Genomic DNA, 137,507 nt, shown 5'->3' with positions numbered 1-137,507 from the left:
AAAAGAAGAAGTTCCAACTCAATACTAAGGCTATGCACATTTTTTTTCATTAGGCCCAGATGAATATGGAATAGTCTCCTCTTGTTCAAATGCCAAGGAGATTTGGGACAAACTCCAAGTCACTCTTGAAGGAACCAATGAAGTATATCTAATTAGAAGCTTGTGAGGAATATGATATACTCTCTTCCAAAGTATTGGAAATCGAATAAGACAATTATTATCGAAGCTAAGAACTTAAAGTCACTCACTCTTGATTAGCTTATTGGTTCTCTTCTCACTCATGAGTTGATGGTAAAAGTAGATGAATATGAAGAGAATAAAAATAAGAAGGAGGTAGGTATTGACTTTAAATCCACCAATGAGAGTAATCAAGATTCAATTGAAAAGGTGGATGATGAAGAAATGGCCAAGCTCTTCAAAAAGATTCAAGAGATTCATGACTTATAAGGAAGTGAAACATGAATCAAGTAAAAAGAATAGTCCCCTGTGTGCTTCAAATGTCAAAGAAAGGAGCATGTCAAGTATGATTGTCCCCTCCTAAAGAAGAAGGGATAAAGTAAGAAGAAGACATTTGTGGCGGCTTGGAGTGATAAATATGACTCAAATGATGAAGATGAAGTAGCCAATCTATCCCTCATGACCATCGAAGAAGATTCAATGGTAACTTCTAACTCTTGTGATTCAAAATCTTATTCATTTAAAAAGTTACAAGATGTCTATGATAAGTTGTATTTGGAATTGGAGACCATGAATTCCAAATTTAAGAAATTAATTTCAAATTTAAAGTTGAAAATGATTTGATTTTGAAAGCAAAAGTTGATTTTGAAAAATAAAATGAAATTTTGAAAAATGATTTAGAGCTTTCAAAAATCAAAATCAATGATTTAGAAAAAGGAAAATTAAATTTGAAAGTTAAGCTTGAAAACTTAACAAAAGAAAAAAAATAATTTCTAGAAACAACTCATTATGTTTAAAAATGGCAAAATGCTCACATTGTTATTTTCATGGTCATTTGGAATATACTTGTCCTTTAAAGATAAGAAAACGTTTTAAAATTAAACAAGTATGGGTTCCAAAAGGAATAAGGGGGATTGAAACTAACATTCATGGATCCAAAGCAATTTGGATACCAAAATCTACTTAAATGTCTCTTGTAGGTGTATGGGAGCAATGATAATGAAAGTGAAAATATTCAAATGCTTAGCCACACTTGAAAAAGGAATGAGTAACCTCTAAGCTTAATGTTTTTGTTTTGATTAATTGATTGTCTATTTGTTTTATGCATGAATGAGTTTTGATCTTAAATAATTTTATGTTTTTCTTCTCATGTATATTGAAAAGTGTATTATGATGGACATTTTAAAGTTTTAATTATTTTTAATAATTTTTATTTCATTATAATGAATTTTGGTCAAAATTGGTTTTAAATGTAAATGATATCTCTCTAACAATTAATATCAAATTTTCCGATGTTTTGTTTTTACAAATTTTATTTTTTGCCCTTAATTTAAATGTTTATGCATGTGATTTATTGCAAATAATATCTCTCTAACAATTGATATCAATTTTTCAAGTGCATAACATTTTTTTGATAACTTTATGCCCATGAACTTAAATTCAACAATTGGTATTAAATAAAGTATATTAGACTTGAATATATTGAACATGTGCTACTAACTTGTTTGTTCATATTTGTTGAAATTCAATGTCTTTTAAGTGTCATGCTTTTATTGAGAGAAAGCTTTGATTTTTCAAATGATTTTATGCTAAAATTTTCCACTTACTCTCCATTATTATTTTTGAACTTTAAAGTTGAATTATTTTTTATATAACAAAAAAGGGAGAAATATAGGGTTTGAAAAATTCAATTTTAAGAATAAAAAAACGGAGCTTTAATATTTTCTAAATATTTCTCTTTTTCATTAAATGTTTTATTAAGGGGGAGTTTTGACAAAAACAATTTTTCAAATATTTTGTTATATTAAAAGGGGAGAGATTGTTGAACCATGTTTTATAATATTTTGATATAACAAATTAAGGCAAAATGTTTTTGGACTTGAATTGAATTAGTTCAAAGTTTTCAAAAATAATTCAAAGTCCATTAAAATAGAATTTGAGCACAAAATACTTTTCTAGGTACGTAGTACCGATACTGTTCTTACAATATCGATACTGCATGAACAATATCGATATTGTTCACGTTGTACCGATACCAAAGGTAAGAGAAATATCGATACTCTATAGGTGGTACCGATACCAAAGTTAAGAGAAGTATCGATATTCTCTAGGTAGTATCGATACTATCACTGTTTTCCAAATTGCTCAAATTTCATAATGCAAAATAGATACTATTAGGATTTCCGGAAGTAAGGAGAGTAAGGAGAATAAAAGATAGAGAAATTTGACACTATGATTTATAGTGGTTCGACTTATCAACCATGTCTAATTGCACTACCTAAGCTCATCACTTAGGATTTTCCAACAAATTCACTAATTTGTTCTTTCTTTTTCAAAGATCAAGAGATAAACTTTACACTCTCTATCTTTTCACTTGGCTAAGATAGAACCAATCCCCTTTTACAACAAGTAAAAAGAAGTAAACAATAAAACATCTCAAAGGTAGGTTGTTTACAAATTTAGCTCACTAAAACTCTTAATATTTACAAGAGAGATAAAATAAGATTGGAAAACTCATCTCTTGTGTTTAAATGCTTGGATAAGTATTCTAACCTTTTTTCAAGTGTCTTGAACTTGTATTTATATATTGGAATAAAGTTGTAGCCATTTCTAGTCGTTAGGGATGATTTCTAGCCGTTTGAGGATGAAATCTCTGCAAAATAAAAATGTCCAGTACAGAGGGTATCGGTATTCTTAAAGAGAGTATCGGTACAACCTTTGTTATTTTTAAATCAACTAGTTGTTACTGGCCATTGGGGCCTGATGGTATCAATATTATGCCTACAATATCGATACTACAATACAAAGTAGTATCAGTACCCCTTTGGGTATCGGTATCATTTTTGCATTCTGGAATTTGAACAATGTTGATAGTATCGATACTACCTAGTGAGTATCGTTATTTCTCTTACCTTGGTATCGGTACCATATGAACAATATTGATACTGTTCATGAGGTATCGATACTATAAGAATAATATCGATACTACTTGTCCATAAAAACATTTTGTGCTCAATTCCAAGTTAAATGAACTTTGAATTATTTTTAGAAACTTTGAATAAATTCAATTCAAGTCCAAAAACATTTTGTCTTGATTATTATATCAAAATATAGTTCAACAATTTCCCCTTTTTGATATAACAAAATATTTGAAAAATTATTTTTGGCAAAACTCCCCTTAATAAAAATATTTAATGAAAAAGATATCATTTGTTGGAAAATATATGAGCATGTTCAGCTCCTCTTTTTTCATTAAAAATTGAATTTTTCAAACCATACTTCTCTCCCTTTTTGTTATATAAAAAATAATTCAACTTTAAAGTTAAAAAATAACATTGGAGAATAAGTGGTAAATTTGACATTAAAATCATTTGAAAAAAATCAAATCTCTCACTCAAAAAGTGTGTTCCAAACAAAATTTGACTTTAAAAGCTTGACACTTAAACAAAATTGAATTTCAACAAAGAGTAACAAACATGTTAGTAACAAATAAAATTCAATATATCCAAGTCTAAAATACTTTATGCAATATCAATTATTGAAATTAAGTACATGTGCATAAAGCTTTCAAAAATGTTATGCATTTGAAGAATTTGATATCAATTGTTAGAGAGATATCTTTTGCATTTAGAACACATGCATAAATGTTGAAATTTAGGTCAAAAATTTAAAATTTGTATAATCAAAACATTTGAAAAGTTGATATCGATTGCATTGAAAATCAATTTTGACCAAAATTCATTATGATGAACTAAAAAATATGAAAAATCATTAAAACTTTTTTTTTTGAGAAATTATTAAAATTATGAAAAATCATTAAAACTTTAAAATATTCATCATAAGCACTTTTTAACACACATGAAATTAAAAAAAAATGCATAATCATTTAAAATCAAAACTCATGCATGCATAAACTAAATGAGCAACCAAAAAACCAAAATAAAAGCATTAAGCATAAAGGTTACACATTCCTTTTTCAAGTGTGGCTAGAGCATTTGAATATCATCACTTTCATCACCATTTCTCTCACACACCTACAAGAGACATTTATTTGGATTTTGGTATCCAAATTGCTTTAGATCCTTGGACATTAGTTTCAATGCCCTTGTTCCATTGGGAACCCATATTTGTCTAATTTTAAAATGTTTTCCTTTCTTCAAAGGACAAATATGTTCCAAATGACCATGAAAATGACAAAGTGAACATTTTTCCATTTTTAAAAATAATAAGTTGTTTTTATAAATTATTTCTTTTTCTTTTGTTAAGCTATCAAACTTCACTTTTAAATCAAAATTTTCTTTTTCTAAATCATTGATTTTGACTTCTGAAAGCTCTAAATCATTTTTCAAATTTTCATTTTGATTTCAAAATCAACTTTTTCTTTCAAAACCAAATCATTTTCAACTTTAAGTTTTGAAATTAATTTCTTATATTTGGAATTCATGGTCTCAAATCTCAAATACAACTCATTATAAGCATCTTGTAACTCATCAAAAGAATGTAAATTTAATTCATTTGAGTTAGAAGAAACTATTGAATCTTCTCCGATGGCCATGAGGCATAGGTTGGCTACTTCATCTTCATTATTGGAGTTATCTTCATCACTCCAAGCTGCCACAAATGCCTTTTTCTTTATTGATCCCTTCTTATTTAGGAGAGGACATTCATACTTGACATGGCCCGTTCTTTGACAATTAAAGCACACCGGGGGACTCTTCTTCTTGGCCGATTCATGCTTCACTTCATTGGAAGTCGTGAATTTCTTAAACTTTTTGAAGAGCTTGGCTATCTCTTCTTCATCTTCATCGTCTCATTATCTTCATCCACCTTTTCATTTGAATCTTGATAGCTCGCATTGGTGGAATTGAAGGTAATACCTACCTCTTTCTTCTTCTTGTTTTGTTTCTCTTCATCTTCTTCCTCTTCCTTTACCATCAACTCATGAGTGAAAAGAGAGCCAATCAGCTCATCGAGAGTAAAAGACTTTAGATTCTTAGCCTCAATGATCGTCGTCTTCTTCGATTGCCAAGACTTTAGAAGAGAGTATATCATCTTCCTCACAAGCTTCTCATTAGGGATTACCTCTCCAAATCCATTTAGATTGTTGAAAATCACATAAAATATATTTGTCATTACTTTGATGTCTTCATCGGGTTTCATCTTGAAATTTTCGTAGCTATTGTTGAGAAGACTTATATTTGTTTCTCTCACTTCATCGGTTCCTTCATGAGTGACTTGGAGCTTATTTCATACATCCTTAGCATTGGAACAAGAAGAGACTCTTCCATATTCATCCGAGCCTAATACACAAAAGAGGATGTGCATAGCCTTAACATTGAGTTAAAACTTCTTCTTCTTTAATCCAGTCATCCATCTCACCGGGTAGAGTGGAGTAACCCTTCATAATTGAGTTCCAAGCTCCTAGATCGTTGGCTTGAATGAAGAGCATCATCATATTCTTTCAATAGGCATAATTTGCTCCATTGAAGTAAGGTGACTTGTTAACCAGTTGAGAATCTTCCATGTAATAAGCACTAGAAGTTGAAGCCATCTCTTTGTCGGTTGCGTCAGAAATCAGTAGAACTTCTTCGAGGATTGTCTCAAGAATGTAAAGCCTTTTAACAAGTCAAGCTCTGATACCAATTGTTAGGATTTGCGGAAGCAAGGAGAGTAAAAGATAGAGAAATTTGGTACAAGGATTTATAGTAGTTCAACTTATCAACCAAGTCTACTTCCACTACCTAAGCTCCTCACTTAGGATTTTCCAACAAATTCACTAATTTATTCTTTCTTTTTCAAAGATCAAGAGATAACCTTTACACTCCCTATATTTTCACTTGGCTAAGATAGAACCAATCACCTTTTACAAAAGGTAAAAGAAATAAATAATAAAATCTCTCAAGATGTTTACAAATTTAGCTCACTAAAATACTTAATATTTACAAGAGAGATAAAATAAGATTGGAAAACTCTTCTCTTGTGTTTGAATGATTGGAAAGGTGGTCTAACCCTTCTTCAAGTGTCTTGAATTTGTATTTATATGTTGGAATGAAGTTTTAGCCGTTTCTAGCCGTTGGGGATGATTTCTAACCGTTTGAGAATGAAATCTCTGCAAAATAAAACTAACAAGTATAGAGGGCATCGATACTCCTAAAGGGAGTATCAATAATATCTTTGCTATTTTTAAATCAATTAGCTGTTACTGGTCGTTGAGGCCTGATGGTATCGATATTATGCCTATGATATCAATACTACTATACAAAGTAGTATCGATACTCTTTTGGGTAGTAGTACCATTTTTCTGGAATTTAAACAATGTTGGTAGTATCAATACTACCTAGTGTGTATCGCTACTTTCCTTACCTTGGTATTGGTATCATATGAACATTATCAATATTGTTCATAAGGTATCGATACTGTAAGAACAATATCGATACTACTTGTCTGGAAAAACATTTTTTTCTCAATTCCAAGTTAAATGGACTTTGAATTATTTTTGAAAACTTTGAAAAAACTTCGAATAAATTCAATTCAAGTCCAAATTTTTTTGCCTTAATTGTTATATCAAAATATAGTTCAACAGGTACAGATACTCAAAGGGGTACTGATACTAATTTACACAGTAGTATCGATACCATGATCATATTATTGATACTGGTCAAGCCCAACGGTCTTTAACAGCTAGTTGATTTAAAAATTATAAAGGTAGTACTGATACTACCGATACTCATTAAAGGAGTATCGATACTTACTGTCTTGGGCAATTTTATTTTGTAGAAAATTTATCCCCAACGGCTCCAAATCATCCCCAGTGTCTAGAAACGACCATAAACTCATTCGAACTTATAAAAACAAGTTGAGGACACTTGAAGAAATGTGAGAGCACCTATCCAAGCAATCAAACACAAGAGAATAGTTTTTCATTCTTATTTTCCTTCTTTTGTAAATATTTTTGTTCTTGTAAGCTTAATCTTGTAAACACCTACCTTTTAAAGGTTTTCTTGTTTACATCTTTTTACCTTTTGTAAAATGAGAGTGGTTCTATCTTAGTCATTGAAAATATAGGGATTCGTAAATGTTATCTCCTTATCATGTGAAAAAGAAAGAATAAAATAATGAATTTGTTAGAAAATACTTAATGAAGAGTTAAAGTAGTGGATGTAGACTTGCTTGAGAAGTCGAAATACTATAAATCCTTGTGCATCAATTTTCTCCTTCTTAAAGCTCCTTAATTCCTAATTTTTTTAATCCACTTTTATCCCTCTTGACAAATCATTCGGTTGATCATTGAGCTTTATCGAATATCCCAACAACTACCAACTATGGACATATCCATTTATTGTCATCAACACAAATATATATTTAAATCAAGACCAACATTTATTTTAGGAGACCAAAGTTGGAGTATTAAAGACTGCTTGTAAGAGAGGGTTATGTGTGAAGGGATGGGAGGGGGAGTAAAATCAGTAAAAAGTTAGATTTGCCTTGTAAGTCGAGCAAAAAACATGGGTGAGCATCAAATGCAAGGCCTCTCTACTAGATTCCGAAGAAGAAAAAGAAGGGTCCAAAATAGAAAATGGTGGTGCTGGGGAACTTGACATTTGACCGAATGATTGATGATATGAATGAAAGATTGATGACATTGATAAACACTGAGATGTATGTATATATCTATGCATGCATGCACGGGTGATGAGAAATTGCATACACATAGTGGAAGAACGTTGCGCGTTGGGGTTGCGTATTATTGAAGAAAGATAAATATGAAATAATTTTGGAGACGACATTGGGAGTTCCTAGGTAGATATGATTCCCCATATTTGGTAGGAATTTATGTAAATGGAAAATATTCAATTAAGTCGAATTAATTTTTTTTTGAGAATATTAATTTTAAAAAAGTTATGGAAAAGTGTTTTTTATAAGTGATTTTTGGTTAAGATTGAGTTGACAAGTCTTATTTTATAACTTAAATTTCATTTGATTTTTTTAAAGTCATAGTTTTATAAAATTTCAACTGAATTATTCGAGTTTACATTGAAATAATTGTAAATATTGGTGTTTATTGTACTATTTAATTCTAATTTAAATGATTTTCTATAACCTCATATGATATATACATATATTTCTTCATATTTTTTCATATGTAATATACATATATCATGTAAAGCTAATGAATTTGACTCAAACTTAAAAATCATTTTATTAATTACCAAAATTTCAATTTATATTTTATAACTCAACCGAATTAAAAAAAAATCAAATCAAATCGAGTTTATAACTGATTGAACAGATAATCAAAGTTTGAAACTAAAGTTTAAACGATTTCGAATTATTTATTCAAACCTATTTTGATCTCAAATCATTTTGAGTTCAAATAAATTTATATTTAGATAATTTTGAATTCCGATTGAACGTGTTTATATTGATCGAATTCTATGATTAAATTGAATTAGATTAGACTCGGATTAATCTTATCAGAATTTCAAAGTTAAAATTGAAATGTCTAGAAATATTAATTACTCGACAAAAATTTACTATTGAAGGAAATTTTGTAATTGAAAGAAAAAAATAGTAAAATGGAGTTGACTCAGGATGGATGATTTATGGATATGGAGTTATTTCTACAGTATGGACCAACTTCGTCCTACTATACAGATGACTATGACAGTCATTTTACCTTCTCGACGACTTTGCATGATTTTTTTTTTATTTTAAGGAAACTCGTTGCTCCTCGGAAATCATTGGGACTACACGACGAGTCCCCTTTAATTTTAAAAATTTATTCGGGGAAACTCGTCAGAAATGTACAAGTTCCCTTTAAATTGAAAAAAGGTAACGCACAATCGCCGAGAAGGTAGAACGACTCCTTAATCATCTGGATTGCATGACGACTTCAATGAACATTGTAGAAACAACCCCAGATCCTTAAATAGTCCCGAACCATCCCTATTTTACTGTTAAACAGGGGCATTGAAAAATCCCATGTTCACCAAGTAACAAAAAGTTCATAAACCTCATAGTTCAAAGCCTCAAACTGGATGTTCCCTCACGTATCAATCTTCTTCCTCTCCCTCATTTTCAGCAATGTTGAAGTACCTTAATTCGTAAACAGTTCGATCTTTGTTGGACGCAATCACTCGGAGCCAATCCCTTACATTATGTTTCTTCAAGTATTTTTTTGTTAAGTACTTCAGATACCTAGACAAAAAATTGGAGAAACTGGATCAGTGCATGAACACATCCCACCACAATGCCAGATAGTCCTACTTGTATCACAAACTACGAGCAACACAACGTAGAAAAATGCCGGTTGAAGAGTTCATAAGCAAATGAAAATAATGAAAAAAAAAACTAATACCTACCGTGAAACGAAGATCAACCACGCATGCCAACACTAGGGTCATTACTCGGAGCTCGAAGTAAAGAATGATACCATAAGAGAAGGTTATCAGAACCAACCTCCATTTGAAGGTTAACCAAGTATCTTCCTCAACATTTTATATTCATAATATGCTGATAAGGAATATGTCTGATCTAGTTCTACTCAAATTCATTATATAAAATACAAGTTATCCGAGTTATCGGTCGGATATGGAAGCAAATAATGCTACCATAACCGCAGACGATAAAAACTGACCTCAATTTGAAGCAAGCCGAAAAGGTTACTTGAGTATCTTCCTCAATGTTTTCTAAGTACCCATACTACAAGAAAGCTTATGATACAAAGACACACTCATGCAAGCAGAAAAGTACAATCTTATCCTAACACAAATGGAGCAATCTCTTATCATTTTACCTCTTGGAGAAATCGCCGTCAGAAGTGACAGTAACTTTGCTCTTATCACGGGTGATTGTTACGGTTTCACCGAGTGCACCGGCCTTGCATCCAACCTTAATTCTCTCTTGGAGAAACTTTTCCAGTGAGGTAATGACCATGATTTTATCCTCCACTGGCTTCGAACAATCGATAGTGAAGGCAACTCCCTTCTTCTTCCCCTTCGACCCTGCCATACTACCTCGACTCATGTTCAGTTTATCCTATGTCAATCATCCAACACAAAGATTAAAAACAATCAAATTTACTAAATTCCAATCACCACAACAAAGTTAAGGCTAAATTTTCCCTCATTTTCTCGACAAGCAAACACATATAAACATATATGTATCCTCTTCCAATCAGCTCAAACGAAAACATCAAATCAACCACTCAATGGCATATACATTATTGGGTCACTGTGACAAATGCATGAACTAAATTACACCATGAAAGCATAGGAATCGTTTCACTAATAAAAGAGCTAAAAACAAAAGGTAAAACTTTTTTATTAGCAAATGTAATTTTCTTTTTTTTTTCTCCAGATATTCTATTAAAAGTTCCTTAATTTCTCACAAAGCAACACGCATAATTAGCCAAACCTTATTTTTAATGGGAAAAGAGAGTTACCCGTGAAAAATGCTTTGAAGCTATGGAGAAAGGCGGCAACCAATAAGAAGAAGAAGAAAAAGAAGATTAGGGATTTTAAGGCATTTATCTGTGCATGCTCTGCTTATGAACTAGTGCGACAGCGGTGCTTCATTTGCTGTGTACAAAGTAATGGCGATCAACGGTGACGATTTACTGAATTATTAATGTCGACTCAAAATGTCAATTTTTTTTTAAGATTTAGCTGCCAAATTGGTATTTTTCCAAGTTGATATCTTATTTATTTTAAAAGTGGAATTATGGATTACAAAGATTTGGGTTGGATCAGGTTGGATTTTTAGTTAATTCGACCTAATCTGAAAATATATATCCTCCATCTAAAGCTGATCTAATTCGAAAATGTACATTCTCCACCCGACTTGACCTGACCCAAAAAATATATATCCTCAATCTGATCTTGATTTAATCTAAATTTTTATAGTATAAATCTAACCCGATGCAACCCGACCCGATATGAAATAAGGACTTGATTAAAAAAATAGAGAGAGGAGTATTATAGTAATTATTCATAAATTTATTTGAAAAAATTATACTATTACTATCGATTTTATATTAAATTATCATCCCTAAGTGGAATCTAAAGTTTATTTTTTATATGACAGTCATTAATAAACTATAATTAATGATATAATTTTTTTTGAATATATAATACTCGTTAGTTTTATTAAAAAATTATTTAAAATTATGAAGAGAAACTATAAAAATAATGTTGAAAATATTTTTGTGTTTCGATATAACAAATTAAGTTTAAATGAATTTTAAGATTTTACAAATGATTTTATAAGTATATTCGACACAATTATTCAAATATCAAATCAATTTCTCCAAGTCTTTTCAAGATCAAATTCAAACCTTACTAAATGTGTAAAATTGTGTTTTATACTTCATATATTTGTTAAACAATTTTCACAAAGTATTTTGAACCAAAATCAAGCCTAAAATCAATTTTTCAGAGTGGTGCACCGATGCACCAATCCATGCATCGATGCACCATGAATTAAATTGAACATCGAATGCATTTCATGCATCGATGCAATACCATGCATCGATGCACTGAGGATTTTATGAAAACATCGAATGCATTTGATGTATCAATGCACCAGTCATGCATTGATGCACTCTGGCTATTTTGAAACATCGAATGCACTTGATGCATCGATGCACTCTTAGTGCACCGATGCACTAAGGGTCTAACGGTCAAAATATTTGAATTTTACACTGATACACCGATGCACCATGGGTATGCATCGATGCACTGACGATCCCAACTTCTTTAGTTAATTGTTTTCACACTTAAACGGCTCTATTGACTCCACTGAGCATCCCCAACGTTCAGAATCATTTGAAGGTGTATTTAAACAAGCTTAGAAGCCATTGATCAACAACAAGAAATAACAATCAACAAGAATCAAGAGAGAATCAAAGAGAAATAATCAAACCTCATGTTTGAGCATTTCAAGCCTATTTTTCATTCAATATTCATTTTGCTTTCAAGAACACTACTTGTACTCAATTGTATTCATTTTTTAGTGTTCTTTTCTTTGTTCTAGAATTGTGCAAACAATGTACCTTGTGAGGATTTTCTTGTAAGTTTGCAAATTTGTAATCTTCTATTTGAGAAAGAGTGTTCTCAAGAATTGGGGTATATTCTTGAGGGAGTTGTAAGGTTATCTCTTTGGCCTCAAAAGAAAGAACAAATTAGTGAATTTGTTGGAAAATCCTTAGTGTGGATAGCTAAGGTAGTGGACGTAAACTTTGATTAAGAAAGTCGAACCACTCTAAATCGTTGTGCAATTACTTTTAATTTTCTGCAAAAGCTTCCCCCAAAATTTTAATTGCCAATTCACCCCCTCTTGGCTGATTCCGTCGATCGATTAACTTAACAATTGGTATCAGAGTCTCACTCATTTGAAGGTTTAATCGCCACTTGAGTCGATTCGGGAAGAGTTACATCGATTGTCAAGTCATCAATGGCCACTACTTCAAATGTCGACTCCGGTCTCGATTCGATGCCCGTCAACAAGCCTCATTTCTTCAATGGAGCTAACTATGCCTATTGGAAGAATAGGATGCTGTATTTCATTCAGGCAAGTGACATGGGAGCATGGAATGTTGTAGAAGACATATATATAAAGCCTCTCACTTATCCAAGATTGTGGAGCGAATGAGAGACAAAATTGTTCCAGCTCAATCCAAAGCCATCCATATCATATTTTGTGTTCTTGGACCAGATGAATATGGTAGAGTTTCATCTTGTACAATCGCCAAAGAAATATGGGATAAACTATAAGTCACTCATGAAGGCACCGACGAGGTAAAATAATCTAAAATTAGTCTTCTAACACATAGCTATGAAATTTCAGGATGAAACCAAATGAAGATATCAAAGCTATGATGGATAGATTCTCAACGATTGTTAATGGTCTCAAATCATATGGAGAGATCATTCTAAAAAAAAAGCTTGTGAGGAAGTTAGTTTACTTACTTCCAAAATCATGGCAATCCAAGAAGACTGTAATCATCGAGGCTAAGAACCTAAAGTCTTTAACTCTCGAAGAGCTAATCAGTTCCCTCCTCACTCATGAAATGATGCTTGAAGATGAGGTGGACCTCGATAAGATTGACGAGACACCAAGGGAGAAGGAGAAGAAGAAAAATATTGGACTTGCTCTCAAATCCACAAAAGATGAGAGTGATTTGGATAAGATGACAATGACGAGGAAATGGCATTGTTTGCCAAACGGTTCAGAAAAATGATGAGACCTTACCGAGAAAAAAAATTCAAACGAAATGAAGGCCTCAAAAATGAATCAAAAGAGAAGACCCTATCATTTGCTATGAATGCAAAAAACTGGGGCATGTCAAATATGATTGCCCATAATTGAAAAGAAAGGGTCAATCAAAGAATAAGCACAAGGCTCATATGGCTACATGGAGCGATGAAGAGGGTTCTGATGAAGAGGAACAAGAAATAGCAAACTTGTGCTTGATGGCATTCGGGGAAGATTCTAAGGTAACCTCTAACTCCTCAGAATTTGATGATTTATCTTATGATGAGCTATTAGAGGAATATAATGGGTTGGCTTCGGATTATGAGAAATTGTTTTAAAAATATAAAAATGATGTTTCAAAATTGAAAAATGAAAATAAACTCATATCCAAAACCAAAAACGATATTGAAAGTAAAATCAAAGATTTACATATCAAACTAGAAGAGTTTGAAAAGAAAAATATGGATTTGCAAAATTTACTTTCAAAGGTCAATGATGATCATCAAAAAAAATTGATGATCTTAAAGCTTCTTTTGATAAAGTTGGAACAAAACATTTTGAAAATGGAGAAAATTCAAAATCCAACTTTGTTAGAAAAAGTTTTAAAAACTACAATCATAGAGGTCCCCGAAGAACTTCTAAAGGAAAAATCGTTAGAAGTATATGGGTTCCTAAATGACTCATTACTGCTAAAGATAAAGATATCATACACAAATGGATACCTAAGGGGACTAGGATTTTGGAAACTAATGAATATGGACCCAAAAGAATTTGGGTACCAAAAATTAGAAATTAATATATGTTTGTAGGAAAAGGAGAATTGCTACAAGGCACGAGAAACAAATTCAAACTCATGGTACCTTGATAGTGGATGCTCAAGACACATGACCGGAGACAAAAGCCGGTTCATAGAGCTTAACGCCAAAAATGGAGGAGAAGTGACTTTTGGTGATAATTCAAAATGTCACATCGAAGGTATAGGTACCATAGGTAATACCTCTTCCATACAAATTAAAAATGTTTTATATGTGAATGGATTAAAGCATAATCTCTTAAGTATTAGTCAATTATGTGATAAAGGATTCAATGTCATGTTTGAAACTAATGGTTGTAATTTTATTGACATTGCATCTAATCGGATTATGCTTGTTGGTCATAGAATAGGAAACATATACATGGTGCATTTAGACTCTATTGATATGACTAATTTATGCCTAGTTGCTAAGGATGAGCATGATAGTTGGTTATGGCATAGGAGACTAGGACATGCTAGTATGAGTGTTTTGCAACGGCTAATTCAAGGAAATTTAGTTCGAGGGTTGCCTAAGCTTAAATTTGATAATGATAAAATCTGTGATGCTTGTGCTAAAGGAAAACAAAAGCGAATTTCTTTTAAATCCATTAATGATGTATTAACTAGTAGAGTATTACAATTGATCCATATAGATCTTTTTGGGCCAACTAGGACTACTAGCTTGGGTGGAAAACAATATGTATTTGTCTTGGTAGATGACTATTCTAGATATACTTGGGTTTTATTCTTAAGTACTAAAGATGAAGCATTAAAAAAATTCATCACGTTTTCAAAAGTAATCCAAAATGAAAAAGGTTACTCTATAACTAGTGTTAGGAGTGATCATAGAACTGAATTTGAAAATCTTGGATTTACTGATTTTTGTAATTCTAATGGTATTAGTCATAATTTTTCAGTACCTAGAACCCCTCAACAAAATAGAGTTGTTGAGAGGAAAAATCGAACTTTAGAAGAAATGGCTAGAACCATGTTTTGTGAAAACAATTTGCCAAAATATTTTTGGTCGGAAGCCACAAATACCGCTTATTATGTTGTAAATCGAGTAATGATTAGGCCAATCTTAAAGAAAACTCCATATAAGATTTTCAAAAATAAAAAGCCTAACATTAGCTATTTTCATCCTTTTGGATGTAAATGTTTTGTTTTAAACAACGGTAAACACAATTTTGGCAAATTTGATGCTAAAAGTGATGAATGAATTCTTTTGGGTTATTCTTTAAATTTTAAAGCTTATCGAGTATTTAATAAAAGAACTTTAGTTGTAGAAGAGTCTATACATGTTGTTTTCGATGATAATCCCCTTCCGAGGAAGGATTCTTGTTTGAATGATGATGTAGGTATTATAAAGATAAATGACGTTGAACATGACGTTGGAGAACCATCATCAAAGGAAGAAACGAAAGATGAGGAAACTCAAGATCCTCTCGAGAATCCAACCATTGAAGAAAGAGAAGTATCTTACCCAAGAGAGTACAACTATGTCAAGGATGGTGAGATTATAGGTGATCCATCCAAATGGGTAACAACTCGATCTTCTCTTAGAAATATTTGTAATTATTTTACATTTATCTAATGCATAGAGCCTAAGAATATTAAAGAAGCATTAAAAGATGAACATTGGATTATGGCTATGCAAGAAGAGTTAAATCAATTTGAGAGAAGTAAAGTATGGATATTAGTTGAAAGGCCTAGTAATAAATCTATTGTAGGTACTAGATGGGTGTTTAGGAATAAGCTTGACGAAAGTGGTAATATAATGAGAAACAAGGCTAGACTTATTGCTCAAGGCTATACTCAAGAAGAAGGCATAGATTATGATGAAACATACGCTCCCATAGCTAGGATGGAAGCAATTAGAATGTTATTAGCATTTGCATGTTTTCATGAATTTAAATTATACCAAATGGATGTTAAAAGTGCATTTTTAAATGGTTTTATAAAGGAAGAGGTGTATGTGGAACAACCTCTAGGTTTTGAAGATTTAAAATTTACAAATCATGTTCTTAAATTGACAAAAACACTTTATGGTTTAAAACAAGCTCCTAGAGCTTGGTATGAAAGATTGTCAAACTTTTTAATTGAAAAAGGTTTTTCAAAAGGGAAGGTTGACACTACATTGTTTTTAAAGCATAAAGGTAAAGATTTATTATTAGTTCAAATTTATATTGATGATATAATATTTGGTTCTACTAATGATGTTCTTTGCCAAGAATTTTCTAAGCTAATGCAAAGTGAATTCGAGATGAGCATGATGGGGGAGCTCTCATTTTTCTTGACTCAAAATCAAGAAAAGACAAGATGACATCTTCATTAATCAAGCTAAGTATGTCAAAGATATGCTCAAGAAGTTTGGACTGGAAAATGGGAAGCCACATAACACTCCAATGAGCTCATCGACAAATCTTGACATAGATGAAGGAGGTAAATGTGTGGATGTTAAATTATATAGGTCAATGATTGGTTCTTTGCTTTATCTAACTATAAGTAGACCGAACATTATGTTTAGTGTTTGCTTATGTGCTAGATTTCAATCATGCCCTAAGGAATCACATTTACTAGCTGTTAAGAGGATCTTTAGATACCTTAAGGATACTCCTAGTTTAGGACTTTGGTATCCTAGAGACTCTAGCTTTAGCTTGAATGCCTTCTCTGATACGGATTATGGAGGATGCAAATTAGATAGGAAAAGCACCTCTGGTACTTGCCAATTCCTTGGAAATATGCTGATTTCTTGATTTTCAAAGAAACAAAATTGTGTTGCATTATCTACCACTGAAGTGGAATATATTTCAGTCGGTAGTTGTTGTGCACAAGTTTTATGGATGAAACAACAACTTTTTGATTATGGAATTGAAGTAGGTATCATTCCTATCAAGTGTGACAATACTAGTTCTATTTGTCTCACTAAAAATCCCATCCAACACTCTAGAACTAAGCATATTAAAATTAGACATCACTTCATTAGAGACCATGTCGCTAAGGAAGATGTAGTTCTAGAATTTGTTGATACTTTGAACCAATTAGCGGGTATCTTTACAAAACCTTTAGACAAAGAAAGATTTTAGACATTTAGGAGAGAATTAGGTTTAACTGGCCTATCTTCACTTAGTGTTTAAAATAATCCTATCACTTTTAAGTATAAATTAAAAATGCTTATAATAATAATCTTTGATTGCATTCTCTGCTATTAGTTAGAGAGAGTTTATGTTGCTTGATGAAAATTAATTTTATGTTCAAAAGTAGTTTAAGGATTAATTTGATTGATTGAACATGATTAATTTTCAATATATGAGTTATCAATACACTAGAGCCAATTAATTTAGCATTTTGAGTGTTTAAAACAGATTTTTTTGACATTTTTGTGCTTCATGCATCGATACACATAACAGTGCATCGATGCATCCTTGAATGTGCATCGATACACCATGAAGGTGCACCGATGCACAGGTTGAATGTGCATCGATGCACAGGGTCATGCATCGATGTATCCGTCTGGTTTTAGGGTTTATAAGGCTTATTTTCTCATTTATTTTCAAACCCTAAAACTAAACTCTCTTAGTCGTACACCTCATTCCCTCTCCTACTCTCAAAATTGCTCCAAATCCTTCGGTTTTGATCAGAAATCTTTCATATTTCATCTACATATCCTGCTACTATCATTAAATCGTGCAACACAACATCTCATTCCTCTCAAATCCAAAATTTTCAAGGTATTTTTCTAAAAACCTCTATTTTATCATATTCTAATCTTAGGACTAATTTTAATTAGTTCTAGGATGAACATTATATCGAGGATTGAGTATTTGATGATTTCAAACTAGATTTTACAACCAATTTCATCAAAAACTTACATATTTTCAAAAAAAAATCGAAATTAAAAAAAATGTGTATTTCGAAATTCTGAATTTAATTTTTAAATTTGATGTTTTTGATTTAATTATGTTGTTTTCATATACATATTATGATTTTTCAAAAAAGATTATTTTCAAAACCTTGCCATTAGAATTTGATTTAGAGAACCTTGAATTATTGATGACTTAAATTGAGTTTTGGGATTTATTAAATTGCATACATGTGTTTCAATATGCAGGTTATATTCCTTTTTTCGATTCCTAAACTATGTCTAATCCCAAACGCCCTAGAACTTCATCGAGTCATTCTCGTTCAAACCAACCTCCTAATCCCGTTCCTCCTCCACCTTTATCTCTATTAGGATCTTGTTTTAACATGCATGAGCGTCGTAGAGACGAATTGTACTCTAGGTACAGAAATTATTTTCAATCTTATAGAATCCGGGAAGAGCATATTCTTTCTCTTCAAGCTATGATAGATATTGAATTTGAATATCTTCCTGTTCTTAAAGATTGAAAGTTTGATAAAATGTTTCAGCTCAAACCTATCATTTATCAACAGTTAGTTTGCATTTTCTATTCCAATGCGGTATGTATTCAAAACTAAACTCAATGTGGGACTATTGCCATTAGATCCTATCTTTTAGGCCAATATATTAATATTAACCCCGAGACTATAGCTTTCCATTTTGGGTTAGATGATGATGGGTCATATAATGAGAATAAAAATGTGGAATATCCCGATGTTCCAAATTCTAGTGTTAGTACTCTACGATCTCATTACGATCGTTTTCTTCATTTGATGATATCTTGGTGGTTTAGACCATCCGGAGGTAGGTACTCCACTCTTCGTGCTAGGGATTTATGGTGGATGCACTGTATTAAAAATAAGATCAAATAAATTTGTCCCACATTATTTTTAGTCAACTAGTGGACATCATAAACATTGTTCCTTCAAAACATGTCGAAACATTGATTTATGGATGTCTTTTGAGTAACCTCTTTATCAAACTCGATCTAGACGTCTCTCTCGACAATCCTATCCTACTCCAAAATCAAATCAATCTTACTTTCTTGAAGAAAGCGGATTGGAAGCAAGACGAGGAAACTGGTCTTTGGGTATTTTGACCCGGTAAGCAAACCCCGGGAGCTAGCTCTTCACGAGCTGCTCCTAGCTCTTCTCGTGCTCCTCCTCCTCTTCCGGAACCGGCTGCTGACGATGATCCTGAGTTTCAACAACTTATGCAAGATATCGACGATCATGTTCCAGACGATGAGCCTGCACCAGAACCGGCACGACAAGAAGATCAAATGCCACCATATTTTCGATCCTTCTTGGAGTCGTTTGATCTGAGGTTTGCCTCCATGGAGTCTCAGATTACTGAGTTTCAGCGGGAGATGCATGAACGTATGGACGCGCTCACTCTTGAAGTTCAAGCTCATTATCCTCTTCCTCCCGACTCTCCTATGGATTAGACCTTTTCCATGCTTTCTTGTTTTTAAAACTTGGATTGATATTTGTTTTTTTTTATTGATAAATGTTTGAATTTGTTAGGAGTTGGATGTTTTATGGATTTTTAACTTATTATATATATATATTTGGTTTGATTTTATCTTTATTATTTTGAGCTTAATGATTATTAATTTTTTCATCATATTAGTTCATTTTGACCAATTATGTCATTTCACATTTAATTATGAATATTGTTTATGGAACTAATGGCTATTCTCTCTTTTGATTGTGATCTTAGTAGCTTAAGCTATATATATATATTTAATCAATTGACTATGTTTTTTAAAACCTTGTTTAGATCGATTTTTAAGTTTTTTTGATTTAACAAAAAGGGGGAGAAATGTTAAGTGTTAAAATGTAACATTCGCAATACCGGGTTAGTGACCAAATTGTAAAGTTTCAGAATTTGGTGACTAAAGTAGAAGAATGAAATAGTTCAATGATTATTGGATATATATGATGAAGGTTATTTAGTAATTGTTAAAGGAAATAAAGGGCAAAAGGGTCATTTGACCAAGAAATAAATTAAAAATGGGATTGGTAAGGATAAATACACGTGGAAAGGGAGATAATTCTCAAGAGTTCTCTTCTCCTTTCTTCTTCTTCTTCACGTGGAAGCCAAGAGCGAAGTTAAGTTGGTTTAGCTGTTGATTTCTTGATAGTTTTAAGTTGGATTTGAGTCTTTGGGGGTTATATAAGCTTAAGGAAAGCTTATATAAGTTTAAAACACCAAAGAGAGAGAATTAAAAATGAATTTCTATTAAGGGTTTATAAATGAACTTATATTATAAAAAGGTTTTTGAAGTTCCAATGATGAATTTGACTTGTCAAGTGTTTAATTAAGAAGTTAGAAGCAATAGAATTGAATTTGTAACATGTTAAAATTTGGGTGTAATTCTTGAATTACATGTGGAGAATAGGATTTTGATGTTAAAGAGGTGATTAATGAATAGAAATGAGTTTGAATATGAGTATGTAAGTTAAGAATAAGAAAGAGGATGATATATGAAGTAATTAAGCTGAAAAGAGTGGATTTTTGGGTATAAATTGGAATTCTAGGCTATGTGCATCGATGCACATTCAATGTGCACCGATGCATCAAGGGTAAATTTCCAGAAATTTTTCAGTGTGTATCGATGCACAGGAAGTGCATCGATGCACCCCTTAAAAATGAAAACATCGAAGGTAATTTGTGTATCGATGCATGGGTAGTGCATCGATGCACTGTAGAATGCATCGATGCACTTCAAGGGGAAATTGAAATAGACATTTATTTTGGTCTACGAAATGATAGATTAGTGTATATTAATTGGATACTGATATGTATCAATGTATGATTATGTAGATATCGAACATGAACAAGTTCCAGAACGATTATCAAGTTAAGATTCGATCGAAAGAAAAAAAATCATAAAAGTGGATCGAACTTAGTGAGGCCAAGGTGAGTGCATCTTATTTTATAGAATGATATGGAAATTGGACTTGTGATAAGTCTATCTCCGATAATTAAAGTGCATGAAGTCTTGATTATAGGTAGATAAATGACATGAAATATATGTATGTTTGATTTTATGAATGTATATGTTTTGTATGTGCTATGTGAACTATGATTATGAGATAAAATAGGTAATCATAGGAGAATATGATAAAGTAAATACATGAGAAGACATAGCCATGTGACATGTGAATATACTTGAATAATATATGTTATGTGATATACTTGATGTATGAGAATCATATGAGAATAAGAGATGACAATGAGTTACATGCCATATGAACACAAGAGAAATGTTATAAGCTAAGTGACAGATGATTATGAAATCATATGAAAAGTGAAATGTACATGTGAATATGTGAAGTGATATGAATATAATGCCCATGTTATATGATACGAGAGCTATAAGTATAGTTGGCATGCCAAGAGTCGAGGGTCTACGAGGTCCTTCGGGACATACAGTAATCCTTCGGGATATTTCATAGTGGTCATTTGGGAAAAATCTCATAGCCCCTAGTGGGACCCCATACGAGCTGTGGTGACAGCATAGTGCATAACCTCAATAGACTCACATATCTACAGTTCTCACAGGTGCACATAGGCTAATAAGAGATAACATTGAATGTAATGTATGTGATGTATATATGTGTTTTGTGATATGAATTATATGATATGATATATGTGTGTTAGTGATTATTGTATATGCTATAAGATATATGATATGAGCTTAATTGATCATATAAACAAGAGAATAGAAATATGAAAGGTGATAATATGATAATGATAGGAAAAAGATAATTATATGTATGCGTGGATTATATATATATATATATGAATATATGAAAGGTGCATAGTAGGAATTATTATATGTATATATGGGTGTGATGCTTGTATGTGATATGTTAGTAGAAATTGTTCAAGCATGATTACGAGTTAGAGTTTTATTATATGTTTTATGTCTCACTAAGTCAACGACTTAGCGTGTGATTGTTTCACACGTATGTTACAGAAGTGAGAAGAGTAAAGAGCTAAGAGAAGCAAGACAGGTCATCCTTTTCCTTACAAAGTTTCATATCAGAAAATAGATAATTTAAATGTGTTTGGTTAATCTGAACATAGTTGGCATGTACTAATTGATTGAGTTGAATATGCTCTGATCGATTTTGGTTAATTTGGTCAATTTATGTAAATAAACAGTTTTTATTTTAATGAAAGTTTTAAATTTTCTTTGAATTTTGTCGAGAGTCAAAGTTTGAAAAGTCAATGTGACACCTCAGACTCGTATTCGAGTCGAGTACGGGTTGGGGGTGTTACATAAAATGTTTTAAAAGGGAGAAGTGTCATAGTAAGGGGATTAATTTTTCAAAATTGATTTCAAATTTTTAGAAAATCTTAAAATAACACAAATGTTTTGTTATATCAAAAAGGGGGAGATTGTTGAAAACATTTTTGTGTTTCGATATAACAAATTAAGTTTAAATGAATTTTAAGATTTTACAAATGATTTTATAAGTATATTCGACACAATTATTCGAATATCAAATCAATTACTCCAAGTCTTTTCAAGATCAAATTCAAACCTTACTAAATGTGTAAAATTGTGTTTTATACTTCATATATTTTTAAACAATTTTCACAAAGTATTTTGAACCAAAATCAAGCCTAAAATCAATTTTTCAGGGTGATGCACTGATGCACCAATCCATGCATCAATGCACCATGAATTAAATTGAACATCGAATGCATTTCATGCATCGATGCACATACCATGCATCGATGCACTGAGGATTTTATGAAAACATCGAATGTATTTGATGCATCGATGCACCAATCATGCATCGATGCACTCTGGCTATTTTGAAACATCGAATGCACTTGATGCATCGATGCACTCTTAGTGCACCGATGCACTAAGGGTCCAACGGTCAAAATATTTGAATTTTACACTGAAGCACCGATGCACCATGGGTATGCATCGATGCACTAACGCTCCCAACTGCTTTAAATAATTGTTTTCACACTTAAACGGCTCTATTGACTCCACTAAGCATCCCCAACATTCAAATCATTTGAAGGTGTATTTAAACAAGCTTAGAAGCCATTGATCAACAACAAGAAACAACAATCAACAAGAATCAAGAGAGAATCAAAGAGAAAACATCATACCTCAATTTGGAGCATTTCAAGCCTATTTTTCATTCAATATTCATTTTGCTTTCAAGAACACTACTTGTACTCAATTGTATTCCTTTTTTAGTGTTCTTTTCTTTGTTCTAGAATTGTGCAAACTTGTAAGTTTACAAATTTGTAATCTTCTCATTGAGAAAGAGTGTTCTCAAGAATTGGAGTATATTCTTGAGGGAGTTGCAAGGTTATCTCTTTGGCCTCAAAAGAAAGAACAAATTAGTGAATTTGTTGGAAAATTCTTAGTGTGGATAGTTAAGGTAGTGGACGTAGACTTTAATTAAGAAAGTCGAACCACTCTAAATCGTTGTGCAATTACTTTTAATTTTCTGCAAAAGCTTCCACCAAAATTTTAATTGCCAATTCACCCCCCTCTTGGCCTATTCCGTCGATCGATTAACTCAACAAATAACTATAAACTATTATAAAAGTTTATAATTGTTCTAAAATATTCAAAAGTACAAATTAATCACCTAAGAATAAAGAAAATACCATATAAAGAAATGGTTAAAAATCTAATTAAATAACTCAAATAAAAGATTAAATCAATTAAACAATATTTGACGGTGAATGATAGACACCATCACCACTAATATAGAAGTACACATGAGAATGATGACTCATTGATAAATTAACATTATCACAACTCGGTTATAGCTCATCTTCGGTGATTATAAACGTTTATCGATATTCAATCAAATGATTCAAAATATAAATAGATTGATATTATAATAAAAAACATTATTTGAACGTAAAGAGTCGACGTCAAATGGAGAGATTCGTGCAAATGAATATGGTATAAATTTTAATATCTCAATAAGGTGTCGGTATATAGACTAACTATAAGCTTAACCGAACGTAACACATACAAAATCTTGTTATAGAGAGAACCATTGACTGATGTGTATATATATTAACACATATACATTTATAATAGAAGATTTAAGTGTTTCCATTCCCATGAAGCGAGCCAATGAGGGTCTCTCGAACTCGAAGCAATTGATATGGCGATATCACAAACATCGTCATGCATATAAAAAATACTCTCCGCTAGAATCATAAAATAAGGTTGCTCACCAATGTCATTACTTTATCCCATACTTCGATTCTGTAAACACAATAAAATAAACAAAAACTAATACAATGTATCTCAACAAGTCCTCGTTGCCGACTTTATGGACTCTATTTTGATACTATTTCTACAATATTTTCAATTTGCATATATTATGTGTAAAATATATTATTCTTCATTGAACTATATTCTTTCTCCTATTTTATTCATCATATTTTTAATTTTTCTAATTTGTTTATTAAATTTTTGAATTATTCATATTTTAATCACTCTAAATTATTTTATTATTATTTTTATATGACATGGCCTTTTTTATTATCATTTAATATAAAATAATTGAAAACATAAAATAAAAACATAAAGTGTCTGGACGCTATCGTCGGCCACTGTCAATCACCGTAGATGGTGGTCGTTCAGTCCCAAATTTCATGAATCAAATAATCTAAACCCCTAAACTCGAATCTGATGATTGTTTCACCAGTAAATGTCCCAAAACTCATGAATCTTGACTAAAACGTTACAACTTCCTCACTTTTGATCTCTAATTCATAGACTTCAGAGCAAGTCCCAGCAAAATTGAGGACATATTCAGACTCAAGGTGTCGAGACGAAACGATCCCTGAAATTTGGAATCAAAACTACCATCTACAACGATCAACGATGGTGTCCAATTACATTCTATTTTTATTTTATATTTTTATTATTTTATATTAAATAAAAAAATCATGTCATATATAACTAATAATAAAATAATTCAAAGTGATCAAAACAAGAACAATTCAAAAATTAAATGGGTAAATTAGAAAAATTAAAAGTACAATGAATAAAATAGGAGAGATAATAATTCAATGAAGAATAATATAATTTACCCATATTCTTTTGACCCTCGTTTATTGTCTCTGTGCTTCAATTACTTTGTTAGCTATTGTTAGCTGAGTTGCTGCCAATATCTCTTCCGAAACTACGAAAGATATCTTCAACGAAATAAAACGTCAAATCACTCGATGAATTGTTTGTGGAACAAACCTGACGCAATTTTTCCTGCACCTCCCATTCCGAAAGCCTTGTAATCTTTAACTACAGGTCTAAGATCAACAATATGATGGTTATAAACTCTTATCAAATCTATCATTTTGCCTGAAGTGTTCATCGATGGTGTTGGCCTCGATCATTGCATTCTTGTTGTTGAGCTGATAACAAGAGCTAAAATCAGGAAATAACCAAATGAACCATTTCTTCTTTGCTTTATCTCCATCTTCCTGGAATTGTATGTCATCCATAGAAAAAGGCAACAATTTAGTAATTGAATAATTATGTTAACCACTATGTAAATATTAAAACAATATATTCTCTAAAAGGAATGAGATTAATAAGAGTTACGATCATGTTACGCAATGTAAAACTTTTTTAATTTTATACAAATTTAAGACCGATTAACAATAGAAAACAAAAAGATATTCACTAAAAAAAAATCAATCTCAATCATCTATTTACACTCGTTCAATAATCATAAATTTGTGTAAAAGTAGGTGGATCATAACCCTTAAAACAATGTTATTCTAATTCTCGAGTTTCAACAGCTAATCTGTAAAGTATAGATCAACACACTATTAAGAAAAAATTAATACATATGTGTGTGTATAATATGAAGCAAATCACACGGAACAGCAAAAGGTGAGCAGAGTACTGAAATTTGTCATGCACTCTGAGAAAGAAAATGAAAATTTATAAAAAAAATATAGTCGTAATTTCAGCACCATTTGGCAAAAATCTTCGGTTTCTGTAATGCATATTTGGTGCAAAAATCACCATTTTGAACTTTCCTTTACATTTTCCATACATTTTTACTCTGTTTTCAATGTAACACATATAAGTTATGATGAATTCAAAGTTATTTTCTCTATTCATTCTATACTTTACACACAAAGCAACCCAGATCGGATGATCGATCAAATGAATCGAATCTAAACAAAATTAAAAAAAATGAGCATTAGCTAGGCAAGATTCAAACAATCGACAAGTAAGCAGAGAAAGAAGGTAAAGAGTTGAGAATAACCGTGACTAGCATTGAGAGCTTCTTGAGAATTCTGAAGGTTATAAACCGTCGTCTTGTCTTCAGCGGAAACAGTGATTCGAACGCGGAAACAGTGATTCGAACACGGAAACAAGAAGATCGTGGAGAAAGGAAGCGCTGTTTTACGAAGCTTAGTACAAACAGTCGTTCGACGTAGGACGATGGGGAAAGGGATGGGTTTCAGGCCTGTGGCTGAAAAAGATTAGGGTTTTCAATTTTTTGTTTGTAAACGGAGCATTTGCTGCCTATCTAAGGATAATTTTTTTTTAGAGAAAATAATTTGAGTGACTAAAAATATCTTATAATATACGAATTTAATTAATTTTTTTTAGATTTGTCAAAATGACCAACAAATTCGTAACACGAACTCCAATTTCGCAACTCAGTTTCTAATTTCGCAATGCGAATATGTAAATCGCATTGCGATTTTCTAAATTCGCAACACGATAGTCAAATTCGCAACGCGAATTTGTAAATCGCAACACATAAGTCAAATTCGCAACGCGATAGTCAAATTCGCAACGCAAAAGTTAAATGTTTTTACCCGAAACACAATATTAATTTCGCAACACAAATGTAAACAGTATTATCGCAAATCATCTCTAACCTAAAACCCTAAATCACAACTCAATCTCATCTCCATCTCTCACTCTCTACGGCGACATCCGTCTCCATCTCCTACGAAATCCGTCTATCTCCATCTCTCAGAGCAACCCTCACAACCATTTACGGTCATAAATGGAAAATCAACCATCGAGGGTTAGTTTTTTTAATCTCTTATTTTTATTTTGAAATTTTTGTATTATTATTAGATTTTTCTTATTTGATGATAAATTTACTGGTAATTTCAATATATATATAGATTAACCATTTCACTGAGATTGCTTAGTAAATTCATTCGGTTGCTGCCAATATTGTTAAATTTAGTCTTTAACCCTGTGAAGTTAGTATTTGTCTTTGTTTTGTCTTTTTTTCGCGTTGCGATTTTCATTTTCGTGTTGCGAATTTGGTGTTGCGATTTAGGGTTTCTTCAACAAAAAGAAAAAACAAAAAGACAAAACAAAGACAAATACTAACTTCACAGTGTTGCTAATTTAAGTTTCAAGAATAAACTACTACTATTTATGTTGTCCTTGAACCTGCACTAAACCTATATGTTGTCCTTTTAAATGTTTATATAAGTGCTTACTTCTGGAATGTTATCTGATGCATTTTGTGAACTATGATGGAATAATGACTTGGGTGAATACTGTGCTAGTTTGAAACATATTTGGCTTTGTTCACTGTTTAATATCATGTCTGTTTATAGTGTATAATTTGTAGTTTTTGGTATATCTAACTGTATTTTATTGTTTTTGTAGAAATTTTTTTCCGGCTGCATTGACCTTAAGGAATAAATTAAGCCTAGCCACTAAAATTGCGTCGACGCACCTCTACAAAGAAAATTGTTTGAGGATACTTGCTTCGGATCATGGCTGAAAGTGCAACATACGGGTGGAGATGCTATGTTGACACATTTGTTTCTTCAGGCCATGACTAACGATCTACCCAAGAGGATACAACGTGGTGATGAGGAGATATTGTTTCATTTTCCTCCGGCACATACTCGTTTTGGGCGGGAGGAGTTTTTCTTAATCACTGGTCTACGCTTCGGACACGATGATGTAGGTCGGTACACTAGTCATATCGCCCGCCCATCATGGTTATCTCGGGTTTTTCCTGAGCTGGCAAAGTCGAAGCCGAGTTTACACGTCGACAACTTGAAGAGATTATTTGATAAAGATGGTTTTATTCGGATGGATGACCTTGATGTTGTCCGAGTATGCCATTTATTAATTTTGCATGCCGGCTTTTTAGGCAAAGAGGGCAGACAACCTATCTCCGAGGACCTAATATTATTGGTAGAGGACCTAAATGCATGGAACCTATTTTCGTGGGGTTCATATCTATGGAAAGATAACTGGAAGAAGTTGTCGTCTGCCTTTGAGGACCGAAAAAGTTTATGGGGCGATGGTTCTAAATACACTTTGACAGGCTTTACTTGGGCCTTTAAGGTAAGAATTTCTATATAATGTTCCAAAATTATAATTAATTATTTAACAATTATTAATGTTTGTGTATTATATTGTTTGTAGATTTGGATATTTGAGGCTTTCCCCAGCATGCAGACATATGCGATAAAAAGATCAAATAATATTCCTAGGGCTATTACCTGGAAGAGGATCCGCATGTTGGATTGGGAAGAGTTACTCCCATATACGACGATGAATGATGTAAGTTAACACACAAATAATACCACATATAAACAAATTATTACTAGTACAAGTTTAACTTTGTTTGAGCTTTTATATTGTTAGGAGGCCAACTATTCATTACAGAGGCTGACACCCACAGAGGCTGAGCTTGCCACTGATTGGTGGCAAGCTAGTAAGCGGTTTTTTGATGGGACGGATGATGAGCACCCCCTACCTCGAGATCCATCACCTGATCGGGTCGATTCTACAGCTCGACACCCGGAGCCATCACCTGATCGAGCCTCTTCTCCACCATTACCTCATGATAGGTGACCGGTAAAGAGGCCACGAAATTTATCTCCCTGTTATCCACCTCCACGGGATGAGTTAGGGGAATTACGTGATGAGGTCGGTGCTTTGCGTCATGAGGTTGGTACTTTACGTGAAGATAATGGTGCATGGCGTGATGAGGTTCGATCTTTACGTGGTGAGGTGATTTTTTACGCGATGACAATGGTGTGCTACGCGGTGAGGTATCTACTTTACGTGATGAGGTTGCCGCTCTACGCGAGATTGTTTCATTGTTGCAAAATGAGATTCATACTCTACGTAATGAGGTAAATTTGTTTAATATTATACTAAAAATGTAAATAACCTTTTTTCAGCATTATTTATTTATTTGTTTACCGATTTATGTATTAATTTATTTTCAGCGGCTCGATAAGGTAGATGCTTTATGTCGGGTTTTTTTTTGCACGACGGGATTCACACATCAGACGTCGTGCACGTGCCATTACGTCTCTGTTCACCCCACTTGTGCCAAGACTCCGTAAGAATAAGCCCGATGCACCTATCATCATTCAAGAGGCGCCTCCTATCATTCAAGAGGCCCCTCTCATCATCGAAGAAGCCCCTCCCACAGTTCAAGAGGCCCCTGTCATCGTTCAAGAGGTCCCACCCACCGTTCAAGAGTCCGATTCACATGGCGTCATATGTCGACATATTGATAAACCCCCTCCAGTGCCCGATATAAAGGATACGAGTTGGCTTTCGTATGTGTTACCGGCCAGTACCATTCCCCAGCAGGAGAGGGAAACACTACCGAACACAATTATGGATAATCACCTTTGGGCTAAGATCGCAGTTGATTTTTATCTACATGAGCGGAGCAAGAAGTGTTATTCTGACATATGCCAGATCGACGATGCTATTCATTTGTTTCTTGATCGGTCTTGGTGGGGTATTTTATTAGGGGTTAAAGATAATGGCTATCTCGAAGGGGTGGTAAGTCTTATATTCTTCTTATATTGCATTTTGATTAATTTTTTTTAATTATTAATAAATTCACTAATATATTTATTTTTTTTATAAAACAACATATTGATGCATGGGTGTCACGTCTTCTAATAATAAGGAAATTGAGGAAAAGAAATACTCGATGGACTATTTCCGACGTCTTTTCACGCAGCTCACTTGAAGGATCAGAGAGATGCTTCATATACGTTGGATAATGGAAAAGCTAAACTTTATCCTGCGTGGTGGGAGGTCGATAAGATTAGTATTTATTTTTTTGAATATTTTAAAGGTTTTCATAAATTTTATTTGATGTGCGCAATTATTTATGATTGCAGTGTTTATCCCTGTTTTGGAACATCGTCATTGGCTTCTCGTCGAGCTTCAGCTCCCATCCCTATAGACAATGATATATGAAAGCATGTTGAATTGCATACCATTGTCTGATTTGAGAGATATTATTACAAAGGGATGAAGCGATCATTTGGCTAAATACTTGGATGCGATTGATTATTGGACAAATTTTGGAAACAAGAAGCCAAAGAAGTTCAAAATTACAATGATCAGAGATGAGACTGGGCCACAACAAACGCAGGGAGCCATAGGGGATTGTGGTCCTCTCGTATGCTTGTGCTTGGAACGTTTGACGACATGAAGTAAATATTATCTACCTCCCACATATAGAGATAGAGGTGCAGTAGGCTTGTGGTTTCGGCATTATATGGCCAGGTTGATATATACGAGACGCTGCCTACCTGCATCCCGTGCTGAAAGTGTGCATAAACAATTGGTAAGTTTGAGCAAGTGTTGTTAACATATATACTCTTTAATTGGTTTGAAAATATTTGGTTAAGTACCTAGAATTCAGTAATTTATTGTTTGTTGGTTTTAGATGTGTAGAAAGTGTTGTTTGAACAAATATTTGGTTTTTTCAGGTTAATCCTAAAGTGAGCTGTGTGAAATTGATGTATTTGTGCATAAATAACAGTTTGGGGTACAATTTTTTTTCTTTGTTTAATTGAATTTTACATTGAAAGTTGATTTGTTTAATTGATGAGGAAATAAGATTTATTTTTTGATTCATTGATTTGTAAAAGTTGATTTGTTTAATTTGATGTGTAAATAAGAATTAGTTTTTTGCTTGTTTAATTGATTTGTAAAAGTTGATTTGTTGTTTCTAAAAAATTCAATATGCATTATGTTTGAAGGCAAAAAAAACCTGTTGAAGGTACAAATTCGCAACGTGAAAGTTAAATTTGCAACGCGAAAGTCAAATTCGCAATGCGAAATAAGCGTTGCGATAGTCAAATTCGAAACGCGAAAGTCAAATTCGCAACGCGATTTTCAGTTTGTGAATTTGACTTTCGCGTTGATCGCAACATACAACATCAAGGTATATACAACATTAAACACATTCCAAGCTATAAATACAAGCTAAGGACTTGAAGAAGCAAGAGAACAATTATCCAAGCAATCAAACACAAGAGAAAATCCCAACATGATAACAACTGAACATATCATAGTAATGTTCAAACTCAAGTTGTAGATTTTGATTTCCTTTTGCTTGGCACCATATGAGATTTGGATTTTGATTTCCTTTTGCTTGGCACCATATGAGCTTTGGATTTTGATGAGCATCGGAAGCATTTCGGACTTATGATTTGGGTGGTACTCGGAAACATTTCGGACTTATTATTTTTGTTATTATTACAAGTTGTAGCCCTCAATTATTTGGATTTTTAGTTGCCATTTGTTGCATTTCTCGTATACCACCTAGATCAAACGCCCGAAACGTTTCTGACGCTTTAAAGTTGACCAAAAATTACGATGGTCGGGATTTCCCTCGCGTTTAAAGTTGAAAAAAAACAATGGAAATTAGGAATAATCAATGATAACATGAATATTGGCTTGGGCTAATATTTATAGTGGAGCCGAAATTTATATTGAAATTCAAACTCAAATTGAAATTTAAATTCAAACTCCAATTACATATGAAATGAATTTGAAATGCAGTGTTAAATTGAACATGGAAATTGCATAATTGATTCATATTGTTCAAGTAACATGCTTTATGAACCATCAAGCTAAATGACAATATTGATTGAGTTCAAAGCTAAGTTGTGAGTTGATGGGGTTGTCATACTTGTCACATGGTTGGAATAAAGTACTCACATGGAAGAGATAGATTGTTTTGTTATACAATCCCATCTCATCTGAATGAAAATATACATACAATATAATCAAACCAAAACATACATACACAACAAATTTATACATAACAATGTTCAAATAATGTACCCACAAAAACGAAATTAATCCGATGAAAAAGGGTTATTTCTAACGAAAGCTGGAACATTATTTTCCAAATAATGTACCCATAACAATGTTCAAATAATGTACAATGCGATAGTCAAATTCGGAACGCGAAAGGTAAATTCGCAACGCAAAATAAGTGTTGTTATTTGACTTTCGCGTTGATCGCAACATACAACATCAAGTTATATACAACATCAAACACATTCCAAGCTATAAATACAATCTAAGGACTGTAACATCCCAAACTAGGGATTAGTGACTAAATGGTAAAGTTTTAGAATTTAGTGGTTAAAATGGAAGAATGGATTAGTTTAATGATTTATCTGGAAATAAATCCTAAAAGTTGTTAGTAATTATCAAATGTAGTAGAGGGCAAAATGGTCATTTGACTAATAAATGAATTAAAAATAGATATGATAAGGATATATATGTTAGAGGGGATAAGGATGAAGATATATTCTCTTCATCTTCTTCTTCTTCTTCTTCTTCATGTACGAGAGAGAGAAGAGCCAAGCTTGCAAAGGTAAGATTCCTTGTTAGCTGATTATTTGTTAAGTTTAAGATTGGGTTTTGATCATTAGATGATAACTAAGCTTAAGGAAAGCTTAAGTTATCTTAAGATCAAAAGATAAAGGAGATAGAGAAGATTAAAGATTAGAGGTTCTTGAATGAAATATTGGAATAGAGTTCATAACAAGAATTGAAAGTTGGATTTGACTTGTTATCAATCTAAGTAAGAGATATGAAGTAATAGAATTGTATTTGAAACATGTTGCAAAATTGATGTAATTATTGAATTACATATGAAAGATAGGATTTTGAGGTTTAAGATGAAATAAATGAGTATAAATTGGTTTAAGGATGAGTACTAGAGTTAAGAATGAAAAAGGGGATTAAACATGAAGGATTTAATCCAAATGAATGAACTTTCAGGTTCAAAAAGAGGATTCTGGGCAGAGTGCACCGATGCACATTCATAGTGCATCGATGCATCAAGGTTAAAACCCAGAAATCGTTTGAAGGTGTATCGATGCACAGGATGCACTCTTTTAAAATAAAAACATCGAATGCAATTCATGCATCGATGCATAAGTAGTGCATCGATGCATCCCATTAATAGTGAAACATCGAATGCAATCGGTGCATCGATGCATAAGGAGTGCATCGATGCATCCCAGCAATATTACTACATCGAATACCTTTTATGCACCGATGCATCAGTAGTGCATCGATGCATACCTTCATTAAAAGATGAAATTGACTTTTCTCTTAGTCTAAAGAGTGAACCATTAAAGTATATTAGTTATAATACTGATATAGATCCATGTGTGATTATGTAGATACTAAAAGTAAGCTTATTCCGGAATGATCAAAGGATTAGAATCGAATCAAAACAAAGCTAAGGTAAGTGCATACTATATGTATAGCATAATGGAATAAGACTTGTGATAAGTCTAATCCTTATGTTGATTTTATAATACAATGATTGTGAACATGCATACATGATAATTATGGTGATATGATATGTGATATGAGAACATGATATGAATTAAGTGATATGAGCTACATGATCTATGTGAATGTATGCACTTGTGATACATGTGATATGATATGAAATATATAATTACACATACATGTGGTATGTGACAGAAGAGAAAGAACAAGTGATATGAAAGGTATAAGAATAATGCCCATAGTATACGATATGAGAACTATAGGTGTAGTTGGCATGCCAAGAGTCGAGGGTTTACATATGTTTAATGGTATATATGAACAGTTTACATATGTTTAAAGGCACATATGAACAGTTTATATATGTTTAAAGGCACATATGAACAGTCTATATATGTTTAAAGGCACATATGAACAGTTTATATATGTTTAAAGGCACATATGAACAGTCTATATATGTTTAAAGGCACATATGAACAGTTTATATTGTGACCTCTGGATCGTGGTCCTTCGGGACGAATACTGAACTAAGGTTCGGTGCCCCATGAGGGAATTGATACAAGCTGTGGTGACAGCATTAGTGCACAACATCAATGCACTCGCATACCTCTATTCTCAATAATATACATGGGCAATGCAATTGAAATACCGAATTAAAGTGAAAGTGTTACAAGAAGGTAGGTTTCGTATGTGCATTATATGATTATATATGTTATCGTGTGATAGATACATGCATCTTGAAATGTCATGATCCAATGGTAAGTATGAACATTCATAAGTTTATTGTTGCATATTCATTTATTGCCTCACTAAGTCTATGACTTAGCGTGTAACTGATTTACACGTAGGTATAAAGAATCGGGAAAAGTGGAAATAGAAGTAGCACGGACAATAATACTACTAAGAGATCAGATCAGAAGTAATTGACAAAGTATGTACTTGGTTATGTATAGAATGTGGGCATGTAATAAGTGTTAATTACGAATACTCTGATCGATTTTGTATTTTATGGTTTTATGTAATTAATGTATTTCGTTTTAATGAAAGTTTTAAAAATTCCCGTGATTTTCTATAAGTGTCAAAGTTTGAAAAGTCAATGTGACACCTTGGACTTGTATTCGGGTCGGATATGAGTTAAGGTTGTTACATTTAATGGTATCAGAGCTACGGTTTAGTCGATTCTAGGCTAAAAATGAAATCAAAAGTGTTTTAAAAAGTGCACATGCAACACAAAGTGAAAAAAAAATTCTGATCTGATAGGGTAAGGAGTGTGTTGTCTTGTTAATAGAGTTAAATTGTTATGTTATATAAGATAAGTGAATACTGAGAATGATTTATGAGATATATATATATGTTATATGATATGATAGATGATATGTGAACATATGCAAATGACATGTTATATGATATGAATTGGATGATTATATGCACACGTGATATGTGATAGAAGAAATGATATGAGAGTTTGTAAAGTGAAATACAAGACGATAGACCTGAAGGTAATAGCAGTCACCTGCCCTGGCCAGGCAGGGAGAAGAGCGAAAACCTCAGGGAATGTCTGTATAAGATTAGAGAATGATTCATGATGTTGAATGATATTCCGATGTGTTTTCAATTGTATACTTCGTTAACTCATAGAATGAATGTATTAAAATAGTTAAAAGAGTTATGATCACCCGAGCTCAAGGGTGAATTTGAGGAAGGCTCTGTTGTTACAGACCTTTGGATAAATGATATGAAGATAATGCTAAAAGATGTTCATTTCTCCATAGTGGAGAAATTAAATTGAGAAGTTTGCTATTACGTGGATAAGATGGAATATGGTGAACGAGTATCACCATAAGGATGTTAAAAAGATTAAATGAATTAGTGAGAATTTGTAAAAGAGTTCAAGGATAAGTGCATAAGTAACAAGTGTATAAGGTATATGAAGCCAGAGCTTATGAGTTTGAAACGAAGGGATAATATTGGGTATAAGCAAGAGTGTGGATATGATTAAGAGAATTGGTACTTTATAGAGTTCAGTACCATCAAAGAGAGTCAGGCAGGCTCAATTAGTATGGTCTGGTACTGAAAGATTAAACAATGATTTAATTGATAATAAGCCAAGGTTAAAGACAACCTTTGTGAATTAGATTAAAAGTTCTGTTAGAGTTATGAAAATTGAAATGGGAAAAGTGTTATAAAGGGGTGAGATGAGTATTGAGATTTGGTAATTGTTGAAATAATTCCAATTGCAAAGAATGTATATAAATGGTTAGATGAAGATTTTCGCTTTAGATTAGAAGAATCGATGTTGTTTAACAGAGTTATGAAGTTGGAGTATTAAGTTAAAGGATTAGAAGCTGATGAAGGAAAAATGCATAATCGAATGAGAGAAAATACAACAATGGATTGATATTACTGGTTATTGTTTATATGATAAGCAACAAAAGATGAATGTATAAACGAAAAAGATAGTTGGAAAACTAAAGGATTGAAAAGTAAGTTTCTGATGATGACAATAAAGAATAAGTCAGGGAAGCAATATAAGAACATTAGAAGATATGTTCTTATTAAGATGTACAGTGAAAATTCGAGGACGAATTTTCTTAAGGGAGGGAGAGTTGTAACATCCTAAACTAGGGGTTAGTGACTAAATGGTAAAGTTTCAGAATTTAGTGGTTAAAATGGAAGAATGGATTAGTTTAATGATTTATCTGAAAATAAATCCTAAAATTTGTTAGTAATTATCAAATGTAGTAGAGGGCAAAATGGTTATTTGACTAATAAATGAATTAAAAATAGATATGATAAGGATATATATGTTAGAGAGGATAAGGATGAAGAGATATTCTCTTCATCTTCTTCTTCTTCATGTACGAGAGAGATAAGAGCCAAGCTTGCAAAGGTAAGATTCCTTGTTAGCTGATTATTTGTTAAGTTTAAGATTGGGTTTTGATCATTAGATGATAACTAAGCTTAAGGAAAGCTTAAGTTATCTTAAGATCAAAAGATAAAGGAGATAGAGAAGATTAAAGATTAGAGGTTCTTGAATGAAATATTAGAATAAAGTTCATAACAAGAATTGAAAGTTGGATTTGACTTGTAATCAATGTAAGTAAGAGATATGAAGTAATAGAATTGGTGTAATTATTGAATTACATATGAAAGATAGGATTTTGAGGTTTAAGATGAAATAAATGAGTATAAATTGGTTTAAGGATGTGTACTAGAGTTAAGAATGGAAAAGGGGATTAAACATGAAGGATTTAATCCAAATCAATGAACTTTTGGGTTCAAAAAGAGGATTCTGGGCAGAGTGCACCGATGCACATTCATAGTGCATCGATGCATCAAGGTTAAAACCCAGAAATCGTTTGAAGGTGTATCGATGCACAGGATGCACTCTTTTAAAATAAAAACATCGAATGCAATTCATGCATCGATGCATAAGTAATGCATCGATGCATCCCATTAATAGTGAAACATCGAATGCAATCGGTGCATCGATGCATAAGGAGTGCATCGATGCATCCCAGCAATATTACTACATCGAATACCTTTTATGCACCGATGCATCAGTAGTGCATCAATGCATACCTTCATTAAAAGATGAAATTGACTTTTCTCTTAGTCTAAAGAGTAAACCATTAGAGTATATTAGTTAAAATACTGATATAGATCCATGTGTGATTATGTAGATACTAATAGTAAGCTTATTCCGGAACGATCAAAGGATTAGAATCGAATCAAAGCAAAGCTAAGGTAAGTGCATACTATATGTATAGCATAATGGAATAAAACTTGTGATAAGTCTAATCTCTATGTTGATTTTATAATACAATGATTGTGAACATGCATACATGATAATTATGGTGATATGATATGTTATATGAGAACATGATATGAATCAAGTGATATGAGCTACATGATCTATGTGAATGTATGCACTTGTGATACATGTGATATGATATGAAATATATAATTACACATACATGTGGTATGTGACAGAAGAGAAAGAACAAGTGATATGAAAGGTATAAGAATAATGCCCATAGTATACGATATGAGAACTATAGGTGTAGTTGGCATGCCAAGAGTCGAGGGTTTACATATGTTTAAAGGTATATATGAACAGTTTATATGTTTAAAGACACATATGAACAATTTATATATGTTTAAAGGCACATATGAGCAGTCTACATATGTTTAAAGGCACATATGAACAGTTTATATATGTTTAAAGGCACATATGAACAGTCTACATATGTTTAAAGGCACATATGAACAGTTTATATTGTGACCTCTGGATCGTGGTCTTTTGGGACGAATACTGAACTAAGGTTCGGTGCCCATGAGGGAATTGATACGAGCTGTGGTGACATCATTAGTGCACAACCTCAATGCACTCACATACCTCTATTCTCAATAATATACATGGGCAATGCAATTGAAATACCGAATTAAAATGAAAGTGATACAAGAAGGTAAGTTTCGTATGTGCATTATATGATTATATATGTTATCGTGTGATAGATACATGCATCTTGAAATGTCATGATCCAATGGTAAGTATGAACATTCATAAGTTTATTGTTGCATATTCATTTATTGCCTCACTAAGTCTATGACTTAGCGTGTAAGTGATTTACACGTAGGTACAAAGAATTAGGAAAAGTGGAAATAGAAGTAGCACGGACAACAATACTACTAAGAGATCAGATCAGAAGTAATTGACAAAGTATGTACTTGGTTATGTATAGAATGTGGGCATATAATAAGTGTTAATTACGAATACTCTGATCGATTTTGTATTTTATGGTTTTATGTAAATTACTGTATTTCGTTTTAATGAAAGTTTTAAAAATTCCCGTGATTTTCTATAAGAGTCAAAGTTTGAAAAGTCAATGTGACACCTTGGACTTGTATTCGGGTCGGATATGAGTTAAGGTTGTTACATTTAATGGTATCAGGGCTACGGTTTAGCCGATTCTAGGCTAAAAATGAAATCAAAAGTGTTTTAAAAAGTGCACATGCCAACACAAAGTGAAAAAAAAATTTCTGATCTGATAGGGTAAGGAGTGTGCTATCTTGTTAATAGAGTTAAATTGTTATGTTATATAAGATAAGTGAATATTGAGAATGATTTATGAGATATATATATGTTATATGATATGATAGACGATATGTGAACATATGCAAATGACATGTTATATGATATGAATTGGATGATTATATGCACACGTGATATGTGGTAGAAGAAATGATATGAGAGTTTGTAAAGTGAAATACAAGACGATAGACCTGAAGGTAATAGCATTCACCTGCCCTGGCCAGGCAGGGAGAAGAGCGAAAACCTCAGGGCTTGTCTGTATAAGATTAGAGAATGATTCATGATGTTGAATGATATTTCGATGTGTTTTCAATTGTATACTTCGTTAACTCATAGAATGAATGTATTAAAATAGTTAAAAGAGTTATGAGCACCCGAGCTCAAGGGTGAATTTGAGGAAGGCTCTGTTGTTACAGACCTTTGGATAAATGATATGAAGATAATGCTAGAAGATGTTCATTTCTCCATAGTGGAGAGATTAAATTGAGAAGTTTGTTATTATGTGGATAAGATGGAATATGGTGAACAAGTGTCACCATAAGGACGTTAAAAAGATTAAATGAATTAGTGAGAATTTGTAAAAGAGTTCAAGGATAAGTGCATCAGTAACAAGTGTATAAGGTATATGAAGCCAGAGCTTATGAGTTTGAAACGAAGGGATAATATTGGGTATAAGCAAGAGTGTGGATATGATTAAGAGAATTGGTACTTTATAGAGTTCAGTACCATCAAAGAGAGTCAGACATACTCAATTAGTATGGTCTGGTACTGAAAGATTAAACAATGATTTAATTGATAATAAGCCAAGGTTAAAGATAACCTTTGTGAATTAGATTAAAAGTTCTGTTAGAGTTATGAAAATTGAAGCGGGAAAAGTGTTATAAAGGGGTGAGATGAGTATTGAGATTTGGTAATTGTTGAAATAATTCCAATTGCACAGAATGTATATGAATGGTTAGATGAAGGTTTTCGCTTTAGATTAGAAGAATCGATGTTGTTTAACAGAGTTATGAAGTTGGAGTATATTAAGTTAAAGGATTAGAAGCTGATGAAAGAAAAATGCATAATCGAATGAGAGAAAATACAACAATGGATTGATATTACTGGTTATTGTTTATATGATAAGCAACAAAAGATGAATGTATAAACGAAAAACATAGTTGGAAAACTAAAGGATTGAAAAGTAAGTTTCTGATGATGACAACAAAGAATAAGTCAGGGAAGCAACATAAGAACATTAGAAGATATGTTCTTATTAAGATGTACAGTGAAAATTCGAGGACGAATTTTCTTAAGGGAGGGAGAGTTGTAACATCCCAAACTAGGGGTTAGTGACTAAATGTAAAGTTTCAGAATTTAGTGGTTAAAGTGGAAGAATGGATTAGTTTAATGATTTATCTGGAAATAAATCCTAAAAGTTGTTAGTAATTATCAAATGTAGTAGAGGGAAAAATGGTCATTTGACTAATAAATGAATTAAAAATAGATATGATAAGGATATATATGTTAGAGGGGATAAGGATGAAGAGATATTCTCTTCATCTTCTTCTTCTTCTTCTTAATGTACGAGAGAGAGAAGAGCCAAGCTTGCAAAGGTAAGATTCCTTGTTAGCTGATTATTTGTTAAGTTTAAGATTGGGTTTTGATCATTAGATGATAACTAAGCTTAAGGAAAGCTTAAGTTATCTTAAGATCAAAAGATAAAGGAGATAGAGAAGATTAAAGATTAGAGGTTCTTGAATGAAATATTAGAATAGAGTTCATAACAAGAATTGAAAGTTGGATTTGACTTGTTATCAATGTAAGTAAGAGATATGAAGTAAGAGAATTGGATTTGAAACATGTTGCAAAATTGATGTAATTATTGAATTACATATGAAAGATAGGATTTTGAGGTTTAAGATGAAATAAATGAGTATAAATTGGTTTAAGAATGTTACTAGAGTTAAGAATGAAAAAGAGGATTAAACATGAAGGATTTAATCCAAATGAATGAACTTTCGGGTTCAAAAAGAGGATTCTGGGCAGAGTGCACCGATGCACATTCATAATGCATCGATGCATCAAGGTTAAAACCCAGAAATCGTTTGAAGGTGTATCGATGCACAGGAAGTGCATCAATGCACTCTTTTAAAATAAAAACATCGAATGCAATTCATGCATCGATGCATAAGTAGTGCATCGATGCATCCCATTAATAGTGAAACATCGATGCAATCGGTGCATCGATGCATAAGAAGTGCATCGATGCATCCCAGCAATATTACTACATCGAATACCTTTTATGCACCGATGCATTAGTAGTGCACCGATGCATACCTTCATTAAAAGATGAAATTGACTTTTCTCTTAGTCTAAAGAGTGAACCATTAGAGTATATTAGTTATAATACTGATATAGATCCATGTGTGATTATGTAGATACTAAAAGTAAGCTTATTCCGGAATGATCAAATGATTAGAATCGAATCAAAGCAAAGCTAAGGTAAGTGCATACTATATGTATAGCATAATGGAATAAGACTTGTGATAAGTCTAATCCCTATGTTGATTTTTATAATACAATGATTGTGAACATGCATACATGATAATTATGGTGATATGATATGTGATATGAGAACATGATATGAATTAAGTGATATGAGCTACATGATCTATGTGAATGTATGCACTTGTGATACATGTGATGTAACATCCCAAATTATGGGTTAGTGACCAAATTGTAAAGTTTCAGAATTTTATGACTAAAGTAGAAGAATGAAGTAGTTCAATGATTATTGGATATATATGATGAAGGTTATTTAGTAATTATTAAAGGAAATAAAGGGTAAAATGGTCATTTGATCATTTTAGGAAAAAAATGGAATTATATACACGTGGAAAGGGAGAGAATTCTCCAGAATTCTCTTCTCCTTTCTTCTTCTTCTTCACATGGAAGCCAAGAGCAAAGATATAGAACGTGATCCCGTTCCGGATCAATTGAATGATTATAATCGAATCAAAGCAAAGTTAAGGTGAGTGCACATTCTCTTGTATATGAGGTTCAAGGGAAAATAAGACTTGTGATAAGTCTATTTCCAATAGTGAAAAACATGAATTCATAGAAGTATGTATTTGTTATGATTTATATGTGTGCATGGGTATATGTGTTATTGATAAGAATAATAATAAGGACAATGAAGTGATAGGTATATGTGAATATAGGTATTGATATGTTTTGTATGTATTGTAAGATGATATGTTTATGTGATAACATGATAAGATGACAATGAGTTACATGTCATATGAACACATGAGAAATGTTATGAGCCATATGAAGGAGAAAGTATATGTGATACATGAGGGTGAATCCTATGTGACATATGAATATGAATTCATATGAAAAGTGACATGAATTACATGAAAAAAACTACGTGATTACATGTATATGTGAATGAAACCATGAGCTTATATGAATATATGATATGGTTACATGAATATAAAAAGGATATAAAAGATAATGCCCATGTTATGTGTCATGAGAGCTAGGGGTATAGTTGGCATGCCAAGAGTCTAGGGTATATGTGGTCCTTCGGGACATATATGTATTCTTTGGAACATGTGTGAAGTCTGGTGAGACACATACTTGATCCTTGGCATATGTATATGATTCTTAAGGAATGATATGTGGTCATTCGGGACATATATGTATTCTTTGGAACATGTGTGAAGTCTGGTGAGACACATACTTGATCCCTAGCATATGTATATGATTCTTAAGGAATGATATGTGGTCCTTCGGGACATTGTGGTCCTTCGAGACATTGTGGTCCTTCGGGACATATATGTATTCTTTGGAACATGTGTGAAGTCTGGTGAGACACATACTTGGTCCCTAGCATATGTATATGATTCTTAAGGAATGATATGTGGTCCTTATGGACATTATTATATGGCACTACGGTGCAATTCTACGCGGCACTTCGGTGCAATTATATGAGCTGTGGTGACAGCGTTAGTGCACAACATCTATGTACTCGCATATCTTTAGTTCTCACATGAGTATCATGGGCTATTAAATAAATAATATTAATAAAATAATATGATAATATGTTTGTTTCCTTGTGGAATTTCATGGGTGATATTGATTGTACAAATGGTAACTTATAAGACTATGTGATGAAAGGAATCAATGATAGTGATAAAATAAGAAAGAAATGAAGATGATAATATAATTGCTTGGGTGTACGTTTTTTATGATAGTATATATATATAGTGTACACGACATGATAGGTATATGTGCAATTGGTTATGGTATATGTTATATGATATGGACATAAGAGATCATAGGAACATGAGATAAGATATATGAATGATAAGGACATATATGTATGCATATATCCGTTACATGTAAAAGTATGAGTGGTATGAAATGATAGTAAGAATTGTTTAGGTATGATTATTAGTTACCGTTTACCTTATATGTTTATATGCCTCACTAAGTCTTTGACTTAGCGTGTAAGTGATTTACACGTAGTTTCGAGAAGAGGAAAGAGCAATTTGGAGCAAGAAAGGTCAGTTGTCCTTACTAAAGGTCATATCAGAAAAGATGTGAATAATATGTATTTTAGTATATAAAGTTCTAGTTGGCATATTTTCCAAAAGAATCTATTGTTTAAGCTATGAACCGTTTTATAAATGTTTCGAATAGTTATATGGAAATAATAAGTGAAAGATACATGCTCTGATTGGTTTTGTAATAATGAAAATGTCTTTAATGTAAACGAGTCATTTATATGTTATAAAAGTTTTAAATTACTCACAATTTTATACGAATAAATGTTTGAAAAGTCAATGTGACACTTCGGACTCGTATCCGGGTCGGATACGGGTTGGGGTGTTACATTTAATGGTATCAAAGCTACGGTTTAGCCAATTCTAGGCTTAAATCGAAGTCAGAAGTGTTTTAAAAAGTGTACATGCCAACTCAAAGTGAAAAATTCTGATCTGATAGTGTAAGGAGTATGCTGTCTTGCTAAAAAAATAGATTATTATGTGATAATAGAAGTATGATAATAAGAGCTTCGAAAGAAATAAAAGGTAATAAACCTGAAGGTAATAGCATTCACCTGCCCTGGCCAGGCAGGGAGAAGAGCGAACACCTTAGGAAATGCCTGTATAAAATTTGGAAAATTATTCTTCATGATTGAAGAATGTTCTGATGTGTTTTTAATTTATATTTTTTTTAACTCATAGAATGAATATATCAAATTAGTTGATAAAGTTGCGAGCACCCAAGTTCAAGGGTGGATTTGAGGAAGGTTCTATTGTTATAGACCTTTGGTTGAATGATATGATAGAAGGTTTTCATTTCTTCAAAGTGGAGATGTTGAATTGAGTAGTTTTGTTACTACTTTGGTAAGTTAGAGTATGGTGGACAATTGTCACCATAAGAACGTTAAAAGATTAAATGATGTGATTAGAATTGTATAAGAGTTCAAGAATAAGTGCATTGATGACCAGTTTATAAGACAGATGAAACTGGAATACACGAGCTGGAAACAAGGGAATTACACCTTGTATGAGTATGATTATAAGTTTATTAAGCTAAGCAGAATTATTGCGGAGTTAATTCCGACTGAAAATGATACATGTGATATTTTGTTAGGACTTGCGCCTTAAATCAAAAGAGTGTTACTGGTTTTGAATTTGTTATCGTTTCAAGAAATGTTTAATTGTGTTAAAGCTTTAAAGAGAAAAAGCTCAGAACGAAAAGTTTGGAGAAATAAAATCTTAGATGATTAAGAGAATTAGTGCTTCATAGAATTTTAGCACCATCAAAGAAAGGTAGAGATTCTGGTTCAACTTTAAACCAGACATGAATTAGTTGTATTCTCCGTCAGAGAATCAAATCAGATGAGAGTTTGACAGACTCTAACAGTAGGGTTGATCTTGAAAGATTAAACAAAGAGTTAATTGAGGATAAGTCAGGGTTAAAGACAACCCTTGTGAATTGGGTAAAAAGCTCTTTTAGAAGTTATGTAAATCGAAGCAGAAAAAGTATTGAAATCTGGTGATTTTTTTTAAACAAGTGGAGAAAACATAAGTATAAGAATGGTAAAGAATAAGGTTTTGTGCGAGTAAAGTTGACTATCAAAGTAATGAAAATGTGATAAGGAGTGATAGTTATGGATAAATATATGTGATATAAAAGAGCATGGGATTATGAAGAACATGATATGGTTTAGTTATGTATAAGACAATGCGGATTATAAAAGGATAAATGGATAAAGATCAAGGAATGGATTAAGTGTTTTGCTAGAAATTAAATAATGTGAAGGATAAGAAGTATTTTAAATGTATCAAGTGAGGTAGATACTGTTTTTGTATTTAAGATGGAAAGAGTTAGCGTGGGCTAACAAGATTATGGGATGGAATGTATTGAAATTACAAGATTTCAAGATATAGTAGGTTATGATAACCAAATATGAAGTGAATCTGGATACAGTTGTATACTGTGATTATAGTAAAGTGATAGAGTGAAGGAAGTGAGGATTCAAATGTTTGAGTAAAACTAAGGATTGATAAGAAGAGTTTAAGTATGGGTACATCAATGATCAGTTTATAAATAAAGGAAGTTAGAATGTTAAGCTTGAATAATGGAAGTGAAATGGTGCATGAGATTGAATATTTATTTGATTAGTTGAGTAAACTATTGTTGAAATAATTCCGACTGCAAAGAATGTATATGAATGGTTCGATGAAGGTAATAAAGGAGACAAGGCATAATACTGTATATAAATGAGAGTATGGGTTCAATAAGTGAATTACACTGGGTTGATTTTAACTGAAATGATGTGTAAGATTAATTTGATCAGGGCTTACGCCCTAGATTGAAAAGTTGTTATTAATTAGCTGTAATGGCATGGATGTTAGAATTATCAGATTTGAAGGAAACATAAAGTAAGTTAATCAAATGAGATACGAATCTGGATGCGGTTGTATATTTTGATCATATAGATATGATTGGCGTATAAGAATATTTTGAGTTATGAAGAAAATAAAAGGATGAAGTTTAAAGAATTAGATGTGATAAAGATTATGTTGAGATATAGGTTATAAGTTTAACCAGAAGTAAGAAAGGTATGTCAGGTAATATGAGAAATTGTTTAGTTATGTAAAGTGTATGTTTAATCAGTTATGATGAAGATTTAAGGTTATGTTTCTTGGTCAAGTGGATGTAGTCAGAGAAATGAATAAAGATTTATATGTATTAAGGAAGTTTTGGAGTCAGTCAAGTAAGGATGAAATAAAAGTTTGGTGATTCTTGAAAGACAATTGAAGATTGACAAGGAATTTGATTGATTTATAAGTTTAAGTAATAAGAATTAATGTTATTGTCTATCTGATAAGTGACATGATAGGAGATATAAAGTAAAAAGGTAGTCGAATAATTGAAAAGATAAGAACCAAGTTATTAAAGATGATACAAAAGATTAAGTTCAGGAAGCAGTATGAGAATGTTAGAAGATATGTCCTTTTCAGGATGTGCAGTGAAAATTCGAGGACAAATTTTTTTAAAAGGAGGGGAGATTTGTAACATCCCAAATTATGGGTTAGTGACCAAATTGTAAAGTTTCAGAATTTGATGACTAAAGTAGAAGAATGAAGTAGTTCAATGATTATTGGATATATATGATAAAGGTTATTTAGTAATTATTAAAAGAAATAAAGGGTAAAATGGTCATTTGATCATTTAAGGAAAAAAATGGAATTATATACACGTGGAAAGGGAGAGAATTCTCCAGAATTCTCTTCTCATTTCTTTTTCTTCTTCACGTGGAAGCCAAGAGCAAAGATATAGAACGTGATCCCGTTCCAGATCAATTGAAGGATTATAATCGAATCAGAGCAAAGCTAAGGTGAGTGCACATTCTCTAGTATATGAGGTTCAAGGGAAAATAAGACTTGTGATAAGTCTATTTCCAATAGTGAAAAACATGAATTCATAGAAGTATGTATTTGTTATGATTTATATGTGTGCATGGGTATATGTGTTATTGATAAGAATAATAATAAGGACAATGAAGTGATAGGTATATGTGAATATAGGTATTGATATGTTTTGTATGTATTATAAGATGATATGTTTATGTGATAACATGATAAGATGACAATGAGTTACATGTCATATGAACACATGAGAAATGTTATGAGCCATATGAAAGAGAAAGTATATGTGATACATGAGGGTGAATCCTATGTGACATATGAATATGAATTCATATGAAAAGTGACATGAATTACATGAAAGAAACTACGTGATTACATGTATATGTGAATGAAACCATGAGCTTATATGAATATATGATATGGTTACATGAATATGAAAAAGGATATAAAAGATAATGCCCATGTTATGTGTCATGAGAGCTAGGGGTATAGTTGGCATGCCAAGAGTCTAGGGTCTATGAAGTCCTTCGGGACATATATGTATTCTTTGGAACATGTGTGAAGTCTGGTGAGACACATACTTGATCATTGGCATATGTATATGATTCTTAAGGAATGATATGTGGTCCTTCGGGACATATATGTATTCTTTGGAACATGTGTGAAGTCTGGTGAGACACATACTTGATCCCTAGCATATGTATATGATTCTTAAGGAATGATATGTGGTCCTTCGGGACATTGTGGTCCTTCATGACATTGTGGTCCTTCGGGACATATATGTATTCTTTGGAACATGTGTGAAGTCTTGTGAGACACATACTTGATCCCTAGCATATGTATATGATTCTTAAGGAATGATATGTGGTCCTTATGGACATTATTATATGGCACTACGGTGCAATTCTACGCGGCACTTCGGTGCAATTATATGTGGCACTTCGGTGCAATTATATGAGCTGTGGTGACAGCGTTAGTGCACAACCTCTATGTACTCGCATATCTTTAGTTCTCACATGAGTATCATGGGCTATTAAATAAATAATATTAATAAAATAATATGATAATATGTTTGTTTCCTTGTGGAATTTCATGGGTGATATTGATTGTACAAATGGTAACTTATAAGACTATGTGATGAAAGGAATCAATGATAGTGATAAAATAAGAAAGAAATGAAGATGATAATATAATTGCTTGGGTGTACGTGTTTTATGATAGTATATATATATAGTGTACACGACATGATAGGTATATGTGCAATTGGTTATGGTATATGTTATATGATATGGACATAAGAGATCATAGGAACATGAGATAAGATATATGAATGATAAGGACATATATGTATGCATATATTCGTTACATGTAAAAGTATGAGTGGTATGAAATGATAGTAAGAATTGTTTAGGTATGATTATTAGTTACCGTTTACCTTATATGTTTATATGCCTCACTAAGTCTTTGACTTAGCGTGTAAGTGATTTACACGTAGGTTTCGAGAAGAGGAAAGAGCAATTTGGAGCAAGAAAGGTCAGTTCCCTTACTAAAGGTCAGATCAGAAAAGATGTGAATAATATGTATTTTAGTATATAAAGTTCTAGTTGGCATGTTTTCCATAAGAATCTATTGTTTAAGCTATGAACCGTTTTATAAATGTTTCGAATAGTTATATGGAAATAATAAGTGAAAGATACATGCTCTGATTGGTTTTGTAATAATGAAAATGTCTTTTATGTAAACGAGTCATTTATATGTTATAAAAGTTTTAAATTACTCACTATTTTATACGAATAAATGTTTGAAAAGTCAATGTGACACTTCGGACTCGTATCCGGGTCGGATACGGGTTGGGGGTGTTACATGTGATATGATATGAAATATATAATTACACATACATGTGGTATGTGACAGAAGAGAAAGAACAAGTGATATGAAAGGTATAAGAATAATGCCCATAGTATACGATATGAGAACTATAGGTGTAGTTGGCATGCCAAGAGTCGAGGGTTTACATATGTTTAAAGGTATATATGAATAGTTTACATATGTTTAAAGGCACATATGAACAGTTTATATATGTTTAAAGGCATATATGAACAGTCTACATATGTTTAAAGGCACATATGAACAATTTATATATGTTTAAAGGCACATATGAATAGTCTACATATGTTTAAAGGCACATATGAACAGTTTATATTGTGACCTCTGGATCGTGGTCTTTTGGGACGAATACTGAACTAAGGTTCGGTGCCCCATGAGGCAATTGATACGAGCTGTGGTAAGTTTCGTATGTGCATTATATAATTATATATGTTATCGTGTGATAGATACATGCATCTTGAAATGTCATGATCCAATGGTAAGTATGAACATTCATAAGTTTATTGTTTCATATTCATTTATTGCCTCACTAAGTCTATGACTTAGCGTGTAAGTGATTTACACGTAGGTACAAAGAATCAGGAAAAGTAGAAATAGAAGTAGCACGGACAGCAATACTACTAAGAGATCATATCAGAAGTAATTGACAAAGTATGTACTTGGTTATGTATAGAATGTGGGCATATAATAAGTGTTAATTACGAATACTCTGATCGATTTTGTATTTTACGGTTTTATGTAAATTAATGTATTTCGTTTTAATGAATGTTTTAAAAATTCCCGTGATTTTCTATAAGAGTCAAAGTTTGAAAAGTCAATGTGACACCTTGGACTTGTATTCGGGTCGGATATGAGTTAAGGTTGTTACATTTAATAGTATCAGAGCTACGGTTTAGCCAATCCTAGGCTAAAAACGAAATCAAAAGTGTTTTAAAAAGTGCACATGCCAACACAAAGTGAAAAAAAAAATTCTGATCTGATAGGGTAAGGAGTGTGTTGTCTTGGTAATAGAGTTAAATTGTTATGTTATATAAGATAAGTGAATACTGAGAATGATTTATGAGATATATATATGTTATATGATATGATAGATGATATGTGAACATATGCAAATGACATGTTATATGATATGAATTGGATGATTATATGCACACGTGATATGTGATAGAAGAAATGATATGAGAGTTTGTAAAGTGAAATACAAGACGATAGACCTGAAGGTAATAGCATTCACCTGCCCTGGCCAGGCAGGGAGAAGAGCGAAAACCTCAGGGAATGTCTGTATAAGATTAGAGAATGATTCATGATGTTGAATGATATTCCGATGTGTTTTTAATTGTATACTTCGTTAACTCATAGAATGAATGTATTAAAATAGTTAAAAGAGTTATGAGCACCCGAGCTCAAGGGTGAATTTGAGGAAGGCTCTGTTATTACAGACCTTTGGATAAATGATATGAAGATAATGCTAGAAGATGTTCATTTCTCCATAGTGGAGAAATTAAATTGAGAAGTTTTTTATTATGTGGATAAGATGGAATATGGTGAACGAGTGTCACCATAAGGACGTTAAAAAGATTAAATGAATTAGTGAGAATTTGTAAAAGAGTTCAAGGATAAGTGCATCAGTAACAAGTATATAAGGTATATGAAGCCAGAGCTTATGAGTTTGAAACGAAGGGATAATATTGGGTATAAGCAAGAGTGTGGATATGATTAAGAGAATTGGTGCTTCATAGAGTTCAGTACCATCAAAGAGAGTCAGACAGACTCAATTAGTATGGTCTGGTACTGAAAGATTAAACAATGATTTAATTGATAATAAACCAAGGTTAAAGACAACCTTTGTGAATTAGATTAAAAGTTCTGTTAGAGTTATGAAAATTGAAGCGGGAAAAGTGTTATAAAGGGGTGAGATGAGTATTGAGATTTGGTAATTGTTGAAATAATTCCAATTGCAAAGAATGTATATGAATGGTTAGATGAAGGTTTTCGCTTTAGATTAGAAGAATCGATGTTGTTTAACAGAGTTATGAAGTTGGAATATATTAAGTTAAAGGATTAGAAGCTGATGAAGGAAAAATGCATAATCGAATGAGAGAAAATACAACAATGGATTGATATTACTGGTTATTGTTTATATGATAAGCAACAAAAGATGAATGTATAAACGAAAAAGATAGTTGGAAAACTAAAGGATTGAAAAGTAAGTTTCTGATGATGACAACAAAGAATAAGTCAGGGAAGCAACATAAGAACATTATAAGATATATTCTTATTAAATGTACAGTGAAAATTCGAGGACGAATTTTCTTAAGGGATGGAGAGTTGTAACATCCCAAACTAGGGGTTATTGACTAAATGGTAAAGTTTCAGAATTTAGTGGTTAAAATGGAAGAATGGATTAGTTTAATGATTTATCTGGAAATAAATCCTAAAAGTTGTTAGTAATTATCAAATATAGTAGAGGGCAAAATGGTCATTTGACTAATAAATGAATTAAAAATAGATATGATAAGGATATATATGTTAGAGGGGATAAGGATGAAGAGATATTCTCTTCATCTTCTTCTTCTTCTTCATGTACGAGAGAGAGAAGAGCCAAGCTTGCAAAGGTAAGATTCCTTGTTAGCTGATTATTTGTTAAGTTTAAGATTGGGTTTTGATTATTAGATGATAACTAAGCTTAAGGAAAGCTTAAGTTATCTTAAGATCAAAAGATAAAGGAGATAGAGAAGATTAAATATTAGAGGTTCTTGAATGAAATATTGGAATAGAGTTCATAACAAGAATTGAAAGTTGGATTTGACTTGTTATCAATGTAAGTAAGAGATATGAAGTAATAGAATTGGATTTGAAACATGTTGCAAAATTGATGTAATTATTGAATTACATATGAAAGATAGGATTTTGAGGTTTAAGATGAAATAAATGAGTATAAATTGGTTTAAGGATGTGTACTAGAGATAAGAATGAAAAAGGGGATTACACATGAAGGATTTAATCCAAATGAATGAACTTTCGGGTTCAAAAAGATGATTATGGGCAGAGTGCACCGATGCACATTCATAGTGCATCGATGCATCAAGGTTAAAACCCAGAAATCGTTTGAAGATGTATCGATGCACTCTTTTAAAATAAAAACATCGAATGCAATTCATGCATCGATGCATAAGTAGTGCATCGATGCATCCCATTAATAGTGAAACATCGAAGGCAATCGGTGCATCGATGCATAAGGAGTGCATCGATGCATCCCAGCAATATTACTACATCGAATACCTTTTATGCACCGATGCATCAGTAGTGCATCGATGCATACCTTCATTAAAAGATGAAATTGACTTTTCTCTTAGTCTAAAGAGTGAACCATTAGAGTATATTAGTTATAATACTGATATAGATCCATGTGTGATTATGTAGATACTAAAAGTAAGCTTATTCCGGAACGATCAAAGGATTAGAATCGAATCAAAGCAAAACTAAGGTAAGTGCATACTATATGTATAGAATAATGGAATAAAACTTGTGATAAGTCTAATCCCTATGTTGATTTTATAATACAATGATTGTGAACATGCATACATGATAATTATGGTGATATGATATGTGATATGAGAACATGATATGAATTAAGTGATATGAGCTACATGATCTATGTGAATGTATGCACTTGTGATACATGTGATATGATATGAAATATATAATTACACATACATGTGGTATGTGTCAGAAGAGAAAGAACAAGTGATATGAAAGGTATAAGAATAATGTCCATAGTATACGATATGAGAACTATAGGTGTAGTTGGCATGCCAAGAGTCGAGGGTTTACATATGTTTAAAGGTATATATAAACAGTTTACATATGTTTAAAGGCACATATGAACAGTTTATATATGTTTAAAGGCACATATGAACAGTCTATATATGTTTAAAGGCACATATGAATAGTTTATATATGTTTAAAGGCACATATGAACAGTCTACATATGTTTAAAGGCACATATGAACAGTTTATATTGTGACCTCTGGATCGTCGTCTTTTGGGACGAATACTAAACTAAGGTTCGGTGCCCCATGAGGGAATTGATACGAGCTGTGGTGACATCATTAGTGCACAACCTCAATGCACTCACATACCTCTATTCTCAATAATATACATGGGCAATGCAATTGAAATACCGAATTAAAGTGAAAGTGATACAAGAAGGTAAGTTTCGTATGTGCATTATATGATTATATATGTTATCGTGTGATAGATACATGCATCTTGAAATGTCATGATCCAATGGTAAGTATGAACATTCATAAGTTTATTGTTGCATATTCATTTATTGCCTCACTAAGTCTATGACTTAGCGTGTAAGTGATTTACACGTAGGTACAAAGAATTAGGAAAAGTGGAAATAGAAGTAGCACGGACAGCAATACTACTAAGAGATCAGATCAGAAGTAATTGACAAAGTATGTACTTGGTTATGTATAGAATGTGGGCATATAATAAGTGTTAATTACGAATACTCTGATCGATTTTGTATTTTATGGTTTTATGTAAATTAATGTATTTCGTTTTAATGAAAGTTTTAAAAATTCCCGTGATTTTCTATAAGTGTCAAAGTTTGAAAAGTCAATGTGACACCTTGGACTTGTATTCGGGTCGGATATGAGTTAAGGTTGTTATATTTAATGGTATCAGAGCTACGGTTTAGTCGATTCTAGGCTAAAAATGAAATCAAAAGTGTTTTAAAAAGTGCACATGCCAACACAAAGTGAAAAAAAAATTCTGATCTGATAGGGTAAGGAGTGTGTTATCTTGTTAATAGAGTTAAATTGTTATGTTATATAAGATAAGTGAATACTGAGAATGATTTATGAGATATATATATGTTATATGATATGATAGATGATATGTGAACATATGCAAATGACATGTTATATGATATGAATTGGATGATTATATGCACACGTGATATGTGATAGAAGAAATGATATGAGAGTTTGTAAAGTGAAATACAAGACGATAGACCTGAAGGTAATAGCATTCACCTGCCCTGGCCAGGCAGGGAGAAGAGCGAAAACCTCAGGGAATGTCTGTATAAGATTAGAGAATGATTCATGATGTTGAATGATATTCCGATGTGTTTTCAATTGTATACTTCGTTAACTCATAGAATGAATGTATTAAAATAGTTAAAAGAGTTATGAGCACCCGAACTCAAGGGTGAATTTGAGGAAGGCTCTGTTGTTACAGACCTTTGGATAAATGATATGAAGATAATGCTAGAAGATGTTCATTTCTCCATAGTGGAGAGATTAAATTGAGAAGTTTGTTATTATGTGGATAAGATGGAATATGGTGAACGAGTGTCACCATAAGGACGTTAAAAAGATTAAATGAATTAGTGAGAATTTGTAAAAGAGTCCAAGGATAAGTGCATCAGTAACAAGTGTATAAGGTATATGAAGCCAGAGCTTATGAGTTTGAAACAAAGGGATAATATTGGGTATAAGCAAGAGTGTGGATATGATTAAGAGAATTGGTGCTTCATAGAGTTCAGTACCATCAAAGAGAGTCAGACAGACTCAATTAGTATGGTATGGTACTGAAAGATTAAACAATGATTTAATTGATAATAAACCAAGGTTAAAGATAACCTTTGTGAATTAGATTAAAAGTTCTGTTAGAGTTATGAAAATTGAAGCGGGAAAAGTGTTATAAAGGGGTGAGATGAGTATTGAGATTTGGTAATTGTTGAAATAATTCCAATAGAAAAGAATGTATATGAATGGTTAGATGAAGGTTTTCGCTTTAGATTAGAAGAATCGATGTTGTTTAACAGAGTTATGAAGTTGGAGTATATTAAGTTAAAGGATTAGAACCTGATGAAGGAAAAATGCATAATCGAATGAGAGAAAATAAAACAATGGATTGATATTATAAGTTATTGTTTATATGATAAGCAATAAAATATGAATGTATAAACGAAAAAGATAGTTGGAAAACTAAAGGATTGAAAAGTAAGTTTCTGATGATGACAACAAAGAATAAGTCAGGGAAGCAACATAAGAACATTAGAAGATATGTTCTTATTAAGATGTACAGTGAAAATTCGAGGACAAATTTTCTTAAGGGAGGGAGAGTTGTAACATCCCAAACTAGGGGTTAGTGACTAAATGGTAAAGTTTTAGAATTTAGTGGTTAAAATGGAAGAATGGATTAGTTTAATGATTTATCTGGAAATAAATCCTAAAAGTTGTTAGTAATTATCAAATGTAGTAGAGGGCAAAATGGTCATTTGACTAATAAATGAATTAAAAATAGATATGATAAGGATATATATGTTAGAGGAGATAAGGATGAAGAGATATTCTCTTCATCTTCTTCTTCTTCTTCTTCTTCTTCATGTACGAGAGAGAGAAGAGCCAAGCTTGCAAAGGTAAGATTCCTTGTTAGCTGATTATTTGTTAAGTTTAAGATTGGGTTTTGATCATTAGATGATAACTAAGCTTAAGGAAAGCTTAAGTTATCTTAAGATCAAAAGATAAAGGAGATAGAGAAGATTAAAGATTAGAGGTTCTTGAATGAAATATTGGAATAGAGTTCATAACAAGAATTGAAAATTGGATTTGACTTGTTATCAATCTAAGTAAGAGATATGAAGTAATAGAATTGGATTTGAAACATGTTGCAAAATTGATGTAATTAATTAATTACATATGAAAGATAGGATTTTGAGGTTTAAGATGAAATAAATGAGTATAAATTGGTTTAAGGATGTGTATTAGAGTTAAGAATGAAAAAGGGGATTAAACATGAAGGATTTAATCCAAATGAATGAACTTCTGGGTTCAAAAAGAGAATTCTGGGTAGAGTGCACCGATGCACATTCATAGTGCATCGATGCATCAAGGTTAAAACCCAGAAATCGTTTGAAGGTGTATCGATGCACATGAAGTGCATCGATGCACTCTATTAAAATAAAAACATCGAATGCAATTCATGCATCGATGCATAAGTAGTGCATCGATGCATCCCATTAATAATGAAACATCAAATGCAATCGGTGCATCGATGCATAAGGAGTGCATCGATGCATCCCAGCAATATAACTACATCGAATACCTTTTATGCACCGATGCATCAGTAGTGCATCGATGCATACCTTCATTAAAAGATGAAATTGACTTTTCTCTTAGTCTAAAGAGTGAACCATTAGAGTATATTAGTTATAATACTGATATAGATCCATGTGTGATTATCTAGATACTAAAAGTAAGCTTATTCCGGAACGATCAAAGGATTAGAATCGAATTAAAGCAAAGCTAAGGTAAGTGCATACTATATGTATAGCATAATGGAATAAGACTTGTAATAAGTCTAATCCCTATGTTGATTTTTATAATACAATGATTGTGAACATGCATACATGATAATTATGGTGATATGATATGTGATATGAGAACATGATATGAATTAAGTGATATGAGCTACATGATCTATGTGAATGTATGCACTTGTGATACATGTGATATGATATGAAATATATAATTACACATACATGTGGTATGTGACAGAAGAGAAAGAATAAGTGATATGAAAGGTATAAGAATAATGCCCATAGTATACGATATGAGAACTATAGGTGTAGTTGGCATGCCAAGAGTCGAGGGTTTACATATGTTTAAAGGTATATATGAACAGTTTACATATGTTTAAAGGCACATATGAACAATTTATATATGTTTAAAGGCACATATGAACAGTCTACATATGTTTAAAGGCACATATGAACAGTTTATATATGTTTAAAGGCACATATGAACAGTCTACATATGTTTAAAGGCACATATGAACAGTTTATATTGTGACCTCTGGATCGTGGTCCTTCGGACGAATACTGAACTAAGGTTTAGTGCCCCATGAGGGAATTGATACGAGCTGTGGTGACAGCATTAGTGCACAACCTCAATGCACTCACATACCTCTATTCTCAATAATATACATGGGCAATGCAATTGAAATACCGAATTAAAGTGAAAGTGATACAAGAAGGTAAGTTTCGTATGTGCATTATATGATTATATATGTTATCGTGTGATAGATACATGCATCTTGAAATGTCATGATCCAATGGTAAGTATGAACATTCATAAGTTTATTGTTGCATATTCATTTATTGCCTCACTAAGTCTATGACTTAGCGTGTAAGTGATTTACACGTAGGTACAAAGAATCAGGAAAAGTGGAAATAGAAGTAGCACGGACAGCAATACTACTAAGAGATCAGATCAGAAGTAATTGACAAAGTATGTACTTGGTTATGTATAGAATGTGGGCATGTAATAAGTGTTAATTACGAATACTCTGTTCGATTTTGTATTTTATGGTTTTATGTAAATTAATGTATTTCGTTTTAATGAAAGTTTTAAAAATTCCCATGATTTTCTATAAGAGTCAAGTTTGAAAAGTCAATATGACACCTTGGACTTGTATTCGGGTCGGATATGAGTTAAGGGTGTTACAAGGACACTTGAAGAAGCAAGAGAACAACTATCCAAGCAATCAAACACAAGAGAAAATCCCAACATGGTAACAACTGAACAGATCATAGCAATGTTCAAACTCAAGTTACTAATGAATGTCTAACTGAAAATGTATGCATTCACACATAAAATACACATAATACAACGTTTTCATTTAAAAATCACATAAGTTAATAAGTCCCAAAAGGTGAAGCCGATTGTGATTGGGATTTTGATTTTGATTGCAATTTTGATTTCCTTTTGCTTGGCACCATATGAGCTTTAGATTTTGATGATGATCCATTTTTTGGTAGAGGAAAAGATGATTGTGATGGCACTGGTGATCCACAGGTCAACCTTATATGACCACTTTCCTTGAACTGACTACATGTCGATATCCTCTTCTCTTCACCCTTAGACGATATATGATCGTGATTTTTTTGTCGACCAGGTAGCCTGTTGTCCATGACTGGTGGAAAACTATTTGTAAGTCATCTGGTATGTCCCACTCAGAAGGATATGGACATGGGTTGATAATCTCGGCATAAGTCTGTCGATATACTTTTGTAGTGTAACAATCCATAACGTATGCGCTTGAATCATCTTGGTTTAAATGAAGAACAACTTTTATAACATGGCCACACAGATAACCAGATGTTTGTCATTTCTTACAACTACACGTCTTTGCATTTAGATCGACAATCCCATTTAAGTTATTATCCAATACTTCAAACAAAGTGTTTGAACATGGTTTAACTCTCCATGACGTTGACTTCACAACACGTTTCGTTATCTTTTTTTCAGTCCATGGTGTAACACGACGTTCCAATGTTCCTGTAAATTTAAATAAATAATACTTAGTAAAATATATGATAAGTTAGGAATTTAAAGAAATAATACATGCATGGTTTCTTTTCTTGTAGTACCACTGTTGAATAGAGGCTCGAAAAAACTCCATTAACATAGTAATGGGTAATTTCTAGGAATGACGACTTAGAGCGTTGATTGATTCTGCACTATTAGACGTCATAAAACCATATCTTGCTCCAAGTTGATGTACTCTTGACCATATTTCAAACCCGACATCTTCTAGTGTTTGAGCACATTAAGGCAAAACACGTCTTAAACAATTTATATGCTTATTAAAATCCATTTCCCGATAAGCTTTTACAGCTTCCAGTATGTCCATTTATGATTTTTTATACCAGTAGACCTTGATTTTAGATTTCTGTACAAATGAAAACCACAAAATCCATGAAAAGCATATGGGAAACACCTTCTAACAGCGTTGTCAATTGAGTTTGCCCTATCGGATATGATTGTCAGATTGCTAATAGGACCTATGCAATCCCTAAGATGCCCCATAAACCATGTCCATGAATCAGAGGTTTCAGATTTGCCAACCCCGTAAGCTATTGGCAGTATCTCATTGTTAACATCCATGGCTACTACTAATAAGTTTACTCCAAGGTATCGACCTTTAAAATATGCTTCGTCAACTATAATAACTGGGCGCATGCAAGTAATAAACGAACGAATCTACAAAATCATATACACAAGAAATATAATCATTTAAATGTGAAATGCATGCAACTAACAAAAATGAGTCAACAAAATTATAATTATTTACTAACCGCAGCACGAATGGCGATAAACAACAACTCAAATCATCCATCTCTATCTGTTTTGATATGAGTTACCGACCCAGGATTTTTCAGCTTTAAATTGTGACAATAAGCCGGCAGTTGGGCAAACGATACTTCTGGCGACCCCTCAACAATTCCAAGGCATAACATTTGGCTCTCCAAGCTTGAGAATATGAGATACTAATCTTGAACCGAGCATTCATGTCAGTCATAATTTCATGTCCCCGATATACCCTTCCATTCAAAAACATTAACTCAGCCAGAAAATCACCCAACACCTTTTTGTTTGCCTGTCTATGGTGAGGAAAAACTTGGGTTCTTGAACATGTATGTTTATCAATAAAAGTCCTAACTTGAAACATTTCACAATCTTTTATCCTCTTTGCAATCATACGCCGCGTACAGTTTTTGTCAATCATATACCTTGTTTCGAAACGATCTTTGCTTGATTTGTTAACTTTTAGTTAATATCCATCTTCCACATATTTCGTATACAAAGCTATCTTCAAGTCTTCATTTGTATCAAAACAATCATCTTTCTTGATACGAATAACTTTTGTGTAACAATCAACTGCTATCTTTACCAACTCTTCTTCCGGTATCTAAAGTAATTCTGGCATATTCCAGTTATACTCCCGTGGCATTTTCTTCTTTTTCCTTTCTTCGGGGACTTCTTCTTCTTCTTTTTCTTCTTTAGCTTCTTTAGGGTTATATGAATTACATAATGGATGTTCAACATGTTCATTCACAGTCGTAACTTCCTCCTCATTATCATCAACAACATCTTCATCGGCAGCGGCTGTTTCATCATCAAAATTCGGGTATTGACCAATATCAAAATCATTACATGTAGGGTTTGTTTCTTCTTCCATCACATCATCAAAATCCGAGTATTGACCAAGATCAAAGTACGGGTATTGACCAAGATCAAATTTTGAATACTGACTAGTACTCACAATTTTTTATGTTGGCTCATAATCGTCTAACTGGTCAATACGAAAATCAAGAATTTGGTGCTGAAAGTTAATTGAGATTTGGATTAGGAAAAGGTTGTGGGTTTTGAGATTGTGTTTGATATTGTGTGTTTTGTATTGGAAATGTGGTGAAACAAAATTTGTTTGGTGATGAAATTGTGGTGGAACCATTAAATTTTGGGTTGAATAACTTAGTTGATTACTACCCGCTACTGACTCAACTTCACTACTTCTAGGTTCAACAACATACAATGTAACATCATCTTCTTGCGAAACACTAATGTAAGCAATGAATCGTTCAACATCTTCATTGTCGTTAACAAATAAACTTTACCTTTTCTCTGATAAGATAGCCTAAATCCACTTAGAGGCTCTAAATTCAATTTCTTTGCAACACGTAACATTAGAGTTTCATAAGTTAACTTTTTTAATGACAGTTTTAGTTAAAGATTCATGGGTAAAGGCACATATTGTAAAACACCATGAACATTCTCCCATGACCCTCCAAAACACAAATCTATCCAAACATGATCAACATTAGATGATTTCATTCTACAAATTGTAAATTAATTTACTAAACAAACGAGCTATAAACTATATCATCACTAACTTAGAGAAAAACATACCTTTATTAAGTTGATAGTTGATAATTTGGGAGAGAAATCATTGAAAAATTATATAGAAATAAAATTATGTAAAAAAAATAGAGATGGGGAATGATGTCGTTGGATATAGGAACGGATGTCGCCGGAGAGAGTGATAGATGGAGATGGAATGAGTTGCGATTTAGGGATTTAGGTTATGAGTTGTTGCTGTTGCGTTGTTATATACCCAAAACATTTGTGTTGCGAAACTAAAACTTGTTGCGAATTTGAAATTCAGTTGCAAATTTGACTATCGCGTTGCGATTTACATATTCGCATTGCGAAATTGGAGTTCGCTTTGCGAATTTGTTGGTCATTTTGGCAAATCCAAAAAAAAGTTGGTTAAATTCGTATATTATAAGGCATTTTTGGTCACTGAGGTTATTTTCTCTATTTTTTATTGTCCTCCCAATTTATCTCACGCTTTTGTTCTGATTAATTCGAATCTATTTATTTTATACACTTAATTTTAGTTGGTGAATTTCCCATAATTTTTTTTACATATGTAATATCTCGAGCTCGAGACATACATAAACGATATCAAACTACTTATCACTTTATTATAAATTCTATAACTTTTATCTTGGTTTTTTGGTAATCTACAAGTTTAGTGGTTTATCTTTTAAAATTTTTCTATTTTGAGTATTCAATTATATAACTTGATCATTAAACCTTAAAATTTTTTTCGTTAATGTGAATTGTACTCAAAAGTTTCTTTTGTGGGATTTTTTTACTAAAATTAATTTAAACTTTTAACCTTTTATGTTTCTTATGATCAAAATCATCCTTCTTTATCGTTCGACTGACGTTGATTCTCATTTACGACGTAACCAATATCAAAACATTCACTTCCTCTCCTCTTTCATACTCTTAGTTTCGTTTTTCTAGAAATTGAAAAATCTCAAGTTAAAATTTTAACTTTATTTTGATTTGATTTGTAATCTTCGCTCTATAATTAATGTGAAATTGTGAAAATAGTTTTATCCTTCTTTCTTGACATCTCATCATTTAGATTTAAAATAAAATATTGTCACTATTGAATCGTAGGAAGTCCAAAAAATGAATTTAAGAAAACTTTGGAAAGAATTACCAAAAAATTTTGAATCTATTGAATGACCTATATGAATGAGTTTAAAAATTTTACTCATAAAATTAAATGATAAAAACAGAAACAAACTAAAAATTAAGTGACTAAATATGTAGTTTACACTTTTTTTTAATTTTATGCACAGTTGATAAATTAAGTAATATATTACATTATAAGAATGAATTTAATTTTAAAATTTTATAACGATATGTTAATTATTATAATTTAATATATTGATAATATATATAAAAAGATTATATATTGTAAATAATAGATCAAATATTAATTATTTCGTTTAAATATACCAAGAGCCCCTATGTTATACTAAATTCTTTAAACAATGTTAGAGATATAGATATCAATGATCAATTTAAAAAAGTAAATGAAAAAAAGTAATATCCTCACACTGCCTGTGGGCACATATATATTGTTTTTGGGTCACTTTCACAGTTTTTTTTCTCTTTCAGCAGACTGGAGCAAAACATATATTCTTAAGCATACATAAGTTTTTGGTCTCATTCATGGCGGAGATAGTTTGCTTCACCCAAAAAGTTATAAAAGGAAGAGATACTATGAATGGTTATGAGATGAAGTCCTCTCGGAACCATGCCGTTGGCAGAAGATGCCGGATCTTATGCTAGGATCAGATGAGGCGGCGAACTGATGGAATGCACCCCAACCTGAATCTCTGTCGACCTGGTTTATTGAAAATGAAGGCAAATGATCTCTTTCCCAAGCATGGAACCGAGTTGAATGAGGGTTTTCGGTATCTAGAAAGTTATGGGCTGAAGTACCCGGTGGAACGAAATAGAAGCCACCCATCTGGTCAGATGACGAGACCACTGGCCCAACTTGGGCTTGAACTCTGTGATTGCTTGACCTTCGGGAGCCAGAAATAATGGGTGTCCGGACTGGTGGTGAAGTGCTTGGATGCTGCGGTTGATAGTATGCCTGGAGGGCTTGAACTCTATCACGTGCCCGGGCGTTGCTACTAGGGTAAGGAGGGATCAACGAGGAAGCCACTGAACTCCCTGCTCTAGCACCGGAACTGTGGAAACACAGAAATCGAGAATAAAAGATCAGCAGAGGAGAAATGATAAAATCGATTCTAACACTGTATACTCAGTAAATGTGATTTTCTAGCTATATGTAATGAAATTTTAATGCTAAAAAAACCGAAGCAGCTGACCATAAAAATAAAACCTCGTTTCCTTCTAACCATTTATCGCGAGGAGAATGAGTGTTCAGTACGTCTCAATAAAACCAGTTCATTTGGAGTTTCCTAGACAATGGTAAAATATTTCAGTAAAAACTCGATCCAATCACAAATGGTAAAATACCTGTGGCCAACAACAAATGGAAGCATAAAAGATCCCGATCTTGGCATATCGAAGCTACTCCTGGCTGACCTATGACTGACAGGAGGATTTGAAGGTTGATCGGAACTACCAATTCGATCGCTAAATGTGGAAAATGGCGAGGAATAATCCTCCCAATTATGGTAATGGAGATCCACTGCAGGGAAAGCATAAGATGTAGGTACCTCACCAGGCACTGGTGGACCATTCCAGTGAGTGTTGAAACTAGAACTATCTGAAACACTTCTGGAATTCGATGATAATGGATGAACTGTTGGCCCATAGTAAGCTACATACGGACATGGATGAGCAGCGGGTGCCGAATGTTCAGGAAAGATGGCATTCTGTCCCAGTAACTCATGATCTGCATTCCAACACCACTCGTATCAGCATATCAGACCATCTCCACCACAGAAACATTACATGCAAGACAAGAAAAAATCTTACATGTGGTTGAAGAAAACTCCCCTTCCCTGTAGAAAACCTAAACAATTGAACATCAACAAGGAAAAAGAACTAAGCAACATAACTGTTCAATATGCACAAGGAAATGAAAAGGAAACATTTACCTATGGAGAGTTGATAATAATATACCACAACTATAGTTCTACCGAGATGCAATGCTCCATAAATCTAAGGAAATACTTCCACCCCAAAATTAGTCTGGTGACTAATACCTCTAAAAATTGAAATTCATTTCTTGCATCTCATACAGAACTGGTCTAAACTACACTAGATTGAATTCAATCGCCATTCTGCCACCACAAGTAATAGTCAGAGGTTAAACCGTTTTCAATTTCTAAACCCGTTTCTAGCTACGAAGATATAAACTTTCCACCAATCTCTCTCTCTCTAGCAGTTCTTTATCACAATGATCCATCCTAGAAAGCATGCAAAAATATGAGGCAAATATTTTATGTCAAAGGAGAGACAGCTGACAAGCACATTTCAACGTAGCAAATTGAAGCAGAAAACTACTCAGATTTAGCCTCTAATAAGTGAGGTCTACTTACTCAAATGAAGGAAATCTTGCTAAGCTTCCAAATGGACACCAGTGAACACCAAATGACTACAAAATCAATAAAAAAACAAAAATAAGTCACGGGTAGAATTTAGTTCAGCTCATCTGTCAGAAAGTGCGTGCATATAAAGAGCCAGATAAAGCAAAAGCAAGGAAATGTGATTCACATAGCAGTGAAATTTAAACCATAATCTGTTAAATTTTCAAATTTGACAGGTTTACTAAAAGAAATTCGTTTTGTTAACTACAAGCTTTAAAAATCCAAATTCACTCTCTAAATAAATCAATAAAAGATCATTTGAAGTGATATGGGTGGGAGGGCAAGGATGAAAATGTTAGGCATATCTAGATGCAAAAAATGAAGGCCATCAAAACCATTTTGGTTTGCCAAAATGTTGAAAATGCAGAGAAAAGAACTAGCATAGAAGTATCGCTCCATTACCATTTCAGAGAAACTTAGATCATAAAGTTCCTCATCATGTGTCCAATCATCCACATTAAACTCTGGATACGAACGACCACCATTGGCATAAAGCCATTGACCTTTCTCGATTTTTCTACAATTAGGGCATTGCATCGCACCCTTTATATTGAATGCCGAACCGATACAATCTGAAGACAATCATTACAAAATATATGCTGGTGAATTCAAACGTTTAAAAAAGATTCTAAAAATCATTTCCTAAAGCTATATACCATCCAAACCAACAAATATATCATACAACAACCAAGTCTCGAATCCTCGACATTCAACTAGTATCCATCTCCAAAGTCGCAGCTCATCGAAATCATTAATACAGCAAATTAAACAGGCAAATCTAAAAAGCACATAGAACATTTTCCCTTGTACTCTGAGTCCCTGTTACTAATATAACCTGCAAAAACTAATTGCAATGAAATTTACTCAGTCTAATCAGCCATCGCAATTGCCAGAAAAGGGAGCAACGAATTGAAACATCAAAGCTCCACCAAACTAGTTATTATTCTTCAGGAAACACGAGTTTTCATTTTCAGCTAATAATTATAAGCAATGGAAAATTTTGAACAGGGAGAAAAAGTTTGATTCTTTACTCCTTAATAACATCGATTGAACCAAAACTAAACACGCCCCGGATCTTACCATCTCAATTTAAAAAAAAACAAAAATTCTTTGAGGAAATCAGTTCCAAATCTAATCAATTTTTACTTACCCAAATGAAACTGATGACCACAATGAAGCTTCGACCACGACCGGTCTCCATTATCGGTAACCGTTTCAAGGCAAATCGAGCATGAAACCGAACCGAAAGACTTTCCTCCATTGCCGCAATCAACACCATCGCAGACAGCACCACCACCACCGTCATCCACCGCAACATCATCCCCACCGTTACTCGCTAATCCCATAATTTAGAACAGTTATAAACTTAAAAAAAACCTTCAAATTAACCCACCCAAAATACCAAAACCTTAGTTTCCTAAAATTAAATCAACCTCCTCCTCTTCCTCCTTTAATTTACCCAACAGAACCGCCGGTTTCAATCGGATTAAATTATTTTTAAAAAATAAGCAAAAATTACCCGTCTTCTTAAATTATTTGATACTGACCAAAGAAAGACAGATAAATCAGTTTTTTTTTAAAAAAAAAGTTTTGATTTTTGAACAAATGAGAAATGAAATGAAACTTTTTTTTTTTTTGCTTTTAATTCTTTTCAAGACCAGACTAGCATTGCCTGTGTTTTATTATTTAAAATGAAGAAAAAAAAATAAACGCTCGCAACACTCTTTATCTTTATTTATTTATTTTTCTTTCTATATGTTATTTCACGTCTTAATCTTATCTATATATATTAGTTCTGTCGACTCAGATTTAAATTTGGAATTTAAAAGAAAAATAAAACGTTTTCCTTTTAAATAGTGCACATGATTTTCTGTTAAGATGTAAAAAACAAAACAAAAGAAATATTTATTTAACCCGAGAAATAATTTAAAAAATAAAAATAAAAATCAATCACAGATTAAGGGTAACAAATCAAAAATTAAATGCATACATTATATCTACATAGGAGGATCGTCCTGTCTCTGTAATATCTAATTTAGATTAATCGATTAATAAATCAAACATCTACGATTATACCAAAATATATATATCTACATAGGATGGTTTTCTTATTTAAAATCTTAAAAATTAATATTATATTAATTTTATTATTAAAATAAAATTCTATTTTAATTTCACTTAAGTAGTTATTATTTATACATGTACCATTTTCTGACTATTAATATATATCTAGTTTGTTCTATTCGTAAATGTCAAAATTTGAATTCTTAATATTATTTAAACGATTTAGTGTCTCATCTCATTAGGTCAACTAAATGTTGGTAATAATGATTTATTTTTAATTATGTTTTAAATAACATAGGAGAATTATAGACCATAAAAGACATAAAACTTTTCCATGAAAAAAAAACAAAACTGTATAAAATGTAACACCTAAACATTGGGTCAATGGCTAAAGTGTAAAGATTGAAATTTTGGTGGTTTAATTTGATAAATTGAAAAGTTTAAGGATTAATTTGGGAATTTTTTATCTAGGACTTATATTCAAATATGAAAAAATAAAAGGGCATAATGGTCTTTTAGCATAAATGAACTTAAAATATCTTTTCTAAAGGCTTTATAAAATGGGATAAAAAGAAAGAAGAAAGGAAAAGTCTTGAAGCTCTTTTTTTTTCTCCTTTTCCCCGTGAAACTCCATGCTAAGCTGAGTTACCTTTTAAGTTGGTTTTTCTTTCATTTTTGAGTTGATTTTTAATTCTTGGGTGGTATAGAAACTTAAGGAAACTTAAGGATAATTAAAAACCAAAGGAATGAGGAGTTATAGGTGAATTAGTATAGTGAGTCTTTTAAGTGAAGGATGAAATTTGGTTAGTAACTTGATTCTAAAGACATATTTGACTTGCCAAATACCTAATTAAGGTAACTGCAATTTTAGAAATGATTGAGAAAACATTTGAAAAATTGATATGATTTTTAGTCTCAAAAGTTATATGGATAAATTTGGACGTTAAAAGGAGATTATTGAATATAAGTTAGTTGGGGTAAGAAGTAAGTTTAAAGGCATGAATGGGGTTTAAAGTAGGAGATTTAAGTGAAGTTGGGTAAATTTTCAAAATGAAACATAAGAATTATGGGTAAGAGTATCGGTACTGGAAGAGCAGTACTGATACTATAAGGTTAAAATAAAAGGATTTTATAAGAACCCAATGAACAATATCGGTACCAATTGAATTAGTATCGGTATTGATATGGAGGTATCGATACTGTAATTGAAATGGGAATTTCATAATGCTATAATGGTATTGATACCGAATTAGGTATCAGTACCCAGAAGAGAACCGAATTAGGTATCAGTACCCAGAAGAGAAGTATCGGTACTATAGGAGGGGCATCGATTGTACTCAATCTGAAATGTTAAATTAAGTGTTTTATTTCGTTTAAATAAAGATTAATTGGGTGGATGTAATTGAGCTCCGATATTCATGGGTTATATTAATGTGTAGAATTGATCAGAAGCAAGTGATGAACGAATGAGTGTGTAAAGTTAGTAAGTTAAAGAGGTGTAGCTTAGGGCTTAAGTGAGACAAATGTGAGTGATATTTACTTAATTTATTTATGATTGGAGGAAGACTTGCGATGAGCCAACCTCAAAATGTTTGTGGAAAAAAAATGAAATGATATGAGTATATGTGAAGATTTTCTATATTAGTATATTTTATATAAGTGAATAAATAAGTGGAATAATGATATGTGTTATGAAATAATTATGTGAATTATTATAAATGTATGATATATGTGATTAAATGAAAATATTGAATAATGATATGTGAAACAAAATAATATGAGTAAATGGTTGAATGTGAATAAATAATAAAAATTGATAATGCTATGTGAAAATGATCTACGTGAAATGTTATGTGAATATGTGCTAAGTGGATATGTTCCACGGAACATAAATGATAAGTGAAAAATGTTATAGTGAAAATGTGATCTACGTGAATTGTTCTATGTGAAAATGTGTTAAGCAAAATTGTCCTGTGTGAAAGTAAACTATGAGAATGTACTCTGTAACATCCCAAACTATGGGTTAGTGACCAAATTGTAAAATTTTAGAATTTGGTGATTAAAGTAGAATAGTTGAATAGTTAAATGGTTTAATTAGGGATATTTCCTTAAAGTTGTTAGTAATTATCCAAAGAATTAAAGGGAAAAATGGCCATTTGTCATGAAAGATATTTTTATCCCCTTTAATAAGAGATAAAAACGTGGGAAGATGAAAACATTTCATCTTCTTTTCCTTTCTTCTTCTCCAACCGTGGAGGCTAGGCAAAGGTGAGTTTTCTATTTTGTTGATTATTTGTTGAATTAAATGTTGGGTTTTGATCATTAGATGATAATTAAGCTTACGGAAAGCTTAATTTGTTCTAAAACAACAAGATGAAAGGTATATGAGAGATTAAAGATTTTGAGTTCTTGAATGAAATCTTGAAATAGAGTTGATAAATTGAATTTGAAGTTGAATTTGATTTGTCATATATGAGAATAAGAAGTTAGAAGTGTTAGAATTAAGTTTGAATAACATGGAAAATTTGGTATGATTATTGATTTTATATGAAGAATAGAATTTTGAGGTTTAAGATGAAATAAATATATATAAATTAGTTTAAGTATGTATATTTGAGTTGAGAATATAAAAGGGGATGAAATGTGAAGAATTGAAGTGGAAATAGAAAATTTTCGTGCAATGAACAATGATTTCTGGGCTTGAACGAAAATTCCAGATTGTGCAGGGGGAATAGATTCCCCTGTGGGGTATCGATTCCCCCTAAAGAAAAAATATGGAGTTTTGGGCTTAAGTTATCAACATCAAGTGTAAGGTTTATGCTTCTGATAATTGTTTTGAGATGTTGTATAAACAAGTTCCGTAATAATCAAAGGATTAGGATCGAATCAAAGCAAGGCTAAGGTGAGTGCAATTTAATTGTACTTATGCTATCGAAAACATTGGCTTGCGATGAGCCTGTGACAGAGTTACTATAGTAAGAAGTGACTCCTAAAATGTTATATGATTGATATGATTCTTATGAGGGCATTTTAGTTTATAGGATTATAATTAATTGGATTTGTGATAAGTCTATTTCCAATAGTTATAGTGTATGGAGAATTGATTATAAGGATGTGAATGACATGAAATATATGTATACTTGATTATATAAACTGATATGTGTTTATATGTGCTATGTGATTTATGTGATATGCCATATGTGAAAATAAAATATGAACTATAGGAAATGAGTATATGAGTATGTGAAAAAAGATGATTCAAAGTATATGTGACATACGAATATGAAATCATATGAAAAGTGACATGAATTACATGAAAGTAAACTACGTGAATACATGTACTTGTGATACATGTGATACGAATGAGATACGGTTACACATATAAGTGGTATGTGACAGAAGACAAAGAACAAGTGATATGAAATGTATAAATGATAGTGCCCATGTTATATGATACGAAAGTTATAGGTATAGTTGGTATGCCAAGAGTCGAGGGTCTACGCGGTCTTTTGGGACAAATTCTATGTGGTCATTCGGGATATATGTATTCTTTGGAGCATGTATGAGGTCTTTTGAGACACTTACTTGATCCTTGGTATATGTATCTAATTCTTAAGGAATTTATATGTGGTCTTTATGGACAATCTTATATGGCACTACGATACATTTCTACGTGGCACTTCGGTGCCATTTCTACGTGGCACTTCGGTGCAATTTATACGAGCTGTGGTGACAGCATTTGTGCACAACCTTAGTGTACTCACATACCTTAAGTTCTCAATAGTGTACATGGGCTAACAAAGAGATTTAATAGGTATATTGAATATGATATGTATATGTGAATAGTTATATGGAATAGATCACATGATTTATGTAATGGTGTATTGCTTGGTTAATGCATGATACGTTATGTATAAGGTGGTTAAATTATAAGGATTAATGATGATGAATATAAAATTTTAAACGTGTTGATAAGGATATATGTGGATGTGGGTATATGTTACAGAAATGATATATGTTTGTATATGATATGATCGTAATAAATGTTCATGTATTTGTTATGAATTATATGATATTAAGAGTATTTCTTTATGAAATGTTTTATGGTTTCCATTATATGTTTTTATACCTCACTAAGCCATCGAATTAGCGAGTGATTGTTTCTACGCGGCACTTCAGTGCAATTTATACGAGATGTGGTGACAACATTAGTGCACAACCTCAATGTACTCACATATCTTGAGTTCTCAGCGATATTCGCTGAGCAAATAAACTAAATTGATATAATTTGAATAATAAGTAACATTATAAAATGTTAATGAAATATTTCAAGGTCTCTATATGAAAGGTTTTCAAAGAAATGTATAAGCAGATGTCAAATAAACATAAATTGATTTTCATATTAAGTATTATTATTTGAAATGTTTTAAGATTATATATCGCTCATAATGCATCATTAAGTCATAAACTTAGGTAGTGTTTGTTTTCACTGTTTAAGGTCTTCAAAGCTTTTATGTCTGCGCCGCGCAGACCACGCACAGATATTGGGCTTCGCAAACCGTTTGTTTTTTAGAAGACAAAAGCTCTTCTAACGTCTGCGCGTCTCTTCTTGGCGCAGACGTGGACTTATGTCTTCAAAGCTCTTCTAACCTCTTCAAAGAACCATTTTTGCTATTAATTTTTTAAAAATTATAAAATGTCATTAAATTTAATGAATTATTACAAAATAGTCACTATAATGTTGTAATAAATTATAAAAGTTCGATAATATAATAATTATTTTATAGTATTTAGTAAATTTATTAATAATTTTATAATTTTAAATCTTTTAATAAATTTAATAAGTATTTTATAATTTTTTAAACTTTATTGACGAAAATGATCATTTGTATATAACTCAACAATATCTAATACAATTTATTTGAAAAATATATATTAAACTTAGTAAAAAAATATTTTCAATTAAACTTAGTAAACTTTTTTTTATGTAAAAAATTAGAAAATCACAGGGATATACAATTATTAGCATTAAAAGACAAAATAAATGTTTTAATAAAAAAATATTCACACTATTGAAAAATATGATTCTTATCGTTTAATTCTGGTAAAGTACGAAAGTCCCTTTATACATAATAAATAAATAAATAACAAATAATATATTTTTCTAAATAGAAAAATACTAATTGATGTATATATATGTAGTATATATATATATTTTTTGATGTTACTAGAATCGGAGAACTCGAATATTTGTAAATCGATAATAAAATTGAGAATTGATATATGAATCGATAAATTGAGATTAAAATTAATAAAATTACTTCGACCGAAACAAAGATTGAATTAAAATCAAATTTTTCAATCGATAATATATTAAAACGATATATAATTAAAACCAAAATCTATATAATATAATTTATAATAATAAAATTCGTATAATATTTATTTAATATATTTTTCAAATAAAATATATTAGATATCGTTGAGTTATATACAAATGATCATTTTCGTCAATAAAATTTATAAAATACTTATTAAATTTATTAAAAGATTATAAAATCATTAATAAATTTATCTAAATACCATAAAATAATAATTATATTATCGAACTTTTATAATTTATTACAACATTATAGTGACTATTTTGTAATAATTCATTAAATTTAATGATATTTTATAATTTTTAAAAAATTAATAACAAAAATGGTTATTTGAGTATAGTTTAAAAAATCAGTTTATTTATATTTCATTTTATTTTAACAGTATGCAGACGTTAAAAAACAAACAGTCTTCTTCTTGCAGACTGCAAACTTTTGGTCCACCTCTTCTACTGCAGATGCCTGCAGATGTGGTCCGCAGACTGCAAACCTTTTACCTCTGTAAAAACAAACATCACCTTAGTATTTACTCTAAGTATTCTAAATCATTTGACAATGAACGCTCAATCACCCTTATAATCACTGATGCTTGAACCTGTGAACTCTAGAAATAACAACGATTCTTTTAATTACTGATGTAAGTCGGTTCTTATTTATCAATGCGACTCTATAAAAGAATGATGTAAAAGATTACAATATAAACATAAAATTCGAGTTTGTAATTTAAAAGATCGAAACTACATTTAAAAAAATTATGATACTAAAGTCACTAATTATTAAAACTATTTTTAAGTTCGAAAAATATTTTTCTTACAAATAATGCGTTCCTCCTCGTCTATCACCTTCTGTTTTACTTTTTTCGTTCATCAATAAATTCAACTTCAATAATTGAGTTCATAATAATTTAATATTTCGAGCCAAAAGTCGAATTATAATTTAATAAAAAAATATTGAAAACTTTTATAAATAACTACCGTTGCAAATAAACATTTAGTTAAAAACCTATTTTTTTTAAATTATAACTTAATTTACCATTAATTAAAAGGGTAAATTACAAATTTAGTAATTAAACTTTACTATCTCTCTTATTTAATTCAAATATTTTAAATCTTTTCAATTTCTTCAATAAACTTAATACATTGAGTTTTTTTGTCACTAAATCGTTAAATAATTAATGGCGTTTAAATGGACTATTATATAGATGCAAAAATACATTATTTTGGTGAAAATTTTATTGTTTTTAAAACTATTTTTAATTTTTAATGACAAAAAAATTAAATATATTAAGTTTATCGTGAAAATTAAATTGTGATGAAATTTGTAGCTTACCCTAATTAAAAAAGAAGAAACTTTTTATAAGAAAAATCCGGTGTACGAATTCTAGTACGTTTTTAAAGTATTTGAGTTTGAGTGTTTGACTAACGCGAGGCTGAAGTAAGAACTCTAGTACAAGTGGGCGAACTCAATTATAATAAATACAAAATTTCATGGCTATTTTGGTAAATTTGATTCCAATCTCTTCTGTATAAATTCTCGCTGCTGCCTAGCTACCCGTCATTGTATTCTCTCTAGCTTCTTCTCGATAATTTTCGAAGTCGAAATTTAAGAATTTAAGGCAGCAAAGAAATAAATTTTCGGCTAATATGTTGGTTTATCAAGATCTTCTCACAGGTAAAATCTTTTTTCTTTCTGTTTTTGTTTTAATTTCTTTTTATCGGCAATTCTTTTTTCCGTTCTGTACTGTTTTCGTCTTCTGCTTTGATTTTTAGTTATCGAATCTTCAATTTTTTTTGGTAAAATTCATTTTCTGGGTTACTAAAATATATTGAATTTGCGGCACAAGTTGATTTGATTTGTTATGCCTGTTTTTGTTCTTGTTAAAAGCTTAATGTTTTGTTATAATAAAGCTATTTTCATAATTTTTGAACTTAATTCTTGTTGATGGTTTCCAGGTGATGAGCTGCTATCTGATTCTTTCTCATACAAAGAAATCGAGAATGGAACGCTATGGGAAGTTGAAGGCAAGGTTAGAATCTTCAATCCTTTATTTTCTCAGTGTTGTTTTTTGCAATTGTGGGATGGAATTCACTGTTCTTTGTTATGTTTTCTCAACAAATTTTAATGTCTGGTTTTTTCCCAGTGGGTTGTCCAAGGAGCTGTCAATGTAGATATTGGGGCTAACCCTTCGGCTGAAGGTGCCGATGAAGACGAAGGTGTTGACGATCAAGCCGTTAAGGTTGTTGACATTGTCGACACTTTCAGACTTCAGGTAAACAGGTTCATGATTTAGGGTTATGGCATGTTCAAAATACTCTCATCTAAAAAAAATTGTGTTAATTCAATTTGCAGGAGCAACCTGCTTTCGACAAGAAGCAATTCGTAACCTTCATGAAGAGGTACATCACTAACTTGACACCCAAATTACAGCCGGAAAAGCAAGAGACATTCAAGAAGAACATAGAAGGGGCTACTAAGTACTTGCTTTCCAAGATCAAAGATTTCCAATTGTAATCCCGATTTATTTATTTTGTTTTTTTTAATCAAATCATTGTCGTTTCTTATCATTCGTGTTTGACATTGTGCTGTTGTTGTTGTTGCAGCTTTGTAGGTGAGAGTATGCATGATGATGGTAGCCTAGTGTTTGCATACTACAAGGAAGGGACCACCGATCCAACCTTTCTTTACTTTGCCTATGGCTTGAAGGAAGTCAAGTGTTAAATCGAGTCGACACCGGCTACCGGACCGGTTTTGCTCTATAGCTTAGGTTAGTTCTATTCTAGATATAAGATTTTGTTTTCTTTTTCCGCTTTTAGGTCATATAATATATATGGTATTTGAGGGTCTTGAACATTTTGGTTTTACTATTACCAAAATTCACATGTTTTTGTGAGGGGTTAAGGATATATGCTTAAATCTTTGATTGAGGAATAAAATAGTGTGTTTTCTAGCCATTCTTGGCTTGTGATTTTGTTGAATTCCAGTTATGGATATGATTTTTAGGTTCGAGTATAGAGAAGAAACGAGAAAATTGAAAACCGTATTCAAAATTAGTATATAAATTAGTATATAAAGAAACCGAGAAAACCGGAAACCAAACTCAAAATTAGTATAAAAATTGATCTCACCCAATGATTGGTGTCAAGTGTATATATGCTTGTTATTGTGGCCTAGTTGCAATCCTCCTTTTGAGGGTATTTGTAGAATATCTATAAATTTTTCACATATAAGATTTATAATGTATTAGCATGTAAATAAAATGATTTAGAATGTAAATTACTGCAAATAATTCGAATAATTTGACTCGAATAAGAAAGACGACCAACCTTGTAGATAACAGAGCTTGAAATAGGAGCTTCAAAGCTCTGAAAACCACCTTCTTGACAGCTTTACCCTTTGGTATTCTCTACTATGTAGGCAACCTGCCGTCATCCACACGGCAGTCCAGCATGACAGATCTTTCCGCTGGATCGGTTTTGTAAAGGTAACTGAATGCTCTGAGTCTGGCAAACTGTTTCTATCAAATTTCTGCGCGATTGAAAATCACATCTGCAATCTCGTTCCTTACCTGTTTTACATAAACAAATACGAACTAGTAGAAAAGCTCAGAATTGAGAGCCAAGAGAAGCATAAACAAAAAACAAATACTAGATGAAAAGTTTTGTTACCATGAAATGAAATCAAAGCAACAGAGAATTGATGATGTTCTGAAGAACATTTGTCCGGCCACGACAAATACGAAGACTCGTGATAAAGGGTGGAAAAGGGAAACTGCCACTGGTCAGACAAGCAACAACAAAAGGCATCCCATAATCCAAAGCTAGATTACAGTTACTAAGAGGTAACCATTATGCCCCATAGAAAGCACATCAAGGAAATAGCTTTGAAGTGGACGCCATTAAAGAGCACATCAAAAATGTCTTATTTGGCTAAAGAAGCATCATCCCAGAGGGAAAAGACAGCAAATGGACACAAAAACTGTTAAAAGGAAAAGCAATTCCAGCCTCTTCTTCATCAGACTCGACGATAGTTGATCGTGTGTAACAATCTGTAACATTAGGGCACTCTCCAAATTCTTAGACCCAACTCTCCATGTCCAGCCTACATTAACATTTGACCCCCTACTTCTCAAACTATAAACCATTGACACGCACAATATATATATATATCCCCTAAAAATTGAAGTTGACGAACAAAATTGCCTTTTGAAGAACAGATGACTCTGTGGAGATGGCAGTTCATCCAAGTATCACAATTTATCAGATGACAATCATAAAGTTTTGCCATTTTCAAGCTCCAACAACTACTAGTCCTTAAAATTGTAGTATTTAATAAGAAAGAAATCATTGCAGAAATATATTAACAGTTTAAAGATTAGAAAAAACTACCTACAAATGCAGGAGTGCTTAGCACAGGGTGAAAATTTTCCATCCGTAACAATGGCAGAGGAAGCTGAAACTGCGACAACCTTACAAATTTGCAAGAGTGATTATTAAAGGAAAAGCTGAATCATTGGATCCAGAAAGGTGAGCTCGAATTTAGTTCCAGTAAGTAATCTTCGATTTACCATTATCGTGAATGTCGGTTCAAGAGTGTCTCTGCGACTGTCACTGCATGGTGAAATAGGGTGAAGTATAAGCTTACATGTGCAATTGAAAATGAGGCTGTCCTTGTCTTCATTGCTGCTAGACTACTAAGCCCCCAAGCTGCACCTGCAGATCTATTCACGTGGTGTTGGTTAATATTCTACATACAGTAGAGCATAATTGCAGATTAAGCCAGCAACATAGGTAAGCCACTTTCTATTCCAAGACTTTCAATCAAGAAAACAATGCCCAAAGAAGTGAAAATTAACACTGAATCGGTTCTTCAGTAGCAACCTTCTCTCTACCGTCATCTGGACATCAGTGCAGCACAAAAAACGGTAACAGAATGCTTCGAATCTGCCAAACCGTTTCTATCAAATTTCTGAACTATTGAAAATAGTATATCCAATCTCGTACCTCACCTGTTGCAATAAAGAGTGGTATGAGTTTGCTGGATGCAGATCAACTTTGAGAAGCATCTTTTATCCACAATTGACATTACGAAGCAATAAACGAACACTATTAGCCAGATCTTGGAGAGCAAGGGAACAATTCATACAATACCTATGAGCTGCAGAAATATAACTTATAGCATGATACACCGAACAATCCTTGCTTAATATGGAACAATTGGTCGATCTTGAAACACAGATAATCTCTATGACAGAGATAATTCCGGAATGGATGATATCCTGAAAAACATTAGTCCGGTCCGATGCAAAGAATTAAAGGGTGGAAAAAGGAGAACTACTCTGGTCAGACAAGAAACCAATCCCGAGGGTATCATCAGAGGATGTGCTTCAACAAAAGGCATCCCATCCAACAAATAGCATTGAGGTGGATGCCTTAAGGAGCACATCGAAATGTCTGATTTGGCTAAAGAAGCATCATCCCAGAGGTAAAGAGAGCAGATGGACACAAAAGTTGTTATAAAGGAAAAGCAATTTCGAACTCTTCTTCACCGGACTTGACGATTAGGTGATCGGACACAACGACCAGCAACATTGGGGCATCCTTCGAATTCTAAAATCCAACTCTCCATCCTACATTAACATTCCATCCCATAGCTCTCACACTAGGAACCATTCAACAAAAAATGCAAATCAAAAATTGCCTTCGAAGTGCATACGGCTTCCCAAAGATTGAAAGTTGATCCAAGTATCACAGTTAATCAAATAAAACCAATAGAGTTTGCCCATTTTTAAGCCCCGTCTGCTCCAATAGCTACTAAAGTCCTCAAAATTGTAGTATTTAATAAGAAAGAAATCATTGCAGAAATATATAAACAATTTAAAGATTAGATAAAATTAACTAGAAATCCAGGCGTTTTTAGCATAGGATGAATCTTTTCCGACTGAAAAATTGGAAAAGGATGATGAAATTGAGAGCAACTTAGTGACTTACAATAATGCAAGAGTAATAATAATAAAAAAAAAGCTGAATCAATGGAACCAAAGAGGGGAGGTCAAGTAAGCAACTCTGGTGAAATGAATGACAGAGTCATTCCAAACGCCAGAGCTTCTTGTTGACCATGAACAATTCGTAGGATATGGAAAATGCGATCGTCCTTTGAAATTGAGACTTACTATTATTTCGAATGTCGATTTAAGAGATACTAGTTTCCCTGAGGCAGCGACTGCTGGGTAGTGGGTAATGTAGGGTAAACTTCGAACTGCATTGTCTGCCTTGTGATATATATATTTGAAGAGGTTTCAATCATTCCATTGTCGTCCAGTGGTTAGGATATCTGGCTTTCACCCAGGAGACCCGGGTTCAATTCCCGGCAATGGAAGTTGTTTTATGGATAGGTCCTTAAATTTTACGGTACTTGTATTTTGGTCATCAAACTTTTAAAACATACAATACACTTCCTATATTATTTTACAAGGTTCTATCAATTCCATTGTCTTCTAGACTTCTAGTGGTTAGGATATCTGGCTTTCACCAAGGACACCCGCGTTCAATTCCCGACATTGGAAATTAATTTTATGGGTAAACTCGTAATTGGTCCTTAAATATATGGGCACTTTGCATTTTGGTCCCTAAACTTTTAAAATGTACAATAATTCCATTGTTGTCTAGTGGTAATGATATATGGCTTTCACCCAGAAGACCTGCGTTCAATTCCTACAATGGAAGTTTATTTTATCGATAAACTCTGTAAATGGTCCTTAAATTTTAAAGTACTTGAATTTTGATCACCAAACTTTTAAAATGTAGAGTACATATACTATATTATGTCGGAAGCTATCAATAATTCCATTGTTGTGCGGTGGTCAAGATATTTGGCTTTCACCTAGGAAACTTGGGTTCAACCATAATATTTTTAATTTATTTTCATTAGAGTTACTATCGTTGAGAAAAATTGACGTGAAATGTTGAAGTTTTTTTTATAAAAGCTCATTAAAGGTTATGTCTTCTCTTATATGAGCATATACCTCTTCTCTCATATGAGCAGATACCGCTCCTCTCGTATTTTTTTGTCGTACAATAATCTATCCAGTTGAAAAAATCATCGAGTTGCTCCTATTCTTTTATTCAATTTGAACTCGATAGAAAATCCTTCAATCTCCTCAATTCACAACTTAAATTAAAATCAAAACCTTTTAATATATTACTATTTACCATCAAATCAACTTAAAATCAAACAGTATTTAATCTTTCGGTCAAGCACAATATTGTTATCATTGGGATCGACTATATCGTTCTACTCATAAAAAAATCGCCAAGGTCAAAAACCTTTTTGATTTTTTTTTGTTATTTATTATTTGTCGATATTGTATGTGCATCTCTACATAATAGATTGTTATATAGCGAATAGAATATTTGGCTTTCACATAATAGATTCAAGTTCAATTCACCGTATTGGAAATTAATTTTTAGGAACACTGTATAAATTGTCACACCTCAATGTTAATTTTAAAATATAATTAATTTAGTTAAGAGACCAAAATAGACAGTTCAAAAAATTGTTGTGTTAATTTCAAAATTCTGGAAAATTTAGAGACTAAACCCTGAATTAACCCATTTTTTTAGTTAGTTGAAAAACAAAAAAAATAGAGTTTTGGGGGTAATGGGAGCCCATGTCTTAGCTGCTATGCTAGACTACTGTATGGGTTTTATATATATATATATATATATATATATATATATATGTATATGTGTGCGCGCGCGCGCGTTTGGTTTAGGCTTAAATTACCCAAACCAAGACTCTCGTTCGGAATTCAACCCCAATTCCCCTAAATTTACCTTAGTTGTCGCATTTCCTCCGTGATTCGCTCTGATTCGCCCATTATTACTGTGTTCCGTCGTCACTGGTCGAACTGACGTCCTTCGACGACCCGTCCCCAACCGTCAACGACCCTAATCGATCGCCAAGCGTCGTTAATCGAAGGGAAGAAACAAATTGCGTCACCGCCATTTTTCTCTTAGATTACGACAATTTCAGTCGTCGGCTAGCCTCACGCCAGCCACCGTTGTGTTCCCCAGGCGATTCTGACTAGAACCTGACCGAGAGCGACGCGCATCGTTGCTCCATCACCGATCATCGGGTAAGTTTTCGTACGTTTGTTTGGGTTGATTGGAATTTGTTTGGGCTGAAATTGGACTATTTTGGAATTAATTTTTGATTTGTTTAAGCTTCTAGAGTAATCGGCCGGCCGACCCCGCCCCTTGATGCCGTCACACACCGTCGCATGCGCGTGGGACTTCTTCCCCTGCCTTGGAAACCTTCTAGAACTGATCCAGTCAGTCTGAACCGGTTCGAACCGACCAACCTGGTCTGAACCGAATCTATTTGACCCGACCAAGTCAACCCGAACTTGTTAAGTTGAGTTAACTCAAATGAGTCAACTTGTTTGATTTAACCCATTGACTTTGACTGTTGACTTTAATTAGAGTTGACTGTTGACTTTGACTCAAAAAAAGTCATTTTTTAAAAGTCACATTTTATGTTTTTTCGATGTCTTGAGTCCGAATCCGAAGTTTGTTTTGCCAAATTCGAACTAGATAAGCTATTTTTCAGTGTTTTACCTTTTGATTCGATCCGTTTTCCGTAATTAAGTTATGTTTCTGATGTAATTTGTTTTGTATGTATCCGAGATATTATTGGGCGTTGGATTCAAGTTCGAGAGTGATCGAATAAAGTCTAAATGTTTCGACTGGTGTAGCTCAAAAATTGAGGTAATACATTATTACCTTATCCATGCTTAATGGAACATATTGGTATTGGTAACTGCATGGTTGAATATATATAGTTACTTGAGTGTAGTCAAAATTTCTAAACTTGATCCGAATGTGAAATAAAGTAAATTAAACTGAATAAGGTTCATATTACATTCATAGACACAAGAAGACTAATAAGAAATGATTTCAAGTTCGGTGATTATCCCGAAAAAGAAATAACCTCATAATCTCTAAATTCTATTTGTCTTTGTTAAAAGCTTTAATACCATAATTATCTAGTTATGAAATTACGAAATTTGCCCCTGTGAGGTAAAAATGGTCTGGACTGACCTTGATAGTAAAAGTACCCTGAGAATCCATAATTAATTCGATAAACTACTGCTTTACCTATTAAATTTCTGATATGCTTGGATAGTCACTGATAATCAGATCCTAACATTCGACAAGGTACAAGACATATAATTATTGATTTATCAGTAAGCACATAAATACTAAAACATCAAAGTACTATTCATGTTTGAATTATTCAGAAAATTTAAATTAAATGAAAAGATTGGACGGAAGGAAATGATTGAAATACCTTTGAACTGTAAAATGACCAAAATGCCCATGAACTGTAAATGACTTAAGATACCCCCAAGTTATGGAATGACTGAATACCTATTTGTCTCCTCGAGGTTCGTTCAATGATAATTCTAAAAGTGCTTAGCTCAGCTCAACTCAACTCAACTCTATGGCGTAATTAGTACTAAGAAGTGAATATTTGTGAGAGTACTCTACCCGCAAACTCAGTAAGTACTGCATTATTGGGATCTGATCAGTTTGACTAGATTTGAAAGCCGGATAAGACACTTGAAATCTGAAATATTGTAAATCACTGCTTGCCTTTATTAAACTGAATTACCAAAATTTCTAAAAATTTAAATGACTATAATGCCCTTACGTGTGTATGATTTACAAATCACCACGGGAATATCTAAATCTTAAATAATTCTGATGTAGTAGTTTCTGACACATCTTAGGGTTATATCTGAATATTATACAATACTAATGTATCACTTTCCAAATGATTGATCAGTCTGCTAGTAGTCCAACATTTTAAAAAGGGATCTCATTCCTCAAGTTTGATCAATTGAAGAAGTTTCATGTTTACCTCGCTTGATAATTACTAAGTATCTTCGGAAAAATAATTGGATCCTCTTATATGAATGTTTTATATGTTTTTGAAATGTGTTTTATCGAGATTTCTGAGTTACTAAAGTTTTAAGCATGCTTGTCTGATTCATGATCTCTGGCTACTGTTCTACTGAATTGATATGTCTAAACTCTGATTTCCCTGCTACCGTAATATACTATATGAAAACTAATTTCTTCGGGATACTCTGGGATCAGGTATGAAGTCTCTGTAGGTTTAGCTCTAATTAAGCTGGTAATTCCTTATATAGGTTCAACTCGAATCAAGCTAATAATTCCTTATACAGGTTCATCATCGATCGGTTGGTACTTTCTTATATATGATATGCATCGATCAACTAGTAATTCCTTATGGATCTAAGACGATCCCTTGGGTGGGCTCCTAGGCCCAATGAGCCTAGTGGTAAGACCTTATGGACCCTAAGGTACTCTATTAGGGTGACACCTCTGCTATGTGCTTTGGGTAAGTCCTTATGACCGGAGGGCACACTCCTCGGGTGAGCACCTACGCTTTGGTTAGAGTAAGACCTTATGGACCCAAGGTGCTCCCTTAGATTGGCACCTATACCCAATGAACCTAGGGTAAGTCCTTATGGATGCAGTTATAGGGAACTGTATATTGGTGTTCGGTTGGAGGGTTTTACTATGATCTTAAAAATATGTTTTAAACTGTTACTGTTTTAAAAAGATATGTACATTTTCACTTGTTTTGGTTGGAACACACTAGACACCTCATCTCAATCTGCTAAATCTATCTTTCTGAATATTTCCATCTAATTTCGATTTCCTGGCTGTTACCTGAAATAATTAAGGAAATTGGAGCTTGTCGCCAGGATTTGATGATGTTTGTATTGATAAGAAAATTCATGCTTTACTTATACATGATGGTCTATTGCATTCATCTGGTAGTTATGTATTACTGAGTTTTCCAACGCTCATTCCTTACTCTCCATTTCAGGTTAAAAGAATCGATGTAGTGCTATCAATTTCAATTTTGGGAGTTCCATAATGCTTTGCTTGCAGAGTACGGTACAAGGGTAATTAAGAGGCATGTAGGTCACATTTAATTTTTATACTGAATCTAAAATTTATATGATTTTAATTTTGTTTGTAATATATAAATGGTTTTCTGAACTTATATTTTTAATTATAAATTATTTTATGATTTTACGCATTTTAACAGAAATTTTAATTTTTCATGGATTTTATTATAGGTCGCTCCAGTGATCTTAACGTGATACCTAAGATCGGATCAGATCGGATCACTCACATAGGTATGAGGGTGTTACATAAATGATTTTTTTAATTTTTAGGGTACTTACATTTTGGCTACAAAACTTTTAAAACATATAGTTATTAAATTTTTAATTTTTTTCATTACAGTCGCAACCACTTAGAAAAACTAGCACATCACATTAAAGTTTTTTTAAATAAATATCTAAAGGCTTGTCTTCTTTCATATTGGCACGCACCGCTCTTCCTCTCGTCATTTTTGTCGTGGTTCAATAGTCTATTCGATTGAAAAAAAAAATCATCAAGCTACTCATCTTCTCTTCAATTTTAAACTCTTTAGAAAACCTTTCAATCTCCTCAAATTGTAATCTACACTAAAATATATTTATTTTTAGTACGATACTGTCAATCATCAAATCAACTTGAAATAAAATAATATTTAATTTTCTGACTAAACAGGGTGTTCATGTCCTGCGAGGTCAAAAAAATATTGGCACGAAGGGGAAGTGTTTGTAGGCTAAATTGGCCTGGGAATTTTATCAATCACTTTGATAACATATTTCTCTCACCATATCCCATACGGAATGGAAGAGTAATAACAAAAACCAAAACCTAACTAAGTAGCTTTTGAATTACCATGAACGTGTGCGTTCGTTCGATCTGCGACAGCTTGAGCTTAGATGCGTAATTGCAGTTCGGCTGCTGCTGTCGTCGTCCCTGCTTCACTCTCTAAAAGAAGGTTACAATAAATTTCACACATATATATACTCAAATTTACCACAAACATCAAACAAGAAGAATGCTACACATGGCTTGTAAAGAATGGAGTGTTATAGCACACTGCACACCAACATCTGAGACGTTTATGGGAGAACGCAACTTGCACGCTAAATAACAAATAACTGTAAATCAAGGTAATGGGGGATTCCGGGAACTCATTTTTATGCATAGAAGAGTGTTCTTTATGCCTTTGGGTATCGTATGGTTACTTCTCGATCCAGAGTTCTTTTGCTATCTCTCTTGTCAGGCTGAATTTTGAAGTGCTATGCCATGGAAATAAGGTCCTAGTAACCGGAAGTTTCTTCCGAAGATCCTGCATTGCATATAACATGGTGAAATATAAATCAACAAATTGTATAAACCATGACTTGGTTCAAAAGGTTTCCTCGCAACTTTTGGCTGAAAACATACCTTGAAAGTGGTATCTGGTAAATTCAAATAGGATGCCTGCATTATGCTTTGACTGTCAGTAAAGAATTCTAGATAACTCAAGGGACTGGAATTAACCAGACATTGAAAACAACCTCAAGAGATGCCAGGTATTCTGTCTCATGGTGGCGAATTACACTGGCTATGGCAATTGCACTATCATCAGGGGACTGTGACAAACAGAAACAAGTATTATACATTTGAAACCGATTATCGGTTTAGTTAAAACAGAGGCCAGGAGCCACTAAAAGGCAACAAATCACGAACTTCCACTATAAATAATAACACTCTAGGACTTCTATTCTTCACAAACTTTCACACCTGAATATCTGCTCAAGACAATTACCATCCTCATATGCTATACGAAAATGGTTAAATGAGATATAAAACTAGTAAAACGGGGAAAGGCAGAACTTCAGATTCTGTTGCAAGAAAGAATGAACCAAAGGAGAAAACGAGGTGAAAAAAAAAGGAAGGGAGAAAATCAAAGTTAAAAGAGATTGTCATTTTGTAGTAACCTGAAACATTGTAGAATCTCTACATTCATGTTTTGCATCTAATTGCACATTTCCCTATTCAAAATAGTGTGCACCAACCTGGAAAGAGAAAGAACTGACTTATTATAGGTTTATGTAACTTTAATTGAATTTAGATATGAAATGAAGGAAGAACAGTGGACAAGCTTGAATCACTCTTGTAAATAATCCGACAAAAATGAAAGGTAAAGGAGGAATGACAGAAGATACGAAAGAAACAAGAACACAAATATGACATGCACTACATCATGAAAAAGAATATGCAATACCTGCAATTTGCCTTTTAATTCCAGAACTTGAACATCATCTATGAATTTAATGTTCCATATTGACCTCCAACTTCAATTAATATACAAAATGCCAAAAACCATTCTTATAAGATAAACAGTCTACTAGCTGGTAATAAAAATAGTAGTCAACTATACGATAATGAAATGGTATTATAAATTATAATAGTTACTACTACACTGTGGTCTAACAGATCTTACACACCAGAAATTTTGTGCTCTGAGTCTAGCAGCAGAAATCACTACAACAAGCTCAAAATCAGATCCGGGTCCCTCCACATCCTTTCCGTTGGTGCAGTGAACTGAACAAGAACCTTTTGGATAAGATTCGCCAACATACTTCAGCATTTCTGCTTCCAGAGCACATCAATAAACCCAAAATTGGAATTAATTACGAGAAATAAAAGTATTGGAATTAAGTAGTAATTAAAGTACATAATGACGAAGTATGCCCTAATTCCAGCTATAATAACAAAATACATTATTCCCATCTACACCAGATATTATTTCCTTATCATAAAAGCTTCTTCAACATATCGATGGCAGTATAATAACAAAATACATGTTTACGTGCCTGGTACAGTCCTGAGTATCATTCCAGGCAGGGAGTCAGTCAAAAGCCATCTAAAGCTGAAAGCCAGAACCTTAGGTTCCAAGACTTAAAATAGAGACATTATTCCCATTTCCAAGTAGTAGGCAAAGGACTAATAGTAACAAAAGGCTACATGTTTGGAAGTGGACACGGTGTCCAACAAGTAGTGGTTTCGAACCAAAACATTTAGATGTCAGTAGGAACTTGAGACATAGGATTTTGCAAATTTGAGTTAGCTGGTATCAGCAAACATGAATTAAATTAGATCAATGGATAAGCTAATAAATTATATTAGATTTCAGAGACAGATGCTCATATTAGTTCGTCAGAAATCAATCACAGATACTATAAATCTACCACAATGGTAAAAACATACCGGTATTCCTCCATATACGGAGTGGGAAGCTCCTCATCGGTGGCAGGTCTAACCTCTGTACAAACCTGATCCAATTTAGCACATGATATAAACATTTAAACTAAATCATACACATTAATCGCTAAGTTTCACATAGACAGGGTCATCTTGCGGTTAAAAAAATAAAGTTCAGGAAACGATATTAGAGAAACATTCTCTGCTATTAAACAGAAGTAAAGTTTTCAATCACAAGAAGCATAAAGCTAAAAGGTACCTGATTGACACGGTCAACTATGGCAACCTGGGCAGTCTTGGGGTCTAAATACTCACTATCCCGAATCTCCCCATATGATGTAACCAGCACCTAAATTCAATCGGAGAAAAACATTGCAACAATTAGCTCTGTTTTGAGATCAAACTCACAGGAATTGACATCTCAACCAGCAGACTGGATATTGAAACTATCATCATATTTGAATATTTGACAAGAATAACAAGCCAACATGAGAAATTGAGTTAATTGAAACTATCCTCATATTCGAATATTTGACAAAACGTGTTTCTACTTTCTACCAATCTTACTTATATCAATACACTCGGCTGCACGCAATATCAGTTGGTTATGACTGAAATGACTTAAGTTTACTAGAAATCTAACTTTGAGCTACAAATTATTAATACTCAAACAGATCAAATTGATTTGTAAGACTTACATCGCCGAATCTACCAGGCATTTCGAGGTAAATCATGTGAGATTTGTTGTAAACAGGAAATGCCTCCGATGCCGCCTCATCGTACACGTCATCATCGTTCAAAACCGATTTTAAATCTGCAAAAAAGAACGTTAATTAAAAACAGAGAAGAAAACAGTTAAACACAAACAGAACGATCCAAATCGAATGTAGATCCAGAAAACTTGAGAGTCGAACCAATTCATCTAACCGATCAATCAGAAAATAGAAAACAAAAATTGGCCATGGAAACTGGAAAGGCTCAGCTCTAAAATGACAATGTAGAGAGAGAGAGAGAGAGAGAGAGAGACCTTTGGAAACGTATTGGATTTCGCCAGCCGGAGCGTTGAGGAGGAACAACTTGGCGATCTCTTTCTTTTGCTTGTTGCTCAGCACTGTTTCTTCTTCTGCCATAACTTTCTGTCTTGCTCACTGAAAAAGCAAAGTTTAAAAGGAAGAAAAGCAAATGAAGAGCTTGCTTGGAGGTAAAGCGGAGGAAGGAAAAAAGAGAAAGATGATCTGTAAAGCTTGCTAGTTCGTGAAACAAGGAGTGAAGCGAGTGTTGAAGAAATATTCAGAAAGAGAAATACCACTTTTTCCCCACTGTGGGGTTACACAACACCTAGTTGTTTCGTGGTCGTTTTATACGACGTCGTGGAGTTGACTCCACTTGAAATGCAGCAGATTTAAATAATATTAAGGGTAAAGTATAGTAATGGTCACTTAACTTTTCTAAAGCTTTCATTTAGGTCCCTCAACTTTTAAAACTTGCAATACAATCCCTTAACATTTAGTCCATTTGCAATATGGTCCCCCAACATTTAGCCTGTTTGCAATATGGTCCATGACCGTTTGACGTCGTTACACTACCGTTAGAACGTTTGCAATATGGTAACTAAACTTTTCAGGCGCATGCATTTAGGTCCCCCAACTTTTAAAACTTGCAACACAGTCTTAAATTTCATTATAAACCTGTAACATCCCGAAATCCAGGTCAGTGTCTAAAATGAGAACTTTTGAAATTTGGGGATAAATTTAGGAAAATTGAAAAATTCAATGACTTAATTAAGAATATTTCGGTATTGGATTAAATAATTATTATGGAAAGAGAGAGGGACATTATGGTAGTTTTTGTTTAAAATATATTTTCCCTTATTTAAGAGTGAAACACGTGAGAGGGGGAAGAGTTATTGGAAGACCCTTATTCTTTTTCTTCTTCTTCTTGCTTTCCTCTTCTTCACGTGGGCTTTATCTATAAGGTAAGTTGGATTTTAATTGTTAATTTCTTGAATTTATAAGTAGGTTTTGATTCTTTGGGAGTTATATAAGCTTAAGTAAAGTTTATATAAGCTTAAGTAAAGTTTATATAAGCTTAAAACACCAAGAAGAGAGAATTAGAAAGGAATTTCTATTAAGAGTTTAGAAATGAACTTTTGATATAGAAAGGTTTTTGAAGTTCTAAGGATGAATTTGACTTGTCAAAGGGTTAATTAAGAAGTTACATGTAATAGAAATGAATTAAGAACACATGGAAAAATTTGTGAAATTCTTTGATTCAAGAATTTTGGTTAGTTATGAAAGATAATGAAGTGTTATGAGGTTTAAAGAGGTTTTGCATGTATATGGATGAGTTTAAGGCTTAAGGTAAAGTTAACAAGTAGAATTTGGAGGTAAGTGTTTAATTTTAGTGCTTATAATTGATTTCTGGGCAAGGGTGTATCGGTACCCCATTCAACAGGTATCGATACACCTCAAGAGTAAAATCTGGAAGATATTCAAAGTGTATCGATACATTAAGGAGTGTATCGATACCCCTTGAACAAGAAAAACTTTCGAATGTAATTTGTGTATCGATACATAGATAGTGTATCGATACACACGTTAAGGAATGTACCGATACACTTCAAAGGGAAATTGAAATAAATCTTTCTTTTAGTCTAAGAAATGAAATATTAAAGTATATCAATTGGATACTGATAAGTATCAATACATGATTATATAAACATTGATCGAAAGCAAAGTTCGGATAGGTCGGCAGAGTAAGATACGCAAGAAAGAACAAGAGCTTGGTAGTGTCTATTGAGACCCTGGTGAGTTCATGATGATAAGAGTAGTTATGCCATGGAATTAAGACTTGTGACAAGTCTAATTCCTATATCGGTTGTATAAGTATATGAATATAAGCATATAGGGATATGAGGCTTAGATGTATCTGAGTCCATGCATCTGTTAAAGGTAAGTGCATTTCTATATGTGATTTGTGTGAATATGTTTAGTGTGTATTATATGTATGTGATTTATATGAACCTATAATAGCATGTGTCAAAGCATGATTAGGGTTTTGTACTATGTGAATGTGCTTTAATTGTATTACATGTTATGTGATATGCATTTATGAGATATGTGTTATAGGATAATGATCTATTAACAATACAAGAATGTTACCTGAGCTACTTGATAATAAATCATAAGATTACATGCATATGTAATATAAGTTATAAGATGAGAAAATATGTGTTTATATGTATATGAGAAGATATAAGATTAAGAAACAAGCCAAGTGATATGTGAATATAAAATTGTATGAAAACGTAACATGAGCTACGTGATGACATGTTATATAAATACAAAAATTTGTGATATGAGATATGTGATAAGAAGATATTAGACTTCAAGTGAGTATTACACGATATATGTGATAAGAAGCCATGAGCTTATATGTGTATACGATATGAATATGTGAAAGTGTGATGATATAACAGATAATGCCCATGTCATGTGTTATGAGAGCTATATGTATAGTTGGAATGCCAAGAGTCGAGGGTTCTATGTGGTCTTTCGAGACATATGTGCTATGTGGTCCTTCGGGACATAGTGGTCATTCGGGACAAATTCTACGTGCCCTAGTGAGAATTATACGAGCTGTGGTGACATCATAGTGCACAACCTCTATGTACTCATATACCTTCAATTCTCAAAAGTATACATGGTCTTTAAAGATAATAAATAACTTGTTATGATAATATGTGTTCCATGGTGAAATGGTATATATGCTATATGACGTATATAAACAATAAGTTCATAATGATAATAATATGTGCAGATGTGTATTGGTTATATGAAATGATATGTGATTATGTATGATCTGATAGTAGTAATGATTCATGCATTGTGGTTAATACGAGTTTATGTTATATGTTTAGGTTAAGTATGTATACTTGTATAATGTTGCATGATATAATATATACATGTATTTGTTAGTTACATATATATTTACATATCTCACTCAGTCTATGACTTTGTAACACCCCCAACCCGTACCCGACCCGGATACGAGTCCGAGATGTCACATTGACTTTTTAAAACAATATTCTTATAAAATAACAAAACATTTGGACTTATACTAAGAAAATACAATAATATACTATTGAATTATGTTTCATTATAAAAATTTAAGGCAAAAACGTTTTTATGAATAGTACTATACTATATGAATAGTATCAATAATGTGCAAATAGTACCGTAAACAGTACCATGAACATGCTACAGTGTACCGATGCACAAAAACATCGAATATAAATTGTGTATCTATGTACTGCTACAATGTACCGATACACTGCTACAGTAACTTCAGCTCAACTTATATAAAACTCATAAAAATTTAAGCTTTCATCACTATAAAGTTACCATTTACATAAATACGTTTAAAACATTACAAAACTCAATCAGAGCATGCATACTTAATTTAACGACTTTGTTTACATGCCAACCTATTTATCACATAATAAGACTTACTATTTAAGTTTCTTTTGATCTGGTAGTTGTAGAAGTAATGTTGTCCCAGCTGTCTAACCTTGCTTGTCTATCTTCTCTGATCCTACGTGTGAAACACTCACACGCTAAGTCATCGACTTAGTGAGGCATAATAATAATAATAATGAAATATAATGATGATGCTATAATAAGATAAAGTGTAATGAAATCATAAATGCAATCCATATAAGCTGCATAACAATGTATCTTACCAATAATCTCATCAAATTAACCATCATGAATTCGTATTAATAAGTTCACTAGCCCATGAAACAATAATGAGAACCTGAGGTATGTGAGTACAGTGAGGTTGTGTACTATGTTGTCACCACAGCTCGTATAAATTGCACCGAAGTGCCACGTAGAATTTGCACCGTAGTGCCATATAAGATTTGTCTATAAGGACCACAAAGAAATTCCTTAAGAATCATATACATATACCTATGATCAAGTAGGAATCTCAAAAGACCTCATACGTGTTCCAAATAATACATATATATCCCGAAGGACCATATAGAATTGTCCTGAAGGACCGCATAGACCCTCTACTCTTAGCATGCCAACTATACCTATAGTTCTCATCTACATAACATGGGCTTTCACAATTCACATTGTTTATATCGCGTAGACATAAAAATTCTTTCCTTTATCACATAGCTCATGTAACTCTTCAAATATATTCACTTAAAACATTGTCACATAATGCATATAATATGAATTCATGCCATGTATCATAATATGGAATGCAATCATGTATCAAGATATTAAATCCAGACTTATCACAAGTCTAGAATTGAATATACTACTATATTCATGCTATGCATACGCACTCACCTATGTCTCTTTGTCTTTCCCTCGTTCAATCTTACTTGTCACTTGTTCTGGAACTCATTTAGGCTCGATATCTACATAAACATAATTTTCGAGACGATTATTAGAAGCCTAAACCTTATAACTTGATATTAATAACTTAGGCTAATTTAATGAACCAAACTTCAATTTTTCCTTTAGGAGTGTACCGATGCACTATAGGTGCATCGGTACCCAAAATAGCTTCGAAATTTTCATGCATCGATGCCTGCCGGTGTGTATCGATGTACCTTCAAAATTGGTCTTAGTCATCGGTACCCATTCATAGTGTACCAATACACCTGTCAATAATAAACTGGTTTCACCCGAAAATTCAAAAACTTTTCATTAAATTTCCTCATATAAAACTCCTTTCATACCACCAAACTCAACTACAACCATTTTAACTAACTTTATCATTTCAATACCTTATTATCTCCCATATCTCATCCAAATTCTTAAAACCAAGAATCTTACTAAATTTTCCATGTAATCCAAGTTTATTTCTAACTCTTGTAACTTCTTATTCATCTATGACAAGTCAAATTCAACTTCTAAATTCATTTATACATCCTTATTCAAAATTTCACCTATCAAATTCTTATCTTTAATCATTCATAACTTACAAATCTTTGAGTTTCTATGATCTTTTTCATCTCCATCATGTTTCCTAAGTCTTCCTTAACCAAAACCATACTTAAATTTTAAGGATTAACCAAAAGAAATCCAACTTACCTTGGCTTGAGTGCTTCACGGTTGGGAGAATAAGAAGAAGATGAGAAATATCTGAAAACCTTTGTTTCCCCAATTTATGATTCAAGTGGGTTTATAAAATACTAGGAATGGTAACGGGCGGGTTCAGGGCGGGTTTTGCTCCTCCTGTCCCCGTCCCCGCCTCGTTCCCCATCGGGTTTTTTTATCGGGGTGCCCTATCAGGGATTTTTTGCCCCGTCCCCAAACCCGACCTAAAATGTTGTACCCAAACCCGACCCGATCCCGAGAAAAACCGAGCAGTCGTAGTTTTCATAAAAAATAAAAAAAACGATCACAAAAAACTGGAAAATTAGTTTACATGATTTACAATTCAAACTACAGTCACAAATTCAAACCCAATTCTAAATAATTGCCTAAACTCCAAAATAAAATACATACATAATTAAATACAAACTTGTTCTGATAGTCAAATCATACAACGAAGAATCGAAGACTGAAGCAGTGAAGCTTACCTGCATGCGGCTGCCTATGAATAGCAAATACAAAGGGGAAAGTGGGAACTGGGAAACATAGGTTAAATGTTTTGTTTGAATTATATATAATTAATATAAAAAATATAATATAATATAATATATATATATATATATATATATATATATAATCGGGGCGGGGATCTCTTGCCCCGAACTCGAACCTGAAAAAATTCTCGAATTTAACCCCGATACCCGACCGACCCGATATTATTCAAACCCGACCCGACCCGAACTTAGTTGGGTTTTGGGTTTCCCCGTCGGGTTCGGGTCGTTCTATCATTCCTATAAAATACCCACCATAATTATTTAATTTTTACCCCTTGTTTAATTACCCATTTACCCCTTTATTTATCCTTCATTTGCTAAATCATCCTACACCAACATCTTTCAAATAGTTCCTTAACTTTTCAATTTATTCAATCTGGTCACGAAAATTTAAAATCTCATAATTTGATCACTAACCCGGTATTGAGGATGTTACAGACTTAGCGTGTGAGTGTTTCACACGTAGGTTTTGACAAGCTTATGGATTGTTGAGGAGCAAGACATGTCAATTTCTCCTTACCGAAGGTCAGATCAGAAGAGAAATGAATAACATGTATTTTATTATATAAAAATCTAGTTGGCATGTAGTTAAAAGATTTGAATTGTAAAAGCTTTGATAAGTTTTGAAATTCATTAAATTAAATATTTGTGTAAATTAGGGATTTTGGATTAATAAAAGTTAGAAATTTTATTCTTTTGGAAAAAGAAAAAGTTTTGAAAAGTCGATGTGGCACCTCGGATTCGGATCCAGGTCGGATTCGGGTTGGGGTGTTACAAAACCCCAAATTCCTTTTCAATCTCGAATTTCCTTTTTCGATTCTCTCTTCTCATTTCCAGCGTAACTTTTTAGTCAGGGATGAATGAGAAATTCTAATCTAACATTGAATTATGTGGAGGTATTGACTTGAATAAGGGTCCATTGAGAGAAGACCCGACCAAGGGACTATCGGGACCATCAACGATTCAAGGTGTAATGTTATATACAGGTCATCTCAGGTGAAGCATAGATGTTCGATGAAATGCTTGTGAGAAAAAAATGGGGTTAGAAATACATAGTTGACAAATACTACTAAGATGAACTAAGTATCATTGTTGAAAGTCACCAACAAAGCTGGAATTATTTTGTATAAATGACATATAATAATTTCTTCGTTTAATCCTTGTGCTTAAAGATTTTATAATAGATGATCAAATATAATGAAATCCCAAACAACACATTCACCTCTCGTTTTCTTTTTGTTCTTCAATTTTCCGCCATGTAAAATTGTAAACCCAAGCAGTGCTCTGTCTTTCAGCTTTTTATTTACAAAGAAAAAATGGAGGAAGAATTACTGGAACGCAACACCGATTGTGTTTATTTCTTAGCCTCTCCTCTCACTTGTAAGAAGATATTTATTTTCTCTTTTGGGCTATCCGGAAGTAAGCTTTTCCTCTTTCGCACTTTCCCATTTTCAGCTCGCATTGTGTGTTTTTTTATTGAAATTTTTATGTTTCTAGAATTGTATATCAATGATCTGGATATTCAATGTTAGTTTTGAACTAAAACCATCTAATTTTCTTTCTTTCTTTTTAATCAAAACTTTTAGTACTCCTTATGAAAGATATTCAGTCCATCAGAATAGAAGTGAAATAGGGTCCTAGGCTAAATTTTTTTGATCTTCTTGTTTGGTTTTTCTTTAAATAAGGGAATTGGTTGTGAATATCAACATAGTAAAATCGACATGCTCAATCCGAGAGACTGCTGGTACTAGTTTACTAGGAATTGTATTGATCCGACCTGTGGTTTTCGACGTCTTGTGAGCTCGTATTCTTTTTAATAAGTTCATGTTGATCATGAGACTGATATATCGTGAACGAATTAATTTTTTTTTACATGTTTTGGAAATTTTACAATTAAATTGTATTGATAGGTTTAGAAGACAATTCTGCATGTACACAACTCGAAAGGCATCATGACAGGGTAATATATTTGGAGCAGCTACTTGACCCTGTCATGATGTCTTTCAAGTTACGAAAGAGACTGAGAGGTGAATGCGTTGTTTGGGATTTCATTATATTTGATCATCTATTGGAAAATCTTTAAGCACAAGGATTAAACGAAGAAATTATTATATGTCATTTATACAAAATAATTCTAGCTTTGTTGGTGACTTTCAATAATGATACTTAGTTCATCTTAGTAGTATTTGTTAACTCTGTATTTCTAACCCCATTTTTTTCTCACAAGCATTTCATCGAACATCTAAGCTTCACCTGAGATGACATGTATTTAACATTACACCTTGAATCATTGATGGTCCCGATAGTCCATTGGTCGGGTCTTTTCTCAATAGACCCTTATTCAAGTCAAAACCTCCACATAATTCAAAGTTAGATTAGAATTTCCCATGCATCCCCGACTGAAAAGTTACGTTGGAAATGAGAAGAGAGAAGCGAAAAAAACGAGATCGAAAAGGAATTTGGGGTTTAAAATAAAATTTAGGACTGTGTTGCAAGTTTTAAAAGTTGGGGGACCTAAATACAAGTGCCTAAAAGTTTAGTGACCATATATGCAAACGTAGTAATGACAGTGTAAGGGCGTCAAACGGTCGGGGATCATATTGCAAACATAATAAATGTTGGGGGACCATATTGCAAACGGACTAAATGTTGGGGACTGTATTGCAAGTTTTAAAAGTTGGGGGACTTAAATGAAAGCTTTAGAAAAGTTCAGTGGCCATTACTATACTTTACCCTAATATTAATTATTATTTATATTTTTGTTTAAAAGTTTAATAAAATAATATAGAACGAGAATTAATGAATTATCAAAGTTAATTCGATGGGCGAAGAGCAAGGAAACATGCCTCACTTTTTGTCGAGGGGCGAATGGACGAGTAGGTTTTCCAAGTTTATAGATATCTACTCGGTTGTGGAAGCTGAGTTAGGGAGGATTTTGATTGGCCTCAACGGTGTCTGTGTGACTCGGGTGATCATGGAGTGCGATACTTTAGAGGCTATACGTTTGGTTAAAAAACACCAGGAATCTTGGATCATATATCGTGTGTGTTATGACAGGATTGAACAGTTGATTTTCAATATTTTGTAGAAAAGAGAAATAGTTGCAGATGTCATGGCTAAGCTTGTTCGTCAACATGAGCTCGAGTGCTCCTGGTTCGATATTCCTTCAGATGACATCTCACCGTTATTGCAGGAAGAGTGCACTGTTCATCACGTTATCTAAATACTAGATTGATTTTCCTTTGTTTATATAAAAAAAATGAATTATCAAATAAAATTTAAAAAAAATTAAAAAACAACAATATGATTAAACTTAATTGAGATTAAATTGGTCATTTACAAATATAAATAAATTTAAGTAAAATTTAGAGTTCACAAGTTTTTTAAGTGAAAAAAAAGAATGTGGGCTCTAAATTTTACTTAAATAAAAATAATTTAGAATAATTTATACTCTTACCGACATCTTTTCAAGATCATAAATTTAAATTTATTTATAATATAAAGATTATTTTAAATTGTATTACATCAACCACCAATAAAATTGTGATATTTAGTATTTAATCAAGTATCAATTTAATTTTTTAAGTTAGTTGCATCATGAACCGATGACCCTTAGTTCCACCAAAAGTAAAACACATGCACATACAAAAAGGGGACATAATACAAGTGTGAATAGAAAGCAGAAGAAGCTCCAACAGGGAAGAAGAAGAAGAAGATGGCACTAAAAGATTAAAGGCTCTATAGAGAAATTTAAAAGCTTCGAGAAAATTCCGAGAACGTGGAGTTTCACAAAATTAACAATAGAGATGTGATTTAGTGTGACATGTGGAGATCTTTTGCAGATGAGATGACCTGTATAGAAAGAATAACAATTGTTATTTTTTTTACATAAAAATCTTTTTATTTATAATAGTTTTTTTCAATCATTAATATTACTTTTTTTCATTGATGAGAAGTAAATACAAAACAGTATATATTCAAATATAATTTTCAATCATTTGATATTTAAATGTTTACACTCCTGATATTCATGGTGTTTTAATCCAGAAGCTCAAGAAATAATAACATTTCTTTCACTATCGAAACCGTTTTATTCATGTCCATTATTAAAACTAAAGAATTCTCTATTATAACCCCACTGTTGAATATTAACAAGTGGGGCGGCTGATTTTTTTCCCACATGGGTGGCTGAAGAATTCAACAATTTGGGCAGCACCAAATTGTTGACATTGTCAAGTGATAATTATAAAATTGAGTCCTTAAATTTTAGGGTATTTACAAGTTAGTCCTTAAACTTTAACTATAAATACCCTAACTCATTTAGCTTCATAATCATCCCAAGATCCCAAAATCATTTTCTTTCTCCCAATACTAGAGAGCTTTCTTGTGAGTAGTGAGTGTTTTGTAAACACCTGTAAATTTTCTCTCTTAGTAAAAGATCTACAGCAGTCCGGAGACGTAAGCAAAATTGGATAAACTCCGTTATCAATTTCGGTATTATTTTTCCGCTTTTATTTCGCATTCTCACTAATTTGATTATAGGAAAATTACATGTACTCGTTTATTTTCCAATAACTGGTATCAGAGCTTTTGGTTGTAAATTTTGTCAATTTTTCTGTGAGGTTACTATTTACATGAATAGTTAATTTTGTGAATAGTGAAATTTGGTCGGCGATACGAATTTGTCGACGGAGGTGTTCTAATACACGGCAGTTCCTAAGAATTATCAAAAATGATCCAAAAGAAGCCAGATTCGAGTGAGAGTGATGACTTTGAGAAACGAAGTTGATGAGCTCAAGAGGGAGCTGCTCAGATTCAAGGGAGCAATGAGTGAATGGGATGCGCTCAAGACCTTCTTGGAAGGACTTAGACCAGGGGCAATGCTCGGGGGAGAGCGAGCTAATGCCCAGAGACTTTTGGAGGCCATAGTTGTACCCGGAAAGCTGACTAAGCTTGCAGGTGACAAGCCAAGTAGCGATGTGTCGTACAGGCCCATGCCCAGAGATAGTGGCAACAGTGTTGCAGACCGAGAAAAGGTGCAGCAGAGAGATGGTAGAGAAAGCTCTTTGAATGGCCATAGTGAGCCAACAACTGTTCGTAGCCAAGGAAAGCCATTAGGAAAGAATGGCAAGGCGAAGTCGGTGCGAAGAAGAAGGTGAGCAAAGAAAAGTTAAAGTGCTACTTCTGTGATGATCCTCATTTGATTAGAGGATGTCCTGAGAAGCGTAGCCTTACAGCCATCATGAAGAAGATGGAAAAAGGAGAAGTAGCGGGAATTGGCGCGGTCGCAAATGTTAAAGCTACCAAGCCAGGAAAAAGACTTGGCCCGATTGAGGGGATCAATGCGGCCAAGCAAGGAATAAGACATGGTACGACTACAAGTTCTCAAGTAGTCAATCCAGGATCGAGACGTGACGAGACTGCAGGTGTCAAAACAGTCAAGCACAAAAAGGGAATCGGTGCGATAGTAAGAGATAAAGTTGTCAAGCCGAGGGTGCAATGTGAGCAAGTCCGCTCACAGTATACCAGGATGGAGGTGTGGTCCAAGTTAAGACGTCTTAGGCATAAAGGGACACTTAAGGAGTATGTGAGTCGATTCAGAAAACTCATGCTCAAAGTCCCAAGTTTGACTGAAGAAGATGGATTCTTCACCTTCATGTTCGGATTGAAGCCATGGGAAAAGAAAGTGTTGGAGCGAAGGGAAATCAAGGGGCTGTTTGAAGCCTTGACAACCGTAGAGTCCATCAAAGAATTTGGAGTCAAGAAGAACAAGACTTCCAAAGCAAAGCCGAAATCCGAGGGTAGCAACAAGAGATTCCGCGATAAAGGCCAGTTAGAGGATGAGGAAGGTTGTTCCTCGAGTGGCAAAGAAAGTCCACTCAAAGATGAACCAGATGGTGGATCTGGTGAAAATATGTGCAGTCTTGGCACAAGTTTGAGTGTCAAAGATGTTAAACCGAGGGTAAAAGTCAAGAAAACGAGGGGGCACAGACTTAAGATGCCAGAAGTGTTACAAAATTACCCGAGGGGAGCCGAGTCATCCAAGGTGATGGATGAGCCCAAGATCGAGTTGTCCAGAGAAGAGGACGAACCCAGGATCGAACAGGCGTTGAGAGTTGGCTCAATAAGGTTCATTTTGGCCAAGACGAGTAGAAGCCAAGTGTAGGAGGAGTTGTCCATGTCCAAGGAATTTGTCGAGCATGTTCGTGTAGAGAACATGGCTTCATAGACCATCTTAAGAGAAGGGTCGAAGCAAGGGCTTGCTGAGGATGTTCAAGTGAGGAACAATCCTTCAAAGACTAGTGGACAAGAGTCGAAGGGAGCTAAGATGTTGAGAGACAAGGCAACCACGGAGAAACTGTCCAATAACAAGTGGGTTTACAGGGCGGTGACTACGGACAAACTGAAGTTGTGTTCAGCTTCAGTTGGCATGCTACAGTAACAAGAGCAGAAATGTTGATGCATTGATCGAGATATGAAGACAGATTAAAATCAGTCTTCAAGTGGGAGATTGTTAAATATTAACAAGTGGGCGGCTGGTTTTTTCCCACATGGGTGGCTGAAGAATTCAACAATTTGGGCAGCACCAAATTGTTGAAATTGTCAAGTGATAATTACAAAATTGAGTCCTTGAATTTTAGGGTATTTACAAGTTAGTCCTTAAACTTCAACTATAAATACCCTAGCTCATTTAGCTTCATAATCATCCCAAGATCCCAAAATCATTTTCTTTCTCCCAATACTAGAGAGCTTTCTTGTGAGTAGTGAGTGTTTTGTAAACACCTGTAAATTTTCTCTCTTAGTAAAAGATCTGCAGCAGTCCGGAGACGTAAGCAAAATTGGCTGAACTCCGTTATCAATTTCGGGTATTATTTTTCCGCTTTTATTTCGTATTCTCACTAATCTGGTTATAGGGAAATTAATTGTAATCGTTTATTTCCCAACACCCACAAGATTAATAAGTGACAGTTGGAACCACAATCGAAGCAACTTGAGGGAAGAGAAGGAGTTTATTTAGTTTTCGCCAAGCAGAGAGGGAATATCGTTCGGCTTTGGGTTCATACATTGAATAAAGCTCTTTTGGTATGGGTTCATACTTGGTGTACAAGTGGTTAGTCCATGGATTTAAACTTGATTGTAATCGTGTTTTTAGTTATGTTACGTTTATCAAAATTATAGACATAATAGATGTTATTATGATGATTATGAGTATTGTAGTTATTCAACAACGACATCGGATAATATCATTACTACTACATAACATACATTATTATAACAACAAACCGTTATTTAAATCCCTGGTGGTCACCATTCTAACATGACGAGCTACACCTTGAGCCTTCTTGGCAGTCAAGATGGCTTCAAATGAGACCCCCTTGATGACTAGCGGGATTCAATATTTAGCTTGTTGATAGATTCACCTACCTACAATAACAACATAGAATTTAGTCTTTGGGTAACATCCATAGATTTAAATTAATCGCGTTTTCGATTACGTTACATTTATTGCGATTCCATACATAACAAATACTATTGCGTTAATTACAATTATCACGATCATATAATAACGATTTCAAATGACACTAATACTATTATATAACAATCATTATTCTAATAATAGATCATTATTTAAATCCCTAATAATATTTTTTCTTGTAATCAAATATATGAGTAAAAAAGTTAATAGTAGACTAAATTGGAGCTGTCAAATAAATTTTATTTTGAATTCATTCGATTTTTGATCATATGTATTTTAAAATATTAATTTAAATTACATTAAATTCGAATAATTGTGCTAATATACAGACTAATAATTTACTCATTGTACGAAACTGTTCCTATAACAGATCGAATTATCGGATCATAGTGTTTCGACGACCTCGCCTGCCTTGGAGTGGCCTCGTTAATGGGTACTGATTTCTCCGCCACGGCCGCTGCCGTCAATAGAGAACGAGACGCGATGAGGGAGCGGGCAAACGTAGTGCATCAACATTGTGTGTCAAGTGAAACGAAGATCCCAAAGCTTTGATCTTTCATCTGTCATGCATATACCATGAAATAAAGCCTTCAAATTGTCGTTGTCAATTTATTTGTTGGCCTATCTAAGGTAACAAATCAAAACCAACAAATGGATTAAATTAGAATAAAACCCAAATATAAATATGTTAGCTAGGAAATCATTGAACTCATTCATTTGAATTATCATCAATTAAACTTCTAAATTCGAAAGTTCTAAATGTAAATTAAAAATATTTGTATCATCATAATATTACATATTTATCCTCAATGATTAAAAATAACGTTATTTTATTAACATGAGTTGATTCAAGTAGTAAATAATTTTATATCGTTTAAATAAAATCTAGAGTTCGAATACTTGTGTAAGCAGAAATTCCTTGTTAGGAGATTTAACTACCAAAATCAAATGTCCAAAGTTAAATGTGCGACATGAGTCTATCCGGATTAATCAAGACGAAGCGATTTCCTCGCCCATATAGGGTTATGAAAAAAATAATTTTTCCATATAATACATCCACCATATTATTTATTGAAGTAAGACTTCTTATTAGACTGAAAACGTCGTGCACTCCTAGGATCTTCTCTACTTGCCTAAAATATTATATAATCGTGGGATCTTCTTCATTTACTGAAGACGTCATGCAATCACGAAGTCTTCATGCTTGAAGACACGTAGAACACCTGATATTGATATTATGTAATTCACCATAGATGGATAAATAATCCAATGTTGGATTATATTGGAAATTTTACATTATATCTCAACCATTTTACCAGACAAAGGCTTAGAACCGAAAGGGTAACCAAAATAATATTAATAATAATGTTCTTCCTCATTGTCGACGAACAAATTAAACCATAATTATATTATAAGTTCTTATAAAATATGATACATACCAAACAGTACACATAAGACACAGTACGAATGACCCAAGCCGTAAACATGAAACTTAAAAATCCACAGTTGAATCCAATCACAAAAGCCAGCTAGTAAAGCATAAAAGAAATCCAGATTATAAATATAAGCATATAAACGGATTCAAATCAAAATCAACTTGCGGATGCCACCGGCTCCAATGGTTCCATTTCGGTCTTCTGCTCACCAAAGACCTTGGCAATCTTCTCAGTAGGAACCAGAGGCAAATACGAGGCCACCTTATACCCTTCTCCGCACCCATAGCCACCGTCTGGTTATACTTATCCGTACAATATGCGGCCGTCGGGATGACTACCGAGGTAACTCGAGGGAAGAGGGGGAGCTTATTGAGTGTACGCCAAGTCGAGACGGCACATTGTTCAGCCTTGGGCTCATACTTTGCATAAAGCTCTTTTGCAGTGGGTTCGTACTTGGTGTACACGGATTTTGCATATTCCGAGGCAGTGTTCACCACTCCGTCACGGTGGACATCGGATGCCACGCCATGAGCCACCGCCGGAGCCTTTTGGGCGGCGGAGAAGACTTTGGTTGACATCTGTTTGATAACTGGAGGGACTCGACCATCAAGCTTGGTGACAGATTCATCAACCTGTAATAACAATCGATTATATAATTTTTCTTGTCGTTTCAATAATTTTTTTTGGTATAATTTAAATATTTTCTATATTTTTTTTCTCTAAACAATCGATTTTTCCTTAGCGTAACAAAGAGATAAAATCATAATACTTTCTCAAGTTCAATATTCGAATTCGAATCATTTCGAGTTTTGAATAAATTGATCGAAACAAATAGATTAGTACCTTGGTATCAACGAATTTAAGTAGCTCAACAGGTACATCATGATACTTATCGTAAACCGGTCGGACCACGCTCTTAACCGTCCCCTCGACGGTCTCGACGCCAGGCTTCAAAGGTCCCGATCTTTCCTTAGCGTAAAGGTAAAGGCTGGTGAAGGACAAGACGGCGTGAACGGCGGCTACTTGCACGAATGCCAAGTATTTCAGCCTCTTTTGCTCTTCCTCTTTAGCCTTTCAAAAATTCAAATCAAAATCAAAAACAAAACTCCAAAAATAAATAAAACACAAAAGAAAAAGGAGAAATCTTATAATGAAAATACCATTTCCTGCTGGATATCGGTATTGCTCCTTGAGCCATGAAAACACTAAGGAACTATAGCTTTTTCCTTTCGGATAAGAATTTGGGGCAGAGTTTCAAAGGATTTGTAGGTTTTTTCGGCGTTGAATTTGTGAGAGAATTAAAGTGGAAAAAGGGCTGGTTTTATAGGGCAGGTGAAGATGGGCGGTGGATATGAAAAAGCGGTGAAGTAAGCGTGTCGGTTTTGTTGGGGGAGGTGCGGTTGCTGACAGCAGTCAACGCCGAGGCGTTTGTATTTTGAAGGATCCTTAAGGGCTAAGTAAGTTATAAACATGCGAAGAAAAATGACGTCATATAAAACTAACCTAGACCGTAGATTTGGGTGTCACGGATGGAGCATGAACTTCTCGAACCTACGGTTGTTTTGAATGAATTTATAAAGCATCGTTAAAATGTTTCGTAGGGAGTCATTAATAATATATATTATTTTAATAATTTTATAAAATATTTTAATTATTATATTCAACTTATATTATTATTTTTGTTCTCTCATGAAAATACATTTAATCATATTAACGATGTTGATATTATAGTTTACATATGAATAATAATATGTTAAAAGAGTTTAATTGATTTTATATAAAGTTCGATACTTTATTTTTTAAGCTTAATATTTTATTTAAACTTTAAGTAAAATAATAATTTTTGAAAAATTAGTTCAATTTTTTTTTATGCTCGATGATCGGAAAATAACTTTTGAAAGTTTATTTTATTATTTTAAGCCTTTAAATGTGTGTTTGATAAAAATAATTCAATTTGATTGAAATATGATTTGATTCGATTTTCGGTTATAGACTAAATCATAAGGAATGAAAGTTTGGGGAATAAATTATAAACATTGAAATTTTTTAGCCTAAGTGAAAATAAAGAAGAAATGAAAGGACTGATTACATCATTAAACCATTGATTAGAATTAGTGAATTATGATGAATAAGCATATAGGTTTCGATTTTTTTTTTATTTTAGTCCTAATTACTCTAATTTTCTAATGTTGGAAATTAGATAAATTGACGGAACTTAATTTTTTTTTATTAATCTGGGGTAAATATAATGCATAATATGTTTAAAGATAACTCTCAACCATTTTATATTGAATGCTCACACCCTTGGTATTAATGGAACTCGAACATGAACCTCAAGAAAGAACAAAATTATTTTATTACCGAAGTCGCTTAGTTCGTCCAAATTGACAAAAATTAGATTAAAGAATTAAGGAACCCCTTTGGAGAGGGTTTTGCATCCTTATCACTTAAACCACGGTTGGAGAGAGAAAACATTTTCATCCTCTCTCAAATTTTTCTAAAAAACCATTATTGGAGTTTAAGAACTTTAAAGGTATAAACCCTAAATTAATCTCAATTTAGTGGTCAAAATCCCATATTGAAGACATATATTGAATCAAACTAGAAAATATGTATATTTTAGGATTAAATTGAAACAAAATAAAATAGAAGCTAAGAGATCCTGTGAGCAAAAGATAGCAGGTATAAGAGTAACAATAATCTTTTTCAGAGATATGCAAAATTAAAATAAAATTATGATAACAATATTTTCATCAATAACAAGAAAGACCCGTCACCAGATTCACTACCCACCAATGAACTCTTCCATTTTCTTCATCTATATCAATCAAACGCTCATTCATCGAAAATGATGTTAAAAAAAGGTGAAAAAATTAAAATTAGAAGAAAAAAAGGAGCTCAGCCCCTGCACCTTGTAATACGGCTGCAGCCACGGTTGTAAGGGTTAGCCTGAGCTCCGGGCTGGCAATTGTAGTAGGAAGCACCGCGCCGGGAGCAAGGCACGGTGTTCCTCTGCAGCGCGCCGTAGCTGATGTACCTTGTGGTTGCTAATATTCGCCGGCTGCTCTCGGAGTCCAGGTCGAACTCTTCATCGGCTAAGCATTCGTCTACGGAGCCCTTGCATTGCGATCTGTTGGGTATCCACTCCAGGGTCTGGTGTTGGTGGTGGTCCCCACTCGCATCGACGGTTATTTCCACCGCCGCCGCTATGAGCGTCGCGCAGATCAAAAGAAGCTTGCAATTGAGTGCTTCCATTTGCAAATTTGAAGATCTCACTCTGTTTTAGTTGCTGGATTTTTTTTCTTAGTTGCTACAATGAGCACTGGCAGCTATGACTGTTTCTTTGCTTTCTTCTCCGCTGCTTGTGTTCGGTGGCTTTATATGTAATTTTATTTTATTTTTTCCAGTTGAAAATTGAACGGGAAGTGGACAAAGTGGCTACGTTGGCACTTATAACTGAATGGCTACGCCTATCTGTATAAATGGCAGTTAAACATGCTGTTTATTAACATTATTATTATTGTTAAGTATGGTTTTAATTTTCTTAAAGTATATTTTTATTCTTATAAATATATGATGTTTGTTGTATGAATGATTTAATAATATATATTTTTTATTAATTATAATAAAGTTCAATTAAAAACAAAAATCAATTTTTAAAGAAATTTAAAAACAAATAAAACACGAGAAAAAGGAGAAATCTTTTAATGAAAATACCATGCCCAGATGGATATCAGAAATCTCTCCCTAAGCCATGAAAATACTGAAGAAATTTAGCCTTTTAACTCTGAATAGTTAAAACGAATAAAAATATCAGAAATCTCTTCTCAATCTTTTTTCTTATATACTAATAAAACCAATATTTTTCTGTTTATTACATTTTTTTAAAACTGAATCTTCTGGACCCTATCTTTAGATTTCCAAGATCCTGGAATCAGTACCCAGAAAATGCAAAATCCTCAATTCGGTGCTCCAAATCTTAAACAATTGTATATGTCGTGTATACTAAATTGTATAAATATTAAACTAAATCTTTTATATATATATATTAAACCCATCAAATAGTCTCTATGATTTTAGTTCAAGCAATTACGTTTACAAGATACATGCATTATGATTCTATTATAATATTTGCTAAATTTTATTGAATAAATTCTAATAAACCTTAAAGACAATGATGTCTAAATCCGGATCGCCAAAAAAATAAAAAAGTCTAATGGAATCAAATTAATGATACATTAACAAAATAGACAAAATAAAAATCATACAAATTATGAAAATTAATATAGAATATTTTAAATTAATTTAAAATAAAAACCATAATTAAAAAATTAATATAAAATTTTTATAAAAAAATCAATTTAACACTATCCTCAATTTAAAATAGATCATAGCAGAAACATTTTTTTTGCAATTAATTCATTTAATCTTTAATAAATTGATAACAAAAAATTATCAATTCAATAGATCCATTTATACAATATAACTTCTTTTTTAGTTCTACAAAAATTTAAGACAATTAGATGAGTGATAATAGACAATTGAGATTATATTTTTTTCCAGTGAATATATTATCCTTTCTTATGTTAATATCAATCATATATTTTCACTCATCTAAAGATCTAACTGTGTAAAACTATTTAATTTTACATTGTATACTCATATCTCACTATAGTTAAGATCCACTTACATTGTTTTAAACTCTTTTGATTTTACACAATTTTAAAACTGTTGGATAAATGAAAATAAATAACTCAGATTAACTTATTTTTTTCTAGTGAATATCTTCTCATTTCCTACTGTTAATCTCAACTATCGATTTTCATTCATCCAAAGATCCTAAATCAGTGTAAAACTAAAAGATGTTTACCCAATTATGCCAAACATATTAGAATACGTCTTTTTTGTTGCTTGAAAATACTAGCACGCTTTAGAAATAATAACGTTCGAATTCAGATCACAACTATAATCACTTCTTGGGCTCCTTTTGTATATATTTTTTAAAAAAATCAAAAATAAATATATATAACATTTATAATGAAAAAAATTCACCAACCTACTCGTACTGAATTGAATAACCACTCCAAGTATTAGTAGCAAAAAACTTGAGAAACATTCAAGCATTTCCCAATGGTGGGATTTCTAAAGAAGTCTGTACCGTCAGCTTTTCAGGAGAAGCCGAGAAAGTTGTTTAATGGACATGATATAGGCAATCCAAGTAAAAGCAACGAAAGCATGACAGTTATTCCGAGTGACCGCACTTTTCAAAAACCACGAAGAACATACCCTTAATACAATGACCACAAAAAAAAAGGACTACCAAACCAAAGGAATCCATGTCACCAAATATTTGACTTACCAACAAGCTTTTTATACGAGCACGAAGCTTGTGAGTTGTGATTCGTTTCACACCCTGCAAACCTATAAACAATCAAATATTATAGATCCTTCCATGTTAAATGATACCAAAGGTAGAGCTACCAAAATTAGTTCAAGCACGAAAGCTGAGTGTCATGTCATTAACTGAGCTACCAATCAGAAAGAAGGATATGGCTAAAAAAAGAGACAGAAATCAAACAGGCAACGCCTATCAATAAGAGGAAGAGACATGTCATTAACTGATGTTACTGTTATTCGTAATATGGCGGTGTCGACTGAACGCAGAGTTCGTTCTCATCATCCCCATCCTCCTCATTTGCATTGACCCAATTACTCGGATGACGTTGTGACAACCCATACACATTAACCTGGCTCCTATCTGAAGCACAACAAACGGGGGTGGGAGCTTTTCCAATTATTGCAGAAGTGATTAAAACATTAGAGTACAAGTAACTAATCTTCTGATTAACCTTGTGCACCCGCCTTGTGGTCCTTTTCAACTTGGCCGCCGGTACTGCAGACAGTTAAGAAAACTCAGGTAAAATACAAGCCTGAATTCGCAAATAACAGGACTTAGCAACTAGGCTTAAAAAGAGATTCAGAATGTTAACAGCAATATTCAGGATACGAAATAGGAGCAGCAGGAACATTCTCTCTAATCGTAGCATCTTTTGTAATCTGCATTATGCTAATCCTTTGAATATCCCTCTGTTCACTAACATTTAAGTTCTGCTGTATTTGAACCGGCCTTCCTTCAACCCCATTACCGCCTCTTGCTGCACTTCCTGTGAATGATCTTAACGCATGAGGTTTTGCAAGAGCAAGGCATCAAAATCTCGATGGTGAATATTTAGTTACCTGAGAGGTCAGACCATATTCTGGTGTGATCAGATGTATGCTCAGAAACATTTGCCCTGAACTTCTCTTGTTGTGCTTCAGTTCCTGCTTGGTTATGTACAGTTGTAGCTGCTTGTACAGGTTCAGAGGGATTGCCTTCATGTAGCTGTGATGTAAGCATGGTTGCAAGTACAAATGCAGCATCAAAGTTTGAGACAGAGCCATTATCCAGACCAAACTTTGGTGCCAATAAAATCGGCCTGTTACCGAATAAACATCTATTCAAGATCAAACACATATTCTTGCTTAATGTGATAATAGTACATTAGCAAGTGGGCAAGACCAATAAAAGCAAGGATTTATTTGCGTATTAATGCACTTTGCATTGTCCCCATTTGAACAATTGGTTAAATTTTTCGCACTCTTTCTCGGTTAAGTTTCTACAATCCTAACAATAGTTTATTTGATTCAGATAGCTATTTTATAGCAAACAGTTGGTATTAGAAGCAGAGATGCAGCAAAAACAGATGACACAGACTTGATATAAGATAAGGCCTATCTGAATCAGGGAGTCTAAAACACAACCGGTTAATATAAAGTTAATAAATGGTTGAAGTCGATTGTAACCGAAAAATATACCAAGTGTAACTCTTTAGTGTAAACTGGGTAACATTTTAGATTGAAACCAAAAATATTATGTTCTCCATAACAAATCATATAAATTACATAACTACTCTGGTTGCAACATAAAAAGTTACCGTCAATAAACTCATGTAACATTCTCTGTTGTAACCAAAATTATTACCAATTGTTTAACTTTTTAGACTAGACATTGAAGCATTTTTGGTTAAAACCCGCGTAATGTAATATTCTCGGTTGCAATCGAAATTTTTTACGAATGGTGTAACTGTTTATAATAGACATGGTAACATTTTAGATTCAAACCCGCCACAAATTTGCCTTAGGTTTCCTCGCCGCACAACAAAACTACCAATCTGAATCACAAATGTTATGTCATAATCACTTGACGATGTGAAATATTTAACAATTCAAAAATAAATTGTCCTATGAGTTTCAAAAAACAGATTTCTAATGTTCATCAAATGCATGGAGAACAAAAATTACTAGAAGAATATCATACTCGCCAGCTTTGTCAAGAAACAAGTGTACGTCAACCTCGCAGCCTTCACAAAAAGTCAGGAATGCCTGCGTTTCAGTTTTCCTTTTCAGATAACATAGTGCAAAAACATTTGCAACAACTCATGTTTACGTCAAGGATCGACCGTAGAATAAAGATTACCACGTTTAAGTTGGATTTATGAACCAAAGATAATGAAGTTGCTGCAAAATCTACTCTCTGGATCAAGATTCGATACCTTTAATTCCTTCATACTAAAAGTAACATCTACAGGATCTCCAGTGTGAGTATACTGCACAAACTCTTCTGAAGGATCTATCCAGAGTTGAGTGTGCAATGAGGAATCATTCTCTGCACAGATAAATGAAATAATAAATTCCATTTTCAGGTGAAATAGAAAAGAAAAAAAAAACAAAATAGTTGGGTACCTTTAGTTGGATCTATATAACTTCTAAGCTCAACAGCTTTTCCACCTATTTCATTTGCAGCATCAGAAGGTAAGGACATCGGCTCTGTTGCAATGATGGTAATTTCCTGAAGTGATTATTGAAAATTAGCCAGCAATCGATTTAGATCACGAGGCCTAACTACCAAGTTACTTGGAAATCTTCTTCTATCAAGAGACAAGTGTTGTATGTCAGGTTCAGCATTGCAGGTAATCCAATATGATTTTTTCATACCTGCCAAGCATATAAGAAGAAAATGTTTAAAACCAAAATAAATCCATTTATGTACAATATAACGTTAGAGGACTCTTCCGTGTGGCCGTTCCCGAGTTCTCATAAATGCCACAATAAGCAAAAAAACTAGATTTTCAAATCTTCCCAGAACGAATCCGATTTCAAGTACTTATTTTGGCTTTGTGACTGGATTAGTAAGCATAAAATTGAACTTGTATACACAAAGGTACATGTAAAACACAATAAATTGATTGCATTCCAATGCTAAAACTAACTGCATAGAATGGTGAAAGCTTCCATACTCAGAATTATAGCAAATTGAATAGAGTATATACATACATGAGAAACCTTTCATCTCATTCCCGATCCCGTATTCGAAGATGGAAGAAAAATGCAGCAGAAAATCAAATAAGCACTTTACTGCTATGGCATGCCAAGGCCCACTGTATTTTCGGCGCATCAGGACCAGCCAATTTCACAGTCAAGTTATCAATACTTGCAATAGGTGTCCTAAAAACAGAGCAAACAGCCTAAAAATACAAAGTCACTTGATATTCTACCTGTAACCCCCCAGACCCAGTCTGTAAGATAGACTCAAACCTAAGTGGTCACATATCCCATTCAGAGTTTTATACATATATATATATATATAACTTATAGAACATTAAATATAATATAGAACAAAATATTAATAATACAGATATGTCTAAAATTATAGCAAATAAATGTCACCAAACATAACTGAAAAACATATAGAAATATATGTTCGTACAAAATAAGTAGTTGATTTCCCCTGATGCCAAATCTGCTAGCTTATGGTCTGCTACTATCTGAAAAAGGGTAAAAACTACAGAATGAGCTAAAAAGCTCAGTGTGCTCCATACAGTATATAAGAAAAACATACAGATAAAATCTTTCAATGAAATCGGTTTATGCAACATGTTTTTATTTTTTTTTAAACATGAACACTACCCCCATCCGTTCACATCATAGTTGTGTAGGTTCCCCAGAACCATACACCCAACCGCACATGCCATTTAGACCCTGAGCACAAAGCTGAGAAGTCTGCAGATAATCTTCCTTCAACAATACCCCCAAATGACAATGAATGTATTCAATTGAAAACAATGATTAATCACTTAAAACATAACAAATATTTCATACTTAGAAACCATATGCAGAAATACGGAAATCAGAATTCAAATTAATAATTCAGATATCAGATAAGCAGATCTCAGAAATCGATATGAAATACCTTAATTCAGAAATTATATCAAAATATACAGTAAATCAAATATCAAATACTCGGTATTCAGATAAATTATTTAAATCAGTAATATAATACTGTTAGGAAACACACCTGTAACAGTTTGAGAAATCAGATAGGGAAGCCTATTACTGGGTCTGTCGATCACGCTCTGCTGCAGCGCTAGATCCTACGAATTGGAAAAATCCATATTGGAATTCTAATAAAAATAATCTTAATCTTTACTTAAATAATATACGAAAACCTACGGGTAATTCTTGTATTACGCGGTTTGGACTGATCTGACGAACGGATAACACCGGACTTAATTGATCCTTGCTCAGGTGAAACACGAGTACCTTCATAAAATATCTTATTTAATCAATTCCTTAACCATATCTCAAATAAATAATCAAAATACTAAAATACTAAGCCTTTTTGGGTTCACAAGCTCGATTCAGAATTTGGCAAAACGGACTTCGGAATCAAATTCAGGACGTCGAAAAACATAAAGTATGACCTTCCGAAATTTCGAATTCTTGGTCCAAATTAAAGTCAACGGGTTTGACTGACGATTTGGAGACTTTCGAGTTTGAATTTAGCGAAACGGACCCCATAAACGGATTCGGGACGTCGAAAACTGTCAGGATAGGTATTTTTGAAAAAGATTAACGATCGTTTAATAACCGGTCAAAGCCGGTCAAAGTTCTGGTCAAAAGAGGTCAACAAATTATCAAACATTTTACACAAATAACACTTTTTTTTAATAATTACCAAAATAGCACCCTTTTTGAATTAATTACCAAAATAGCACCAATTTTGAATTAATTCTTAAAATATCACTTTTTCCCAAAAAATTACCAAAATATCACCCATTTTGAATTAATTCTCAGAATAACATCAAAATTGAATTAATTCTCAGAATAGCACCGGTCAACGGTCAACGGTCCGGTCGGGTCAACGGGTCGGGTCAACGGGTAATGACCGGTCAAATCGGTCCAAACCGATTAAACCGGTTTCCAGCGTTCACTCGACTGCGACAGCGCGTGTGGCGCGTGCGACGTCTTCCGGGGCTCTAAAAATCACGGAAAAATTTCTAAAAATTATTTTGAGCGATTTCGAGATACTTACAAATATCGGTTCAAATTTTTGAACGACGGAGAGCTCGATTTTGACTCGGCCGAATCTTTGATTGATCCACCTCCCCACGCGCCGCCGTCAACGGAGATCGAGGATAACACCGGCGGACTCGAAACGACACAAGGAACACGATGGTGCGGGAGGTGTCGTAAACGGAGCAACGATCGGCGATGAATTTAAGATTTTCTAGGCGATTAGGCTAAAAAAAACGTCGATGTTTTGACTCGAAATTCACGACGTTTGGCAACGTTTCGCTTCAATTAAATTGAAGGATTTATTCCTCGCTCGATGATGAACACGATGATAGTTTTAAAATAACGATCGGAATTCAAACGGCGTCGGGATCGTCGTCGGAAGTTGAGGTTGGGAGAGGGAATTTGGGAGGAATTGGTTTCTGATTTTTCAGAAACCAATTCACGTATATAACAACCCATACCTAACATTTTAGAGTAAATTTAGGGTTTGATCCCTGAATTTTCTTTAACTCTAAAACAAACTTCAAGTTTTAAAAACTTCTAATTTAATACCCAAAAATCTACCAATTTTCACAATTAAAACCTCAATTCCCAATTAAATATTATTTTGAAATTTTCGGGTTGTTACACTACCTTACACGATCCGTCAAAAAAAATGTTTATAGAAGCAGTGAAAAACAAAATTATACCTTCAAAAGCACACTGCACTGCACTTGAGTACCGGAAATTCTATATACATCAAAGAAGTTTGGCTAAAACGTAACAGATTGGTAGGTTGAACTTGAAGAATTGAGTGTATGAAGTGCAAGCTGCAAATATTGCCAAGGTTTCAGTCAGTCAATTTGCGGGAAAAATATGGATGAAAATCCCGAAATATAGACTATGTATTATAATATTCTGTTTGGCTGCCGAGAAATATCTTACAAACAAGACTGAATATATCCTTTTCACTACTTCGCCGTACAGCAACTGAAAACAAAACGTCATTTGAAACCACTTTGATCTATCTTTCTTTCTTTTTTGTAAATCTTTTGCATAAAGAACGAATCAAACTATATCTGAATCCAATCACGAAAAACTTCGATAGCCTATGATTTCAGTTCACTTCCCTAATCGTCAAACAGTCTGTAAATCAGAACTTAAGCTCCTTCAAAACCTTAATTCTAATGCTTAATCTAATTAAGAAATCACTTAACTCCAATTACTTGCGAATGAAACAGTTGAATTAAACAGATTAAATTCGGAAGTAGGAAGTAGTACCTGAGAAGAAGAAGCTTTGAAGTCGAGCTCGTTTCCTACACGTGCGAGGCACGTGATCAAACGACTAAAGGTTTTGAGAGCGTTGTCGCTTAGACTCAGCTCCATCGCCTCTATTTTTTTCTTTAAACTGCGAGTTTGACTGTATGAGAAATTTGAAAATGCAGACTCTGCGGTGAACTTGAGTCGAGACTCGGAAAGAGAGCGAATTCTGACTTGGGTTTGGCGGGAAAAGTATTTAGGGTTTCCCCCACATTGGGCCAATGTTGAAATAAATCTGTTTGCCCTAGCCCGTGCTAAGTTCAACCCATCGTTTTTAACCTCGGTATTTTTCCAAATAATTATCAGAAAAAATAAATAAATAAAAAGAATTAGGGTTTCTCCCTTCAACATATAAAGCGCGCAAACAAATAACCTACCTAAAAGCAAGTGCCGCCCTTCTCTCTCTTCCAGGTGCGCCTCTCCTCTCTTGAATTTCGTTTTTTTTAAATAAAATCAAGATTAAATCTGGATTTGAGTTCTTACTACATGTTTGTTTGAGTCATTTCAGTGTTTGAATTAGCATTTTTATGTTTAAGGGATTGAAGTTAAAATCCAGTTAGATTTTCGTTTTTTGTTACTCGCTTTTTGATGAACATAAACTGGTTTCAAATTAGGTGATTTGAGTTTTTTGTTCGTTCGATCAATCAATCCGCAAAGATGCAGAACGAAGAAGGTCAAAACATGGATCTATACATTCCCAGGAAATGGTACCTCGTTCGCCCCATCATGTTCGATAATGTTTTGTTTTTCATTATGTTGTTTACAATGGAAGTTATATATATGTTGTTATTGTTGCAGTTCCGCCACCAACAGGCTCATCACCTCGAAGGATCATGCTTCCGTTCAAATCAACGTTGGACATTTGGATGAGCTTGGCAGATACACTGGCACATTCTCCACTTTTGCTCTTTGTGGATTTGTCCGTGCCCAGGTTCGTTTTGTTTTTCTACTCTGTCCTGCTGATTGTTGAGGATGCTGTAATGTTCATTGGTGTTCATTATATTTCTGTGATGGTTTATGGTTCGATCGCATTCTCATATTTCATACACTCGTGTTTATCTTCACATCCTGGTAAAAATGTAATCTGAGTATCTTGTTTAGTTAATTGTATGTTTGTGGATGCATTTTCATGTTGACACCCGAAATATTTTAGATATGTTTTAATGGTATGGTGGTAGTCATTTCACTCTTCATGTTCATTTGAAGAATGTTTTCTATCAAAATATAATTGCTGGAACTGCTTAAGGACAGGGTAGTTGAAGTTCATGTTTCAAGACATGGAAGGGACAATATGCTACTACATATGTTCATCGGTGTTCATTATATTTCTGTGATGGTTTATGGTTCGAGTGCATTCTCATACATTTATGTCATGTACTTGTGTTTATCTTCAAATCCTGGTAAAAGTTGTAATCCGAGTATCTTGCTTTGTTAATGGTATGTTTGTGGTTGCATTTTCATGTTAACACCCGAGATATTCAAGAGGTATTGTAAGGTTATTTTACTACCTCATTTCACTCTTCGTGTTCATTTGGAGAGAACATTGGCTTTAAGAATGTTTCCGATAAAATTTAATCGCTTGAACTGCATAAATGTTTCAAGACATGGAAGAGACTATGCTACCATATATGTTTGGTTGTATGCTTATTGGAACAGGGTCCTGATTGATGCATATAGGAAGTTGTTCTTAGATTCCGCACGAGCATGTTGTATTGATTCCCTTGGTTCTTTATTGAGATATCTTGTTATATCCTATTCAGCTGCTGATTGATTTTGTTCAACATTGCAGGGTGATGCTGACAGTGCTCTCGACAGGCTTTGGCAGAAGAAGAAAACCGAAGTTCGACAGCAGTAGTTGGTTAGCCTTTTAAAACTAGTCTCGTCTCTAAGCTTAGGAAGGAAAACTCTTTTGGCGGTGACTATCATGTTCCAGTTTTTGGGTGAACTATGTTGAAGTTATTTTTATTGATCGGATGCCATTTCGTTTGGCTTACGTTTGAACCTAATATATTTGCCTTCAATTGTGCGTTAATCGACATTTTTGTTCTTTGAAGTAACATAACTATAGATTATTCTTCCTGAACATCGGATAGTGTAATGAACAGTAAGGCTTTGAATTGCATGATTGATTTGCTAAGAGACTTTTAAGTTTCTTCAGAGCCAAATGATTTACTAGCTGATGCTATTTGATGGTTCTCGGTAGCTTGTTTCTTAGAGCTTTGAAGAATAACAATAACAATTGTTGAGATCAAGGCTAAAGTTTCAAATTTTGTACAAGGTTTAAAAAATGACTAAAATGGAATACATGGACTAAATTCACAACTTAGGTAAAGTACATGGAATAATAAAAGAATTGGACCTTTTAATCGTTATACCAGTTAATGGTTTGAATCTACAATGTTGTCAGTGATGAGAGCAACCAATGTAAAATAGTTTAGAAACAACTTGCTTGAAAATTGGGAAATATAAAAATCTATTATCAATTCAAATTGTGGTTTTCAACTACATTTAGCAAGAATGTGTTGAAGTTCATAGATTGTTTTTTTAAACAGAGTTGATCACAATGTAATATTCGTTTTAAATTTTTTATAGTAATTGACAATGTAAGTATATCTTGCCTACATAATTATTTAAACTTTAAGATCTCAAAAAAGAATAATACTCCTTGAGACCATTCAATGAGTTCAATTTCATAGATTATTATGCTCGAAATCAAATCTTAAAATTTAAAACTCGTTTTTCAGTTTCAACTTCGGTCTTCAAGTACAATTATAGTGTTTAAATAGAGTATTATATGATAAAAAAAATTAATAAGATATACGTTACTATTTAAATTTAAAAACAAAAATCGGGTCAATATTTTACTTTAGTTTGAACAAGGGCATGTGGCTCAAAACAAATTAATTAATTAAAGCATTTGCAATTTGTTTATTGGGGGACCAAATTACCTTTTAGTGAGACCCCTCTATTTTTTAGGTTATATAGTCTTTCATCACAACCATAAAGTTTGGTAGCTCCAAAGCCTATGACATTTTATTTGTTTATTTAATATTCACCTCCCATCATTGTGCTAATTAGTCATAATTGTCACCATTAAAAACCATAATTATAGCACCATTCATTTTAAATATTTGTTGTAAATTTTATTTTAAAAAAGGTAAACTAATTTATTGGTATTTTTATAATTAAATTATATGACGTCAACTTTTATTTAGCTCTTTAAAAAAAAATTAAAAAAGTTAATTTAAATATTAATATGAATAAAAAATTGAATTAATAAAAGAAATTGCTAAATTCAAATATAAAAGCTGCTTATTCTTCTTCTAGATTTATCCTTTTCGAAAATCTCATCTTTATCACCAAATTCACCAATGCTGCTTATTCTTCTTCTAGTTGCTTCTACAGACAAACTCGCTAAAAGCTTTGGTAGGCCGTTTATTGTAATAAATTACTTTGTAAGTCTTTTAATTTTGAAATTTTATAAATTAAGTCATGATCAACATTTTACAAAATCTTTATCAAATTCAGAATTAAACAATTAGATTCTAGTATTTAATTTCTACATTTTATTACTAATTTATAAATGAATTTGACCTGATTTCTCCGCAAGTAATGTGGGAGATTTTTCGTTCGAGAATTTTGACATGATTTCTGTGAATTTGAGTTTTGTTACTCCCCAAACGTTTTGTGATGGTAAGCTCGTAGTCAAACCTTATAAGTGAAGTTTCGATATTAAGAATTACTACTCAAGTGGATTGAAGAGCAAGGTAGTTGGTCCAAGCATTAACAAGGTGTCCTCCCCCTAAAATTCTGCACTGATGTACTGAATTGAATAAGTTTTGGAAATTATTTTTGCTCCAATTTTATGAGTTTGAATCCCAATAAGTGATGAGTTTTGTACCTCACCTGTATGAGACTAAAGAAAATGTTCGAATACTTAGGAAAAGTGCAAGTCTCTAGGTAATGCTACTCGTATAAAAGAAAACATTTATGTTTGCATATTGCACTGAAAGTAAGTAAGTGATAATCTGATTAAGGATTGGTAATTAAGGTAAGTTTGGTTCTACGAGGAGAATTATGCTTAGATTCTGAATTTTGACAAATAAGAGATATGTGCATAAACAGTATGTTAAAGTCTAGTAGATGAATCGTAATCTTGTAAAAGCTACATGGAGATATTGTATAATTGAGGAAAGTTTTATTTCTACGATTATACGACTTGGGTGAATTTCGAGGAAAAATTCTTTTAAGGGGAAGATAATTGTCACACCCCAATTTTTGGGGCAAATAATAATAAAAGAAAATTTAGAATTTCAAAGTATTTAAGTAAATTTAAGGGACTAAATTACAAGTTTTAGACACTTGCAACTCGGTTTTGAAACTTTGGGAAGTTTATGGACTTAACCCTAAATTTTCCCATTTTTTCTTGACAGTGAAAAATAAGTTATCGAAAACTATCCCCTATAATTCCCAAATCCCAAGACCAAAATTTTATACCCCAACCCTAACCACCGCTCTCCTCCGTGATTCGCTCCGGTCCGACCGCCTTTGTCGCTCTCCGTCGCCACCAATGTGACTGGCGACCAGTCCCCAGCCGTCAACGACCCCAATAGACCGTTGAACATTGTTAATTGAAGAGAGGAAATCCATTTCGTCATCGTCGCTTCTCTTCCGATTTCGGTCGTTCCAACCGCCGGTGAGCCTCACCACCATAGCCATTGGACTCCCCATCCAAGTCCGAACAAAACCCAGCCAATGGTATCGCCACACCGTTGTTCTATCACCGGTGACCGTGGGTAAGCTCGGGAATATTGTTTGGTTAATTTTCTTTCAGTTTTGGCATGGTTTTAATTAATCTTTGAGTTGGTTTAGCTTGATGATGATGTGTAGATGTTCGTGAGCCACCATTGCGCGTGGGACTTCTCGGTAAGCAAGGAATTTTTTGGAACAACTGGACCGGATTGGATCAGCCTGTTTAAGTCGAATCGTTTTGAACCAAACCGGCCCACGGAGTCAACTCCCTGACTGAGTCAACTCGCACTGAGTCAACTCGATCGAGTCTGACCCGTTGACTTTGACTACCTGTTTGCTTTTACTAGAGTTGACTTTGACCGAAAAGTCACATTTTTTGAAAAGTCATATTTTATTTTATTTTTTGACGTCATGAGTCTGATTCTGAAGTTTGTTTTACAAAATTCACACTCGGTAAGTCCATTTTTAGTTTTTTATCTTCGGGTTCAAATTGGTTTTTTTTTAATTAAGTTCAACTTCTTTCGTAAATTCATTTTTTATGTATCTGAGACATTATGGAACGTGGAATTAAAGTTTGAGGGCGATCGAATGGAGTTTAAATGTTCGATTCGTGGGTCACAGAAATCGAGGTAATACATTACTACCCTATGTATGCTTTATGGAACATGCTGGCATTAGCTGTTGCATGGATAAATAAGTTTGATTACATGTGTGTAACTAATATATTTCTAAACTCGTTCCAAATATGATAAAAAGTAATTAAATTGTATAAGACTCAAATGGCTCACACAAGAAATTAGAAGACCGGTTTAAAATAAATTTTAAGTTCAATGATTAATTAGTAAATAAATTGACCTCATGACCCAAAAATTCTGATTAATTACTTTAAAGGTTAAATGACAAGAAAATTTGGTTAAGAAATTACAAAAAATGGCTCTATGGAGTAAAATTACAAAAAATGCCCTTGCATTGTAAAAAGACCAAGATTTACACCTGAAGGTGAGAAATAATCCAAAAAGGACATACTTGACCAATTATCAGTAAAAGTGCACATGGTTGGATTGAAGAGAATTACCGAAATGTCATCGAGCTGTGAAATAACTAAAATAATCTCTGATATTCAAATGACTATATTATATTAATAAGTTAAACTAAATAGAAGTATTGTATGTATCTGAATTATGGAAATGACTAAATTATTCTGGAAACTCCGAAGTGACCAGGATAAACTTGAATTCTAATTGACCTAAGTAACCTCAATGACCTAGAATTAAGCGGATGATTTGGACAAGTCTGAAAACGTTGATGAACTTATATATGTTGTATCACCTTTGAGGGTTTTGAACCACGAATCAAGCACGTAAACATTTCTTGATATCATCACAATACAAAAATGAAATAAATATCATTTGAATACATGTTAGTCTCCCTAATATCCATTCAATGATGATTCTGAAAATGATCAGTTTTACGAGAGTTGTCAATATTAAAGTGTGAATATCCTTGAAACGCATCGATTTGACTGATTGACATATACTGATAAATCGACATGAATCTTAAATACATGAATCATCGTTTCACCTTTATTAGATTAAGCTATTAAGAATCCATCGGAAATTAAAATGTCCAAAATATCCATGTTTGCCTGAATAATGGGAACACTCATGTTATATCTAGATCTTCAAAAATTCTGATGTAAAGGTTCCTGAGTACCTATTTAATACACTCGAATCTTAAATAATTTTTGAAACATCAATTTCCAAATGTTTACTAGATATGCTAATGAATGAACCCTTTTATAGGGACCTCGAATATGAATTCCGTCAAATCTACAGAAGTTATACGTTTTTCCTTCATGGTAACGATCAATTGCCTCCAAAAATAACCGAATGACTGATGAATCTGTCAATTATCATACCCTTTTTTATAGAGATCTTGATTTTGAAATCCTATTAATTTATAAAAGTTTCATGGTTCCCAATCTGATAAATACCAAGTACTTATGAAGAATAATTGGATCCTCTAGGGTGTTCAATATGTGACATGTAATTTTTTTACCTATTTTAAAATGTGTTTTTCTAAAATTACGAATTTACTGATGTTTTGATTTACTTTTAACTTAACTATAGCTACATGATATGTGTCATCTGGTTACCTATTTTCACTGGAAAAATATAATCGTTCCTGATTTATGGATCATGGAATCTACTGGTTTATGAACTATGGTTACCTGAAATGTGTTATTTGGTTTCCTTTTTCACTGGAAAATTTAATTGTTCCTGATTTATGGATCATGAAATATACAAGTTACTACTTGAACTATTTTATTGGGATATTATATGGGTAGACTGTAGTATGAAGGTTCAGCTCTGATCAAGCTGGTAAATCCTTACAGACCTAAGGTGACCTTTAGGTAGGCTTCGAGGCCCCTAGAAACTTTCTTGGGTAGGCTCTCAGGCCCCAATACACTCCCTTGGGTTAATCATGAGACTACATATGGTGTACGGGTGGAGAACAACGAGATTTTACTGGATCACGATCTTGATATTTCAATTTACAATTAAATCTTATTTGTACTGGATACTGTATGGGTATGATTATGGAGTATGAAGGTTCAGCTCTGATCAAGCTGGTAAATCCTTATGGACCTAAGGAGACCCTTGGGTAGGCCCATAGGCCCCAAGGTACTCCCTTACAGTGGCTCATTTGTTGTGTGCTTAAGGTAAGTCCTTATGGATGTAGTTCTGAGGAACTACAAACGGTGTTCGGTTTGAGGGTATTACTATGTTTTTAAAATATGTTTTAAACTATAAACGTTTTAAAGGATTTATATATGTTACTTTGTTTTGTTGGAACACACTAGACATCCTATTATGATCTCCTGATTTTTTTCCTCTGAATGTTTCCTCTAAAATGAAATCTTCATGTCTTTTACTCGAAGAAATACTAGTGGAACTATAGCTCATCCCGAAAACATGTAGATGTCTGATTCGATAAGGAGTTTTTTTATGCTTGCCTATTATCTGCATGTCCTTCAGCATCACTTGGTAGTTCTGTATTATTGAGCTTCCCAAATCTCACATCTTTTACTCACAATTTCAAGTTAAAAGAATCAAATCAATGCAACTATCGACAACAGTAAAGGAGTTTGTTGAGTTAATCGATCGATGGAATCGGTCAAGAGGGGGTGAATTGGCAATAAAAATTTTGGTGGAAGCTTTTGCAGAAAATTGAAAGCAATTGCACAGCTATTTACAGTGGTTCGACTTTATCAACCAAAGTCTACGTCCACTACCTTAGCTATCCACACTAAGGATTTTCCAACAAATTCACTAATTTGTTCTTTATTTTGAGGCCAAAGAGATAACCTTACAATTCCCTCAAGAATATACCCCAATTCTTGAGAACACTATTTTCTCAAAGAGAAGATTACAAATTTGCAAACTTACAAGAAAAACCTCACAAGGCAAATATGTTTGCACAATTCTAGAACAAAGAAAGAACACTCAAGAATAAATACAATTGAGCACAATAAGTGTTCTTGAAAGCAAAATGAATATTGAATGAAAAATAGACTTGAAATGCTCAAACTTGAGGTTTGATGCTTTCTCTTTGATTCTCTCTTGATTCTAGTTGCTTGATGTTTCTTGTTCTTGATCAATGGCTTCTAAGCTTGTTTAAATACACCTTGAATCATTTCTGAACGTTGGGGATTATTAATGAAGTTATTGGAGTCGTTTAAGTGTGAAAACAATTAATATTTCTGCTTGGAGCGTGGGGGAATCGGTACCCCCTCATGGGGAATCAGTTCCCTAAGTGTAAAATTCAAATATTCGACCGTTGAACAGTGGGGGGAATCGGTTCCCTCCGAGCATATTGGAATTTCTCAGAGCAAAACCATTCAAGTGGGAATCGGTACCCCCTTGGGGGGGGAATCGGTTCCCTCTGGACATTCTGGAATTTTTGGCTTTGAAACGGTTCGAAATATTTTGTAAAATTGTTTTGAAATTATTTTAAGTTTAATTTTACACTTGAGTAAGGATTAAAAATGACATTTGAAAGATTTGGAGTAATATTTTGATATTCGAATAATTATATCAATTATACTTAGAAAATCTTTTGGAAAATCTTAAAATTCATTTATCTTAATTTGTTATATCGAAATATCAAAATGTTTTCAACAATCTCCCCCTTTTTAATATAACAAAACATTTTAGTAATTTTAAGATTTTGAAATCAAGTTTTGAAATTACTCCCCCTTACTCTAACACTTCTCCCCTTTAAAACACTTTAACATTTCTCCCCCTTTCTGTTAAATCAAAAAGACTTATAAAAGATTTTAAACAAGGTTTTGAAATCATTTAGCCAATTGATGATAAATATATATAGCTTAAGCTGCTAAGATCTCAATTAAGAGAAACGTTAGCCATTAGTTTCATAATCCAATATTCATAAACAATGTGAAATGGCAAAAAATTGGTCATAATGCAACTAATATGTAAATGATGCAAACATAAACATTAAGCTCAAAATGAAAGTGAAAATCAAACCAAATATATAAGCATGTAAGTTCAAATATCCAATTATCCAACAAATTCAAACACCCAAAATAAAATAATCCATGAACATCAAAATGTTTCACAATTAAAAATTCTGAGTTCGGGACGATAAATCCATTGACCCATTGACCCTAAGACCGAGTTTGATAAACAAATTACTAAGGAGACGACCATAAACCAAGGTTTATATATTCTTGGAAGGAACAGTGTTTATGGAAACCCACTAAAGATGATCTGTGGTAGATTAATCTTCTTTTTATGTTTGATACAATATATCCACCATATATCTATATTCCTAAGGGAGGAGTACCTACCTCCGGATGGTCTAAACCACCAAGAGATCAAATAATGAAGGAATTTATCACGATGATTTCTTAGGGTACTTTCACTAGCCTTAGACTTATAGGGTGAATCCACAGTCTCTTTTTCATTAAACCTGAGTTATCTAGTCCAAAATGGGCAGCGATTGTGCCGGAGTCAATAAAAATGAATTGTCCTAAAAGATAGGATCAAATTCCTATAGTTTCAGATCGTCGCTCTTTTTGGACACATACCACATTGGAATAGAAAAATATGGACTAATTGATGATAAACCAAAGGTTTGAGTTTAAAGAGTTTATCAAACTTCTAGGATTTAAGAGTAGGAAGATATTGGAAGTCCATATATTCTATAGCTTGGATCGAAGGGATACGCTCTTCCCAGATTTTGTATGACTCAAAACAAGTATGGTACATATGGTATAGATCTTGTCCACAACCAGGTATGTTGAAACAAGAGTTCATAATGGTCATATTTGGGTTATTTGGATTGGGTGGAGGAATAAGAGGTCGATTTTGACTTGAGCTACTAGACAATGTCCTAGGTCGTTTAGGATTTGACATGGTTTAAGAATCAGAATAGAATATGTAACCTGCAAATTTAAACACATGTATGCAATATAATCAAACCCTAAACTCAAATGAGTCCTTAATATTTCAAGGTTCTCTAAACCGAATCCTAAAGGGCAATGTTTTGAAAAACTATTTGGAAAATAATGTTTGAAAATCATAATATATATAGTTTTAATGAAAACATAATTGAATCAAAAAATCAATTCAAACAACAATTTTCGATTTTTTATTTCGAAAATTTAAGATAGTTTTGAAAAATTGAGTGTTTTTGAAGAAATTGGTTGTAAAATCATCATATAACCAATGCCTGATGTAATGTTCATCTTAGAACTAATCAAAACTAGTCCTAAGTTCAAAAATCAATGAAATAGAGGATTTTGAAATATTACCTTGAAAATTTGGATTCTATGAGAACGTGATGTTGTTTGCAAGGATTAGAAGTTGAAGAACGATCTAATTCCGACTTGTATTTGATGATTTTTGCAAAAATGGAGATTTAGAGAGAAAGAGAGGATGAACGACGTTTAATAAAGAATAGAGGTTTTGAGAGAATGGGTTTTCTGGTCATGATATATCCAGAACCCGTGGGGGGTATCGATTCCCTCAATGAGGGAATCGGTTCCCATTCAAAGGGGGAATCGGTTCCCTTACGAGGGTATTGATTCCCTCTGCCAAATATTTAAAAAATCTGTATTTTAAACATCCAATAGTGCTAAATTAATTAATCCTAGTGGTATTGGCAACTCATATTTCAAAAATTAACTATGTTCAAACAATCAAATTTGTGATTAAACATCATTTGAACAAACAATTAATTTTCACTAATAATCATAAACTCCCCCTAACTAAAAACAAGAATGTAGTCAAAAATATTATTTTAAGCATTTTTCATTTATTCTTAAAAGTGCTAAAAATTATTTTTAAACACTAAGTGAAGATAGGTCAGTTAAACCTAATTCTCTCCTAAGTGTCCAAAATATTTCCTTATCTAAGGGTTTTATAAAAATATTCGCTAATTGGTGCAAAGTATCAACAAATTCTAGAACTATATCTTCCTTAGCGACATGGTCTCTAATGAAGTGATGTCTAATTTCAATGTGCTTAGTTCTAGAGTGTTGGATGGGATTTTTAGTGAGACAAATAGCACTAGTATTGTCACACTTAATAGGAATAGTACCCTACTTCAATTCCATAATCAAAAAGTTGTTGTTCTATCCATAAAACTTGTGCACAACAACTATCGGTTGAAATGTATTCCGCTTCAGTGGTAGATAATGCAACACAATTTTGTTTCTTTGAAAACCAGGAAATCAACATATTTCCAAGGAATTGGCAAGTACCGGAGGTGCTTTTCCTATCTAATTTGCATCCTCCATAATCCGCATCAGAAAAGGCATGCAAGCTAAAGCTAGAGTCTCTAGGATACCAAAGTCCTAAACTAGGAGTGTCCTTAAGGTATCTAAAGATTCTCTTAACAGTTAGTAAATGTGATTCCTTATGGCATGATTGAAATCTAGCACATAAGCAAACACTAAACATAATGTCTGGTCTACTTGCAGTTAGATAAAGTAAAGATCCAATCATTGACCTATATAATTTAACATCTACACATTTACCTCCTTCATCTAATTCAAGCTTTGTTGAAGAGCTCATTGGAGTGTCATGAGGCTTGCCATTTTCCAGTCCAAATTTCTTGAGCACATCTTTGACGTACTTAGCTTGGTTGATGAAGATGCCATCTTTTCTTTGCTTGATTTGGAGTCCCAAGAAAAATGAGAGCTCCATCATCATGCTCATTTCGAATTCGCTTTGCATTATCTTAGAAAATTATTGGCAAAGAACATCATTAGTAGAACCAAATATTATATCATCAACATAAATTTGAACTACTAATAAATCTTTACCTTTATGCTTTAAAAATAATGTAGTGTCAACCTTCCCTTTTGAAAAACCTTTTTCAATTAAAAAGTTTGGACAATCTTTCATACCAAGCTCTAGGAGCTTGTTTTAAGCCATAAAGTGCTTTTGTCAATTTAAGAACATGATCCGAAAATTTTGAATCTTCAAAACCTGGAGGTTGTTCCACATACACTTCTTCTTTTATAAAACCATTTAAAAATGCACTTTTAATATCCATTTGATATAATTTAAATTCATGAAAACATGCAAATGATAATAACATTATAATTGCTTCCATTCTAGCTACGGGAGCATATGTTTCATCATAGTCTATGCCCTCTTCTTGAGTATACCCTTAAGCAACAAGTCTAGCCTTGTTTCTCACTATATTACCACTCTCATCAAGCTTATTCCTAAATAACATCTAGTACATACAGTAGATTTATTACTAGGCCTTTCAACTAATGTCCATACTTTACTTCTCTCAAATTGATTGAACTCTTCTTGCATAGCCATAATCCAATGTTCATCATTTAATGCTTCTTTAATATTCTTAGGCTCTATGCATGAAATAAATGCAACATAATTACAAATATTTCTAAGAGAAGATCATGAGTTTCCTCATCTTTCGTTTCTTCCTTTGATGATGATTCTCCAACGTCATGTCTAACGTCATTTGTATTTATAATACCTACATCATCATTAACACAAGAATCATTCCTCGGAAGGAGATTATCATCGAAAACAACATGTATAGACTCTTCTACAACTAAAGTTCTTTTATTAAATACTCGATAAGCTTTAGAATTTAAGGAATAACCCAGAAAAATTCCTTCATCACTTTTAGCATCAAATTTGCCAAGGTTTTCTTTACCGTTGTTTAAAACAAAACATTTACATCCAAAATGATGAAAATAGCTAATGTTAGGCTTTTATTTTTGAAAATTTCATATGGAGTTTTCTTTAAAATTGGCCTAATCATTACTCGATTTATAACACAACAAGCGGTATTTGTGGCTTCCGCCCAAAAATATTTTGGCAAATTATTTTCACAAAGCATGGTTCTAGCCATTTCTTCTAAAGTTCGATTTTTCCTCTCAACAACTCCATTTTGTTAAGGGGTTCAAATTCAGTGCCATGATCACTTCTAACACTAGTGATAGAGTAACCTTTTTCGTTTTGGATTACTTTTAAAAATGTGATGAAATTTTCTAATGCTTCATCTTTAGTACTTAAGAATAGAACCCAAGTATATCTAGAATAGTCATCTACCAAGACAAAATCATATTGTTTTCCACCCAAGCTAGTAGTCTTAGTTGGCCCAAAAAGATCTATATGGATCAATTATAATACTCTACTAGTTGATACATCATTAATGGATTTAAAAGAAACTCGCTTTTGTTTTCCTTTAGCACAAGCATCACAGATTTTATCATTATCAAATTTTAGTTTAGGCAGCCCTCGAACCAATTCTCCTTGAACTAACCGTTGCAAAACACTCATGCTAGCATGTCCTAGTCTCTTATGCCATAACCAACTATCATGCTCATCCTTAGCAACTAGGCACAAATTAGTCATATCAATAGAATCTAAATGCACCATGTATATGTTTCTTATTCTATGATCAACAAGCATAATCCGATTAAATGCAATGTCAATGACTTTACAACCATTAATTTCAAACATAACATTGAATCCCTTATCGCATAATTGACTAATACTCAATAGATTATGCTTTAATCCATTCACATATAACAAATTTTTAATTTGTATGGAAGGGGTATTACCTATAGTACCAATACCTTCAATGTGACCTTTTGAATTATCACCAAAAGTTACTTCTCCTCCATTTTTGGCGTTAAACTCTATGAACCGGCTTTTGTCTCCGGTCATGTGTCTCGAGCATCCACTATCAAGGTACCATGAATTTGGATTTGTTTCCCGTTCCTTGTAGCAATGCTCCTTTTCCTACAAACATAGATTAATTTCTAATTTTTGGTACCCAAATTCTTTTGGGTCCATATTCATTAGTTTCTAAAATCCTTGTCCCCTTTGGTATCCATTTATGAAGGACATCCTTATCTTTAGTAGTAATGAATTCTTTAGGAACCTATATACTCCTAACAATTTTACCATTCAAGGTTCGTTGAGGACTTCTATGATTGTAGCTTCTAAAACTTTTCTTAACAAAGTTAGATTTTGAATTATCACATTTTTCAAAACTTTTTGTTCCAATCTTATTAAAAGAAGTTTTAAGATCATCAATCTTCTTTTGATGATCATCATGAACTTTTGAAAGTAAGTTATGCAAATCAATATTTTTCTTTTCAAGATCATTAATTTTGATTTGCAATTCTTTGATCTTACTTTCAAGCTCATTGTTGGTCTTGGATATAAGACTATTTTCGTTTTTCAAATTTGAAATATCATTTTTGTATTTTGAAAATAGAGTCTTATAATCCGAAGCCAACCCGTTATAATCCTCTAATAACTCATCATAAGATAATTCATCCAAATCGAATAAGTTAGAGGTTACCTTAGAATCTTCCCCGATAGCCATCAAGCACAAGTTTGCAACTTCTTGTTCCTCTTCATCGGAACTTTCTTCATCGCTCTATTTAGCTACATGAGCCTTGTGCTTCTTTTTGGATTGACCCTTTTTCTTCAATTGTGGTCAATCATATTTAACATGCACAGGCTTTTTGCATTCATAGCAAATGATCGGGTCTTTCTCCTTCGATTCAGTTTTGAAGCCTTCATGGCGTTTGAATTTTCTTCCTCGGTTGGGTATCATCAACTTTCTGAATCGTTTGGCAAATAATGCCATTTCCTCGCCATCATCATCGTCATTCGAATCACTCTCATCTTTTGTGGATTTGAGAGCAACTCCAATGTTTTTCTTTTTCTCCTTCTCCTTTGGTGTCTCGTTAATTTTATCGAGGTCCACTTCATCTTCAAGCATCATTTCATGAGTGAGAAGGGAAACGATTAGTTCTTCAAGAGTTAAGGACGTTAGATCCTTAGACTCGATGATTGACGTCTTCTTTGATTGTCATGATTTTGGAAGGGAGTAGACTAACTTCCTCACAAGCTTTTCATTTGAAATGATCTCTCCATATGATTTGAGACCATTGACAATCGTTGAAAATCTATCTGTCATAGCTTTGATATCTTCATTTGGTTTCATCCTGAAATTTTCATAGCTATGCGTTAGAATACTAATTTTAGATTTTTTTACCTCATCGGTACCTTCATGAGTGACTTGAAGTTTGTCCCATATTTCTTTGGCGGTTGTACAAGATGAAACTCTTCTGTATTCATCTGGTCCAAGAGCACAAAATATGATATGGATGGCTTTGGAGTTGAGCTGGAACATTCTTGTCTCTCCTTCACTCCACAATCTTGGATGAGTGAGAGGCTTGATGTATCATTCTTCTACGACATTTCATGCTCCCATGTCACTTGCTTGAATGAAGTACATCATCCTATTTTTCCAATAGGCATAGTTAGCCCCATTGAAGAAATGAGGCTTGTTGATGGGCATCGAATCGAGACCGGAGTCGAAGTTTGAAGTAGAGGCCATTGATGACTTTGATTATCAATGTAACTCTTCTCGAATCAACTCAAGAGGTGATTAAACCTTCAAATGAGTTAGGCTTTGATGCCAATTGTTGAGTTAATCGATCGATGGAATCGGCCAAGAGGGGGGTGAATTGGCAATAAAAATTTTGGTGGAAGCTTTTGCAGAAAATTGAAAGTAATTGCACATCAATTTACAGTGGTTCGACTTTATCAACTAAAGTCTACGTTCACTACCTTAGCTATCCACACTAAGGATTTTCCAACAAATTCACTAATTTTTTCTTTCTTTGGAGGCCAAAGAGATAACCTTACAATTCCCTCAATAATATACCCCAATTCTTGAGAACACTCTTTTCTCAAAGAGAAGATTACAAATTTACAAACTTACAAGAAAAACCTCACAAGGCAAATATGTTTGCACAATTCTAGAACAAAGAAAGAACACTCAAGAATAAATACAATTGAGCACAATAAGTGTTCTTGAAAGCACAATAAGTGTTCTTGAATGAAAAATAGACTTGAAATGCTCAAACTTGAGGTTTGATGCTTTCTCTTTGATTCTCTCTTGATTCTAGTTGCTTGATGTTTCTTGTTCTTGATCAATGGCTTCTAAGCTTGTTTAAATACACCTTGAATCACTTTGAACATTGGGGATCATTAATAAAGTTATTGGAGCCGTTTAAGTGTGAAAACAATTAATATTTCTGCTTGGAGCGTGGGGGGAATCGGTTCCCTAAGTGTAAAATTCAAATATTCGACCGTTGAATAGTGGGGGGAATCGATACCCCCTGGGGGGAATCGGTTCCCTCCGAGCATACTGGAATTTCTCGGAGCAAAACCATTCAGGGGGAATCGGTACCCCCTTAGGGGGGAATCGGTTCCCTCTGGACATTCTGGAATTTTTTGCTTTGAAACGGTTCGAAATATTTTGTAAAATTGTTTTGAAATTATTTTAAGTTTAATTTTACACTTGAGTAAGGATTAAAAATGACATTTGAAAGATTTGGAGTAATATTTTGATATTCGAATAATTATATCAGATATACTTAGAAAATCTTTTGGAAAATCTTAAAATTCATTTATCTTAATTTGTTATATCGAAATATCAAAATGTTTTCGACAGAGTTCCACCGGCGTTGCTTACGGAGTACGGTGTATGTGATTAGGGGGCATGTAGGTCACATTTGATTTTTTATACTGAGTCTGGAACTTGTATTTTAAATTTTAAATTATTTTATGATTTTACACATTTTAATAAAAAAATAAAATTTTCCTGGATTTTTACGTGCGTCGCTCCGGTGGCCCTAAAGTGGCACATCGGATCGGGTCACCCGCATCAGTATGAGGGTATTACATAATAAGTGTAAAAGATTGATAATTTAATGAACATTTTGTAATTGTTTAATAAATTTAATGATTTCATTTTGTAACTTTCGAAAGTTTAATGATCAAAACGATCATTTGAGCATAGATTAATGTCCTCTTGTATACTTTACCGTGATTTTTTTTCAAGATTCCTACTAAACCTCGCAAAGTTGTTGAAAATTTCAATTAGGCTTCTAAAGAACTCAAAAGTTTTAACTAACCCTCAAACTGTTATAACAAAAAAAAGTGAGAAAGTTGGGAAAATGACATAGTAAGCCATCAAATTTCTTTTTATTTCATTTATAAACATTCCCCCTCCAATTTTGGTACACAAAATCTTATACAAGCTCAGAAACCAGGCGATTTGACCTAACTGACACCCTTTGAACCTAATATGTCCCATCTAACACCGTTTGACCAATATTTTCCGAAGTAACGCCCTTTCGGCTGAGGTGGTACAAAGGCGCATCCCTGGGGACACATTTTACCTGGGCTTTAGTTGACTGGGATGCCACACGGGTAAGGCGCATCCCTGGGGTCGTGCTTTCACGGGGTTTTGCTGAATCGAATGCCACGCTGGTTTTTTTAATAAAGATTTAATTTTTATTGTTATTATAATTTAGTAATATATTATGTAAAGTGTTTCGGCTATAATTTAAGAATTATCGAATGTATTTTTTAAATGCGTGTTAAAGGTGGGGTGAATTTAGGTTAAAATGGTATATGTTTCAGGGACTTTGACATTCGCCCATTCCACGCGGCATTAATCGGATGGAACTATTCGGTGTTCGACTCTCAGACAATGAAATAATAGATGAAAACCAGCTTTGATCATATTGTAGTTCTAGGGAAAATGCATGAAATTATAATATTACACGTATGGTTATTTATCTATTATTTTTTTCTATTAATTTTATCACTTAATTATTTAAATGTTATCAATCAAGTCATCTGTTGTCAATATTTAACGAAAATATTGATGCATCAGTTAATAAAAATAGTATAATTACACATTTAATCTTCAATACTTACATATCTTATCAATTTAGTCTTAATTTTAATTTAATTTAATAAATTTAATCCTCCACTCAGAACATAATATGTGTCATCATATACATAAAGTTTTTTTCTAACTTTTAATTTTTTTAATTTAATATTTTTTCTCTAATTAAAAGGTTAAATTATTATAATATTTTAAAATTAATAATAAATATTTTATAATAAATAATATTAATTATTATATTTAATAATTATAGTTAATCATTTCAAAAAATTACCAATAAAAAATATTTTATATAATATTAACCAAATATCATAAAATAATTTTAAATACTAATTTTTAAAAAATATATAATTTATTTAGGTGTACATACATTGGGAAATTATAGAAAATGCAATTACATTTAAATATTAGAAACAAAAACATTAATTGAAATAGAATATTAATTATATAAGGGTTAACGGTTATGTGATGATAACAAAGCTGAACATTTTTTCTATTGTGCCTGATGTTTCTGCAATGCCCACATCTTTTTTTGTTCTGATGACTTCTCCCGAATATCCATATCACAATGTATTCTAGTGGATTTTGGACGACCTGAGTCCCTCAATAGCAACAGATCTAGTACAATTGTAAGCCAAGTTTGAATCTCATCTGGGTCTCTTTCGTTATCTATGGGCAGAAACTCAAATTCATATACCTTGAATACTTGTAAAAGTTGGTATATGGGATCAACATAATTTTTGTAGTCCAAATGCGAATGTGAGCAAGCTGCAATGGCATGAGAGCATGGATATTTGAGTTCTTGAAAGAAACCACAATCATACTATATCTCTTGCAGATTAACTCTGAAAGAGTTAGCTTCAATCCCTTGCAGCGGACATGGTCTTTTGGTTACACGAAACAATTCACGGGTGCGAGAAAAATTTGTAACGAACATCCCATTTGATGCAACCATTTTTTCTGTAAATCAACAACTAGTCTTGGGTGGTAAATATGGTCGTTCTGCATCCAATAAGAACTTGTCCACATAGCTTTGCAAAGAGTTGACCCAAACGAAAATAAGTTGTTTTGACCAACGTTGTGACTGGTAAATGACGCACCCCTTTAAGGTTGAATTGATTGCTTCAGCCAAGTTGGTTGTCATATGACAATAGCGATACCCCTGTCATACGCATTTGTCCACATTTCTTTGTTGATGTCTATAATGTACTCGCACCCCTTCTTATTTTTGCCAAACAATTCTAGTAGCATAGACTCAAACCATTGAGGTAAGAGTTCGTAACCTAAACCATTAGGAATATGTAATAGTTAATATGAAGTATAAATAAGTAATACGAAAATGATTGAAAAATTAGAAAAAAGTAACATACCCATGCGCACGACTAACTGACGTTCATCGTTCCTCTTGTATTTTCCATAATAGTTTGTAGCAATATGACGGAAACAATAACGATGTTGAACATTTGGAGGTTTTCACATTGGACCAAAAGAGTTCATTGCTGCTTTTATCTCGGCTCCTCGGTCTGAAATAATGCATACTCGTTCCCTTGTGACAACATGTAAATGTAAATTTTTAAGGAAAAAGCCCAAGACTCAGTGTCTTCTCCTTGAATGAGGGCAAACGCAACAGGAAGAATATTGCGGTTACCATCTTGGACCACAACCAATAATAAAACTTGCTTGTATTTCCCAGCTTTAAAATATAATATTCTAATTATATTTTATATTTAAAATTAAAATAATCATATTTAAACAGATTTAAAAGCATACCTCAGACCTAGCTTTTGTATCAATAAGTAAACGGATTTCCTCTAGTTCAGTAGGGATATCTATATGATTTTTCCTTTTCATCGACCACCTATGAAATATAATATAAACTAAATATCACCCTATTTAATTAAAAATATTTAAATCAAAATTTAGTTCAAAAATTACCTCAATAATAAGGGGAATACGTATGACTCATTAACAATCGGGCATAAGAAAGGCATGCGGAACCACGCCCATGATTGGAGAAGCAAGAGACATCCACGATAGTAGCTTTTTTATAATTCGTTGCACGACCATTTCTCTAAAGAGAAATGCCAAAATTGCAACGCCCCAATTATATCTTTCAGCTTTATCAAAATCAATCAGATGACGTAACCACATAAAATGCATCTGGTTGCAAGATTTGTTGGGCATCAATATTCCTCCAATGATTCGTACAATATAAGCCCAGCACATGCCTTTGCTTCATCCTCAGAAACATTTTCATTCAAAACTTCAAAATTAGCTTTCAACCATGATAAAGGTATTCTACCTCCATTAAACTCTGGCGGAGCAGCTCCAAGATACTCCATGCACATTGACTGCCAATCACCATCGGCCATACCACACATAATATTTCCATCGACGGGAAGCCCCAGATGCATGGAGACATCATCCAATGTAATTGTAGACTCTCCACATGGAAGATGAAATGTGTGTGTCTCGAGCCTCCACCTCTCAATCAATGCAGAAATTAGGACATGTTCGTGTTTGAAACTGGCAATAATATGTGTAATATACCCAAACCCGGCAGAAGACAAATATGGTAAAATACGTGTTGGTATCGGTATACGTGAGTTTTTAATAAATATCTCTAAAATACGATCATTTTCCTAATTAATAAGCATTAAAAATTTAAAATTAATATAAATTCATGATAAATTTAAATTAAAAATAATAATAAATATTAATATAAATTAAAAAAAATTATTATCGTATCACTAAAATGTCTGGAGATATGGTTTGTATCTAATCGCAACAGCATCTTGCTTTCCATTATAACTGTAGACAAAAAAAATATAATTAGCACAAATAATAATTAATTAATATATTTAAATAAATAATAATTATATAAATATTATTTTAATAAAAATAATATTTATATAAATATAATAATAAAAAATATAACAACTATTTAAAAAATACTAACTTAAACAAAAATTTATTACCAATAATAAGAAATTTAAAACTCAAATGAAAGGAGAATTTGAGTTATATAAGAGAAGAAGAGATGTTTTTGTGTGAAGAATGAGGGGGTTGAAGGGGTTTATATAGGGGAGGAAGAGAGAGGTAAGTGAGGAAAAAACGGGTTGACATTAATGATATTTAATAGAAGACGCGTCCTCGGAGAAGCGCCTTACCCCGTGGCATCCGACTCAACAAAATCCCGTGAAAGTGCGTCCCCAGGGATATGCCTTACTTGCATGGCATCTCAATCAGCTAAAACCCAAGTAAAACGCGTTCGGATATGTCTTTGTGTTAACTCAGCCGATAAAGTGTTACTTTAAGAAATATTAATCAAACAATGTTAAATGGAACATATTACGTTCAAAGGGAGTTAGTTAGGTATAATCGTCCAAAAAAACCATGCCCATCTGCTTTATTGTTTGTACTAAAAGGCTGAAATAGAGTCCCATTATCTGAGGAAGCTCATAATTAAGACCAGCACGTGTGAAAGAAAAATTGATGTATCATAAAGAAAGGGGGTCCATAAAAGATACTCTCAAAACCCATTTTTTAATACAAAAGTTAAAAATTTTATAGTTATGATTAACTTTGCAATTGATTAGCATTTGCTATTTCTTTGACACAATTGAGTGAAAGATATGGGAAATTTTACGTTTGTTATTATTTAAATAATAAAATTGATAAAAAAAATCATTTAAATATTATTTTTTTAATCTAAAATATCAATTTTTTTAATATTTTCGATAAAAGTGTCTAATAATAAAAAAATCGGTAGAAAAAAATAACAAAACTGATAGCGCTTTATCAAATCCGGTAAAACGCCCAATAATAATAAAATCAGTAGAAATAATAATTTTTTCGGTAATTTTTTTACCGATTTTGTTATTTAAATAATAACAAAACCAATAGTACATTTTTTAACTGTATATTAAGACTGCCGCACGTGAATATTTTCGAAAATATAAAACATACAAAATTCATGAGATTCTCTTTTAACCTATCAAAGGCTTGGAATGTCAAAATGAGCTTCTTCAAGTGGACAAGAGAATAAAACCCCAAAGGGGTGAGATTTCTATATGTATGTATTTGGAAAAGGATTTTTCTCGATAGATTTATGTTGTTTTTTCCGAAAAATCACAGGTGATCGGTATATTTATCGATCTAACACCGGTCAGATTATATTTCTCGATCTAACACCCGTAGCAGTAAAGCGCACTCCCTGTCCCGTACTCCCTGTCTCGCGTTATATGCTGATTTGGCGCCATGTGGGGTATAGCGCGCGCCCTGTACCGCGCTATACGCTAACATGGCTTACTCGTGGGTATAGCGCGGACCCTGATTCGCGCTATAACTGTTTATCTAACAAGTGGGGTATAGCGCGGTACATGGGGGCGCTATACCTTTAATTACCCCCCCCCCCCAATCCTCCCTATAAATACCCCCATTCTCTATTACTTTCATCACACTATATTCTCTCAAATTCTCTCTCTATTTAAGGTATATTTTATAATATTTTTAATATTATGTATTTAATTTATTTAAGCATTTTTCTTTATTTAATATTTTACTAATATAATTTTTTTGCAGATATATAATGGAAGGTGGTATACTTCGCTTGGATGGAAATCATATATCTCGACACTTTGCTGATACGGTAACATTTTAACGTTTTAATTTGAAATTATTTATTTGTAATTAATTTGTTGATTTATTTAATGCATGATTATTAGATTAAGATTAATTTGTGAAATTATTTGGAGGCCGGAGACCCACACATTCCATCTTCCGTGGAGAGTGCACGATTACACTTGAGGATGTTGCTATGCATCTAGGGCTTCCGTGGATGGAGATTGATATCAGGGATCTCGCAGGGTTCCTGACTACTTTGTGCCAGGATATCTATTACTGTCCCCGGAAAGTTTTATCGAGGTAGGATACCGTTAAATTGGTTAGATGCCAATTTTCGGAGTTGAGCACATACGTCTCTGAGGATAAGTTAAGATGTATGCACGGCATGCATACTGCAGTTGATAGGAGGGTTGCTGATGCCGGACAAATCGCGTAACCTAGTTCACTACATGTGGTTGCGACATCTTAGCGACTTTCGTCAGGCCAGATCATTCAGTTGGGGCTCGGCAGTTTTGGCTTTACTGTTCAGGGGAGATGTGTGGAGCCACTGACTACAGGCGTAATGCTATTGGCGGATGTCTCCTGTTGCTGCAGTCTTGGGCATGGTATCGATTGCCCTTTTTATGTCCCGTTGTGAAGAAACCATTCGTATTTCCACTACTTCTGAGGTAATTATAAAACTGATTTTGTATATTAATAATTTTATACAACATATAATAATTTTTTTTCCTTGAATAGGTGGTCTGCTAATAGGAAAAATCATCAGGAGCTACCTGATGATTTAGAAACAATTAGGGTACTAATCGATCAGAAGGCTGACACACAGGTATGAATTTTAATGTTTAAAAATCGATTTTAGATTATAGTTATATAATTAGATTATTATTTTGATAAAAAAATTATATAATATTTGTTTTAGTTTGAATGGGTGCCATATTGTACTGATGATGTGAGGGCGGTGATCTCACCTGAGTTGAGGGGCCCATCAGATGTTTGGATGGCGATGGTCCCTCTGATCTGTTATGCGACCGTCGAGTGGCACTCTATTGATCGCGTGCTCCGGCAGTTTGGTTGTTTTCAACCGATTCCGGAAGCACCTCGCAATATGGACGAGTTGAATAGCTTAGATAGATGCGGCAAGACAGATACAGATTGGCTGGTGAGGCATCATGAGTGGGTCGTGTTGTGGGAGGATCAACATCGACGTCTTCCCCGTAGAGAGCCCATTTTACTTGACCTCTTAAGTGTTGCTGTGGTTATTATGAGTGGTTCAACAGTAACAGGAAACCGTTTCTACTTCCCGAGGATGCACAAGGGCAGACCTTTCTGCGACGTCGATAGAGACGTTCACCGACACATCACCATCGTCCCCCGACTCGTGGACGGAGAGTAGGTGCTTCTGGTTCATCCTCAGCTGCACCAGCAGGACCTTCACAGCAGCCACCACAGCCATTTATGATGCCGCAACCATATATGATGCTGCCGCCTTTCCATTACCAGATGTCGCCGCTGCCTTCACCTGGTTTTATGACCCCGCCGCCGTCTTCGCCTGGTTTTATGACCCCGCCGCCGCCGCCGTCTCATATGACCCCTCTTTGAGGCTATTATGGGTCTATGTTTATAGATCCGACTTGGGTTCATATATTGGATATCTGGCGGGTTCAGCCTCATCACCCATGGCCGCAGCACAATACCTCCTGTACAGTTTTCACACTCAGCGATGTCTGGGTTTTATGAGTTTTCCCAGTTTTCGCAGGCCGGTGGGATATCAGTCATACACCTCCAGGGTCCTTATTCTATTGAGGTGCTTTATCGTCATCAGCTTCTCATCAACCTAATATACCTGCTCAGGACGACGACAACGACACGATGGTGATGATGATGACAGCGAGGAGTCAGAACCAGTGATACGAAGAAATCCTCCTCGAGACCGACAGCCACCGCCCTGCGGAACACATTCGCGTCGCAGGCATCGATAGATTTTT

General features: G+C 33.1%; 6 protein-coding genes, 2 non-coding genes and 2 pseudogenes across 9 annotated transcripts; 3 read left to right on the top strand and 7 right to left on the bottom strand.

Moving 5' to 3' along the window:
• Positions 1-8,760: 8,760 nt before the first annotated feature.
• Positions 8,761-10,717, bottom strand: LOC120163279 (60S ribosomal protein L22-2-like). 2 transcript variants are annotated; one of them, XM_039173250.1, is made up of 3 exons: positions 10,621-10,717; positions 9,974-10,219; positions 8,761-9,375 (listed from the first exon to the last, which is right to left on the bottom strand). In XM_039173250.1, the coding sequence occupies exons 2-3, from the start codon at positions 10,201-10,203 to the stop codon at positions 9,231-9,233; spliced, it is 375 nt and encodes a 124-aa protein (XP_039029181.1). In that variant the 5' UTR covers positions 10,204-10,219; positions 10,621-10,717; the 3' UTR covers positions 8,761-9,230. The 2 variants fall into 2 exon arrangements, with proteins under 2 accessions (XP_039029181.1, XP_039029182.1); XM_039173251.1 differs by having other exon boundaries at positions 9,974-10,215; positions 10,622-10,705.
• A 51,267-nt stretch (positions 10,718-61,984) lies between these two features.
• LOC120163343 (E3 ubiquitin-protein ligase RFI2-like) lies at positions 61,985-65,509 on the bottom strand. The gene is made up of 7 exons (XM_039173313.1): positions 65,397-65,509; positions 65,088-65,326; positions 64,340-64,509; positions 63,890-63,945; positions 63,324-63,349; positions 62,859-63,240; positions 61,985-62,566 (listed from the first exon to the last, which is right to left on the bottom strand). The coding sequence occupies exons 2-7, from the start codon at positions 65,281-65,283 to the stop codon at positions 62,089-62,091; spliced, it is 1,308 nt and encodes a 435-aa protein (XP_039029244.1). The 5' UTR covers positions 65,284-65,326; positions 65,397-65,509; the 3' UTR covers positions 61,985-62,088.
• Positions 65,510-66,012: 503 nt separating this feature from the next.
• On the bottom strand, positions 66,013-86,713 carry LOC120163262 (annotated as a pseudogene).
• On the top strand, positions 72,938-74,183 carry LOC120163263 (translationally-controlled tumor protein homolog). Its single transcript, XM_039173237.1, has 5 exons — positions 72,938-73,050; positions 73,332-73,405; positions 73,520-73,648; positions 73,729-73,886; positions 73,980-74,183. Exons 1-5 carry the CDS (start codon positions 73,023-73,025, stop codon positions 74,095-74,097), a joined length of 507 nt encoding a protein of 168 aa, XP_039029168.1. The 5' UTR covers positions 72,938-73,022; the 3' UTR covers positions 74,098-74,183.
• On the bottom strand, positions 76,714-76,858 carry LOC120163348. The gene has a single exon (XR_005519646.1). It is a non-coding gene; the product is annotated as a small nucleolar RNA snoR127 (small nucleolar RNA).
• On the top strand, positions 77,683-77,754 carry TRNAE-UUC. Its single transcript has one exon. It is a non-coding gene; the product is annotated as a tRNA-Glu (tRNA).
• A 14,395-nt stretch (positions 86,714-101,108) lies between the features above and the next one.
• Positions 101,109-102,552, bottom strand: LOC120163318 (REF/SRPP-like protein At3g05500). Its single transcript, XM_039173285.1, is given in 4 exon segments — positions 101,109-101,423; positions 101,426-101,783; positions 101,995-102,222; positions 102,312-102,552. Coding segments are annotated over 4 exon segments (705 nt in total). The 5' UTR covers positions 102,315-102,552; the 3' UTR covers positions 101,109-101,307.
• Positions 102,553-103,945: 1,393 nt separating this feature from the next.
• Positions 103,946-104,468, bottom strand: LOC120163317 (rapid alkalinization factor-like). Its single transcript, XM_039173284.1, has one exon. It carries the CDS (start codon positions 104,404-104,406, stop codon positions 104,050-104,052), a length of 357 nt encoding a protein of 118 aa, XP_039029215.1. The 5' UTR covers positions 104,407-104,468; the 3' UTR covers positions 103,946-104,049.
• A 2,256-nt stretch (positions 104,469-106,724) lies between these two features.
• On the bottom strand, positions 106,725-113,025 carry LOC120163272 (annotated as a pseudogene).
• Positions 113,026-113,151: 126 nt separating this feature from the next.
• LOC120163271 (40S ribosomal protein S21-like) lies at positions 113,152-114,898 on the top strand. The gene is made up of 4 exons (XM_039173240.1): positions 113,152-113,256; positions 113,460-113,552; positions 113,644-113,776; positions 114,635-114,898. Exons 2-4 carry the CDS (start codon positions 113,503-113,505, stop codon positions 114,698-114,700), a joined length of 249 nt encoding a protein of 82 aa, XP_039029171.1. The 5' UTR covers positions 113,152-113,256; positions 113,460-113,502; the 3' UTR covers positions 114,701-114,898.
• The last annotated feature ends 22,609 nt before the right edge of the window (positions 114,899-137,507 follow it).

Source organism: Hibiscus syriacus, unplaced genomic scaffold (assembly GCF_006381635.1).
Source record: "Hibiscus syriacus cultivar Baekdansim isolate YM2019G1 unplaced genomic scaffold, ASM638163v2 tig00111440_pilon, whole genome shotgun sequence".
NCBI classification, from domain to species: Eukaryota; Viridiplantae; Streptophyta; class Magnoliopsida; order Malvales; family Malvaceae; genus Hibiscus; species Hibiscus syriacus.
Note: the sequence above shows the minus strand (reverse complement) of the source record. Positions and strands in the feature narration are given on the sequence as shown.

Bases quoted from the DNA above. Each gene is read 5' to 3' on its own strand.
- LOC120163279 (XM_039173250.1), bottom strand. From the start codon at position 10,203: ATGAGTCGAGGTAGTATGGCAGGGTCGAAGGGGAAGAAGAAGGGAGTT. The intron at 9,376-9,973 runs GTAAAATGATAA...TTTTTTGTCTAG, and splicing joins GACGGCGATTTCTCCAAGAG to GTATCTGAAGTACTTAACAA.
- LOC120163343 (XM_039173313.1), bottom strand. From the start codon at position 65,283: ATGGGATTAGCGAGTAACGGTGGGGATGATGTTGCGGTGGATGACGGT. The intron at 63,350-63,889 runs GTAAGTAGACCT...GGTTTTCTACAG, and splicing joins GCAAGATTTCCTTCATTTGA to GGAAGGGGAGTTTTCTTCAA. The intron at 63,241-63,323 runs GTAAGATTTTTT...GTTGGAATGCAG, and splicing joins GGAGTTTTCTTCAACCACAT to ATCATGAGTTACTGGGACAG.
- LOC120163263 (XM_039173237.1), top strand. From the start codon at position 73,023: ATGTTGGTTTATCAAGATCTTCTCACAG. The intron at 73,051-73,331 runs GTAAAATCTTTT...GATGGTTTCCAG, and splicing joins TTATCAAGATCTTCTCACAG to GTGATGAGCTGCTATCTGAT. The intron at 73,406-73,519 runs GTTAGAATCTTC...GTTTTTTCCCAG, and splicing joins TATGGGAAGTTGAAGGCAAG to TGGGTTGTCCAAGGAGCTGT.
- LOC120163317 (XM_039173284.1), bottom strand. From the start codon at position 104,406: ATGGAAGCACTCAATTGCAAGCTTCTTTTGATCTGCGCGACGCTCATA.
- LOC120163271 (XM_039173240.1), top strand. From the start codon at position 113,503: ATGCAGAACGAAGAAGGTCAAAACATGGATCTATACATTCCCAGGAAA. The intron at 113,553-113,643 runs GTACCTCGTTCG...TTATTGTTGCAG, and splicing joins CTATACATTCCCAGGAAATG to TTCCGCCACCAACAGGCTCA. The intron at 113,777-114,634 runs GTTCGTTTTGTT...TCAACATTGCAG, and splicing joins GTGGATTTGTCCGTGCCCAG to GGTGATGCTGACAGTGCTCT.